The sequence below is a fragment of the Pelobates fuscus genome, chromosome 6, assembly GCF_036172605.1.
Source record: "Pelobates fuscus isolate aPelFus1 chromosome 6, aPelFus1.pri, whole genome shotgun sequence".
Taxonomy (NCBI): Eukaryota; Metazoa; Chordata; class Amphibia; order Anura; family Pelobatidae; genus Pelobates; species Pelobates fuscus.
In genome coordinates, this window is record NC_086322.1 from 79,352,912 (window position 1) to 79,497,090 (window position 144,179).

At 41.6% G+C, this 144,179-nt stretch overlaps 2 protein-coding genes across 4 annotated transcripts in view; both read left to right on the forward strand.

Moving 5' to 3' along the window:
* The first annotated feature begins 38,476 nt into the window (after nt 1–38,476).
* PGM2 (phosphoglucomutase 2) lies at nt 38,477–87,726 on the forward strand. The gene is made up of 14 exons (XM_063457863.1): nt 38,477–38,615; nt 43,180–43,347; nt 47,406–47,512; nt 54,808–54,892; nt 55,557–55,640; nt 64,576–64,769; nt 68,264–68,453; nt 70,506–70,603; nt 78,121–78,301; nt 78,388–78,481; nt 79,954–80,083; nt 80,632–80,821; nt 82,921–83,054; nt 87,403–87,726. The coding sequence occupies exons 1-14, from the start codon at nt 38,541–38,543 to the stop codon at nt 87,503–87,505; spliced, it is 1,833 nt and encodes a 610-aa protein (XP_063313933.1). The 5' UTR covers nt 38,477–38,540; the 3' UTR covers nt 87,506–87,726.
* A 24,228-nt stretch (nt 87,727–111,954) lies between these two features.
* The window catches only part of TBC1D1 (TBC1 domain family member 1), a 185,730-nt gene continuing 153,505 nt past the window's right edge, over nt 111,955–144,179 (forward strand). For 2 of the 3 annotated variants that reach the window (XM_063457864.1, XM_063457865.1), the window contains exons 1-2: nt 111,955–112,175; nt 115,589–116,098. In XM_063457864.1, coding sequence (XP_063313934.1) covers nt 115,682–116,098 — 417 coding nt within the window. In that variant the 5' untranslated portion in view covers nt 111,955–112,175; nt 115,589–115,681. The remainder of the gene's footprint in view (nt 112,176–115,588; nt 116,099–144,179) is intronic. The other variant, XM_063457866.1, reaches the window with a different exon arrangement.

The window sequence follows — 144,179 nt, forward strand, 5'->3', positions numbered from 1 at the left end:
CAGTCCAATCACTATTTTTGGTTAACACTTATGTACACTAGCACGTTGTGGTTTTAATATCAATTAATAAAATTTATTTGTTTTTCTTTGCTTAGTTTGCTGAGCAATTGACCAGTGGTAGACTCTGTCCTACAGTTTAATATTCTGTATAGTTTACCGTACTCTTTTCAGAACCTGTGCATATTTGAGTAATAACTCATTTCATGTAGGTACACTTTCTGTTCCCTTTTTTTGCCATAGGTAGATCTTCATTTAAAAAAAAAAGACACTCCATATTTTATTGCACTTACAAGATGTAAAATATTTTGAGCATTTTGCCAACACTCCACTGGTTTTGTCTAGCAGTCCGGATTCCAAGTGGGGGTTAAATATATATCAAATACATACTGTATAAAATGAATAGAAATAAGCCCTACGCTTATTTCTGAGTTTTACACCCTTTATAACTGTTCTTGCAGCTCTAGTATCAGTCATATGAGGCTGACTGCACACAGTCCACTGCCCAAGGCTCCTGGTTATTATCTCCCTTCACCAGCCGACCTTAGCTACAAAAATGCACATTATAAGTGCGTTGTATAGGCGCCCCCTACAGGATAGGCACCTTTAGGAAGGTGCCTACTCTGCATTATGGGAAATATGGCCCAGCATGCATGTGTGTATATGTATCGGAAAACCCGAATGCTCATTATCTCATAGGAAAGCACTGGATTCTCTGAGATCATATAGATTCTTACAGACTGTGCAGAGCACACCTATGTTTGTGTACAAATGAGAAACATCAGTCATATTAGCCACAAGCTAGAGGCACTTTTGACATTAACATCCATATGTCAATGCACTCTAACTTTGTTTAACTTTGTAATGGGACGGTAAAACGCAGCACAGTGCAACTCCCAGGCACACAATTCCTTCAGTTGCCATTCTGACATTAACTACAAGTAGTTAATTCTCCTGTTTAATCACACTTAGCAAATATGTGTATAGCCGTAGGAGAATCGCAAGATACATGCTGTACATACCTAGTGCTCACAGCAGCAAAACTAATTTTTTATCTTTTCATTAACTAATCCCACCACATTTTTAGTTTGCTCATTCCTTTATGTATTTTTGCTTCTTGGAAACTTCCAGGTTCAGGTAATTTTTACTTGAAACTTTCACTATGTAATTCTTGATTTAAATAGGGTAATTTACATACATCATGCAATCATAGCTATCTGCATTCCTTCAATGTGTATGTTCAGCTTCTTAGTATGTCCAAGTTTCCTGATGCAGTTGTATACATAAATGACAGATTGCACATCTAACATGCAAATACTTAATTAGTGGCAAATATAATATTCTGTAAAATAATCACATTTGTTCCAACTCATCATAACATTGTGCTGCCTGGGTCGCAGGATGAAATGTTGCCCCCTCCACCCCCGCATCCCACCCATCCAAACCTTGCGTCCATCCAGGAGATGCAGTGTGAGTGTATTGTATTCAGTGTGTATAGTGAATGTAGTGGATGCAATGTGTAGTGGATGCAGTGTAGTGGGTGCAGTGTCTTTATAGTAGATGTTGTGTAGTGAGTGTAGTATATGTGTAGTGAGTGCATGTAGTGTGTGCAGTGCGTGTAGTGGATGCAGTGTCTGTGTGTAATGCGTGTAGTGGACGCAGTGTCTGTGTGTAGTGCATGGATTGTGTGTAGTGGATGCAGTGTATGTGTGTAGTGCATGTAGTGTGTGCAGTGTGTGTAGTGTATGCAGTGGCTGTGTGTAGTGCATGTAGTGGGTGCAGTGTCTGTGTGTAGTGGATGCAGTGTCTGTGTGTAGTGCATGTAGTATGTGTAGTGGGGCTGTGAGGGGTTATCAGTTTTTAAAAAAAATGTAATGTATTTGTAAAATGTATTGTATATAAATTGTATATCCCCATCCCTGCCTCTTGTGGGGCAGTGGTGTATCCTGGTTTTGTGCTGCCCTAGGCACAACAAAACTCAGGCACCCCCTCCACCCCCCTCCCCGCTCCACCTTCTAAATACACATACACACTCACTAACAGACACATACACACTCAGTGTCAGACACACACATTCACTGACAGACACACATACACTAGCTAACAGACATACACACTCACTAACAGACACACATACTAACTAACAGACACACACATAGTAACACACTCACTTACACACACACACTAAGACGCACACAATAACAGACACACCCACACACTAACAGACACCCACACACTCACTGACATCCACACTAACAGACACCCACACTAACAGACATACACACTAACAGATACACACACACAAACACACTCACATTCTTTTAAAAAAATTAAATCCCCCCAGCCCCTACCTTTGGGAATGCTGGGGTGGATTATCACTTTCCCTGGGGTCCAGTGGGGCTGCTGGGCTGCCAGCCGATCACTGCAGTTGGCGAGGGAGCACTGATCCTCCTGTTCAGCTCCCTCACGCACTGCCTGGTGATGCCGGGGCCGGAGTGACATCATATTCCGTCTCTGGCATTACTGCGGTGTGCGCGAGGGAGCTGAACAGGAGGATTAGTGCTCCCTCGCTGCTGCCAGCCTGGGGAGCCATGAGGTGGCCAGCTGGCCAGCTCCTGGGCCTCCCAGGACAAGAGGCTGGCAAGGCATTTTCCAGGGCGATTGGGGGTCAGGCTTTTTTGCCACCCCCCAGAAAGTGCCGCCCAAGGCAAATGCCTTGTTTGCCTCGCGGTAAACACACTCCTGGTGTGGGGGCTGAGTGCTGTATGTGTGAGTAGCAAACTGAGTGCTGTGTGTGAGAGTGTGTGTGATGGAGAAATGTTGTGTGTGGGGAGCACGCTAAGAGCTAGAAGAATTTTCCAGGAGGTGTTTTCCATTTGCCCCCACCTGCTTAATTTGTGGCAAGAGGGTGATGTTATCCCTCGTGATCCAGATGAACTGTGGAGGTCATTCTGTGGTGGTCTCGTGGGGGATCACTGTGGTCTTCAACAATATCAGGTACAGATCACTTTACAAGAGTTCTCATATTCTCTGTTTTTGTTGCAATGTTCTCTCCTATACAATGCTCCCTAGAGGTGTATCAGCTACACCTCGCTGACGAAGCCAAAAGAAGACCGAAACGATCGCCCGGGTTTGCTATATCTATAGTCCAGAGAAAGATTGCCAGAATTTTGTTACTGGACTGCCCTTATGGGTGGGATTAATCTGATCAGTCTTTGTAATTGGTGAGGGTCGTGGTATGTAGGGTGTGTGTCGGTGACATGGAGGGCACTTAAAGGACCACTATAGTGCCAGGAAAACATACTTGTTTTCCTGGCACTATAGTGCCCTGAGGGTACCCCCACCCTCAGGGTCCCCCTCCCTCTGGGCTGAATGCAGAGGAAGGGGTTAAACTTACCTCTTTCTCCAGCGCCGGGCGGGGGACTCTCCTCCTCCTCGGCTGAATGCGCATCATTCAGCCAGTCTCATAGGAAAGCATTCACAATGCTTTCCTATGGACGCTGGCGTCTTCTCACTGTGAAAATCACAGTGAGAAGCGCGGAAGTGCCTCTGGCAGCTGTCAATGAGACAGCCACTAGAGGCTGGATTAACCCTAAAGTAAACATAGCAGTTTCTCTGAAACTGCTATGTTTATAGAAAAAAACGGTTAACCCTAGCTGGACCAGGCACCCAGACCACTTCATTAAGCTGAAGTGGTCTGGTGCCTATAGTGGTCCTTTAAAGGGAGAAAGAAGTGTAGAACATAAGAGGTGAATCGGTGACGTGGGGGACGTGCCCTTTATAAGCCCTTTCTTGCTGGTTCCTTATTCATGTGATTTGTAACACAATGTGAACACTTTTTTTATCTGTAATGGCACGAGTGCTATTTTCTCTGATCTCTTCTCACTTTGCACTCTTATTTCTCTGTGTAGAGCCTTGTATCGACTCGTTTTTAACTTGCCCTAGTTCCCCCTCTCCAGCACTCTCTTCCAGAGTGCTTCATTTATATTTGGCCATGCACTACATTTCCTGAGCGACGATCACGTGATCAGACAGCACCATCTTTGTTTTACCAAATCTGAATTGATTATGTATTGTATTCTTTTCCCAAGCTCGTTTCTACATTTTTATAACTTATTTTGGTTACCCATCATATAAAGCATTCAATGTGCTATGTTATTTTAGAGTGTATTTAACTTAATTGTTTATTGATCGCATGACTATGATGTAATATGACTCTTACATTTAAATGTGTTCCCTATTTAAACTGTGTAAGTCCATGTGTGTGTAACACTTTTGAAAAAGCCGCTGTGAAGGTGTTTATACTGCTTTTATTATTTTATCTACTGTTCTATAAAAGGGGTTAAATAAAGTAGTTTCATTTGAATATATCCCTGGTCTTACCCTGATCCCTTCATTGGAGCCTGGACACATATTCCTTTGGTGGTGAACATACCGCCTAAGTGCTGTGGATTGAGCAAAACCTATTTTTGCTCCTCATTTGTAAGTACCTGTCCAAAATTATGTTGCCACTATATAATCTTACCAGTGAACACAATATTAAGGGGTGAAAATGGAAAGCACTCCAAGGACTTCGTTAAAAAGTAACTTTTATTCGATTCCAAAATAAAAATGGTCAACGTTTCAGCTTGATATTCTCAAGCTTTCCTCAGGACACACTGTACAAAAATATTCTTTACCGGTATGGAGTAGCTTTACCATTATGGCCATTATTTACAAGCATTGTGAGTTTCCCTTGATGATCTGATCGTGGCTAAACTTATGCAGAACATATCATTGATATCTAAGTTTAATTTGGCATCAAAGTATATATATGCCCACTCAGTACTCCTATCAACACTATGTTTGCAGCTATCATCATGTTATAACTTATAGGGTTGTTTTTAAATGGTTTTTATTATTTGTATATGTAGGTAACCATGGCAACGACTCTGGGTCGCGTCATTGAGCGCGACACCACGTGGCTTTGGACTTACGTCATCAGCCCGCAGCAGTCTCGTTCCGGTCACCCTGGGAGTCGGATGCTACACAGGTGGGGGTAAGTAAGCGTTATGTTTTATGCTTTATATACTGGGTTATTGTTTTTGTACAGTGTGTCCTGAGGAAAGCTTGAGAATATCAAGCTGAAACGTTGACCATTTTTATTTTGGAATCGAATAAAAGTTACTTTTTAATGAAGTCCTTGGAGTGCTTTCCATTTTCACCCCTTTTATATATATATATATATATATAGTATCTCACAAAAGTGAGTACACCCCTCACCTTTTTGTAAATATTTTATTATATCTTTTCATGTGTCAGCACTGAAGAAATGACACTCTGCTACAATGTAAAGTAGTAAGTGTACAGCCTGCATAACAGTGTAAATAATGTCTAAACAGTTGGCAACAAAAATGAGTACACCCCTAAGTGGAAATGTCCAAATTCAGCCTAAAGTGTCAATATTTTGTGTGGCCACCATTATTTTCCAGCACTACCTTAACCCTCATGGGCATGGAGTTCACCAGAGCTTTACAGGTTGCCACTGGAGTCCTCTTCCACTCCTCCGATGACATAATGGAGCTGGTGGATGTTAGAGACTTTGCACTCCCCCACCTTCTGTTTGAGGATGCCCCACAGATGCTCAATAGGGTTTAGGTCTGGAGACATGCCTGGACAGTCCATCACCTTTACCTTCATCTTCCTTAGCAAGGCAGTGGTCGTCTTGAAGGTGTGTTTAGGGTCGTTATCATGTTGGAATACTGCCCTGCGGCCCAGTCTCCAAAAGGAGGGGATCATGCTCTGCTTCAGTATGTCACATTATGTCATGCCTTAACTACCGGTATTTCTTTGTCTCTTCCGGGTTGACGGAGCTTAGCCACACCCCCTTCTCTGACGCGGTCTCCCCACGCTACATAATGCGACCGCGCCAGATACAAGACGCTGGATTATTGAACAGCATTACCGCGATATCAAACCGGCTAAAAGATTTCTCCAACCTTTACTTGTGAACCGAACCGTACTGGAAATCTACAACTTCCCTCCCCGGAGGAGAACTTCGGGAAACCTGATCTTTCACCATTGAAAGCTAAGTCAATTGCTATATCCGTAATAGGAGATTACCTGCTCTCAAGCCTGCTAATCCTTCCTGCTACAGCCTGCTCTCAAGTCCGCTAAGCATTCCTGCTATAGCCTGCTCTCAGGCCTGCTTACCTCGAACTCCAAAACGAATCACTCCTGCTACAACTTCATTTCTATTTTGCTCTGTTTCCATGAACTTGCAAACTCCAATGTGCTATACTGCATGTATGCCAGAAGCTGCTTACTCCGTTTAAACAAACCGAGAAGTAATTAAAGATACAGTACCTGTATTATCCGTAATTAAAGATACAGTTCCTGTACTGTCCTCTAGTATCCTAGTCATCAATCTGAGTCCTAAGAGATCTGCAGTTGTGCTCCATTTAACCCCTTCAGGACGGGTGACAGACGAGGTCCGTCATCCAGGGGATACCCTTAACGACAGATGACGGACCTCGTCCGTCACGCGGTAAAATTAACCCCAGATCGCCGCAATCGCGGCGATCGTGGGGTTAATGGAGCTCCGGTCTGCCTCTGCATTAGAGGCAGACCGGGAGCACCGGATCGGGCTGTCCCAGTACATGTGCCCGCTCTGACAGCATGTCAGAGCGGGCACATGTGCTCTGTATACTCACCTCCGCCTCCCTGCACTTCCGGGTTCAGTGTGAAGTGCAGGGAGACGGATCTTCAGTGATCCTGCCCCCTGGTGTGTAAAAAAAAAAAGTTAAATTAAAATCCCACCCCCCTTTACCCATATTAATAAAAAATTAACCCCTTCCCTGCCAATTGATCACTGACTACAGTGATCAATTGGCAGGGATTACATTTTAATATGATCTGATTTTTTTTTTTTAACCCCTGAGGGTTAATTTTTTTTTTTTAACCCTCAGGGGTTAAATTTATTTTATTAATTAATTTAAATATTTTAAAATGATAAATTTAGCTAGCTGGGGAGGGTGGAAGTTAGTGGGGAATTGGGGGAATTGGGGGAATTAGTGTTAGGCAAACTAGGGGTTAACGTTAAAAAAAGTTTTAAAATAAGCTTTAAAAAGTTAAAAAATTAAGTTAAAAAAAGTTTTAATAACGTTTAAGTAAAAAATTTAAAAAAATAAACCCTTTACCCAGTCCAAATAAAAATTAACCCCTTCCCTGCCAGTCTATGACTGCCTACAGTGATCAAAATACAGATCACAGTATTATACTGTGATCTAATTTTTTTTTTAACCCCTGACGATTAACTTTTATTTATTTGTTAACCCTCAGGGGTTAAATTTATTTAATTAACTAATTTAAATATTGTATAATTAAATATTTTGCTAGCTGGGGTGGGTGGGAGTTATGGGAAAATGGGGAATTTACTGTTAGTGCTGCTTACTGCTAGTTAGGGGTTAACGGTAAAAGAAAAAGCTTAGAAAAATGTTAAATCTGTAAAAAAAAGTTTTACGAAAGTTTAGGAAACTTTAAAAAAATTAATAAGCAAAACAAAAGTTTAAAAAATAGTTTTAAAAAGTAAAAAAGTTTTAAAAAGTTAAAAAATTAATTTAATAACGCTCATTACCACTACACCTGGTACAAGCTAGCGGAAAAATGATCCCACGCTAAGGTTCAAAATATGCCTTTTAAAATACCCTGGGATGTCTTCTTTAAGAAATGGTATGGCTTTATGGGGTATTTGGATTATATAGCCTGGTAAAATACTCTAAAATGGGACATGGGCACAGCGTAAAAATTTAACGTTTGAAAAAAAATGGAATGGCTGTGTCCCAAATGTGCCCCTCCGATGTCCACATATACCTGGCAAAGGTACATACGGGGGTATTTTTGTACTCAGCCGACATAGCTGAGCAACATATAAAGTATTATAGAGTGGTGGTACACATAAGGTTTGCAAAATATACTGTGCAAACTCACTTTGTGTGTCAAAAAGGCAGAAAAAACGCTTATTACCACTACACCTGGTACAAGCTAGCGGAAAAATGATCCCACACTAAGGTTCAAAATATGCCTTTTGAAATACCCTGGGATGTCTTCTTTAAGAAATGGTATGGCTTTATGGGGTATTTGGATTATATAGCCTGGTAAAATACTCTAAATTGGGACATGGGCACAGCGTAAAAATTAAAAGTTTGAAAAAAAATGGAATGGCTGTGTCCCAAATGTGCCCCTCCGATGTCCACATATACCTGGCAAAGGTACATACGGGGGTATTTTTGTACTCAGCCGACATAGCTGAGCAACATATGAAGTATTATACAGTCGTAGCACACATAAGGTTTGCAAAATATAATGTGCAAACTCACTTTGTGTGTCAAAAAGGCAGAAAAAACGCTTATGACCACTACACCTGGTACAAGCTAGCGGAAAAATGATCCCACGCTAAGGTTCAAAATATGCCTTTTGAAATACCATGGGGTGTCTACTTTAAGAAATGGTAGGCCTTTGTGGGGTAGTTTGAATTTAAAACCTGCGAAGATGCTTGGAAATTGCACATAAGCCCAGCGTCAAAATTCAAAGTTCTGTAAAAACTGATATGGCTTGGTCTCCAATATGCCACTGTAGCTTCACAAAATAGTGCCAAAGACATTCATTGGGGATGTATTTTTACTCAGAAGACTTAGCTGAGCATAATTTGGAGGTTTTGAACTTAGTGGCACATATGAAATATACAAAATGCCCAGCAAAAATGCAATCCGTATGTCAAAAAATGCACAAAATTATTTTTTACCACATACTTTGGCATATATTGGTGAAAAAATGGGGGCATGCTAAGGCACAATATGCACCTTATGATATACCCTGGAGTGTCTACTTTTACAAATGGTAGGCCTTTGTGGTTTGTTTTTGAACAGTCAAACTGTTATAATACCCCAAATGGAAGCATAGGCTCATTAAATCCGTCTCTCAAAATTCTACTGTGAATACTGAAAAGGACAGGTCTCCTGTATGGCACTGTAGCTTCACGAAATAGTGCCATAGACATACAATGGGGGTGTCCTTTTACTCAGAAGACTTAGCTGAGCATAATTTGGGGGGTTTGAACTTAGTGGCACATATGAAATATACAAAATGCCCAGCAAAAATGCAATCCGTATGTAAAAAATGCACAAAATTATTTTTTACCACATACTTTGGCATGTAATGGTAAAAAAATGGGTGCATGTTAAGGCACAATATGCACCTTATGAGATACCCTGGAGTGTCTACTTTTACAAATGGTAGGCCTTTGTGGGGTTTTTTGAACAGTCAAACTGTTATAATACCCTAAATGGAAGCATAGGCTCATTAAATCCGTCTCTCAAAATTCTACTGTGAATACTGAAAAGGACAGGTCTCCTATATGGCACTGTAGCTTCACAAAATAGTGCCAAAGACATACAATGGGGGTACCGTTGTACTCAGCAGAAGTAACTGAACACATAATAAAACTTTGTACAGGAATAGCACACACCAACTTTACAAAATACACATGAGAAGTTCTTTGTTATACGTTTATGTGTGAAAACCCCCAAAAAACACAATTTTACTTCAATATTTAGCAGAGGTTGGCGGTAAAATGGCTACGTAGAAAGTGTCAAAACAACCTTAGGTAAATAGCCTGTGATGTCTAATTTATATAAATATATACTTTTGTGTGGCAATTTTGTTTTCTTTTATGGCTATTAGGCTTACAAGACAAACATACCAAATTCTAAAATCGCTCCACATTAAAATTTTATTTTACTCCTTGTGCTTTGTGACCTGTAACTACCAAAAAAAACTTAAAATCCCAGACACATTATATATTCTGTAAATCAGAACAAATAAATTAATTTATTTTTAATTACTTTCCTTAACCTGCACTAATTATGCACACATTATGATTGCAAAAACTGTAAAAAAAAACATTTTTAATTTTTTTTGCATTTTTCTGTATTTTTTTATAATAAGTAAGCATTTATATATATATATGTTATATCAAATTAAAGCCCTTTCTGTCCTTTAAAAAACAGTATATAATATGTGTCGGTGCAATAAATGAGAGAGATGCAAATTGCAGTTGAACGCAAACAGCAAGAAAATGCAAAAATTGCTTGTGTCATTAAGCGTAAGTCAAGCTTCTGAAGCCGTGTCCTTAAGGGGTTAAATACATGTAAGCATTACACATTACATGTTGGCATTCATGGTTCACTCAATGAATTGTAACTCCCCAGAGTAGTCAGTTTAGTAGTCAAGATACAAAATAGAACAACCAGATATAAAACACTATTGGGAACTAACAAAATAACCACAACAAGGCAAAGTCCTATGTGTTAACCAGCCTTTTATAGGTTGGCTCTTTAAATTGGAAGCCACGCCCCATAATGTTCGAACCCAGATGTTTTGACAGGCCATGACTTCATCGGCATCATGACATCGGCACGCACGCGACGTTAAGATGTCATTAGCATCATGACGTTGGTGTGCGCTTGCTGCATCATAAAAGAGGGCGGGGCTACAGTGGCCGGCGTTGGAACCGCTGGAGTGGAAACTGGAAGCAGGAACACAGCAAGAAATGTGAGTGAGCATGACACCTGTTCTGAGTGGAACCTGTCCTGTGAAACCGCTGTTTGGTCTTGCCCACCGTGCTGCAGCTCAATTTCAGAGTCTTGGCAATCTTCCTATAGCCTAGTCTATCTTTATGTAGAGCAACAACTATTTTTTTCAGATCCTCAGAGTTCTTTACCATGAGTTGCCATGTTGAACTTCCAGTAACCAGTATGAGAAAGTGTGAGAGCAAAAACACCAAATTTAACACACCTGCTCCCCATTCACACCTGAGACCTTGTAACACTAAAGAGTCACATGACACCCGGGAGGGAAAATAGCTAATTTGGCCCAATTTGGACATTTCCACTTAGGGGTGTACTCACTTTTGTTGCCATCGGTTTAGACATTAATGGCTGTGTGTTGAGTTATTTTGAGGGGACAGCAAATTTACACTGTTATACAGGCTGTAGACTTACTACTTTACATTGTAGCAGAGTGTAATTTCTTTAGTGTTTTCACATGAAAAGATATAATAAAATATTTACAAAAATGTGAGGAGTGTACTCCCTTTTGTGAGATACTATATACTTCAAAACTGCTTACAAACCTGCAAGATTCCTTGGTGGGGTGTATACCACTTTGAGCCACCCTACCTGATTGACGTTCCCACACACTGAGCACTTTATCAAAAGAAGACAACAAGAGGGTTGCATATGCGATGCCTGAATGTAAATAAAGAGATTCACTGTTTAGTGGTTCTGCCTGCAGCTACAGACATAACTCTCTTTCACTTAGAAGATAAGTTTCAATGAGGATCATCTCTTTCTTGTTTATGGGATCTGTTACATAACATTCTGTGCGGAAAAGGTTTAGAGGATAATTAGTTTATTTACCAGCCGCAGTGCAACTCATCCTTTAAGATGAGTGAAAATTATGTATCAAATGATATCAGTCATACTGTGGTTTCCACACAGCACAGTTTATTATTTAGTGAAATGGTCTGTGTATGGCTACTGGCAGAGCCTTGGTCTAAGCATCCAAGTTCCATAGATCTGCTTTGTTTCCAGGAAGAACAACTTCAAAACCTGTGCAAAAGTGATATCATTCAGCCAGAATGACTTACAGCTCCAAACGGATGGCTTACAGGTTTGATGTTTGTTTATTTTTTTGTTTTGTTTTTTAATTACGGCTGCTCGAAGACGCTATAAAGTTGTTATGGTGCTCAGAGTGAGCCAACACCATGCTGATGAGACCCAGAAGTTCAAAGCTGTACATTTAATGGTTGTAGATTTTTGGGCCCATGCTTTGGTTTAAAAAGCTGTGTTTAAAAGCTGTGCTCCGTTTGCAAAATGTGCATGCAGAAATGCTAAATTTGCATATCCAGCAGGACATTCTGTGGGTATTGTAGAAAATTAATTTTCAGATTTGCCTGACTTGTCTGTCTTGTGATGTTTAGATAATGCACAACACTACATTTTCAATTTGCATCAATTAGTGGGGAGTTGTATAATGCTCTCCTGTCACTACACCACATAGCTAAACTCATTGCATAGTTTAGTAGCAGCTTGAGATTTATGCTTTTGAAAACCCAGGGTTTTGGGGGCTTAAATAAAATTTAGATTTGGGACCAAAAATTTAGATGTTTGCACCTTCCTCCTTTGGTTTCTTGACTTCTCCTCTACCATTTTCTACACATGACCAGTAACTTATGCAGTATGTAAGGTTGTTTTAATTGGATTGTGGTTACCTATGATATAATGACTTCTACTTTAAATGATATTACATGGGGCTTGTGTTGTCCTTATTACCTCACATGGGGTTAAAATAAACCTCTGTCAAGAAACCACACATGCAAGCACAAAGGTATCACTCTGGGACATCTATACTGTATAGCATACACACACACAAAGTTTTATACAACGTAACAATCACTGTACAGGAAACTAAATAACATGTAAAGATGTGTTTAACGATCAATATTTTTGTTGTAATGGAAAACAGACAAAGTTATCTTTCTGTATGAAACATATCTGCAAAACGCCTTTATACTTTTAAGATGTGTGAGCAGCAGTGCAATGCAGACATAACGTCATAGGCATTCTGAAAACCTTTTAGCTAAATTAAAACCATGATCAATAAAAACAATGCAATCATGTCATTGATAATCTAGTAATGGATTTTTATAAATCACTATGATGTTGCTGTGGGAGAGAGTGCTAATTAAATATATAGAAAGCTTTTAGGCCAACAGGGAAACTATTTACTAGACAAAATGTCATATCAAAGTTGGGTCAGCCTTCCGAATGGTTTGCACCAGAAAATAAAGATGATTTTCTATGTGTCCCCCTTTAACTTCACAATCTATTTTTGCTGTCAGTTACTGTCTCTCAAGGACTTCCAACTCTGATTTGCTCTTCTGTCTGGAGTTATTTTTTTCATTCACGTCTAGGAATGCTAGATCCAACCTGGACATGTGGTTCTTCATACTTGGATTACTCCAGGCGGCACGATGCTAGTGTTTTTATTTTATGCTAGGCAGCAACTACACGTTCATACCAGCCAAACTAGTAGAGTAATGAGTATTAGTGCTTACAGGAGATAGTGAGATAGACAAAAAGGGGGTTAGAGAGCAGTAGTGTAACCACCAAGGAGGGAAGATGGTGTGGCTGCCCCGTGCACTAAAATAATGACAGAAGCCTCAGGCTGCCAGCAAAAAGGGAGAACGACCTCTTGCAAGCTCAAGGGTCGCCCATGCACTTAGGGCTACCTGATGGCCATCTTTGACTAGGGACCTGGTCAGGCTCTAGGGCCCTTTAACAGTGCGACTGTGCTCCTTCTTTTGAATTTCTTACCCCTTTTTGTGTTTCTTAACCCGTCTGTTCAATGGCTTACTCCTTTTTGTGTATCTTACCACCCCTTTAGTGTATCTTTTTCCTAATTTTTCACCTTTGTGTCTTACACCGTCCTTGTGTGTCTCTTACTTTCCACTTTGTTTGTCTCTTACTTTCCCCAGCCCCTTTGTGTGTCTCTTTCTCCCCTAGCCCCTTTGTGTGTCATTGTCCCCTTCCCCAGCCCCTCTCTGTGTCATTGCCCCTGCCTCAGCTCCTCTCTGTGTCGTTGTCCCCTCCCCCAGCCCCTCTATGTGTCACTGTCCCCTTTCCCAGGCCCTCTGTGTGTCACTGTCCCCTTCTCAGTCCCTCTGTGTCATTATCCACTTTCCCAGCCTCACCATGTGTCTCATTTAAACACCCTCCGCTCCATGTGTCCCATTCCCCAGTCTCTACATGTGTATAATTCCCCTCAGCCCCTCAATAGTCTCATTCCTCCCCCTTGCCCCTCCATGTGTCTCATTTCTCCCCTCAGCGGTTCCATATCTCTCATCCCCCATCATCTACATGTATCATTCCCCACTGCCCCTCCATGTGTTTCATTCCCCTAGCTGCTCCATGTGTTTCATCCCCTCCAGACCCTCAATGTGTCTAATTTCTCCCCAGCGCCTCTACGTGTCTCATCCCCCTTGCCCATACATGTGTCTCATTCCACCCACAGCTCTTCCATGTGTCTTATTCCCCCCAGCCCCTCCATGTGCATCATCCCACCCAGCCCTCCCATGTCTCTCATTCCTCCCCAGTCCATCCATGTGTCTCATTTCCCCTCAGCACTTCCATGTATCTCATTCCCCCCAGCCCCTCCATGTGTCTCATTTCCCCCTGCCTCTACATGTGTTTCATTCCTCCCCCCAGTTCCTCCATGTGTCTCATTCCCCCCAGCTCCTACATATCTCATTCCTTCCCCATTCCCTCCATGTGTCTCATTTCCCCAGCCCCTCCATGTGTCTCTTTTCTCCTCAGCCCTTCCATGTGTCTCATTTCTCCTCAGCCCCTCCATGTGTCTCATTCCCACCAGCCCCTCCACGTGTCTTATTGCCCCCCCATGTGTCTTATTCCTCCCCTCAGCTCCTACATGTGTCTCATTCACCCCAGCCCCATCATGTGTTTCAATTCCCCCTAGCACCTCCATTTGTCTCATTTCCCCCCAGCACCTCCGTGTCTCATCCTCCCCAGCACCTACATGTATCTTTTTAACCCCAGCCTCTCCATGTATCTCATTCCCCCCAGACCCTCCATGTGACTCATTCCTCCCCCAGAAGCTCTATGTGTCTCATTTCCCTCCAGCCCCTCCATGTGTCTCATTTCCCCACAGCCCCTCCATGTGTCTCATTCCAGACCCAGCCATAAGCCACTGGACCCCAGGGAAGCCACCTGCCCACCCCTTCCCCGCCCGCACCAAAAAGGTATGGAAGCAGGGGGTGGCCAAAAATCTGTAAATTGTTATCTTTGAGTGTATGTGTTTTGTGTGTGTGTATATATGATATTTCTGTGTGTATCTGTATGTGTTATCTGTGTGTGTATGTTATCTGTGAGTGTAAATGTGTGTATGTGTTATCTGTGTGTATGTGTCATTTAGATATATGTGGCATCTGTGAGCGTATGTGTCAGTGTATGTCTGTGTGTGTATGAGTAAGTGTGTATCTGTGTGTGTTAGTGTGTGTGTGTGTATGAGTGTATGTGTCAGTGTGTCTATCTGTGTGTGTTTCAGTGTGTATATGCAGGACAGTGTATGTGCATACATCCTAGCACATACGCAAATACGCCAACTCTAAATACAAACACCTTCAAACACATTTTTTTTTCTGCCCCAGGCAGCCGTAACTCTGGTTATGTCACTGTCAGGGAGATTAACATAGGCACACATGCATTTTTATAGGAAGCAGGGAGAAACAGAGACAAATGGCTGTTATGGAGATATAGAGAGATACACATTAAGATAATGAAATCAAATTACAAGAACTGGGAAATTGAGGAATATAGAACAAGAGGCTAGGTTTATTTAACTAGGATTATTCACATGGTTGTCAGCTGAAATGTTTTATTTAAGGGACATAGTAAATAGAGAAAAATGTCTCTGTTTGGATATTTTCCAGTAAAAGCAGGTTTTTGAGTTTTTTTTTTTATTTTTATAAACACATTTTTGGGATCATGTCACAGTTACTAATGTAGGTGAATAAAAAAAGGCTTGAATAATAACTTTTTAAGCAATTACCATCTACTTTCAAACTTACCTTTAACGATATAACATGTAACGTGAGTCTTCAATATAATGACCTATGGCCACCATCTAGTGGTGAAATTGGGTACAGCAACTGCTCTATTTCACACTTTCACATAAGCCCACAGGAAACCTTAAAAGGACACTATTTATTTATTTATTACTGGTATTTATAAAGCGCCAACAGATTCCACAGTGCTGTACAATTAGTGGAGAACATACAATATATAAACAGAGAAATACAAGAGGTAGAGAGAGCCGTGCCCTTAAGCTTATAACTAGCTTTTGAAGCTCTTTTATACAAAGCAAAAAAATGGGGCGCAAGAGTATACTGAGGACGGACAGCAGCTGAATCAGCCTGCTCTTCGGTGGGTCCCCGCTCAGATCTCAAGTTGATTTTAGCTCATCTTTTGCCATTACAGAGAGAACATCTCTGAAACTTAGCAGACTGGTCTCACCCGTATAGGCAGTCCAGATCCGAAATGCCAGCAAGTTCCCTCTGCACAAGAGACACAGCAACACCAGACAATCGTTTCAGCCTTGTTAGGCATCATCAGTGAGGCAGAGCTGATATCTCTCTAGGCACTGTGAGCAAGGGGTTTACGTCTGGATTACCCTTTAAACTTATGGAGAGCAAAAAAATGGGGAGCAAGAGTATACTAAAGAATGGGCAGCAACTGAAATAGCCTGCCCTTCAGTGGGTCCCCGCTCAGATCTAAAGCTGGTTTTAGATCATCTTGTGCCATTACAGAGAGAACATCTCTGAAACATATCATACTGGTCCCACCCATATGGGCAGTCCAGATCCGAAATCCTAGCAAGTTCTCTCTGCACAAGTGACACAGCAACACCAGACAATCATTTCAGCCTTGTTAGGCATCATCAGTGAGGCATAGCTGATATCCCTCTAGGCACCGTGAGCAAGGGGTCCACATCTGGATTACACTTTTTCGATCTTCATCCCATCAGCTTTAGGTTCTGATGATCTAGATCAGGGGCAGGCAACCTTTTAGTAGTACTGTGTCAAAGCAAGATCTTGAAGTCCCTTGGTGTGCTGGTCCTATTTTTTAAAATTGAGATGTGTATTACTGTATTCTGCTTGTGTTATTATTACCTCATTGGAATGGCAGACTTAGTTCAGTGTAATAGTTGCTTTGCATTTGTTTCGCGTTCCACTTTTTGGAGGTTTGGTTGTTGTCTAATCTGTAGACAGTTCTCTATCTTGCGGCAGGAGATTGTATTTTTGAAGTCTGAGATTTGTAAATTATCTGGTAAACAAACTCAGTCTGGAACTGCTGCAAGGCCACTGCCGCAGAGACATACTAGGAATGGCAGATGGATTACTGTAGGATCTGGTAGACTTAGAGTTGTGGATAAAAGGCATATTGCACAGTCTGTTGCTCTACATAATTCATTTTCTGCACTTTCAGAGTGTAATGGTGTCATGGAGACAGGCACTGAGGGTAGTGGTGTTGTGGAGAGAGGCACTGAGGCTAGTGGTGTTGTGCAGAGAGGCACTGAGGCTAGTGGTGTTGTGCAGAGAGGCACTGAGGCTAGTGGTGTTGTTGAGAGAGGCACTGAGGCTAGTGGTGTTGTTGAGAGAGGCATTGAGGCTAGTGGTGTTGTGGAGAGAGGCATTGAGGCTAGAGGTGTTGTGGAGAGAGACACTGAGGCTGGTGGTGTTGTGGAGAGAGGCACTGAAGCTAGTGGTGTTGTTAAGAGAGGCATTGAGGCTAGTGGTGTTGTGGAGAGAGGCATTGAGGCTAGTGGTGTTGTGGAGAGAGGCATTGAGGCTAGTGGTGTTGTGCAGAGAGGCTTGAAGACTATGGTGAGGCCTAATAGAAAGCAGTTGTTGTTGGGATATTCCATCATAAGAGGTGTGGAGATGGACAATGGTGGTCTTGTGAGGTGTCTTCCCGGAGCTAGTGCTCACAGAGACAGGAGACGTATCTGTAATATTGACAAACAAAAGGAAACTAAGCTGTCCAGTGACCAAAATTGTGCTTAAAAATTAACTTTTATTAGATTCAAAATTTTAAAAAGCTGGAAAAATACCTAGCTCAGGACAAATCGTATATTAGGCACTACATAGACCCAATCAGAGAAAGAAGGGAAAACAGAGAGGGTATAGAAAGGGAGAAATAAATATAAAATAAAACAAAAATCTTGTAAGTATTGTCTCTGATATACTAATGAATGGGAACAGAAAAGGTAATGTCTAATGTCCCTATGTGCTACAATGTTCTATGCTGTTAAATAGAAGATGAAACAAAGTCTCCGTTTTTAGAGACATTAATCATTTAAACAGAGTATCTGATTAGCCAGAGGAAAAGCGAGAAATTGACTGTTCTAAATTCCCAGTATCTTAGTGTCAGACTGAGACAATAAAAATGCCCAAGTGGAAGCTAAGTCTGACTGTAACCTATGCAAAGGTAGCCCCGAATGTCTAAACAGTGACTTGGGGTTGCAGCAAAATTGGTTACACAGACCTAGACTAATAACCTGGAAAAGTAAATAAATGAAATATATAGTAGCCCAGGATAGTACAAATACTCAGGTGTAGATAGTAATAAATTAACCCTATCAGAGAGGATTACTAATCTGTCCTGGACTAGCTAATAACGTGTAGCTGTAATATATAAACGATCAAGCTGGGTTAGAGAGAGGAGATTGGCCGTTATTCCCTAACCGTGGCTATAATACCCGCCAGAGCCTGATGTAAGTATGATTACAAGTTGCTTAACTTAAAAACCGAAGATATTCGTCACTTTGATACAGAGCTCTCTAACCTAAAATATCTCACTGATAGGGAGAGCTAATCTAGCGTAAGATTGCCGGAATACAGAAACACTAGACTAACTAAGACTGAAAGAAATAATATCGAATATCTAAGAGCTAGTTTAATGCTGAATAGAATGATTAACTAAAAATAATCCAAAGCTCTTGTAAAATAAAGCTACACTAAGGAGCCCCGACGCGCGTTTCGCCTGTAAGCGGCTCTTCAAGGGGTAAAACAATGCCCTTGCATGCTCAGTTTAAATAGGGTGCCAAAGAACCTGATTGGTTGGTAGGAGGAGCTAGATAATATGAAACTTAACTCCTTCAGTGTCGTTCAGACCCAGTGCAGTGAAGAGTTAAATCATTTGAAACAGTAATTTCTGACACATATTCTGCAGGAATTGCTATAGTCATGAAAGAATTAAGTGTAATTGATAAAGAATTAATGATGTTCATAGAAGTCAAAGATGGTTTTAGATTTGATAATATTTTGAAAAAATAATAATAATAATTTAAATATTATTCACAAATTGATCAGTGCATATTACATAAGTAACTGAAGTGGGGATCTAGGTGATACTGTGACCCACATTGATCCACGGAGTACTTACCATACAATAAGTATACTGTATGGAATGTCTTTTTATACACAGGTTGTATGTATAGCACTAATCGAAAACCGAGTAGATACATCAAATAAGACGATAGTTCATAAGGTTTCCTGACTAAATAAGATCTTGTCATAATGTGTAGATACCCAGAATAGGGTTCTATTCATGCAACTCCCGAACAAGGGAGGAGATATTCATAGAATAGGAGACTACTGCAGATATGATGAGATTTAATTTTATATGATAAAATTTATCAAGGTGTGTGTATGTTATGCATAGTCCAGAGATAAACGGGGTTTTGCAGGGACTCATGCACGATTCTGGAAACAATCTCAGAAGATTAATAGGCACATACACCGGAACTGAAATGTCTAGAAAAAAATTAGAGGGTCAAACTACATGTTCTATGCAGGAAAATAAAAAATAAAAAATAAAAAACCCAGTGTGATGGGGAGAAAGATCACAAAAGGTGAAAATATCTAAAATAGAGTAATTAATGAAATAAAATAAAATAAAATAGTGCTGTCGAAAGACATAATGACATTATTTATGAATGAAGGGAATTTAATTGTATTCTTCATTTAGACCACTAGGTGTCAGTGTCTTAAATTTGTAGATCCACTGCGACTCTTTTTGTAATTGCAGTCTATTTAGATTGCCTTTTCTTGGGTTTGGAAGAAGTTTTTCGATTGCCTGAAATTTCAGGCAGTCCACTTGTCCACTGTGAAAATTCTGAATATGTCTAGCAATCGGAGTAGGAGTGATGGTGTTTTTGATGGAGCCAATGTGTTGTAGAATTCTGCATCTAAATTGCTGAAAAGTCTTGCCGATATATTGTAACCCACAGTTGCATGTTATAAGGTAAATAATATGAGTAGTACTACAATTAATGAGGGCGTTAGTGTAGACCAGGGGTAGGCAACCTTTTAGCAGCACTGTGCCGATATAGGATTGTGATGTCCTGTAGCGTGCCGGTCCTATTTTTTTTTTTTTAATTCAAGGTGTGTATGCTGCCGTATTCTGCTTGTGTTACTTTTACTGTAATTGCTTTGTATTGTTGTATTTGTGCGTATATGCAGGGCCTTCTTTAATAGTGACTGGACCCTGGGCAAAGCATTTGCTTAGGGCCCCCTGGACCCTGTCCCTCCTTCCCAGGCATGCAATCACGTCCTCCACCTCAACGCAGTGGCGGACCTAAAGTAGAGAGGTGCAAGAATTTTTGGGGGTCTCCCTGTTGCACGGGTGATTAAAAGGTAGATCCCCATCTGTCGTGCAACTCCAGAAATGCATTGATAGCTGGGGCTCTACCATTTACCCATGTTTGCAGGTCTGTATTTAGCACTAAACAGTTTTTGTTTGTTTGAATGTAAACAGGTTTTTGTATGGAATTTGTTTGTACGTGGTGTTGGCGTGATTGCAAGCATGTATTTGTGTAGTGTTGGTTTTTGAATGCAGGGGTGTATTTACATATAATTTTGGTGTGTAACACAGACATGTGTTTGTACGTAGTGTTGAGATTTGAATGCAGAGGTGTATTTGTGTGTAGTGTTAGTGTGTGAATGATGAGATGTATGCACATATACACACACAGAGATATATACACACTAAAATGCGCACACACACACACAGATACACACACAGACATACTGACACACACACAGACATGCTGACATACAAACATACAGACACACACAGATATACTGACACACACACAGACATACTGACACACACAAAGACATACTGACACACAGACACACACAAAGACATACTGGCACACAGACACACAGACATGCTGACACACAAAGACATACTGACACACATACTGACACACACAGATATGACACACATACATACAGACACACTAACACACACACACTGACAGACATATTGACACAGACATACACTTTAAAACCCACCCTCCAGTTTCCTACCTTTCCTGCTGGTGGTTGAAGGTGTTGGGAGTTGGGGTCTAGCGCTCTCTGCCAGCCCCCCTCCAATCTGCCTACTCTTCTTAACACATACATGTGTTTGTACGTAGTGTTGAGATTTGAATGCAGAGGTGTATTTGTGTTTAGTGTTAGTGTGTGAATGCTGAGATGTATGCACATATACACACACAGAGATATATACACACTTAAATGCGTGCACACACACAGATACACACACAGACATACTGACACACACACAGACATGCTGACATACAAACATACTGACACACACAGATATACTGACACAGACATACTGGCATACACACAGACATACTGACACACACAAAGACATACTGACACACAGACACACACAAAGACATACTGACACATGCTGACACACAGACATGCTGACACACAAAGACATACTGACACACATACTGACACACACAGATATGACACACATACATACAGACACACTAACACACACACACACACACACACATATTGACACAGACATACACTTTAAAACCCACCCTCCAGTTTCCTACCTTTCCTGCTGGTGGTTGAAGGTGTTGGGAGTTGGGGTCTAGCGCTCTCGGCCAGCCCCCCTCCAATCTGCTTACTCTTCTTTCCCGCGCGCTCCTCTCTTTGTGGGAGGAAGTAATGCGCGGCCGTCACTTCCTCCCAGCCTGCTGCCGAAAAGCAAGGGGCCCGCTCGCGCTGGTAAAGCGCCTCAGCGTGCGGCGGGCCCCTGCTGACAGAAGCCCACCAGGTGGTCCTTTGTGCATGGGCCACCCGGTGGGCCTCCTTAGTGTGCAGATTACCGGCCAGAGGGTTAGAAATAGTTGAGGCCAGCAGGGCTCACGGTGCAGCTGCCCAGTTTGCCCTGCGTTAAAGATGGCCCTGCGTATATGAGCTATTATATTGTTTATGTTCATGAGTAGTTTATGGTATTGTGTATGATACATATGAATGTGGGCTGTGTATGGGGGCCGCTTGTGCAATTGTGTGTGTGTGTGGATGGATATGTCACAGTGTGTGTTTGGTAGTGTGTGGGGGCTTTTTGGGGTATTGCATGTGAGGTTGTGTGCATGTATGTGGATTGTTAGTGGTGTTTCGTTTGTGCGGATTGTGTGTATGTTTGTGTGTGGGCTGTCCATATTATTTGTATGAGGGGAGGGTTATTCTGCATTTCTGTGTATATCTAGCAGTGTGGGTGGCTTCCCTGGGTTCCAGTGGGGGCCAGGCTGGCAAGGTACAGGTCAAGGACAGGAGCTGCAACAGCAGCTGCAGGCTGCTCTACTACAGTGTGGATTCCTATTCACAAGTGCTCTGAGATCACTACCTCTACGTGCTGCAATGCATAAATTGAGGATTGTCCTTCACCACCTTCTCGGATTAGCAGATATCTGAAGTTTTACTGGGACTCCTGATAGGCCAGAGCCTGTTTTTCTCTAGCAGCCTTGAGTGCCGTGCAAAGGCACCTCGAGTGCCGTGCATGGCACTAGTGCCGTAGGTTGCCTACCCCTGGTGTAGACCATGATCTTGGAGCGATTAGATTGGGTTGATTTAGATGGGAAGATGTACTTGCATGCTTTGCAATGTCCGCACCTATATGTCCCTCTGTAATATTGTTAAGCAAGCAAAGCAGGAAGGGGAATTGGATGTACTTGTCCATTTAGGGACAAATGACTTGGCTTGCAATGAGGTTTCAGAGGTTAAGGAAGTTTTTAGTGTTTTTGCCAATGATATACGGCAGGTTGCTTCCACACTGTCATTCTCTGAAGTTCTGCCTGTGCATAACACTCAGAATGACAGGCGGATGCGTATTAGGGACTTTAACTTGTGGCTTGGTGAATGGTGTCGGGAGCAAGGATTTGGCTTTATTGCTCATGGTAGCTCTGTTTGGAATGGAAATAAACTGTACAAAAAAGATGGTTTGCATCTTTCTCAAAAGGGAACAAATGTTCTCAGTGAGCAGTTCAGAGGTTTTGCTAGGATGTATTTAAACTAGGAGTGGGGGGGGCAAAAGGGTTATAAAACATCAATCCAATTGTCCTTCAAAACAAGGACAGAAGGTGCCTGTAGCAAGTGTGTTAAAAAATGATAAGCTTAGAGTCATGTCTACAAATGCTCGCAGTTTAGGGAATAAGATCCATGAACTTGTGGCAATAATGGCAACTGATAGTGTAGATTTAGTCGCTGTTACTGAGACATGGTATAATGAGAAAAATGACTGGGGCATAGCAATACCAGGGTACTCTTTATATAGAAAAGACAGGGAAGGCAAGAAAGAGGGAGGGGTGGCCCTGTATGTGAAGGATAGCATAAAATTTAGCCTAATAAAGGTTAGTGAGGCGAACATAGAGTCCGTTTGTGTTACGTTAGAATTTGGTAATCACACAGTAACTCGTGTAGGTGTGATTTATAGGCCCCCAGGACAAATTGAAGAGTTAGATAATCTACTAGTTGAAGTAATAGCTAAAATGACAATGAAGGGGGAAGTTATCATCATGGGTGACTTTAATCTTCCTGATGTAAATTGGAAAACAAAAATAGCTACTTGTGCCAAGAGCACACATTTTCTAAACGCCCTACTGGGATTGTCTCTAAAACAAGTAGTTGAGGAGCCAACTCGTAAAGAGGCCATACTAGATTTAGTGTTAACAAATGGAGATTTGGTATCAGATACTACTGTAGGTGAAAGTTTAGGATCTAGTGATCATCAGTCAGTGTGGTTTAATATAAGAACAGTGACTGAGTCACACCACACAAAAACAAAAGTTTTAGACTTTAGAAAAACAGACTTTTCTAAAATTAGAATATGTGTAAAGGAGTCATTATCAGACTGGAGCAATTTAAATGGAGTCCAAGAGAAATGGGATTATTTAAAAGTTGCACTACGGAAGGCAACAGAAAATTGCATTAGGCTTGTCAGTAAAAGCAAAAAATTCAAGAAACCACTGTGGTACTCCGCAGATTTGGCCAAAATAGTAAAAAACAAAAAGTTAGCATTTAGTAATTATAAAAAAAAACAGAGTGAGGAAGACAGAATGACCTATAAGATTAGGCAGAAAGAGGCTAAGCAAGTTATAAGAGCTTCCAAATCACACACAGAAGAGAAAATAGCACAGTCAGTAAAAAAGGGGGACAAAACTTTTTTTAGATACATAAATGAGAAAAGAAAAGTAAAACAAGGATTAGTTAGATTAAAAACAAAAGAAGGAAGGTATGTAGATGAGGATAAAGGTCTAGCTGACTGCCTCAATGAATATTTTTGTTCGGTATTTACAGATGAAAATGAAGGAAAGGGACGGTAGCTAAGAAAAAGGATAAATGAGTCATTTATTACACGTGAGTTTACAGAGGAAGAGGTTCTATTTCAACTGTCAAAAGTAAAGACAAATAAGTCAATGGGACCTGATGGAATACACCCAAAGCTATTAAAAGAGCTTAGTGGTATACTAGCAAAACCATTAACAGATTTATTTAACCAATCATTGTTAACAGGAGTAGTCACAGAAGATTGGCAGTTAGCAAATGTTGTGCCCATTCACAAGAAAGGTAATAGGGAGGAGTCGAGCAACTATAGGCCAGTAAGCCTTACTTCAGTAGTGGGGAAAGTGATGGAAACCATGTTAAAGGATAGGATTGTTGAAAGTCTAAAAACACATGGATTTCAAGATCAGAGACAACGTGAGTTTACTTCAGGGAGATCATGCCAAACTAATCTTATTCATGTTTTTGATTGGGTAAATACAATTATAGATCAGGGTGGTGCAGTAGACATTGCTTACCTAGATTTCAGTAAGGCTTTTGACACTGTTGCACATAGAGGGCTTATCAATAAACTGCAATCTTTGAGTTTGGATTCCAATATTGTTAAATGGGTAAGGCAGTGGCTGAGTGACAGGCAACAGAGGGTTGTAGTCAATGGAGTATATTCGAAGCTTGGGCTTGTCACCAGTGGGGTACCTCAGGGATCTGTACTTGGACCCATTCTCTTTAATAATTTTATTAGTAATATTTCAGAAGGTCTTGATGGTAAGGTGTGTCTTTTTGCAGATGATACTAAGATATGTAAAAGGGTTGATGTACCAGGAGGGATAAGCCAAATGGCAAATGATTTAGGTAAACTAGAAAAATGGTCAGAGTTGTGGCAACTGACATTTAATGTGGATAAGTGCAAGATAATGCATCTTGGACGTAAAAACCCAAGGGCAGAGCCATTGCTGAACTAAGCTATTCCCCAAAGGATATATGGGGCTTTTGAGAGGCTGAAGCTCTTTCAATCCATAGACTTGCAGCATCATCAACCGGATGGGTTGTGCACTTGGCCAGCCTGACCACAGCTGCATCCACTTTTGTTGTTGAGACCAAAAAAGAAACACACTTTTTAAAAACAATTATATGTAAATATATAAATGAGACACTCAGCCTTGAACACTCCTTTTTCTGATATTTTTCAGAAAACAAAGCCTTGATAGTTTCAAGGTGGGGAAAAGCCAGATGTTTCTTGCCTAGGCAAGTGAAATTCTTGCTAGAAGAAGGCTCTTCATGTGGGGTTTTAGTGTCTTGCATGCAGTGTGAATAAGAGTCCACATGAGCTGAACCCTCATATATTCAGATGAATGATATTCCTCATTATGAATCTCATTAGCTTTATCCAAACTAGTGGCTCCAACCCAATTTGCTTAAGGAGCTCTAGATCTCCTGTGTGTATGTGATTCTTCCTTCAAATCGTCGGCCACCACTTGTTTTATAAAGGATTTACACATGTGTTGTACTACCTCTGAGGATGAAACTTCTCCAAGCAGCCACACGGTGCATGAGCTCCTTCACTACCTACTGCCCAGGAAAACCATTCACCATCTGCAAACTCAGACAGCCAAGGAACTCACTAGGATTTATCCTATCCAGACCCTCTATAGAGCCTTCTCAACCCATGGTATCTGTATTCCATGGGGTATGCGTACCAAAGGCAAGGAGTTTGTCAAGAGGTGGTGGACTGACCACCTTAACGTCCCTCAGGAGGCAGCCAGCTGGGGGGAAATGGAGGCAGAGGCAGCGTGAGATGTATTCTTCATGATCTTCCAGCACTGCTCCTTTGCGCGCCCAGTAGTGATTCCAGGAGCTGAGTTATTACTTCACTCCGGCTCCAGCATAACTAAAAAGCACGTGAGAGAGCAGCCACACTGGAGCCCAGGAAAAGGATCCACTCCAGCTCTCCATGTGTCTGTGTGTATGTGTGTGTGTTTGTATGTATGTATGTGTCTGTATCTGTGTGTATATGTGTGTCTGCATGTGTATCTGTTTGTGTGGGGGGCGGGGACGTATGGAGTGGGGGGGAAGATGTATGTGGGGCGGGGGGGGAGGGCAGGGCAATTTTCGCACCGAGGCCCTGTGGTTTCTAGTTACGCCTCTAAAAGGAGGTATGGGGTTTTATACTGAAAGCTCTACAACCTGCAACAGAAATATGTAATAGACATTACAAAATTAACATATTTACACAAATTAATAGAAGCTGGGGCAAAGTAGCATCAATGGTGGCTTTTACGAATGAAACTAATTGTGGTGGCAGACTTTTTCTACTTGAATAGCTTTCTGTTGAAATATATAAATTGTGTGACATACCTTGCAGCAGGGCCGGTCCAAGACATTGTGCTGCCTGGGTCACAGGATAAAATGCTGTGTAGTGGATGCATGTAGTGGATGCAATGCCTGTATGTAGTGTGTGCAGTGTATGTAGTGTCTCTGTGTAGTGCATGTAGTGGATGCAGTGTGTGTATTACATGTAGTGTGTGTAGTGCATGTAGTATGTGTAGTGGATGCAGTGTCTGTGTGTAGTGCATGTAGTGTGTGTAGTGGATGCAGTGTCTGTGTGTAGTGCATGTTGTGTGTGTAGGGGATGCAGTATCTGTGTATATTGCATGTAGTATGTGTTTGTGTAGTGGATGCAGTGTGTGTAGTGGATGCAGTGTCTGTGTATAGTGCATGTAGTATGTGTTTGTGTAGTGGATGCAGTGTCTGTGTGTAGTGGATGCAGTGTCTGTGTGTAGTGCATGTAGTGTGTGTAGTGGGGCTGTGAGGGGTGATTAGTTTTTTAAAAATGTAATGTATTTGTAAAATGTATTGTATATAAATTGTATTTCCCCATCCCTGCCTCTTATCTGTGGCCAGTTTCCATGGTGGTCCAGAGGCACATTTTGCTGTGTCCTGTGGAGAGGGATCCCAGAAGTATGCTCTTTCCCTCCTGCAGCTTCCTGTCTTCTCCTCTCGCGAGCCGATTGCTATGGCAACGCTCTGCGCGGCACAGAGCCAGTAATGCAAACTGCGGCAAAGCTCTCGCGGTTTGCGAAAAGAGCACATGTGAAGCTGTAAGAGGGAAACATAAGACTTCTGGGCCCCCTCCTTACAGGACAAGGTAACAGGGGCCCAGAATTGCATATATATATATATAGCGGCCCTAACTTGCAGCAATCTGCTTAATTTACAAAAGCCTAAGAACATGTGGGCATGTGTGTGTATATGCAAGTGTGTATTTGTGTGTCAGTGTGTGCATCTGTGTGTATGTGTGTGTATGTGCCAGTGTGTATCTGTCTGTATGTGCCAGTGTGTATTTGTGTGTGTGTATATGTGTCAGTGCATGTATCTGTGTGTAAAGTTGTCTTTATATGCCAGTGCGTATATCTGTGTGTTAAGTTGTGTATATATACTGATACCGGAGAAACTGACGGAAGCCAAGCACAGAGAGATGGACACAGGTTTCTTCAGGAAGGAAGAGATTCTTTATTGGATCACCGATCGGGACTCAGAGGGACTAACGTCACCAAAATACAGCAAATTCTGAGCCCCGGACAATAGTGCAGGCTCCTTATATAGGCACATAACTCCTCCCATATTAAGCTCCACCCGCACATTCTCTTAACCAATCAACACAAATAAGAATTAACTTCCTGTTTGACCGCATGGCTTGTCCAGCACAATGGAGGAGGGGGAATACTACATCCTGTATTCTTGCACATGCTCCGTACACTACTGATCGTATCTTGCCTCGTGCAACCAACTGATCGATACGTCAGCATATGCACGTACACATGCCACGTGGTAATCTCGGCCTACTAAATTTATTTTTACCGAGATTCCACCACATTCCCCCCTTTGATGCCTCTTGATATTCCACAATTACTTGAGGCATCACTTAACCTTGGTTTGCATACACCGCAAGTTACCATGAACCAGACCAGACTTATCTTATGATGTGAATCTTTTAACACTCATCTTCCTGCATTGGTTCTCCCTGATCTAGAGCCTTATACTTATAAATCGCCATTATCTGTGCAGCAGCCTTCCTCTCTGCTATATTTCCTATCAGGCTTTGCACAGACCTAACTACTAAGGGTATAAGACACGGCAGGAGTAGACACAACATTAAAATCAGTAGGACTCCACCTACCACTGCCTTAAGCCCTCCAAACCACTCATACCAGCTACCAAACCAACTACTTGGATTATACCCTTTCCATACCTGAGTAGGCACATGCGCTAGTTTAACCATATGGCTAGTAAGCTCAGCTATTGCTTGCCCTTCGTCATCTATTTGAAGACAGCAATTGCTCAGGTTAAACTTCCCACATACACCTCCCTCTACTGCCAAAAGGTAATCCAAGGCTAATCTATTTTGGTAGACTGCTGTCCTCATCCTGGTGTTATGCTTCGCTAGAAGATTGAGCGCTTGTGATGTCTCGTTAGTAATAATCTCAACCACCGCCTGTAATCTTAGGTTGAGCATATAAATAGGGGTTCTGTAACCAAAGGTACCATCCTCAGCCCACGTGGCTGGCCCATAATAATCTATGATACGCTGGGGAGGCCATTCATCATCTTCCCAGGCGCCTATCTCTATGGGTCCCCTTTTCTTCCTATGATTCACATCATACACTTTAACACCTAAAGTCTCACCTGTTTCAATTGGTAACAAGAAGAAGGATGGTTTGAGCATACCCAACACACATGCCCCTTCCCAGTCCTGTGGCAACTCCGAATAGGCTTTCTTACCACAGATCCAGTACAAATTTGCTGGGGCTCTCCAGGTAGATGTGATGGATAAATCAAACCACACATCCTTTAAATTGGCGTATCTAGCAAACGGGTTAGATGGTTCTGAGACATTTGAAGCCGACCACCAAGTTGTATTCTTTGTATCATCATCATAAGCTTTTTGCCCTAGACAAGTTAATTCTCCTACAGAAGTATTATACATTATTCCTTTCCTTGCTATGCAAACATAACCTATGATGGAGGTCTTTAATCTCCACTCAGATTTACCTCTAACACTCATATGATAATCGGCTTGTGTAGATATTAGTTGGTCAACTGCCTCAGAACCGGACATTACCTCCTTTGCTTCCCAAGGCCATTGGTCTCCCATGTTAGTACCTCCACACACATAGCAGTTGGTAACATTAAGACTACCGGCAATACTTTCGGCTAAATCGATGAACAGGTTTTTAGCATTATGGGGGATCTTATTATCTATACTCATCTCTTCATAAAAGGAATGGTATACTTGATGAGTTTGGGAGGATACCGTATCAGTCTCTATCCCTATGAACAATACTGTCCCAGGATCTAAACCCGTCCCGTATATTTGAAACCCAAATAAATTGCCATATTTGTCTAAGAACTTATCGGGGTTATTTATAAGTATATGGATGGGATTACATTCCATAGACTTACAATATGGGCTAGTCGGCAACTTAGTCACTATCATGTCTTTATCTACTGTCTGTCCCCAAGTCGCCCACCCCACACAAGACCAATATGGGCAAAAGTTATAGTCTTTATTTGGGCATCTAGGACTCACATATTTATTTTTACTACTGGGACAAATATATTTATCATTAGACCCATACGTCCTCTCCCATCTAAGATCCCCACATACATTCCACGGCTTTCTACCACTCGATATCGCTTTACACGCATCAAATAGCAGAACACCCGAAGAATGTACGGATTCTAACACCGTCTTATTAATTAGGGTCCCCTGAGGATCTCCATTCCTGAGAGTCAACCAGATTGTACGAGGTTGATACTCTGGACTGAAGCACTTAGGTTCTCCTACTCCTAAATGGCACACACTATAGTCTATATTTAAGTATCTACATCTCGATACATCTCCTTTACACTCGTATTGTGAATGCCAAATTAGGGTTTGGGAAATATGGTTACCTGTTCTCGTAGTCTTAATGCATACCTCACAGCTAGGAGTGTCGGTACCTCTACCTTCCAGAATATAAAAACACATATAAATAAACACTATCAAAAGCACATCTTTCGCCGTCATCCTCAGTCTTCGTCCGTGCGAAGGCGCCTCAGCTTCCAGGATGTGAGGGCTGCAGGGAATGGAGTTCTGCTCGTCTTCACAGGTGTCCCTTCGAGACTTTCCTGGCTTATATACTATGTGTTGGTAAGCGGACAGGCTTTATTATGGCCTTCTCACTCACGCACCAAATCCTTGTAACAATAAAATTTGTAATCCACACGATTCCTCGTTACTCCGACTGAGTAGTGCGTTTTAACCGGATCTTGCAGGGATTCTCTGGATCTGCTGTAACTTGCCAAGAATCGACTGCTGCTGGTTTAACCCTGGAGTGATGTATCCACGGAGTCACTTCGGCTACTTTTATCGCTGTAGGGGTAGACAAAAGAACAACATAAGGACCTCTCCACTTGGGCCCTAACGGTACATTATTCCACTCTTTAATCCACACTTGATCTCCTGGATGATAACTATGAACAGGGGGATAAATATTCACAGGTAATCTATCTTGTACCCATTTCTGTACCTCCTCCATAGTCTTACCCAACTCTACAACCTGCTGCCGGGTAATTCCTTCTCCCAACTGACTCAAATCCCCCCTTAAGTTACCAAGTACGGGAGGTGGTCGCCCATACATGATTTCAAAAGGAGAGAGGCTCATCCTTCTGGTAGGGGTACTGCGGATTCGCAATAGAGCTATGGGTAAGAGAACGTTCCACTTAAGTTGGGTTTCCTGACACATTTTAGCCAACTGGTTCTTAATAGTTCTATTCATTCTCTCTACCTTGCCAGAGCTCTGGGGTCTATATGCAGTATGAAGCCTCCACTTTATACCAAGCATATGAGTCAGTTGTTGTAGGCACTGATGAACAAAAGCTGGACCATTGTCCGATCCTATAGAACAGGGTAGTCCATATCGGGGTATTATTTCTCGTAGCAGGAATCTTACAACTTCTCCTGCTTTCTCTGTACGAGTAGGACATGCTTCTACCCAGCCTGAATAGGTGCACACAATTACCAACAGGTAACGATGTCCACCCGATTTAGGCATCACTGTAAAGTCTATTTGTAGATCGGACATGGGGAGTCCCCCCATAAACTGGACTCCTGGTGGCTTTACTGGTCCTTGTCTTGCATTATTTTTAGCACACGTTACACATCTTCGTACAATGGCCTGAGTCAAGTTGGACAATCTTGGTATGTAGAAATGCTTTCTGAGAGATTCTTCAGTACTGTCTCTCCCAGAATGTGTCCCGTTATGATAATTTTGGACAATTTCTACCGCTAGTGATGCTGGTATGACTATTCTTCCATCTTCTAGCTGATACCACTTGTTCTCCAAATACTTTCCTGGTTCAGTCTTTAACCACTCCTCTTCTTGAGCTGTATAAACTGGAGTCCATTGGGACAGTGGAGTTGGTATAAGAGCAGCTATATGCCCCACATACTCCTGTCTTCCTGATTCAGCAGCACGCTTAGCTGCACTATCTGCCATCCGGTTTCCCTTGGTTACATCACCATCTCCTCTCAGATGCGCTCGACAATGTATGATACCGACTTCTTTCGGTTCCCACACTGCTTCCAATAGTTGTAGGATTTCAGCTGCGTATTTGATTTCTTTGCCTTCTGAATTCAGTAGTCCTCTTTCTTTATACAAAGCTCCGTGGGCATGAGTGGTTAAAAACGCATATTTGGAGTCCGTGTAGATGTTCACTCTTAAACCTTCAGCCAATTGTAACGCTCGTGTTAGTGCTATTAATTCTGCCTTTTGTGCTGATGTTCCTTTCGCCAGTGGCCGAGCTTCTATCACCTTGTCTATTGTTGTTACTGCATATCCTGCATAGCGGATCCCTTCTTTCACATAACTACTGCCGTCGGTATAATATTGAACATAGGGGTTCTGGATGGGAAAATCACGAAGATCTGGTCTACTTGAGAATACTTCATCCATTACTTCCAAACAATCATGTTGACTTTCAGTAGGTTGTGGCAAAAGGGTAGCTGGATTTAAGGTGTTTACAGTCTCTAAATGCACTCTTGGGTTTTCACACAACATTGCTTGATACTTGGTCATACGGCTGTTACTAAACCAATGATTTCCTTTGTAATCCAACAACGTCTGTACTGCATGTGGGACTCGTACATAAAGTTCTTGACCCAGAGTGAGTTTATCGGCTTCAGCTACTAGCAGGGCGGCTGCAGCTACGGCTCTTAGACAAGGTGGAAGTCCGCTGGCCACTGCATCCAATTGCTTAGACATATAGGCAACAGGTCTTTGCCATGATCCCAAGTACTGTGTCAATACTCCCACAGCCATTCTTCTTTGCTCATGTACATATAAGTAGAATGGTCGTGTGTGATCAGGTAGACCTAATGCTGGGGCACTCATCAAAGCCTTCTTCACATCTTCAAATGCCGTTTGTTGTTCTTGAGTCCATAAGAAGGGGTCGTGCTCTGTACCTTTGATAGCTGCGTACAGAGGTTTTGCCAGTATCGCGTAGCTGGGAATCCATATCCTACAGAAGCCTGCTGCCCCCAAGAATTCTCGCACTTGTCTTCTATTCTTGGGTATTGGTATTTGGCAGACAGCCTCTTTTCTCTCTGGCCCCATAATTCTTTGACCTTCAGAGATATGGAATCCCAGATATTTGACAGTTGGCAAACACAACTGAGCCTTCTTTCTAGACACCTTGTATCCCGCCTTCCAGAGAATGTGTAGTAGATCGTGCGTTGCTTGCTGACAGATTTCTTTTGTAACTGCTGCTATCAACAAGTCATCTACATATTGTAACAATACACACTCTCCTGGGATGGACTCGAAATCCAGTAGATCTTGACTTAGGGCTGAACCAAATAGGGTAGGTGAATTTTTAAACCCTTGGGGCAGTCTTGTCCAAGTCATCTGGCGTTTTGAGCCCGTTACAGCATTCTCCCATTGGAAAGCGAAAATACATTGACTTTCTGCGGCAATTCGGAGGCAAAAGAAGGCATCTTTGAGATCTAAGACTGTAAAGTAGGTAGCCCCGCCCGGAATTAAAGCAAGCAGGTTATATGGATTGGGTACAACTGGATGTATACTAACAACCGCATCATTGACTGCTCTCAAGTCCTGCACAGGTCGATACTCATCTGTACCGGGCTTTTGAACAGGCAGCAATGGGGTGTTCCAGGGGGAAGTACAGAATTTTAGGATACCATACCGTATGAACTTATCCAGATAGGATTGGATGTTCTTCTTAGCCTTCTGCGGGATGTGGTATTGTGTTAGGCTCACTGGATAAACCCCAAGTTTTAGTTCAATTTTTATAGGTGGAATATTGCGGGCCAGTCCTGGTGGGTTGTTCTCTGCCCAAACTCCTGGTATGTTAAATAATGTCTCATCACTCCTAGGGTTTTGGCTAGTCAACACTGTATAAAGTCGCCACTCTTCTTCCTTTGGTACGGATAATGTCATGATACCTGAAGGTCCATTAAACTTTAAGGATGTTGTTCCATTTGGTAGGAACGTAATCTGCGCTTGTAATTTTGATAGCATATCACGTCCCAGCAATTGGACTGGACATTCAGGCATATAAAGGAATTGATGTTTTACTACGTGGCCTCCCAATGTACAGAGTCGACTTTTAAGAACCGGTTTTTCAGCACTTCTTCCAGTTGCTCCTATCACAGTAATAGTCCTTCCAGATGGAGGAGCAACTAGATTAGTCACCACTGAATGTTCAGCACCAGTGTCGATCATGAACGCACTCCTTTTTCCCCCTATTGATACATCGACCATAGGCTCCGCTCGACCAAGGGGGATGGAGCCCGGTCGGTATCAATAGTCCTCCATGACCGTGTCAGCCAATCCTACAAAGTCCCTACCTTCTCTATCGCGGGACCTTTGCGCTGCTGGAATATACCTGTCTTCCCTAACACTTCCTCTGTTCCCATTACTCCCTCTATTACCATTACTCCCTCCGGGGCCTCCTCTACCTCTCGCTCTGCCTCTAAAGTTTCCATAACCTATCCTAGGTCTGTCTTTCTCACACTGTTCTCTTCGAGGACACTCATTTCTCCAATGCCCTTCTTCCCTACAGTATGCGCACTGATTTCTACTTAGAGGTTCCTCATTCCATCTACTATCGCCTCTATCTGGGCCCCGTCTATCTACGCCTGCGATCGCTACCGCTAGCATGTCTGCCTTTCTACGCATCTTGCGCTCTTCCTCTTTCTTACTTTCTGTTTCCCTATTCATATAAACCTTATTCGCTACCTCCATTAGTTGGGTGATTGACATACCTGCAAACCCTTCTAACTTTTGTAGCTTGCGCTTAATATCTCCGTAAGCTTGGCTGACAAAGGCGGAGTTCACCATTCGGGAATTGTCTGCGTCTTCCGGATTAAAGGGGGTATACAAGCGGTATGCCTCCAATAATCGGTCATAAAAGACACTGGGCGCTTCATCGCTTTTCTGAATCACCTCAACTGTCTTCGACATGTTAATAGCTTTCTTTCCTCCGGCTTTCATGCCAGCAATTATAGCGTCTCTATAGGCTCTGAGTTGGACCATATCAGCACCATTTACGTTCCAATCGGGATCGGTGTTGGGATAATGTGTTGCGGCCCATGCTGCTGGATTAGCTTGGTTCAAAGCACGGGCTCTATCCTCTAGTGCTTTAATGGCTGCTTGGTTAATTCTTGTCCTTTCCTCATTGTTAAACAAAGTCATTAATAACTGCTGGCAATCAGCCCATGTCGGATTATGTGTCTGTACTATTGAGGTGAACAGATCAGTCATAGCTTGTGGTTTCTCAGTATACGAGGAATTGTGGGTCTTCCAGTTTAAAAGATCGGTTGTCGTGAATGGGACATATACAAAGACTGGGTCAGCATGTGCCATTTGGCCTGCGGCATCGATATAGGCTGACCCAGGATTCAGACGAAGAGGCATCTGATAGTGTCTTAATTGTTGGGCACCGGTCAACTGTCGGGTCTGTATGGGGCTACGTGGAGGGGCGTCAGTCATAGGTTCCAGTCGGGGAGAAATAGGGTATGGGGATATGGGAGCTTGGTTTTGGGAAAAGGTTGTAAATAAAACACTTCGAGCCGAGCTAGATGAAGCTTGACCGGAAGTCTGAAGTGGCGCCAAATCAGGATATTCGTTTTTAATGGGGGTTGGTTCTGATTCCGGAAGGGGAGATTTAGTACGAGGGGGGGTAGATCCTGTACTGGAGGAGGAAGCGGAAGTGGATGAGGGTAATGAGGGGAGGGTTGCAGGACTTCCTGCGTTTGCGTCACTTCCTCTTAACGGAAAGTAAGGGGGCGGCAAAGGGATCTCGGACTCAGGGGGCATGTCCAAAATGGGCCTAACACCAGTCCTAGTGGACGAACAAGTCCTAGCTACCATGAGGCGACATTGCTCCTCGTGGCATGTCCGGAGCCATTTTGGCGAGTCATTTACGGCCTGTCTCCAACAATCAACATAAGGAAACTGGCCGTAAAGTTCAGGCCTACCTGATACAGCCACGTGTAAGCGCTGTACCAGAGTTGGATCCAAACTGCCACGTGGCGGCCATGCCGCAACCAAAGTAGGCCACTCCCTAGTACACAAAGTGACCAAACGTACAGGAGACATTTTAACCCCAAAATCACAAGTTTTGAATCCCTTTTTAAAATTCTTCACCATACAACCTAAGGGATCCGGAATCGTTGACTGCGACGCACCCATACTTAACAATGGAACGTCGTCGACAACGAATACTATACACGCGTACTATTCAACAGTCACACCCGTTTCCTCTGGCAACAGCACCACGTGGTACGGTTACCAAGTGAAACGTACACAATAACACAATGAACACTCATGGAATTCCCGTACACACACAGCTGTTACACCAGTCACTATATAATCAATATTATGCCCTTTGGCGTAACTATACAGTCACCCACGCTATAATTCTCTATATACGAATTACCCGTCTATAACACACCCCAGTAACATCGTCTTTTACAAATAGCGGTTACAGTACGGTTAGCATAGGTCAAAGCACAAGTTAAGGTCACAATACAATTATTAGTGGTTATGGTGTTAAACATGCAATGGACGACAATGATTAGTACTTATATACAGTGTCAGTAAATATACAGGGTTATGGTACCGTGCACTATAATACAGCAACACACTATTAACACTCTCGCTAGACGGCTGAGCTCGCGCTATCTAACAAGATATACACTTTACTAAACAATCGTTAACACATTTACAATTCCCAACTAAACTATTGGCCAGTACCTTGAATGGACTACCTAAAAACAATCTACATACGTTTTGGTTAGCCACACTGCCCAATCACCACATATATAGCGAGCTAGAGGACCGAATTTACACAGACGCCTCTTAGTCGCACTATCAAAAGTCTAGTGGGTTCCAAATTTACACGCCTTCCCACTTAGCCCAGATAGGATGAGAGCTAGCGAACCGAATTTACACAGACGCCGCTTAGTCTCCCGGTCCCTCCGACCTAGCGAACAAAATATACACCCTAGAACGCTAGTCTAGACAAGACACCGGTGTCCGGCTAGGGCTATTTACACCAGAGCCCCGCCTGACTAACAAAATCAAACGGTCTGACTAAAGAGCGTTCGATCGAGCGGTGCGCCTTCGCTCCTTCCCTCCGACAGAGGGGGCAGATACACAGATTCAAACCCCTTTGGGCCTACCGCACAATCGGTATACCCCTAGTGGGTCCTGCCGTCTAAAACAGCAGTTGTCTTACCTCCTCGTTCCTGAACCTGAGTTCACACTCATCGATGGGGACACCCCAGCACTTCTCACGTAGAGGCCGATGATCTCCTGGACAACAGACCAGTGGCGCCGAGACGAAGGGAGGTCCACGCAGAAGTTCAGGGGTGCAGCCGTAGAGAACGTGGGCAAAGATAGACTGTCTCACGCCTCTGCCTCTCAGCTACCGTTGAACGATGAGCTTCCCGGCCAATGCACCAAATGATACCGGAGAAACTGACGGAAGCCAAGCACAGAGAGATGGACACAGGTTTCTTCAGGAAGGAAGAGATTCTTTATTGGATCACCGATCGGGACTCAGAGGGACTAACGTCACCAAAATACAGCAAATTCTGAGCCCCGGACAATAGTGCAGGCTCCTTATATAGGCACATAACTCCTCCCATATTAAGCTCCACCCGCACATTCTCTTAACCAATCAACACAAATAAGAATTAACTTCCTGTTTGACCGCATGGCTTGTCCAGCACAATGAAGGAGGGGGAATACTACATCCTGTATTCTTGCACATGCTCCGTACACTACTGATCGTATCTTGCCTCGTGCAACCAACTGATCGATACGTCAGCATATGCACGTACACATGCCACGTGGTAATCTCGGCCTACTAAATTTATTTTTACCGAGATTCCACCACAATACCAGTGTGTGTCTGTGTGTCAGTGTGTATCTGTGTATCAAGGCGCGTGCATGTGTCTGTGTAAATATTCGTAATATGTTGTGTGTGTGTGTGACTGTGTGTGGGGGGGCTGCGTGTGGAGGAGACATGTGTGTGACAGACGGTTGCAGCCACCTCCTTGAAATGGATTTCTGCGTGTTGGGATATCTGATGTACATACATTTGTGTGTTTGAATGGAAAGATGTTTTTGTATGGAGTATGTTTGTGTAAATGTAGGGGTATGTTTGTATGTAGTGTTGACGTTTGAATGCAGGGATGTTTTTGCATGTAGTGTTAGTGTTTGACTGCTGGCATGTATAACATACAATAATTGCAAAATAGAAAGAAAAAAATGAGATAAAAAATCAGGGGGTAAAAAAAAATCTTAAAAAATCAGCCCTTATTTATTTACTTTGATTTTTGCTACACCTTACTTTTTTAGGTGTACTTTTTAGCTCAGCCACACTATTAGAATTATATAATTGGATAGATGGTTTATCTTTTTTTTTACATATTATTTTAACAAAAATAAATAATTAAAAAATAAATGAAGTTATGGATAAATGATTTGTGTCCAAGGTAAAGTTTCAGACATGTTGTGATTGTACTGAGAGAGCACGTGCCCAGGGCTATCACTGCTTCCTATTCAGCACCTCTTCCAAGTCTCAAGCATCAGAACTAGGTGCAAGCCGCTGGTCACGTGGTGCGGCGACGTCGTCACGCGGACGCGGAAGTTCCAGCCTGGAAGTGAGAACTGGCAGCTCGGTCAGTGTTAGAGGGGACAGCAAGATGGCGACACAGACACACACCTCCTTGGATGCTAAACTGGAGCTGGCCGTCAGCGACTGGCTGAAATGGGACAAGGTGAGACATATTACAGTATACCGCCTCACGGGGGGCTTCCTTTATCCCACACAGGGGGCTGTACACAAGATTTGATTAAAAGTGCTAATTGCTGCCTTCTCTCCCCTTGCCATTTACAATGAATGAATGTTAACAAATAGTAATGTTCACTGTCAGCTCAGCTGTCAGTGTTACTGTCTGGGCAGCAGGAGCTCAACTCTCAGGCATGTTTGAGCTGAAAATGTTTTAGCCACTTTTAGGGTAGATGGCACATTTTCAATACTCTGACAATAAGACATAAAGCAGATAGTCTATTCTGCATTTTTGTTACCATTTTTTTTCTTTCTATAGATGGTAATGTTCATTTCTGTTTTTTTATAGTGTTAATTTTATGACCTGTAGAAAGATGGATTTAAATAAGAATATATATTAAAATATTGAAAAGATTACTTGTAGAAAGATGGGTTTGAATAAGACATTTTAAAGTAAATACCTTTACATATATACATTTTGCTTATGCTGTACACTGTGTGCAATTAACATGTAAATCTGCTAAACCAGATATGCTGTGTTTACTTTCAATATTATATTGTGTTTTAGGGATGCAAGCATAATAATGGAAAAGATAAATGCATAACTTCTCTGACAGTCTTAAAATGTCAGCAAAGGATGCGTGTTAAAAATGTATCCTGTATTAATATAGACTTCCATTAGGATTGAAAACAAAATTTTGTGTAGTTATTCTGATAGAAGCAGTGGGAGAATGTGTTTATTTAAATTTTCAGATGAGAGCTGCTTCACATAATATGTATAAATAATTTAATAACTTAACTGTTGCAGCATTAAATCCAGTGCCACAACCTACTCGCAATATTCTAATCTTAACATGAAAGTTCTATTTCTTTAGTTCATTCAGTTGGATAGGTGTTTGTTTGTTTTTTGCCATAACAGAAAAAGCATTTGTCTGTATGGTACTTGTCTTTTTGTTTAAAGTATTATGCTGATAGATGTACTTAGTTTCCCATTTTGTTTTAACCTGCCTGAGTGCTCCGTTCCGTTTTGTGTAATTCAAGCAAATTTGATTTGCATCCACATGACTCCAAAAGTAAAATGCAAGTACTGTAGTACAATTCTTTAGTGCCAGTGGATTCCGGTCATGTGAAATCTTTTTGTCAAAATATGCCCAACATTTGCGTTATAATATATGTTAGCAATTATATTTTTATGGAACTGTATGACAAATTCAGGGAGTATATTGCATTACACAGTGTCCCAGAGCTTTGCACATCGATGTGTCACTGAAGTAGTTGAATGCAAACCCAAGTCTTTCCCAATGGCCTGAAATATGTCTGTTGCATAACCCGGTTAATATGTTCACTACATGACTAGCTGCTAGAGATGATGTCTCAATATATGCACATCACATATGAGTCCCATTAAAGACGAACTACGTGAAAATTGAATGTAAAGGATAAAAAGCTATAGATTGCATGAAAAGTTAATGTTTTGCAGCAAACATCACTTGGCAATGCATTTATGCTTTTTAAATGGTAGGATGATAGGGCTGCAGGGTCAAATATGCTATCCTTTTATGATTCAATAGAATAGCATATTTGACCCTGCAGCCCTATCGTCCTACCATTTAAAAAGCATAAATGCATTGCCAAGTGATGTTTGCTGCAAAACATTAACTTTTCATGCAATCTATAGCTTTTTATCCTTTACATTCAAACTTCACATAGTTCGTTTTTAATAGGACTCATATGTGATGTGCATATGTTCATAAATAATCTCTAGCAATAGGAGGCTGCCTTATATTCGCAAAATAAAGAAATGTAAAATAAGTTGTGTTTATTGTTGAAAATAATGTGTAATACTATCAGTGTTATGTCAAAAAGATTTGAGAATTGCTAGACCCTCCGCTCTCTCTGCACATCAATGCATTGCTGTATCCTATGAGTGCATGGAAGATCCCATTTGGATATATACATATTTATTGTTGTAACGGATCACCTGGCACCCCGACTTGGTACCTCTGTTAATGGATGCTCCTAGCGCTTCCTGAGGACTCCAAGCACTCTGGCAGACACCACAATCACCGAATCCGAGAAACCTTTAAATTCTCCCAAGCGTATGACTGCTGTAGACCATTGAATAGGAACCATACGAATAGGCTTGTACTCCTAGCAGTCAACTGGAACAGCATACATTAAATCCTTCTCCCAATAATGAGACGACACATCACTTTGAGGGTAAAACAGGAACTCTGGACTGGCTCATCCAGCCCGGCTTTTATTACAATAATACACATACAGTCCACACCCAGGGGGAGGCATAAAATATCCAATCACATACATGGTTCAGCCCACACATCCCCTCCCCTCAGATAAAATTAAACCCAATTATCCGGTACACCTTTTCAGCCAAGTTCTGGATGTACCCCAAAACCCGGGGGTACACCTTTAAATCCAGCATCGCTGGATAGCCCTTATTCAGGGGGACAACATATTCAAAATTCAAGTCATTCGGATGAACGGTTCGTGAGATATGGGGTTCCAAAGATTTGACCGACCGCATGGGTAAAGTATCCGAAAACAGTTCCATGCATTTTGGCCCTGCGGTCGGTCACAAACAAGGGAATGAAAACAGACGAATTGCCTGTGTTATAGAGCCTGGAGAGGGTTTGAATGAATTCCCTTGTTTGTGGGGTTCTTTCTACCGAACGGCGGGTCATTCGGTAGTTTCTATACGAATTTCTGGAAGTATGGAGGTCTCAGCGGTGTTTGCCTAGTCAAGTGTCCGATTTTTAGTTCCAGACACTCGACGGCAAAACACCGCTGTTCGGTAGTTTAAGATGGCCGCCGCCACGTGTTTGTTTCCCGAATGGCGGCCACCCAGAGGACAAAGAATACATTACACTGATTGCCAATTACCCGTTTGCAACATTGTTGCAAACTGTAATTGGAGGCACACTTATTCCTGGGTGGTCTGGTTGTTCGGTAGTTTCACTCAATATAATGAATGGAGTGATTCTACCGAACAATCAGGTGAATGCTGCATACATATCCCAGGTTAAACTCAACACATAAATACATATGTAATATTAAAGGCAGTATACTGGAATATGCTCCACAGTCTTAAAGGGACAGTAGTCCCAAAAGTCCCAATATGTCCATCGCTGATTTTAAAGGGCCAGTAGTAGCAATATAAAGTACAATATGCCCCAAATAACCCAGGGGCCATAGTCAGCAGGTAGGAGGCTAGCAAACAGGCTTCTCCAGGGCCCAGTGGCGAGGTTGGTTTCGCCACAATTGTGTTACTGGATGTTTTACATTGTGCGCTCACACCTTTTGGTTTTAATTATTATCAGAGTTATTCACGTAAGTGAGAATTCAAAGTGAATTTAAAATGTAAGTAGCCAAACTGGAAGCCTAACTGAGTTAGATAATTTTACCAGTTTTGACCTTAAAACTGATGTCACTGTCAGGAGTCTTTGCATATTATGTTTATGCAAATTGTTTTGCTTTTTTTTTTTTCTCCCCAATTTCAGGCACATATATAACATTTTACTTGTTTTTTGTTGTTGTTTTTTTCACAAGAAGATTGTCTTTGCAAATGTGTATTCCTGTAGTGTTAAAAATACTATTTAGGTGGCTGGCCCTCTCTTACCCCCTTAAAAACTTTCCTTTATTCCAACACTCCGCTGGTGCTGTCTCTACCCCTGATTCGCCTCTTCGGCTGAGGTCATCATAATTTACAATTTAAGTTAAGGAGGCTTGGTGAGGAAAATTCGGCATCTCCATGCAGCACTGACCCAGGAAATACCTCTAGTGGCCGCCTGAGTGACAGCCACAGGAATTGTCCCTAGGCTGTTTTGTAAACACTGCCTTTTCTATAAAAAGGCAGCGTTTACATTAAAATGCCTGCAGGGGCTGGCTATAGACACCAGAATAGCTACATTAAGTTGTAGTTGTTCTGGTGACTATAGTGTCCCTTTAAAGTAAATGTATCACATTCTTGCATAATATTTTCTTTGCATTTCTGCAATATGTTGAAGACTAGTTCTAAATCAAATGGTCAAATACGTTATTTGTATATTATTTCTAAAGTAATTTTATTGTATTCAAATGTTAATTATTTATAAATTACTTGCTATAAGGGCATTTTGTTTTTATTTCCTGTCACTCAAGTAGCCTTCTCAAATATTACCTGTATGTAATGAAAATCATACTTGTGTGTTCTTTGGTGGAATGCACAACAAATTAATTCTACGGTGTCTTGCACACACCACCTTGCAGTGTGTGATCGCATACTGCAGGTTTTGACAACACAATTATCATCTACACCAGTCCACAGTCTCTACGATACCATGGAAACTTAATATAATAATAATAATAATTTAATAATAATGACAACTAAAAAAAAATATGTATTGGGGTATGACAGTGTATACATCTGTACGTGAAGCCATCTTGATATGAAGCGCTTCTTAAGTTGAGCCAACTAGAACTTTTTCTGCACCGTATATTTAAATAATTGGTTTACTGTCTCTTCTGACTATATACTGACTTTCTTTCCAACACAGAATCCCAAAACATCCGACTTAGTCAAACAGTTGGTGGCCGATGGAAAAATAGAAGAGCTGCAGTCATGTTTCAGTTCACGAATGGAGTTTGGGACTGCCGGACTTCGTGCAGCAATGGGCCCAGGGGTTTCACAGATGAATGATTTGACCATTATTCAGACCACTCAGGTATTCTTTTAAAAAATCTATATAATGTAGAATTGCTGGATCAGAGCATTCAATACTCTGTAAGACAGGGCTCTATAATAAACCTTCTAAATGCAAATCAGGTTCTTAGTGAGAGGGGTGGGATTGACATTGTTTTTTTTGTTTTTTTAATTTTTTTTTTACTGCTAACCAAATGTGACTAAGGTGTAAAGGGAAGTCCCTAGCAAAGTCTCCAAGATCACAGACCCTACTGGCATTATGCATCTTTGCTTCATGGACTTGTATTTCAGATAGTAGTAATCGGCACAGCACCTCTGCATGTCTAGAGTCAAATAAATTATTGTATTGGTGCTACTAAGTGATGCTGGTTGGATGCAAAAGTAAAACATTTAACAATGTATAGTAGGAGAACATACCCAGACCAGGAATGTATTCATGTGTGGAGTGATGATTCTTGGAATGGCAGAATGGAGGTGATAAGTTGTTATGTTTTATTTTAGCCTATTTTGGGACACAGTGAAGTTATAGTTGGCTCTGCATAGAGCTGCAAAAAAAGACTTACAGGCTTATTCACTAAAGTGAGAATTCAAAGAGCATTTTAAATTTAAAGGGTCAAACAATTTTAGCTTAATGAAACAGTTTTGGTGTATAGATTATGTCCCTGCAGTTTCACATCTCAATTCTCTGGCATTTAGGAGTTAAATAACTTTTGTTTCTGTTTGTGCAGCCCTAGTCACACCTCCCATGGATGTGACTCCCACAGCCTGCATGGTAAAAAATTGTTTAATTTTCAAATAGATGTTACATTCTACAAATGTTTGTTATCTCCTGCTCTGTAAATTTAACTTTATTCACTTACAGGAGGCTCCTGCAGGGTCTAGCAAGCTATTAACAGAGCAGGAGATAGGAAATTCTAAATTAAACAGAATTTGCCAAAAAGAAAGTGTAACATTAAATTACTCTTTGCATGAAGTGTTTAGGAAAGTTGTGTAAGTCACATGCAGGGAGGAGGGCTTAGAGCTGCATAAACAAAGTGATTTAACTCCGAAATGGCAGAGAATTGAACAATGAGACTACAGGGGCATGATCTATACACTAAAACCGCTTCATTAAGATAAAGTTGTTTTGATGACTATAGTGTCTCTTTAAGGTCAAAATCAGTTCAGTTACTGTGGCCATACATTTGAAATTAACTTTGAATTCTCACTTTAGTAAATATACTCCTGTATACATATTGCCATTATTTTAATATATGTACTCTTGGATGTGATATGGACCACTCAGACTAAAACCAGCCGTTTTTCAACCATAGGTGAAGAAATCTTTTCCTATTGTCCGCCTTGTGCTTGAAATTAATATATAGGAAACTTTTTGGGGGGCGGGGCCTGACCGCGGAGCAGAGTGGAAGCACACTACAGCAGCTCCCGCTAAAAACTGCAAATTTCTCCAATTTATATAGCCGTAACGGCGCACAAACGGGTCGGAAAGGCCACCCAGTGAGCAGTGACATTGGGGTGCACTAATCGAGCGACAGATCAAACCCCAATCATCCGACACAATGGTGAGGCCTACAAACATGGCAGGTGCAGGAGGGACGGCCGCTCTCCTGACACCACGACCAGCCAAGATCCAGGACTTGGGCCCTCGTCTCCCCCCCTCTGGACTGGTGGGGGTCATCCCGGTCCACCCCCACAAGCTCCCCCTGCGAAGGGGTGTACAAACGATAGGGACACAGGGTTCCAAACCTACTGGCATGCAAGCCCCCAAGATGGCGGATGCCGTCTCAACAGCATACCCACAAAGTATATGGCTGGACACTGAACACAGGCTAAATGCTATCTTCGCCTCCTTTTGGAAACAGCTGAGGGCTCGCATGCGGCTTCAGGGACACGCACCACCAACTACCGAGAGGCCACACAACTCACCGCGAGGTGCACAGCGTATTGCACCCGCGAGCACCCAGCTCCGGCGAAGGGCCCTCACCGACATGGCCGGGAGGAGACCCCCGACACGCAAAACGCAGAGGGACAGGTGCGGCCCGACCAAACAAGCAACACAACGAGGCGCACAACCCAGAGTGACGTCCACACCGGGTAGGCGACCATGGAGCTACCCCGACCCGAGACGGGTGAACTCAGCTCGGACCACAATGTGGAGGTCCTCATACTCATCCAACCATTATACATACACGCGACTCCAGGGCTCCACACTCCCTTACATCTCGGAGACTGCGCAAGCTGACCAGCACAATACAAGCCTGGGAGATGACCATACAAGGAGTAGCCTGAAGCACGGGCAAAGCGGGACTCAAAACCTGTGGGTTACCTTCGATGCCCCCCCTGCTCACGGAAATAAACACCCGACTGTTTCAATACAGAGGACTGCATGTTCAAAACGAGATATATCTTTATGTTTACGTTCCCCTGTTATTTTAGTTTATCATAAGCAGGTTTATTAAGAGTGACTCAATGTATCCAGCAAAACCTAACTACTCACATGTACTATATCTGTCTCCCTCCATTACTATGCATGGGCCATAGGGCTCATATTATTCAGCACTCCGTTTCAACCTGTCCTTGGGGACACTGCAGACGCGTGTTGCCTTCCCTCCACGCAGAGCTATCGGCTGAAAACGGGTCTATTGGCACGCTGACACCTCCAACAGTGAGCAGCAACACCTGCAAAGAACATCTCCAGGACTATCTGTGACACCCTCCCGGAATTTAACCACATCTAGCCTGTTCTCACCTTGGGCTGCCAAAACGGACTGACTGCCTTTATAGCCTGCAGCCTGGTTTAGTATTACCCGGTTCTTACCTATGTATGCTCAGCCTGAGACACACCACTCTACGAATGAGCACACTCCAAGACATACTCTTCTTGTGATTACTATTAAGTTACTGTTAATCGTTGTTTTACTCTCACCGTGACTTTACCTAACTAACCTAAGCTAGAACCTTAGACGTATGTTTAACTATTAATGCTCATAAGCCATAGATATGTCTATTCTGCATAGCTACGTTTGCGCATATTTTGCTAGTTACCTATATCTTGCAATCACATGTTAACTACTTACATAGTGTATCAGCAGGTTACTTCGCACTGAATAGCTTTCTAAAAAGTTTATAGACCCGCAGCACTCAGATGATTCCAACGTATTAACTATTGGCTAGGTGAATAGCATGATTGTATATACACTGTATCTGCATTGAATACAGAGCTCCAAGCATAGCTCCAGTATTCTGGTAGTAACTTAACATTGGCGGTGTTTGCTTGCCTTTAAAATGCTTTATATATGTTTTCGTTAATCAACTTAAAAACCAAAAAGTGGCATTACTAAACAAGGAAATGTATCTACCTAATCTAGAGCGAACGATGTATTAACCCCATCCTGTGAACAAACCGTACATTTCCCCTTCTCTCTTCTGTATCCCATCTCATATGCCGCAATAAAATAAAAAATATCATAACACATTAAAAAATAAACCCCACAAATGTTACATCCCCTGGTAGACCTGATCTGGGTGATCAACATATCCAAAAATCACCCAGATCAGTTCAAGAATTTCCTGGAAGTCTTATTTTTGACCGACCGTGCACATGGTCCTGTGTCCAATACAGTTCCAGGGAATCAGGGCTAATGGTCGGTCTCTCTGTCTTGAGTACAAAAGTACATGAACAGAGCCTGTTTAAAGTATTTTAGCCAGGTCTATTGCAGAGGCCGTAGTCACAGAGTAAGAGGCTGGCAAACAGGCCCCTCCAAAAACCAGTGGCGAGGTTACTTTCGCCACATCGACATTTAACCAGAGGATGGCGCCTGGACACTCTGGACAACATAACTGATACCACTAGCTCTAGTGTTTTTATTACTTACCTTAAATCGCAATTCTAATATCCAAATTGTAGAATCATAGTTAAAGGGACACTCAAAGCAAGGTAACCATATGTGGTGTAGTAGTAGTAATGATACAAGGAGACTATGGATGCAGTCTCTCCACATTTTTGACACAAACAAAAGATTAACCAACACCTGAAGCCAACATAGCTGTGACATTTCTTAATTCTCCGTTTCTTCACAGGGATTTTGCAGGTATCTTGAGAAAAATATTGCAGATCTCAAAGAAAGAGGTGTAGTGATTGGTTATGATGCGCGTGCTCATCCTTCAAGTGGCGGAAGCAGTAAGAGGTAACTTGTCTAAAAGCTAAGCATTGTGTTCTGTATTTCTTTTCCAAGATAGTAATCACAGTGCATAAAATGGTTATTGTATAAATTGCATTCTGACAGCATTTGAACCAAAGCTGATTTATTACTTGTAAAAAAACAAATCACTAATGACTGTCTAGAATATACAGGGTAATCTAGTGCAGTGGTATGTTAACTTGACCTTAGGATGGCTAAAATCTGTGGTTCAATGGCAGGCCTGGCCAAAAAATATGAATCATGTTCCTGAATACAGGTGGTGATGTGTCATCAACACCCATGTTACTGCGCTGCCAGGGATGTAGTATTATCAGACACCAACGTAAGCAAGGAACCAGATCACTGTAATGTAGGAATCATTTATTATTCCTGGTAGTGGATAAAGATTCTGCCCCTTCCAAACTAAAATGGAGAACTAAATTGTATCAAATGGGGTTGACCAATTAGGAATTCAGAATCTGCCTTTTTAAAAATAAGATTTTGATAACTCCGATACACTGAAAGGCTCTGTATGTGTGTCTCATGAAAGGATAAACTTAAGGTGCATTCTTTCCCCCCCGGTATTGAATTCTCTATAAAATACCATTGATTAGTTTATAAATACATTTTCATGACTGCATGTAGAGTTGTTCTATTTTTGATTGTTCTAGTTACAAAGGATTCCTCTCCACGTTCTTTTAAAGGAACTGAAAACACTGAGTGCCTGAGGCTGAGACCTTTAAATGTTTTTCTGCACTCTAATGTCTACTTTTGATTTACACTTATACATATATGTGGCCATGGTATTTGTTTAAGAAGAAATGGTTTCCTAAGATAAAAATAAAAAAGGGCAAAAATCAGAATGCAGTGGCCATCTATCTACATTATCGAATTGTCATCATTCATGATATCTTGTACCCCTTGTCCAGGCTGATGTCTGAGTAGGCTAATCTTGGTTGTAAGGCTACTGGCAAAGTTTACATGTATTATTTTACATTTACTGTGGCAAATCTAGCCACTTCTGGACTATATGCAGTATAGGTTGTCCGTAGGCTGACTGTATGATGTGTTCCGTTAAATGTGTATGTATTGTGCTATGGCCGTTCGCACGCTGGCAGCCGTACGCTGCCAGCGTACCAGCATTCGTACGACGAAAACACGGCTATCCTGGCCATTCGCCGTACGAATACGGGCTCCCCAGGTCGACCACACACTCCCAAGTCGTGTGGTACCAAGTAACCGATTGCAACATTGTTGCAATCGGTAATTAAGGGCTCTCCTAGGTGGCCGTCGATCCACTACCGACCATGCGGCGGTCGGCCATCTTGGATCCTTTGTCTCTGCAGCGGTGTTCGGTCGTCGAGAGCCTGGACTTGAAAACGGCTACTCGATGATCCGAGCCCCGCTAGAGTTCCAGAGCGTTCGGGAGTCCCGCGTTCGGTACATTATATGTCCCGTATTTATTCGGTACTTTTAAACCAAAGTTCCTGTTTTACCCTCAACTTGAGTCCTGTGTCTTATTGGGGGAATCTGCTACAAGGGATTGCTATGCTAGGCATATTCCCTTGCTATAATCACTGAGCTCTTGTAAGAGCTTGTTCCTGCTTCGTTCTGAAGGGAGATAGCTGCAGCCTGCGGTGCTTATGGTGTCTGGTGGAGTGCTTGGAGTCCTCTGGAAGCGCTAGGAGCATCTTTCAACGGAGGTACCCAGTCGGGGTGCCAGGCGATCCGTTACATTGGTGGCAAGCGACGGGATCCGAACCTTACAGCCGAAAAAGCAGCGTTCGTGTAAACTGGAACTACCGAACAAGGAAAGCAAGGGCAATTCGTATGGAGATTGACTACACCATACTGAAACGACCGACTTTAAAAGAGCTACTGGAAGCCAGGGGCAAGATAGCCAGCAACAAATCTAAGGCTGTGCTGATCGCGGAACTAATGGAGGGAGACAGAGCCCGCAGCGCTACACCTCCACCAGCCAAGGAAGAGACCCCATTCCAAAAAGAGCTACGAACCAGGTTGGAGTTTCTGCCGCAACCAGTATCGTTGGAAATGCTGACCGTGATGATATCGGATGTACAAGACTATCTACTGGCAACCAACCCACCAGCAACCCCACCTAGGGCAGAGTCTGTTACTGCCTCCACCTATGGACAAATAAAGCCCAAAGTCCCACATCACGCCTTTAAAGCGTTTTGTGAAGAAAAGGACGAAATCGATGGGTACTTACAGGATTTTGAGCGGCTGTGCGATTTGCACGATCTGGAACCCGCAGTATGGGTACCGCTGCTGGCCGGTAAATTATCGGGTAGGGCAGCTGAAGCCTACCGTGCTGTACCTCGAGAGGACAGCAAAGATTACCCTAAAGTAAAGAGGGCGATCTTGGAGAGGTATGCTATCACCCCAGAAGCATACCGGCGCAAGTTCAGGGGCTTGCGCAAACCGGAGAAAGATTCTCACGCAGAGTGGGCACACAAGCTGGATCAAGCATCGCAAGGATGGATACAGGCCAGCAACGCCACTAATATGGAGGAGTTACGACAGCTTATGCTACTGGAGCAGTTTTTTAATGGCTTGTCCCCAGACGCACAAGAATGGGTGAGAGACCGTAAACCCCTCACCCTACCCGAAGCCGCTAGATTGGCGGATCAGCATTTTGATGCCCGGAGGCATCACGGATCACAGAATAAGGCCCTCCCTCGGATTACCGGGCCACCCCATAATTTTACTCCTACCGGCCCCACTGTACCCCTGCACAGGCCAGCACTGAATACTCCACCACCCCCCTCCCGATACAACGGCCGGGCTAACATTCAGTGTCACACCTGCAAGCAGTGGGGACACATCTCTCGGGAGTGCACCCAAAACCGGAGCCGGCAGGCTTGGAATCAGGTGCGACAAAATTTGGCACCAAGGGCTGCTGCACACCATTACCAGGTAGCCCCCGTCACCCAAGAATTGCTGAGCGCTCAAGTTGAGGAGCCGCTAGGGGTGCTCCACGAAGTAATGTCGGTCCGAGCCACCGACAACCGACAACATCATCGGCAGCTAGTAACCCTAGAGGGCAAGGAGGTACAAGGGCTCAGGGATTCGGGAGCCACTTTGACTTTGGTTGCACCACATTTGGTCCCGGGCGCAACCCACACTGGCGGGTCAGTGGCAGTACGGGTGGCCGGGGGAGCAGTATACCGGCTACCGACTGCCAAAGTACACTTGGATTGGGGTGTGGGAGAGGGGACTGTGGAAGTAGGGCTTATGCAAAATTTACCTGCAGATGTTGTGCTGGGGAATGACTTAGGCCAAATGACTTCCGCTTTTATTCCCCAGACCCCCTATCAGGAGGCACACCCCGTAACCACCCGGCAACAGGCTCGCACCACGGCTACACCGATACACTCTGAGGCTCAGGTAAGAGACCATGCTCCCCAACCGACCCCCATGTCCTGGGATACCCCGACTACATTTGCGACCGAAGTCCAGACCGACCCCACCCTCCAAGTATATAGAGACCGGGCACAAACAGACCAAACCGGGCTAGAGGGGGAGCGGTACATCTGGGAGAAGGAGTTGTTATACCGTGTCACGACTAAAGATGTGGGGGGGTCTGTCACCCTGACTAACAAGCAGCTAGTGGTACCGCAAAAGTATAGACCGGAGCTGCTTAGAATTGCTCATGACATTCCCTTGTCAGGACACCTAGGGATGACCCGTACCCGGTACCGCTTAACGCATGCCTTCTTCTGGCCCGGCATCTCGCAGGATGTGCGCCAGTATTGCACCTCTTGCGACGTATGTCAGAGAGTAGGTAAACGAGGGGATCGCCACAAGGCCAAGCTATGTCCCCTACCCATTATCGCAGAGCCCTTCAGCCGCGTAGCGGTAGATATCGTAGGGCCCCTGCCAAAACCCAGTCCCTCTGGCAAAAGGTACATTCTGACTGTAGTGGATTACGCCACCAGGTACCCCGAAGCTGTGGCCCTCACTAATATACATGCCGAGACCGTAGCAGAGGCATTAATGAAAGTGTTTTCCCGGGTAGGGTTCCCCCAAGAGATAATCTCGGACCGAGGTACCCAGTTTACGGCCGAAGTTACTCAACATATGTGGAAGGTATGTGGCATTAAGCCAATAGTTAATTCCGCCTACCACCCCCAGTCCAATGGGTTATGTGAGAGGTTCAACGGGACACTGAAGCAGATGCTTCGGACGTTCGGGGAGACCCACAAAGACTGGGAGAGGTTTCTACCTCACCTACTCTTCGCTTATAGAGAGGTTCCCCAGGAGTCGACCGGATTCTCCCCGTTTGAATTACTATTTGGGAGGAGGGTGCGGGGACCCTTGAACTTAATTAGGGAACATTGGGAGGGAGAGAGTACTACCAACGAGACCCCTATCATATCATACGTCCTGGAATTCAGGGACCGTCTGGAGGCGCTCACTCAGGCTGTACACACCAACCTCCAGGCGGCCCAGCAACGACAGCGACGCTGGTACGATAGAGGAGCCCGAGACCGCAGCTTTCAGGTGGGACAGAAGGTTTTAATTTTAAAACCTGTCCGCACAGACAAGCTGCAGGCCATCTGGCAAGGCCCATACCAGGTAGTGGAGCAGCGATGCGACACTACCTATGTGATCGGCCCCTGCTCAGGGGTAGGGAAGAGACGCATGCTCCACGTGAACCTGCTCAAACCCTACCATGAGAGGATCGAGGATGTGACGGCCATCTGCGCCTCCTCCTTAGAGGATCAGGAGAACCTACCCTTACCTGACCTACTAGAACCCGAGGCACCGATAGAGCCCTCCCAGGGAGTTCAGCTGGGGGAGCGGCTAAGCGCCCATGAGCGTGCCCAGGTACAAGCGCTGATCGAAGCCAAAGGGGCTACCTTCTCCAATTTACCTGGTTACACTCCGCTAGCCACTCACCGAGTAGACACCCTGGGACAGCTACCTATGAGACAGGCTCCATATAGGGTTCCGGAATCCGTCCGTACCCATATGAAAGCCGAGCTAGATGAGATGTTACAGCTAGGGGTTATCGAACCCTCCGATAGCCCCTGGGCATCGCCGGTAGTCCTAGTACCGAAAAAGGATGGCACCACTCGGTTCTGTGTCGACTACCGGAGGCTAAATGACAAAACGGTGTCTGATGCCTACCCGATGCCCCGGATAGACGAGCTGTTAGATAAGATGGCACGGGGCCAGTATCTCACTACCATTGATTTGTGTAAGGGATACTGGCAAATTCCACTAGCCGATGACGCCGTCCCCAAGTCGGCGTTTGTCACTCCGTTTGGCCTGTACCATTTCAAGGTCATGCCCTTCGGAATGAAAAACGCCCCGGCTACCTTTCAGCGGATGGTAGATCGGCTACTGGACGGGTTCCAAGAGTATGCCTGTGCCTATCTAGATGACATAGCCATCTTTAGCCAGACCTGGGAGGACCACCTACACCACATAGGGGCGATCCTAGATCGTATTGGGGAGGCTGGGTTAACGTTAAAGCCTAGCAAGTGCCACATAGGTATGGCTGAGGTGCAGTATCTGGGACACCGAGTAGGGTGTGGGCAGCAGAGACCCGAGCCAGCCAAGATTGAGGCCGTAGCAAAGTGGCCTACCCCCAGGACTAAGACTCAGGTGCTGGCGTTTTTAGGGACGGCCGGCTACTACCGGAAGTTTGTTCCAGACTATAGCACCCTGGCCAAACCCCTGACGGACTTGACTAAAAAGAACCTTCCCCGACAGGTTGTCTGGGCCCCAGAGTGTGAGCAGGCATTCCAGCAACTCAAAACGGCTCTAACTAATGCTCCTGTGTTGACGGCTCCTGATCCAACTAAAAGATTTCTTGTCCACACAGACGCTTCAATGTTTGGATTGGGAGCAGTACTGAGCCAAGTGGGAGCCGATGGCGGAGAACACCCCGTAGCTTACCTAAGCCGCAAGTTACTACCGCGTGAAGTGAGCTACGCTGCCATCGAGAAAGAATGCCTGGCCGTGGTGTGGGCCCTCAAAAAGTTACAGCCATATTTGTACGGACAACCTTTTTCCTTACTCACAGATCACAACCCGTTAGTGTGGCTGAACCGTGTATCTGGGGACAATGCCCGGCTGCTGCGCTGGAGTTTGGCGCTGCAGCCCTTTGACTTTACCATTCACTATCGGCCCGGAAAACAAAACGGTAACGCTGACGGGTTATCCAGACAGACTGAACTCGAGAAGTGATCTGTGAGTACTCTCCCGGACATCCCCAAGCCGATCCGTTGGGATCAGACTGTGTATGCCGGCTTGGTTCTGGGGGAGCATTGTGGCAAATCTAGCCACTTCTGGACTATATGCAGTATAGGTTGTCCGTAGGCTGACTGTATGATGTGTTCCGTTAAATGTGTATGTATTGTGCTATGGCCGTTCGCACGCTGGCAGCCGTACGCTGCCAGCGTACCAGCATTCGTACGACGAAAACACGGCTATCCTGGCCATTCGCCGTACGAATACGGGCTCCCCAGGTCGACCACACACTCCCAAGTCGTGTGGTACCAAGTAACCGATTGCAACATTGTTGCAATCGGTAATTAAGGGCTCTCCTAGGTGGCCATCGATCCACTACCGACCATGCGGCGGTCGGCCATCTTGGATCCTTTGTCTCTGCAGCGGTGTTCGGTCGTCGAGAGCCTGGACTTGAAAACGGCTACTCGATGATCCGAGCCCCGCTAGAGTTCCAGAGCGTTCGGGAGTCCCGCGTTCGGTACATTATATGTCCCGTATTTATTCGGTACTTTTAAACCAAAGTTCCTGTTTTACCCTCAACTTGAGTCCTGTGTCTTATTGGGGGAATCTGCTACAAGGGATTGCTATGCTAGGCATATTCCCTTGCTATAATCACTGAGCTCTTGTAAGAGCTTGTTCCTGCTTCGTTCTGAAGGGAGATAGCTGCAGCCTGCGGTGCTTATGGTGTCTGGTGGAGTGCTTGGAGTCCTCTGGAAGCGCTAGGAGCATCTTTCAACGGAGGTACCCAGTCGGGGTGCCAGGCGATCCGTTACATTTACCTTTAACCCCTTAAGGACACATGACATGTGTGACATGTCATGATTCCCTTTTATTCCAGAAGTTTGGTCCTTAAGGGGTTAAAGTTCTTCTAAAAACTTTTGTGTCTCTTACAAACAAATATCATTACAGTTTTGTTTGCATCCTTTTTGTTCTGCTATCTGGATCTCTGAAAATGAGGTGGCATGTATTGCGTGCTAGCCAATGTCATTCACCAACAAATCTCTATAAACTATAATTTTTTTTTTTTATCATTTCTATAGGTTTGCAAGACTTGCTGCCACAACCTTTATCAGCCAGGGGATCCCAGTGTATCTTTTTTCAAGTATAACACCTACTCCTTTTGTGGTAAGGACTGTTGTCACATGGATATGTTTCCAGAATTTAGTTTTTTTTTTTTTATTTTATGACAAAAGACCTTGGTAGAGTATGAATGCCAAACTTTATGGTTCTCTTTTGGTAAGGTAGGGGAAATGTTTAATGTCCATAATTCCTCTTAAATTTATACATTGCATGCAATGTTGAAACCAACAGAAAAGCCTTAATTATAGTGTTCAATGCATGCTGAAAAACTAGAAGCTCTTACAAAATGCAATGCGTGCATGATAGTAGTTTTATTCTGAGAATGCAAACTGGAAGTCATAAAATACCATAAAGATCTGAGATACTGTTAGAACTTGTGCTTTATGCTTGTATATGGTCCACTGGTTGAATCTTTGGTAGTTTGGGGCTCCGTGCCCAGAACCTTTTGTGTCTTATGGTTGTCCTTTACTATGTTGTGCTGTAAATTCATTACACACCAGGCAATTAATAAAAATTCATTATTGCATGTTCAAGAATGTTGCCGCTGAGTTTAATATCTGGAAAGGAATTTTGGGAAATTTAGTACAACTGGAAGTCCATGGTTGAATAAAACTGTTGCCATCTTCCTTACCAATGATTTTGTATCTTTATGTGCTCATCTTTATAAGGGGTGAAACATTTTCAAATTTTTTTTTTATTGCATTCTCAGCCTTACACCGTGTCTCACCTTAAACTATGTGCTGGAATCATGGTTACTGCATCTCATAACCCAAAGCAAGACAATGGATACAAGGTATTTATAATTGGACTACAAGAAAAATTAAAAGAAATATATGTATACTTTAGGCTGTAAATATGTATGTATTGCATGCTACTTTCCTGCTGTTTTTAAAGGAACATTATAGCCCGAGGGTTCCGGTCCAAAAAATCGGGATGCCGGCTGCCAGGGTCCATGCCGAGCGATTGCGGCCTTGCGGGGAGTACGGGCGGGTGAGGCGGCCGCTCACCCGTCCCGGATCTTCTCACCCAGTGGGACCACACAGAGCTCCGCTTCCCCCCCTTGGGACCGGGCGGGATATCCCGGTCCATACTCCACCGCTTACAGGGCGGGTGGCCCCCAGCGGACGACGCAACAGAGCCACGGAATATACTCAGACGCACGAAATGGCGGGCTCACACACCCGTCACAACCAAGCACAGAGACTAACAACTCAAAGCAGGCAGGAGCCCCAGGGGAGCCTAGAGGCTAAGCTTGAAGCCATCATGGAAGCCTTCTGGGCGAAATTGGCAGCAAAAGCTAAAGGTCCCCAACGAGACCCCCCAGCAACAGCCCAGTGGAGGGCAGCCCAAAATGGCCGCGGATCACATAGCAGCATCACACAGTGCCCAGCACCTGCCATGAGCGGCAAATATAGGCCTGATATATAGGCCTGATGTATAGGCCTGATACATAAGCCTGACTTAAGAGCATGTTTTATACGCCTGTTTTTTCAAGCTTGTTTTGTTTCGTTTTAAATATACAAAAAAGTGCATTGTCTATTCAAGCCACATTACAGTATATGTATGAACGCGTAAAATCTGGCAGACTGCTGTTGTGGCACTTGCCGGCATAAATGTAACTTGTCTCACAAATGCACAATAAAATAAAGAATTTAAATAAAGGAACATTATAGTGTTAGGAATACAAATGTGCCAGGTTTATAAAGGTGAGTTTTACTTTCCTTTTCTCACTCACAGCGCAGGTCACTGGCATTCTGCTCTGCCTCTTTGGCTGAGATCATTGTGACTGATCTTGGCAAGTCCACTGCTTTCCCTTGGGAATACATTGTGAGTCTACTGCGCATGCACAGCAAAAACCCTGCACTGCGCTAATCACATGGTCTTTCTGAGATCATCTGATATGAAATATTGAAGTTTTACTCCACTTTTTTGGCGAAAGCGCCTCTAGTAGCTGTCAGTGTGACAGCCACTAGAGGCAGGTTAACCCTGCAATGTAAACATTACTGTTCTGGCGGAGCGGCATTGTTTTCATCTGCACGGTTAAAATAGGGAGGACATGGCCCCAAGACCACTTCATTGGGATAAAGTGGTATGGGTGCCTATTTTAAGGTTAATAAAACAACTTCCTTTCCTTTCTATTTATCGTTTTTTCTTATTGACTTGTTTTCAGTCTGTAGTAAAGTTGAAACTGCTCTGTTAATACTGTGTGCAGTGCAGATTATCCTTGGGCTACCATGCTAATATTTAGAGTTTAATCTGATAAATAGTAGAGAACCAAAGGTGTCACTTGAATAGAAAGTGACCACAAGGTTACATTTCCAATCAACTCCAATAAGATCCTAAAGGAAAAAATAATAATAAATAACAAAATAACTTTATTAGAAACTCTAAAAAGTACTAGGGCAAATTAAAAGTGAAGCCTGATAGGAGGGGGAATGCTCAATAATAGATGGTCAATAATAAAGCATACCACACTAGTTCCAAACTGGTATGGATTGGCAGTACGAGAACTAACTGAAGAGGTAGCAATCTCCCCCTGTATGTGTTTAAGCCCTCATGGAAGTATATACAGCACTGGTTACGACAGAGCCTAGTGTGATCCAGAAGCAAAAACTAAAACTTAAAAGGAATAGTGAGAGATATGCTAAATGGTGAGAAAAAAGCATGCAGGAAAAAATATATAAAATGAAGGGTATATACACAGAGAGATAAGGAATAGGGATATAACCAATTAAATCCACCTCTCTAGGGTTACCAGAGGTCTGTGGTAAGGGTATCCCTAGTCTCTAAACCTTCAGTCTCATGTAAACACTTTCGTGGATGCTTTAATTCGGTTTAGGGGAGGAAAAAAAAAAAATCTCTTAAATTCTCAAATAGCTGTCTAAATACCAAGTGATATGCTGAGAGATGTGCTAAACAGTGAGAAATAAGCACAGTGAAGGGTATGTATACAAGGAGATAGGTGGTAGGGATATATACAAATTACTCCACCTCTCTATAAATGCTAGAGGTATCTGGTAAAGGTGTCCCTAGTCTCTAGACCCTAAATCTCCTATAAACACCTTCATGGGTGTTCAATAGAGATGTCGCGAATAGTTCCTGGCGAACATAGCTTGTTCGCCACGGCGGGCGAACATATGCGATGTTCGGTCCGCCCCCTATTCGTCATCATTGAGTAAACTTTGACCCTGTACCTCACAGTCAGCAGACACATTCCAGCCAATCAGCAGCAGACCCTCCCACCTCCTGGACAGCATCCATTTTAGATTAATTCGGAAGCTGCATTCTTAGTGAGAGGAGGGACAGTGTAGCTGCTGCTGATTTAATAGGGAAATCGATAGCTCGGCTAGTGTATTCAGTGTCCACTACAGTCCTGAAGGACTCATCTGATCTCTGCTGTAAGGACAGCACCCCAAAAAGCCCTTTATAGGGCTAGAACATCAGTCAGCTTTTTTTTTTTGTGTGTAATCTAATTGCAGTTGCCTGCCTGCCAGCGTGTGTGTCAGGCTCACAGCGTATACTGTGCCCACTTGCCCAGTGCCTTCATCTGGTGTCACAATAGCTTGCATTTAAAAATAAAACAAAAAACTTTTTTGACTGTAATATAATAGCAGTCAGTTTCCTTCACACGTGTGCGTTTCAGGGCCTGCCAGGACACAGTGTCACACCAGTGCAACTCATATCTGGTGTAACAGTAGTGTACATAAAAAAAAAATAGAAATTTGACTGTGAAATAATAGCAGTCAGTTTCCTTCACACGTGTGCGTTTCAGGGCCTGCCAGGGCACAGTGTCACAACAGTGCAACTCATATCTGTTGTAACAGTAGTGTGCATTTAAAAAAAATAAAAAATTTTTTGACTGTAATAGATTGAATAGCAGTTAGTTGTCTGCAAGCGTGTGTGTCAGGCCTACAGCGTCTACTCTGCCAACTTCTGCCAGTGCACAGTGCCACTCATACCTGTTGTCACAGTAGCTTGCACGCATAGTACCACTAATCGAAAAAAAAAATGACCGGCAGAGGCAGGCCACCCCGTTGGGGCCGTCGTGGTCGTGGTGCTGTGATTCCCTTTGGCCCTAGAATAATGCCCAGTGTTCAGAGGCCACGTACCCTGAACTCGAAAAGTTCTGAGGACATAGTTGACTGGCTAACACAGGACACCCAATCTTCTACAGCTTCCGCTCGGAACCTTGATGCACCATCCTCCTCCAGCTTAGCTTCGGGCTCCTCTCAAGATACCACTCACCCGCCTGCCGCCACCACCAACACTAGCACCACAGGCACTTCACTTTATCTGTCAGAGGAGTTATTTACACATCAGTTGGAAGAAATGAGTGATGCGCAACCATTATTGCCAGAGGATGTAGATAACAGGGATATGTCTCAGGCAGGCAGCATTACATACATGGACTTACGGTGTGATGATGATGATGTTGTACCCGCTGCTTCTTCCTTTGCTGAGTTGTCAGATACAAGTGAAACGGTTGATGATGACGATGCGTCCGTGGATGTCACGTGGATGCCTGCTAGAAGAGAAGAAGAACAGGGGGAAAGTTCAGATGGGGAGACAGAGAGGAGGAGGAGACGAGTTGGAAGCAGGGGGAGGTCACTCATTTCTTCCAACTGATGTGGTACAGTCAGACCGCATGCATCGGCACCTGGGGTCAGACAGACAGCACGCCAATCAACGCATGCTGTTGCCACCACCAGAATGCCGTCATTGCAGAGCTCAGCAGTGTGGCATTTATTTTGTGTGTCTGCCTCTGACAACAGCGATGCCATTTGCAACCTGTGCCAAAAGAAACTGAGTCGTGGGAAGTCCAACACCCACCTAGGTACAACTGCTTTGCGTAGGCACATGATCGCACATCACAAACGCCTATGGGATCAACACATGAGTACAAGCAGCACACAAAGTCAAAGCCGCCATCCTCCTCCTGGTCCGGCTTCTTCAGCCACGTCAACCACTGCTGTCCTCCTTGCCCTCTCTCAACCATCCTCCACTCCGTCTCTCGCCTTGAGCAGTTCCTGCTCATCTGCCCACAGTCAGGTGTCTGTCAAGGACATGTTTGAGCGTAAGAAGCCAATGTCACAAAGTCACCCCCTTGCCCGGCATCTGACAGCTGGCTTGTCTGAACTCTTAGCCCGCCAGCTTTTACCATACAAGCTGGTGGAGTCTGAGGCGTTCCAAAAATTTGTAGCTATTGGGACACCGCAGTGGAAGGTACCCAGCCGAAATTTCTTTGCACAAAAGGCAGTCCCCAACCTGTACTCGATTGTGCAAAAGGAAGTAATGGCATGTCTGGCACACAGTGTTGGGGCAAGGGTCCATCTGACCACTGATACCTGGTCGGCAAAGCATGGTCAGGGCAGGTATATCACCTACACTGCGCATTGGGTAAACCTGCTGACGGCTGCCAAGCATGGAATGCGTGGCTCTGCAGAGGAGTTGGTGACACCGCCACGACTTGCAGGCAGGCCTGCTGCCACCTCCTCTACTCCTCCTACTCCATCCTCTTCCATAACCTCCTCGGCTGAGTCCTCTTCTGCTGCTGCGTCTTGCACCACATCAACGGCACCCCCCCCAGCTCCCCAGGTACTATTCCACATCCCGGATACGGCAGTGTCACGCCGTCTTGGTGTTGACTTGCCTGAAAGCAGAGAGTCACACCGGACCAGCACTCCTGTCCGCCCTGAAGGCACAGGTGGATCAGTGGCTGACTCCGCACCAACTGGAGATCGGCAAAGTGGTTTGTGACAACGGAAGAAATTTGTTGGCGGCATTGAATTTGGGCTAGTTGACACATGTGCCGTGCATGGCACATGTGTGTAATCTGATCGTACAATGCTTTGTGCATAAGTACCCAGGCTTACAGGACGTCCTGAAGCAGGCCAGGAAGGTGTGTGGCCATTTCAGGCGTTCCTACACGGCCATGGCGCACTTTTCAGATATCCAGCGGCGAAACAACATGCCAGTGAGGCGCTTGATTTGCGACAGCCCGACACGTTGGAATTCAACACTCCTAATGTTTGACCGCCTGCTCCAACAAGAAAAAGCCATTAACGACCATTTTGTATGACCGGGGTGCTAGGACAGCCTCTGCGGAGCTGAGAATTTTTTTGCCACGTTACTGGACGCTCATGCGCAATGCCTGTAGGCTCATGCGTCCTTTTGAGGAAGTGACAAACCTAGTCAGTCGCACCAAAGGCACCATCAGCGACATCATACCATTTGTTTTCTTCCTGGAGCTATTGGGACACCGCAGTGGAAGGTACCCAGCCAAAATTTCTTTGCACAAAAGGCAATCCCCAACCTGTACTCGATTGTGCAAAAGGAAGTAATGGCATGTCTGGCACACAGTGTTGGGGCAAGGGTCCATCTGACCACTGATACCTGGTCTGCAAAGCATGGTCAGGGCAGGTATATCACCTACACTGCGCATTGGGTAAACCTGCTGACGGCTGCCAAGCATGGAATGCGTGGCTCTGCAGAGGAGTTGGTGACACCGCCACGACTTGCAGGCAGGCCTGCTGCCACCTCCTCTACTCCTCCTACTCCATCCTCTTCCATAACCTCCTCGAATTTTTTTGCCACGTTACTGGACGCTCATGCGTAATGCCTGTATTTTCATGCGTCCTTTTGAGGAGGTGACAAACCTAGTCAGTCGCAACGAAGGCACCATCAGCGACATCATACCATTTGTTTTCTTCCTGGAGCGTGCCCTGCGAAGGGTGCTGGATCAGGCCGAATATGAGCGTGAAGAGGAAGAGTTGTGGTCACCATCACCACCAGAAACAGCCTTATTAGCATCGCTTGCTGGACCTGCGGCAACCCTGGAAGAGGATTGTGAGGAAGAGGAGTCAGAGGAGGAATGGGGCTTTGAGGAGGAGTAGGGGGAATACCAACCACAACAGGCATCCCAGGGTGCTCGTTGTCACCTATCTGGTACCCCTGGTGGTGTACGTGGCTGGGGGGGAAGAACATATCTTCAGTGAGATCACTGAGGACGAGGAACGGGACATGAGTAGCTCGGCATCCCACCGTGCCTGTTGAGGGACCCTTGTATAAAAAGGCTGCAGGAGAACGACCTGTACTGGGTGTTAACGCTACTAGACCCCCGGTATAAGCAGAAAGTGCCTGAAATGTTACTGAATTACCGCAACTCGGAAAGGATGCAGCAGTTCCAAAATAAATTAAAAAGTATGCTTTACACAGCATATAAGGGTGATGTCACAGCACAACGGGAATCTAACAGGGGGAGAGGTGAAAGTAATCCTCCTCCTCCCGTGACCATGCCGGCAAGGACAGGACACTTTACAGACGTGTTGTTGATGGAGGACATGCAGAGCTTTTTAAGTCCTACGCATCGCCACAGCCCTTCGGGATCCACCCTCAGAGAACGACTCGACCGACAGGTAGCAGACTACCTCGCCTTAACTGCAGATATCGACACTCTGAGGAACGATGAACCCCTTGACTACTGGGTGTGCAGGCTTGACCTGTGGCCTGAGCTATCCCAATTTGCGATAGAACTTCTGGCCTGCCCCGCTTCAAGTGTCCTGTCAGAAAGGACCCTTCACTTTATATATTTTTTCCTGTGCTTATTTCTCACTGTTTATCATAGCTCTCACTATTCCTTTGTGTTTTGGCTTTTGCCTCTGGATGATTCCAGTGTTGTATAGATTTCCATGAGGGCTTATAAACACAAAGGTGGAGATTGCTACTTTTTCTGTTAGGTCTCATATCGTTACATTTGTATCCTGTGGAGTTAATGTGGAATGCTTGATTACCAATCATTAGCTATTGAGCATATTACTTGGTATTTAGACAGCTATTTGAGAATTTAAGAGATTTTTTTTTTTTTTCCTCCCCTAAACCGAATTAAAGCATCCACGAAAGTGTTTACATGAGACTGAAGGTCTAGAGACTAGGGATACCCTTACCACAGACCTCTGGTAACCCTAGAGAGGTGGATTTAATTGGTTATATCCCTATTCCTTATCTCTCTGTGTATATACCCTTCGTTTTATATATTTGTTCCTGTGTGCTTTTTTCTCACCATTTAGCATATCTCTCACTATTAGTCACCATCTTCTTCCTGGGGACCTACTTTGCTCATGCTGCTTCATCTGCCCAGAACTGCATCAATGTTGTAGTGCAAGAGTTCAACATTGAGGTCTACTGACAACCCTAGATCGCGTCTCCTGATGAGTAAGACAGTGCACTATTTCCTGCTGAAATTTGACAGTGGTGGTCCCCTGTTTGTCAACTTTTATCAACCTCCGGCTTGTCCATAATACAAAGCAGTCCCTACTTTGTCTTATAGTATCTTTGGATTGCACCGAAATTTTAATTACATTCCAACACCATCCGTATGAGTATTTCATTAAAGGGAACCTATATCCCCAAAATAACAATCTATAGGTTGCCTTTTATTGATGTGATCACTGTTTGGTCCTGACACTCCTCCGCTGCGGCCTCTACTTCCATCTCCCTTAATATTAGCATCCCTGCTCATAGAGAAGCATTTGGGGACTAGAACATATGCACAGCAAAAGCCATGTTTACTTGATTTATGGAGGCTTGGGTGCCTCCTAGTGGCTTTCACGAAGACCGGCACTAATCCTTTTTTAATAAATGTCAAATTCTACATTAAAAGGTTAAAACTACAGGACCACTGCACCAGATCTTCATTGAGGTGAAGTGTTCTGGGTAAGGTAAATGATCCTTTAAGATTTATCTTCATGAAACTTTGAGAGGTGACAGACGATTTAAGCAGGACTGGGGCACTGCACTTAGGATTTGTGGTGGCTGCAGAGATACAATTCTTAACATGATTTAATGTAAGAGAATAAGCAAAGTCTACAGTATTCTGCTTTTTGTGATTTTCTTTTTTTAGATAAGCGGATTTTGCTTTCTCATGTTGCGTATTGCCATCTGCTGGCTAGTTTACAGCATGAACGGTAATGATGTTTCAAATGACAGCCTTGGTCCCCTTGAATTTCAAAAACAAGGTATAAGGTGGCACTTAGGAGTCATTGGTGCTAGTATCAGAGAGTAAGCCCCCACATTCTTAATATAGAAAAGACAACAAAAGAAATAAAGATACCCCTGGAATTTCATTTGGTGGGAATGGCAAACCTTTGTCCATTGATAAACCCTAATCTAGTGTCAGTGACTGTTGCATCTAAAATAATAAATTATTAAAAATATATATAAAAAATAATTAGCAATGAAAGGGTGGTGAGTAATGTTTCAGCTGCTTACCTAATTATTATACATTTTTCTAAAATATTGTGAAAATATATATGTATATCATTTTTTGCTTTCTATTTTTAAGTTTTTATATATAAATGCTTGCATTGGTGTCATTTTAAACAAAGCTATTTTCCTGGCACTTTAGTTTTAATAGGTTTCGCCTCCCCTCCCATGGGGATGAAGGGTTAAATACCCTTCAGCCACTTACCACGGCCTCCAATGGCCACGCACGCATGGACCTCCCCATAGGAAAGCATTATTCAATGCTTTCGTATGGGGAAAATATGTAGTAAATGTTTAAATGTATTGAACAAGCAAATTCAGTAGTAAATCTATAGATTGCATGGAAGCTTTTTGTTCAGTGCTGTGTGCTATGCACACATTTATGAATTCCCTCATGTCGAGCATACACTCTGCATTCTAGAAGGAAAGTGATGTACCTCCTAATCCCTTATTTTGTACTTGTGTAGGTTTATTGGGAGAATGGAGCTCAGATCATACCTCCTCATGACAAAGGCATTGCAAAGTTTATTGAGGAGAACCTGGCGCCATGGCCCAAAGCCTGGGATAATAATGTAATTGATGGCAATTCCCTTCTCCACGACCCCTTTGAGTCTATTAATAAGGATTATTTTGAGGAAATCCAGAAGTATTGTTTCCACAGGTAAGCACATCTTGCCTTCAGGGTGTTCAAGCTGTGAAACCAGACACACAGAGGCTCCTTTGTCCACAAATAAACATATTCCATTTTAAAAGTATTAAAGTGAACCTGCATTGCATTGTTTTTATTATATTTACAGGCCAGGAGCTCTTTACAGTACGGTATCTTCAAAAGCATGATAGTTGTCTGTTCTTGAGGAGTTAAAGGGAAACTATAGTGTCAGGAAAACAGACTCGTTTTCCTTGCACTCTAGCTCCCCCCTCTGTCAATGCCCCCTCTGTCAATGCTTTCCTATAGGGTTTTGAGTGACGCTGGGTATCAACATGCATAGCGTGAGGACGTCCAGCGTAGTTTGGCGACCAAAAGTCGCCAAACAGCCCAGAAGTCCCTCTAGTGGTAGACAGCCACTAGGGGAGGAGTTAACCCTAGCAGGTAATTATTGCAGTTTATCAAAAACTGCAATAATAATCTGCACAGGGTTAAGGGACCTGGGTCAATGCACCCATACCACTTCAATGAGCTGAAGTGGTCTGATGCCTGGTCTGGGTGCCTATAGTATCCCTTTAAAGAATACCCCATTTCTACCACTTAATGCCTTCACAAAATCACCTTTTTCATATAATGGATTTACTTATTTCATTTATCCATTAACCCCTTAAGGACACATCTTCAAAAGCTTGTCTTACCCTTAAGGACACAAACTATTTTTGCATTTTGTGCTGTTTCTGTGCAATTTGCATCTCTGTCATTTATTGCACCAACACATATTATATACTGTTTTTAGAGGGCAAAAGGGGCTTTAAGTTGATGTCACATGTACATAGATACATTCTCATTAATTATATATAAAAAAAAAAGCCAAAAAATTTGGGAAACTATTTTTTTCACAGTTTTGACAATAACGTTTGTATAATATGTCCAGCTTACGAAAAGTAATTAAAAATAAATTCATTTATGTGTCTTGATTTATAGAGTACATAATGTGTATCGGATTTCAGCTTATTTTGAAAGTTACAGGTCCCAAAATACAAGGACTAAAATAAAATTTAAATGTGAAACAATTTTAGAAGTTGTTTGTCTTGTACGTTTAGTAGTCATCACAGAAATTTATTTATATAAAGTAGATATCAGAGGGCTATGTACCTAAGTTTATTTTGACACTTTTTACGTAGCCTTTTCATCGCCAATCTCTGATAAATATTGGAGTAAAATTATGTTTTTTCTCTATTTTGGCATATACACATATAACAAGGTTTTTGTAATTTGTATTTCGTAAAGCTGGTGTGTGCTATTCCTGCACAGATACACATATTGTGTTCAGCTACATCTGCGGAGTATAACGATACCCCCATTGTATGCCTTTGGCACTATATTGTGAAGCTATAATGACATATGAGAGACAAGGCTAATGCAGTTTCTATAGCTAGAATTTTCGTAGATGGATTTGACGGGCCTATGTCTTATTTTGGGGTAGTATAGCAGTTTGACTGTTCAAATAACCCCACAAAGTTATTCCATTTGGTAAAGCAGACACCCCAGGTATCTTATATGGCGTATATTGTGCCTTAAAGGAGCACTATAGGGTCAGGAACAAAAACATGTATTCCTGCCCCTTTAGGGTTAAAACCACCATCTAGCCACCTGGTGCCCTCATGCCTCCCTAAATATAGAAAAATCTTACTTGTATTCAAGTCTGCAGCTGCTTAATTTGTCCTTGTTTCCTTTAGACCTGCCCACTGCCTGCTGATCACAGCAGAAGTGGTAGCCTGATCCGTTCACAATGCTTCCCCTTAGGATTGGCTGAGACTGACAAAGAGGCAGATCAGGGGCAGAGCCAGCATAATTCAAACACAGCCCTGGCCAATCAGAATCTCCTCAAATTATGCTCGGTTACATCTTCTGAGTAAAACAATATGCCCAATGTTTGACCTAGACACTATTTTGTGAAGTTACAGTGCTGTAAAAGAGACGTGACAAGTTCAGGTTTTTAAGTGTGCATTTCAATGGAGGGTTTTGATGTGTCCGTGTCCCACTTTGGAGCACTTTAGCAGGCTACATATTCAAACTACACCATAAAGGCATAACATTTCTTAAAGAAGACATCCCAAGGCATATTTTGAAGCTTAGTGGGGCTCATATTTTCACTAGCGTGTACGCACAGTATATTTTGCAAATCCTATGTGTGCCATGGCTGTATAATATTTCATATGTTGCTCAGATATGTCGTCTGAGTACAACAATACCCCTGTATGTACCTTTGCCAGGTATATGTGGATGTTAAAGGTGCACATTTGAGACGCAGCCATTCAGTTTTTTTCTAACTTTAAAGTTTTACGCTGTGTCCATGTTCCATTTTTGAGTAGTTTAGCTGGTTGGTTATTCAAACTACCCCACACACGACCATTTTTTTAAAGAATACACCCTGGGGTATTTTAAAAGGCATATTTTGAACCTGAGCGTGGGATCATTTTTCCGACAGGTTTGTTCCAGGTGTAGTGGTAATGAGCATTTTTTAATGTATTTTTTTTTTTACTTTTTAAAACTTGTTTTTAAACTTTTTTTTTAACCTTTATTAAAAAAATTTATATTTTTTTTTAAACTTACTTAAAACGTTTTTAAACTCTACACTTTTTTTTTTTACCGGTAACCCCTAACTAGCAGTAAGCAGCACTAAGAGTAATTTCCCCAATTTCCCATAACTCCCACCCACCCCAGCTAGCTGAATATAGAATTTTAAAATATTTTAATTAATAAAATAAATTTAACCCCTGGGGGGGGGGGGGGGGGAAGTTAACCCTCTTGGGATAAAAAAATCAGATCACAGTAAAATGTAGTCCCTGACAATTGATCACTGTAGTCAGTGATCAATTGGCAGGGAAGGGGTTAATTTTGTTAAAGCAGGGGGACGGGATTTAACTTAATATTTTTTTTTTTAAATCTTTACCCAGGGTGAAGAGGATCATCGCTTATCCGTCTCCCTGCACTTCACACAGAACGCGGAAGCGCAGGGAGGCAGATCAGGAGTCCCTGTAGAACATGTGCTCGCTCTGACAGGCTGTCAGAGTGATCACAGCTGCAGGCATCACTTGAAACGTGATCGCATGCTTCCGGTCTGCCTCGGATACCAAGGCAGACCGGTGGAGCGTTAACCCTGCGATCGCGGCGATCTGGGGTTAACTTTAGTAAATGACGGAAATTTTCCGCCATGCATTCTTAATGGTAGGACAAGCATGATGGAAAATTTCCGTCTAGCGTCACAAAGGGGTTAATGCTATGAAATGGTTGCCTTTCTTTTTGTTTTTCTTTTGTCTGTTTACAAACTCTTTTGTGTTTTTTTTACACTGTTTGCTTGCTTGTTTATGGTTTAATTGCTTGTAGACTGAAATATTATTATAGCAGCCACCTGTTAAAAGTTGTTACTAAAGCAAGATAACTGCTCCTATGATATTTATTATAGAACTGTCAACAAACCTACTCTTGAAATGACTCTATTTTAGATCCATTAACAAGGATTCCAAATTAAAATTTGTACACACCTCTGTACATGGAGTTGGCCATGTGTTTGTACAATCAGCCTTCAAAGCTTTCAGCTTCAGCACTCCTCTCGCTGTCCCAGAACAGAAAGACCCAGATCCTGAATTTCCTACTGTGAAGTATCCCAATCCTGAAGAGGGTAAAGGTGTTTTGGTAGGTATTTTCTTAAGTGATTCTATGTATGCTTATGTGAGAGTCTTTACTATCTATTTTTCTTTCTTTTTTTTTTATATAAACACTTTCTGTACCAGTTCTCTAAAGGCATTCAGGTGTCTTAAAATGCATGAATACGGTATGAAATGTAATTGAGTAATGCTTTCATATGGGCTGTTTGAATGCGCGTGTGGCTCTTGCCGCACGTGCGCATTCGGATCTGATGTCGGCAGGGGGTGGAGAGTTGGAGAGAGAAAGGTAAGTGGCTGAAGGGGTTTTAACCCATTCAACCCAGCGGGAGGGGGGGCCCTGAGGGGCGGGGGGGGGGGAATATGTACACAAGGGAAATAAAGATAAGCTGAAAAGTCACTCCACAGGATTCATGCAAACTACTGGAGCAAGTCTCTATTTATTTTTTTAAGAGACTTGTCATGGCTATGGAACCAGCTTTGTTTAGGTATACATATTGAATCAGAATCTATCCAACAAATATATACATTGTGATAAAAAAAAGTGTACAATACACCCCCAAGTGGTCACATTTATGTAAATATAAATACTTAGCACAATAAGATGAATACAAGTGGAGTAGAACGATCTAAATATATTTTATATGTTCCAATAAATACTTATGTCTACTAATTTTTTTGACAACTGATCTCTTCATACACCTACATTGGAGCCTCCTCTATAGAGAATATGGCTCTGTACTTTGTGAGGTTTATTCTACCTGATCTTATATATGTCTTAATTATTCAGTGAGCACTATGTGTTTTTCTGTTTTATGTTTTTTAGATTGTTCTACTCCACTTGTATTCATCTTATTGTGCTAAGTATTTATATATACATATATCTGACCACTGTGTATTGTACACTTTATTTTTTTTTTTTTTTATAAATCTCATCTTCATATTATATATATATATATATATATATATATATATATATATATATATATATGGGGACACACCTTTCATACGCCTCTGCACTTTTACTTCGTGATAAGAAGCGCCAACACACTTTATTTTACCATTTTTTAAATATATACATTGAAAGACATACTTATGTAAAGACACAGTCAGCATATTAGAAAACCAAATAATCATTTGGTTATTAATAATAATTGGCAGGTACCACACAAATAATTTGTGGACGTCCAACTTTGTCAGATTTATGTTTATGCCATAGAGCTAAAAACCAACATGCTCAAAAAACAAGAAGTTAGTCTTCGGTTTAAATGTTAATTCAGTGAACACAGCATATAGATCAAATTGTATTCATTTAACAATACCATGTCATTTTTGTGTTGGCCGCACAGTAAAAAAGAGATGCAAGCATCATGTAAGTCTGAGTACCTTCATCAAGTACACTTAGGAATGAGAGGCCTACTGACAGTATACAAGATAAGAGGGCCTGTGGGGGACCACTTACCACAAACTCTTTTCCCCATGCTGAAAAAAATGCAAAAGAAGAAAGGCTGTTTGATTGATTTAGGACCATGTGCAAATGCTGTGTTTAAAGGCATAATGATAATGCATTAGTTTTGTTTGCAAATATTTGTTTGCTAGCTGCTCAGTTGAGTGACAGAGCTTTCTTTTGTGCTACTCTATCGATGTAGTGTTCTCTTAAATTCTTTGTTTCCCAGACCTGTGGCTCTAAGACTAAGTTTTCTAAATGGTCCTCAAATGGAGTCACTGCTGTAGCCTGGTTGCAACCACAGTCTCTTTAGAAAGTTACAATTAAGATTCTGAAAACCATTTTGTCAATGTTTAAGTATTACATGGTGATGGTTGCAGATGACCTGACACATCTTCTAATATTGTATTGGTGCTAGAATGGAGGGCTTGCATCCCAGACTCCATTTGCAAAAAAAAAAATACGGATAATATATGAATGACGAACTAGAATTTATTTAAAGACAGTTTTGCTAACTTGATAATCAACGGCATTATACGTTTTCAATTTCAGACATTGTAGCTTGCACATTATAGAAATGCTACAAGTTACATAATTAAAGGAAAAAGCAATAATCCATGTGTTTCTAAATTGCAGAAATTATCTTTTTCATTGGCTGATAAAGAAGGGTCCAAGGTCATACTTGCCAATGATCCAGATGCTGATCGGCTAGCAGTTGCTGAAAAACAGGAGAGGTGAGAAAAGATGCCTGCTCGTGTACTCCATACGCCAGTTTATTTTGTGTGTCCAGCTGTTCTAGATGTGAGCAATCTTCATTTTACAAACCAATCTACATCAGGGTGAAGCTAATAAAATTGTATTTATCTACTGTGAACTCTTTGTAAGCAGACTTCACTGAGAAGTTTTCAAAAATTTGGGTGGGTACATTTGGCATTGTCCTTTCTTACTTGGAAATAACCGTGCTTGTCTGGAATGGAAAAATAGCAGACTTTCTTAGATACTTCGATGTATAACCAGCTATTCCAGGCTTGATACAGACTTAGTTTGTTTTACATTTATATCTTCCAGATGCTTTCCCATGTGCCGTCCTAACAACCATTAAAGAAATGCCAATTGTATGCAAAGTTTCTTATCAGAATTCAGTTTGATTATGTTGTCAGACTTGAACCTGCATACAAGTGTCTGCTTCTGGGACAATATAACACTCACACTGGCATCTTTCAAACTAGTATATGAGCTCTGTAAATCTTTACCTTGTTGTTTTTTTATTTTCATTTGTATCTATAACTATACAAAGAAACCAAGCTAAAAGATGGCGCAGTAATTTCTAAGTGACTAAAAGATATTAAAACAAATAATAGCAGCACCTTATAAGTGTAAAAGCTCAAAAAACACTAGAATACAAATAGTTAAAACATAAAGTGCGCTGTGTCTTTAAATAGCTATGCCTTCACAAAATTGTGCAAAATACAACACTCACAAAAGTGCTTAAGTGCAAAATGTGCAAAACAATCAATGTTGTGACTTGTATGTAGATTCTTATTGTACAACAAATTGTGATAAAAACGTGTTAATTTTGTGAAATAATGTAGATTTACAAACCCAAATTGGTAGAAGTAAATGATGCTCTACATATAAAAAGGAGACAAAACATATAATAGTATAATACTGTAAAAACACATGAGAATATTTAAAAATGTGGTATAACACTCACAAACACAGAGCAGGTAAAGAGACTGCTCAGGCTGTAATTGCTTGTACACTGTAACCAGTGTCTCCAGGGAGTAGACCTCTGGATTCCAATAGGTTAAAAATGATGGGGCGGCCGTCTCAGTAAAAAATAAATTTTATTGCATAAAAATAATCTGCAGCCTTCAATATACAGCTCCTCTAGACTGGATTATACTCGCTTTGACTCCACTCCGAACGGGCAAACGAACATCCAGATACCGGTTCTCTGGATGTTGTAAGTAGTGTCCCTCGGTCTTTCAAGCGTCCAGTCCTCCTTGCGTGCTAGCGTGATGACGCGTTTCGCCGTAAAGGCTTCCTCAGATCCCCGTGATCTGAGGAAGCCTTTACGGCGAAACGCGTCATCACGCTAGCACGCAGCACGCAAGGAGGACTGGACGCTTGAAAGACCGAGGGACACTACTTACAACATCCAGAGAACCGGTATATGGATGTTCGTTTGCCCGTTCGGAGTGGAGTCAAAGCGAGTATAATCCAGTCTAGAGGAGCTGTATATTGAAGGCTGCAGATTATTTTTATGCAATAAAATTTATTTTTTACTGAGACGGCCGCCCCATCATTTTTAACCTATTGGAGTCCAGAGGTCTACTCCCTGGAGACACTGGTTACAGTGTACAAGCGATTACAGCCTGAGCAGTCTCTTTACCTGCTCTGTGTTTGTGAGTGTTATACCACATTTTTAAATATTCTCATGTGTTTTTACAGTATTATACTATTATATGTTTTGTCTCCTTTTTATATGTAGAGCATCATTTACTTCTACCAATTTGGGTTTGTAAATCTACATTATTTCACAAAATTAACACTTTTTTATCACAATTTGTTGTACAATAAGAATCTACATACAAGTCACAACATTTATTGTTTTGCACTTAAGCACTTTTGTGAGTGTTGTATTTTGCACAATTTTGTGAAGGCATAGCTATTTAAAGACACAGCGCACTTTATGTTTTAACTATTTGTATCTATAACTAATTGTATGAATCCAAAGGCCACTAATTAGTTGTTGTTGTTTTTTTATCCATATCTCTTCAAGAAATAGAAAGTTCCAACACAATTAAACACATTGCAAATAGGGAATTATTTTTTTTTTTTTAGCAAATTGCCAAGAGTGGAGTTTCAAGTACCTTTCACCACATCTCAATGATCATATATGTAGGTTACCTAGGAATCTTCTATAGCCCCCAGTTTGTACTATCTGCTATGTGCGACAGTACACCGGTGAAAGGTGTTGTTGGGTACCAAGGGACCAGTTATGGAGTTAAAACATTGGAAAACGCTTTAACCTTTGAAGATGAGATGGCACCCAGACACTCTTGCCTCCCATAACAATTTAATTGACTGATGCTATTATTGACTGAGGAATGTTCCTTTAACAAGGCATGTTTGCTCACTGGATGTTTCTTGTTTTTCACACCATTCTTTGTAAATGTGAAAATCCTAGGTGATCAGTATATTGCCCATTGTTATACAGGGCATATACAGGATTATTTATTAATGTTAAAATTAAAAAGTACTTCTCACATTTGGGCGAAAGTAGCCAAACTGAAAGCATAGCTGACCTACACAATGTTTTCAGTTCAGCTATTTTGACCTTTGAAATTCCCACATTAGTGGATTATTCTGATATAAAGGCAATCGATACACGCTTACTCCTATGAAGGCATGCCTTCCAACATTCCCAATTTCAGCAGGACAGTCCTGATTTCAGGATTCTGTTCCTACTTTTTTCTCTAGTCTTCCACAATTGGGGATACCAGGGAACTGTCCCCAAAAAGTGCATCTGGAGCACATCATTAGATGGGCTTTCTCTTTGCTCAGGACACTAGGACCCTTCAGAGAGCAAGATTAGCAGGCAGCGTGGTGTGCATTCACGCCAGACAGACCTGCCAATTCTTCTGGTGGTACCAATGACCTTGTCTGCATTACATGCCCACCTCATTTGCCCCACCCACTGGCATCCTGCTTCATGGGACCCCAAAGTTGAGGGTTTATGCGGCGGTGCATTTAAAACAGATTCTCCACAGCCATCTAGCTTAAAATCCAGAAAAAGAAATGTCCAGCATACATCAGTAGATGAAATGCACTCCATATTTATTGAATGCAGTTTGCTGCAGGAACTCGAGTAAATTTGGAACCTATTTCATATGCTGATATGTGCTGGACACTTCTTTTTCTGGATTTTAGACCATTCTGATATTTGGTTGGAACAATATCTAAACCTTTTGACCACGTCCTGCAGGCTTTTATGCAAGTATACCAAAAAATGTCCACTGAACATATGTGCTTATACACACACTGTATTACAAATAATGTATAGCACTATATTCTACGATACATATAATGCTCTCTCTGTAGATAGATCTTTCCAGCGTAGATTTATCTCGGTATTACGTACCTAGTGAATCATTCAGAGCAGATTTGCGTGGACAGAATGATTTTGCATGGAATTTTGCCTGCAGAGCCTGCGTTGTGTACGTAGCTATCCAACTTCTGTGTTTGTTTCTTTGGCATGATTCCTGGCACAATATCTCCGTGCCAGATTGCAAGGGTCAGAAAAGTCAGCAGCTTTCTTCTGCAATTTGATCTCACTCTGTTACACATGTCCTCACATATCAATCCTCCTCGAACATGTTGAATGAATAAATAAAAATAAGAAGGACCTTGAAAATAAATAAATCCAGTTGATTTAAAATGGGATTTATGAATAATATGTATTTGTATATTCTCGATGGAAAGGAGGTAGCAGCATGTCTGTATCTTGCTAACAGGGAGTGTTTAAAAATGTGGTCTATTAAAACTGCTCAGTTAGCATAGTTTAAAATGCCAAACACCATCTGTAATGTTATGCAAAATAAGTGAAAAGTATACCCTTTGCCTCTAGAAAAATACACAAATAAAACGTCAATAAAATTACTCATGTAATAAATGCAACAGACTAAATAATAAAGTCCAATAATAGTCTGTGCAAGTCCCTTTGTTCCCGATGTTTTCTGGTGTTACTCCATGATCAAATAAATATAAAAATGCAAAGAAAAAAAGGGTAAATTAGTGATACACTATTTCACTACAAAAAGGGAATCCTTTGTACAAATAAAGATATTAATAAATTGACTTTATTTGAATCTTAGCTGGAAGCTAAGTATCAATGTAAAAAAACTTCACATAAATTAAAATTGGAATTAAAACAAACTCCAGATATCTTTAAATGAATAATAGTAAGGCTTCGTTACGGTATGCCTACTAGTTAGTACAGAAAGTGCTGGGTGCAGACCTTATGCTGTTCTCGGCGTCCCGAAATCAGCAGTTCAGATGTTAGTTTGCTGGTAACAGTGAAGGTGAATGCTCCCCAGGCGCTGGCTTTCTGTGATGTGAGTTGTGTCCCTCCAAACGCGTTTCTCCGTTCCAACGGCTTTATCAATGGATGCGGACTTTTCAGGTAATTGCCGCTTTTATAGCGGACTCTGATTTTCATTTAACACTTAATCATAAACGGTGTTTCAAACTTCTGGAATTCCATAACAGTCATTAATAATACAATGTGAATAGTCTAACACATATTTTCAAATTCTTATTTGCGATCATGCTCACAATGTTACATTTTTGTTACTATGTGTCGCCATGGTTACTCCCGCTGGATACAAATTCAAACGTAACTGTCTTTCTTTCAACTATCAATATATAGACATAATTCACAGGGCATTTCTACAATATACAGTCATGTATCGGTACACTTTTTATTGTTAGTGCTTTCTAACCAAGGGAGTAATACCAGTGCACTAGAAATTAAATGTATAAAAATAAATGTATTTAAAAATAAATGTATTAAAAATGGTATTCACAATCCGATGTTTTGCAGTGAATACTATACAAGTAGGTATAACTCTCTTCCAATTGCTGGTATTAATTCACAACAATATAGTTCCACAAAATACAAAAATGCTCAACAATAAAATAATAATCATAAAAATAATGCTAATATGAGAAAGAGAAGTAGTTTACTAGATACAATTACGAATCTGTATTCTCTGATTTAAAGGTGTATACATATTGGAAAGTTGTGTTTTGTCACTGGAATGCGGGATGGGGTTATAAAGTGAGATCACCTATCACATAGGGAATCTAACAGCTTATAAGACTAAAGATCATGGAAAATAGATAGAGCTATGCCATAATTAATGCAAAAGGATAAATTGCATGAGGGGAGATAAGTATGATGTTGTACCTCTTAATTATATATTATTATTGTACTCCTATGAGGCACTATCATTATTATTATGATTCGAGATAAATACTATTATGGATCAGTAAGTGACCGAATTACTATTCTTTAGGAAGTGATAGGTTATTATCTATGATAGTGCCTCATAGGAGTACAATAATAATATATAATTAAGAGGTACAATACTTATCTCCCCTCATGCAATTTATCCTTTTGCATTAATTATGGCATAGCTCTATCTATTTTCCATGATCTTTAGTCTTATAAGCTGTTAGATTCCCTATGTGATAGGTGATCTCACTTTATAACCCCATCCCGCATTCCAGTGACAAAACACAACTTTCCAATATGTATACACCTTTAAATCAGAGAATACAGATTCGTAATTGTATCTAGTAAACTACTTCTCTTTCTCATATTAGCATTATTTTTATGATTATTATTTTATTGTTGAGCATTTTTGTATTTTGTGGAACTATATTGTTGTGAATTAATACCAGCAATTGGAAGAGAGTTATACCTACTTGTATAGTATTCACTGCAAAACATCGGATTGTGAATACCATTTTTAATACATTTATTTTAAAATACATTTATTTTTATACATTTAATTTCTAGTGCACTGGTATTACTCCCTTGGTTAGAAAGCACTAACAATAAAAAGTGTACCGATACATGACTGTATATTGTAGAAATGCCCTGTGAATTATGTCTATATATTGATAGTTGAAAGAAAGACAGTTACGTTTGAATTTGTATCCAGCGGGAGTAACCATGGCGACACATAGTAACAAAAATGTAACATTGTGAGCATGATCGCAAATAAGAATTTGAAAATATGTGTTAGACTATTCACATTGTATTATTAATGACTGTTATGGAATTCCAGAAGTTTGAAACACCGTTTATGATTAAGTGTTAAATGAAAATCAGAGTCCGCTATAAAAGCGGCAATTACCTGAAAAGTCCGCATCCATTGATAAAGCCGTTGGAACGGAGAAACGCGTTTGGAGGGACACAACTCACATCACAGAAAGCCAGCGCCTGGGGAGCATTCACCTTCACTGTTACCAGCAAACTAACATCTGAACTGCTGATTTCGGGACGCCGAGAACAGCATAAGGTCTGCACCCAGCACTTTCTGTACTAACTAGTAGGCATACCGTAACGAAGCCTTACTATTATTCATTTAAAGATATCTGGAGTTTGTTTTAATTCCAATTTTAATTTATGTGAAGTTTTTTTTACATTGATACTTAGCTTCCAGCTAAGATTCAAATAAAGTCAATTTATTAATATCTTTATTTGTACAAAGGATTCCCTTTTTGTAGTGAAATAGTGTATCACTAATTTACCCTTTTTTTTCTTTGCATTTTTATATTTATTTGATCATGGAGTAACACCAGAAAACATCGGGAACAAAGGGACTTGCACAGACTATTATTGGACTTTATTATTTAGTCTGTTGCATTTATTACATGAGTAATTTTATTGACGTTTTATTTGTGTATTTTTCTAGAGGCAAAGGGTATACTTTTCACTTATTTTGCATATCATTTACTCAATAGGTTGTCAGGTTTCCTATTATATATACCCTCCTCCTTAGGAAATTAAGTAGCGCTCCACTTTTTGCACACTATTACCATCTGTAATGTAATGGAACTGTATTTTTGGGTTCTTGCCTCCTCCAGTGTCTTGTTTTAGGGGGCATTATACATTCATAGATATTGTGGGGTCTAATATCACACTCGGACAGACAGTGCCTGGTTTGAGAGTGATGGGAGCAGCTTTGCACAATATCTCTGCTGTGAGCAGGAGTTCGGGAGCTTTAGTATACACCTCTACTTTAGGGACATCAATATACACCAAAGGGCGCACCTGACATTTTTAATGCTTTGTAAAATGATTCTTTCAAAATTCTCTGATGATCGAACCATACCTGTTTTACATTGCCTTACAATACATTTACTAGCACTATGTGTGTTTACCATTTTTATTACCTAGCTGAAACCTTTTACAGACTGCACTTGGTGTCTGTTTTACACCAGAAGTTTCCCTGTTTGACAGGAAGTCATGCCCATTCTTTAATCTGAAGTGTTTTTTCATTACATTTCACAGTATAAATACAGATATACTCTACAATAATAGACTAATCAATTGTGATTTGATCATTTACTAAACATGATTTGATTGTTGAGCCCTATTAATGCGCATTGTTCTTAAGCTGGTTTTATAGTGCAGTAGGTAACATTGATGTTTCTGCGTCTTTGCTTCTTCTAGTGGCGAGTGGAAGGTGTTCTCTGGCAATGAACTTGGGGCCCTTTTAGGCTGGTGGCTTTTCACCTGCTGGAAGGAGAAGAATCCAGAACCCGAGGCAGTTAAAAGCATGTACATGCTTGCTAGCACAGTATCCTCAAAAATCCTCCGGGCTATTGCAGTGAAGGAAGGTTTCCACTTTGAGGTACAGCACGACTACTCCATTTATGGCACGTACCAAATGTACACCAGCTGTTTCAATTGACCAGAATGCCCTCTGTTATTTCATAGGAAACATTGACGGGATTTAAATGGATGGGGAACAGAGCTTACCAACTGATTGAACAAGGGAAATCTGTCCAATTTGCTTTCGAAGAAGCAATAGGTAAACCTGCTTCCTGCAACAATGCCATGATACAATGCTTGTACACTCCCTATGCTGTGCCCATTAATACTGCGGATGGCAATTCCTACTTCTCTTTAAGTATTTGTGTGTGTGTGTGTGTGTGTGTGTGTGTGTCCACTGTTCACGTAATGTGTATTTTTCAGAAATGTTAGTTTTTTTGTTTTTGTTTTTTACGGCAGCACCATTTTTAAGAAATGCAAGTTCTGCGTGTGCCTCCAGAATCTGACCAGATTATTTTTTTTTTTGGATGAGTACCCCTTCCCTCCACTCACAGGTGTCTCCCTCCCACCACCCGACTGGCAATACAAGGTTTTTTTGTTTTTTTGTTTTTTTTTAACCAGTTACTTGATGCCAGCGCCAATGTTGTCCCTTGGCGCAGGATTGTGCTCCACTGACATTACAGCGATCCAGAAACCAGTGCTGGATCGCAGCATAGAGTTAACCCCTTAAGGACACAACTTCTGAAATAAAAGGGAATCATAACTGAATATTTCCGTCATGTGTCCTTAACCCCTTAAGGACACATGACATGTGTGACATGTCATGATTCCCTTTTATTTCAGAAGTTTGGTCCTTAAGGGGTTAAAGGACCACTATAGGCACCCAGACCACTTCAGCTTAATGAAGTGGTCTGGGTGCCAGGTCCATCTAGGATTAACCCTGCCTGCTGTAAACAGAAACTGCTATGTTTACATATGGGTTAATCCAGCCTCTAGTGGCTGTCTCATTGACAGCCGCTAGAGGCGCTTCTCACTGTGATTTTCACAGTGAGAAGACGCCAGCGTCCATAGGAAAGCATTGAGCATGCTTTCCTATGGACTGACTGACTGCGCGCGCAGCTCTTGCCGCGCATGCACATTCAGCCGATGACGACCGAGGAGGAGGAGAGTCCCCCGGCGCTGGAGAAAGGTGAGGTGGGGGCACCCTCAGGGCACTATAGTGCCAGGAAAACGAGTTTGTTTTCATGGCACTATAGTGGTCCTTTAAGGGGTTAAACTCTATGAAACTGCAGAAAGCAGTTTTAACCCTAGAAGACAGTCTTAACCTTGCATTGTAAACAATGCAGTTTCTCTGAAACTGCAATGTTTACATCGCTGGGTAAAGAGGGCAGGGGCACTGCACCGAGACCACTTCAATGAGATGAAATGCTCAGGTGCCTATAGTGTCCCTTTAATGTGTATTTTGCATATATTGCTGGTTCTCTTATTAGCGTCAGATTGCATATGCAAGCTTCAATAAAAGAACCATCATTGGTTACAGGTTGGCTAGTTTGGTTACTATCATCAAAAATTGTGCTTATGTCTTTTTTTTTTTTTTACCTTTCTTATTTTGATTATATATATCTGAAAGAACAGTTTAACAAATCCTATACATATAACTTCTTGGGCTTTTTACAAATTATTATTTTTATTTCTTTCTTTTGGTTAACATTTCCCTCTCTTTGTGTACAGGTTATATGTGCTGCCCTTTTGTCTTGGACAAAGATGGAGTAAGTGCCGCTGTGATAGCCGCAGAAATGACCAGCTATTTGGCAACAAAAAATGTCACTCTGTCACAGCAGCTGACCGCTATTTTTAATAAGTAAGTCTGCTTAAACCGTAAATTGCTTGGTATGTTGAAATTGCATTCCGAACCATTGGCCTATTTGTCAGATTTTGCCAACTGTGAATCTATTAACACTGCACCATAAAATGGAAAATCATTGTAATGTGCTGCATGGCTAGTCCAATAAATACAGTTAGAGAGCAGTGCGTTATAACCTTTTTCTAATATAAACATTAGATCGCCTAAAATGTTTAACTTATAGTTGTACCCATCCTTGAATAAAAATGCATTTTAAAAATGTTATTGTGCTGAATATAAAGATATGTAAACTTTCAAAAAAGAAAAAAATATTCATATCTTATCTCAAAATTGTGAACCCATCAAGCCATGGCATAGTTCTATCGGTTCTATAAATCCCAGAGTTTGCAGTGAGAAGTAACTTGTCAAGTAGCAAAGGACATGGCATTTTGAGCAATTTTATATCACATATTGTAGTAATTTAGGTTTTCTACTGACATTTTGTGTGTAATCCAATCAATTTATTAATTGCATTGACACTTTTTGTTTGAATATTCTGGAATTAGATACGGGTATCACATTAGCAAGAATTCTTATTTCATATGTTATGATCAAGAAACAATAAGAAATCTATTTGAAAACCTGCGAAATTATGACGGACACAACTCGTATCCAAAGAAGTGCGGTACGTTTGAGGTTACAGGAGTGCGTGACCTGACAACAGGCTATGACGACAACCAACCTAACAATACAGCTGTAAGTAGCATCACTAATACAGTTCAATTTCAGAACTTTGTTCTGCTGTTCATGTCCGCTTCAGGTTTGTGTGGAAATGTGTTTTGGACTGGTTTCTTCTACTATTCTTAATTTCTGCATTACATAGCAAGTCTCACCACATAAAATACATCTGTTGCTTTTCCTCAGGGTTATAATAGTTAAAGGGACACTATAGTCACCCAGACCATTTCAGCTCAATGAAGTGGTCTGGGTGCTAGGTCCCTCAGGTTTTAACCCTTCACATGTAAACATAACCGTTTCAGACAAACTGCTATGTTTGCATTTGGGGTTAATCCAGCCTCTAGTGGCTATCTTCTGGACAGCCACTAGAGGCGCATCTTCAAAGCTGGAGGCGAATTTCGCCTCCATCGCGCAGAGCGTCCATAGGAAAGCATTGAGAAATGCTTTCCTATGGACACTTTGAATGCGCGAGCGGCACCTGCCGCGCATGTGCATTCAGCTCCAGTGACGTCGGACGGGGGGGGAGAGGTTACTAGCACTGAGAGAGCCCGGCGCTGGATTAAGGTAAGTGGCTGAAGGGGTTTTAACCCCTTTAGCGCCACAGGAGGGGGACCCTGTGGGTGGGGGCACCCTCAGGGCACTATAGTGTCAGGAAAACCGCTTTGTTTTCCTGGCACTTTAGTGATCCTTTAATACGCAGGGCATCAAAGGGGAACTTATATTGCTGCTTTGGAGTGCAGAAGGAGTATGTAAATTTTTTTGCATCACTGTTAGAAATTACTGAATTTGAGTTAAACTTCTCTTGAATCACCAACTTCTATTGATATGTGTGAAAGGCAAATTGAACTTGATGAACTATAGTCTTTTTTTTTTTCCCAATCTATGTTGCTATAACTATATGAAGTTGTTTTTTTTTGTTTTTTTTTAGATTTTCAAAGTGAGATGTAATACACAGCACAGCAATATTTGCATTATTTAACTAATATTTCATATGTTTTCAAACATTCTAAAGCAATTTTCTATAGAAGAAATGACCACACAGAGCATTTGAGCTTTCTGTGTGTAAGGGTAAAAATAAATTCACAATTTAGAGTTGCACTTTGTTGATTTTTACAGCAGATGAAATTCAGTGAGCTTACCGCGTTTTTTTACATTTCCTATCTAAAACATCATAATTCTGAATATTTTTCCGGAGTTTTTCTGTACCCTGCCTACATTCGTCTCCATCATCTATGCAATATTGGCTATTCCATGCAGCCATAACATCTCTACAAATGTCACTGTGCTGCATTGCTATGTGTTTCACACTTTGTGCATTGTTAAGCGGGTAGTGTGCCATTTTAGTAATACTTATTGTGTTTTGTAGGATATTTTTCTTTGTGCGCATAGTCTCCAGAACCGTGTCAACAGTTTTACTTTACCTAAATCTCCATTAATAAACTCAGATTGTTTTGTTTGTAAATAGAGAGCCTATACAAGTTACATTGGAGTTGTATGGAATAAACATTGTATGTGATCTTGTATGTCCAAGGGATAGCATTGCTTTTGCTTATTATATCTCAGCTGACAAGATGGGAAAAGCCCATAACTGCGTCTTAATGGCAGGGAGCTAAATGCACCATGACTACTGTAAGCATCCTTGGTTGTGATGGAGGTTGGAGTTTCCCTTTAACAAAAAAGTAGAGCTTATTCTTTCTCTATTTAATATTTTGCTCTTTAGATATTGTTGGTTTTCACACTAGAAGCTTCAAAATATTAGAACTTCGGACTCCTGTTTCTAACAAAAACATTTTTCAGAAGTCATTTGAATTCTGTCCTACAAGTGAATACTGATTGTTCTTTGACCAACCATTTATCGCCTCTGTGGTGTATACTTCCCGTGTTCCAGTCTGCAGACTCTGTTAATGCGATCATTTTTATTAGTATTTTTTCTAAAGGAAACATTCAAGATTCTCTGAGAAGATTTCACATCTCTTTTTAGCCAATATTTTTGTAAATAATGTCTAATTTTCATATAGCATGTACTTACTAGTTATCTGCTAATTCCCAGGTTCCATGCCTGGTGACTGTGGCTGCCATTTGTAATGGATGGTTTATTTTGTTTGTCTTCCATGCAGATTCTGCCAACCAGTAAGAGCAGCCAAATGATCACCTTTACCTTTGCTAACGGAGGAGTAGCCACCATGAGAACCAGTGGAACAGAACCAAAAATTAAATATTATACAGAACTCTGTGCGGCCCCGGGAAATAGGTAAGAAAAGTGCATTTGATCTGCTATTTAATGACTTTAATATGCACATTGAAAACAAAATCATATTGTGCTTTGTTGTTTTAAAGCATCGAAGGCTAATCTAATAACTCCAAGTGTTTTTTATCTAAACTCCCCGTGAGTCTCAAACTAAACGTGGCTCCCCTGATGTTTGCCAAGTACATTTCCTGGGTTGCTCAGTAAGCCCAAAGTCTGGGGGACCTAAATGTGTACATTTAGATGGCAAACATTTGCAGTGCCATGGTGTGCCAGAGCTATGGTTAAAGATTTTCAAGATTTCACATACTCTAAATTATCTCTTGACACATTTTGTTTAACTTTTCATGCCATTAAACAGAGATAACAAAGCATATGTCTAATTTTACACATTGTATACAAGTTCTATAGCCAAGGAACCATTTCTAGAAAAACAAACAAAAACCATAAATACTTTCACATACTCTGTATCCCCGTAGATGGTTTTATCCACTCCAGACAGGTTTAATGTGTTACCCACAACATTGCACCTGCTTATAGCCATGCCAAAAGGCAACCAAATGATGCGAGTTTCATATGGACATACTATTTTCTGGACAGCATGCTTGTCCTTCAAAGGGATCTAGTTCCTTCACTCAATTGTGGATTTACTTTCCACTGTAATTAAGAGCACACATGCCCCATATGAATGTATAATTAGTGTCTGTGAACCAGGATATAACCCGTGTTGGGATTTAAAAAACACATATAAATGCCTGCCTCTTTGCAGTCAAACCACAGTGAAACCTGATGTTTGTACTGTATAGATATAGGGGGCATTTACTATTACAGAGTTCTTAGCATAATGAAAGGCTTTCATTGTGTTCCCAACATAACTACTGATCTGCCTCATCATAGGTGCAAACTGCATTGGGTGTACAGTAATGCCTCATCCAGGCCAGTAAGCTGTTAGGCAGTGGAGAGATCATAAAACAGCATGAAACTGTAAAGATAAACACTCAATTTACACAGTTCTTACTGTAATAGGGCTTTATCTTTTTACAGAAAACTGTCACAATTACTCATTTCTAATTCATATATTTGTTTTACAAAGAAATAACATTGTATTTTTAAACACACTGGAATCTCAATATATAATTAGGGGAACACAAGATAAATAAAACCATCGCAGAGTGATTGTGGACTGCATAAAGCATGTTCGCATTCACTTCTTCCTTGCCAAATCAGAAAGTAGGAAACATTCATTTAAAGTGAGCTTGTTAAATAACTTTAACACTGTATCTTTGTTGCAAGTCCTTTGCTGGGAGCCAGTTATATCTTATATTTGTTTGCTTTGTCCTCAAAGTGGCTCTGTCACCCTCTGGGGTGCTCCCATATTTTGTAAAAACCCCAGATGGTGATTTAACTGCTTCAAGTGAGGAGGCCGTGCATGAAAAAGTGAATTTTAATTACCTGCACCTGTATCTCGTGGCCGTCATAATCTTCTTCTGTAGGGTGCGTCTGTTGAAACACCAGGAGGCCTCATCAGTGCTATACTCTTACGCATGCATGCATGTGGCATCCTTCATAGACATGGGGGGAGCCACTTTGAGTAAAGTCTTTTTGTTTACAGGTTTCCCAATAGGCTTTCCCAATGTTAAAGGGAAACTCCAGTGCCAGGAAAACGATCTGTTTTCCTGGCACTGGAGGGTCCCTCTCCCTCCCACCCACCAATCCCCGGTTACTGAAGGGGTGAAAACCCCTTCAGTTACTTACCAGAGGCAGCGACATGTCCCACGTCGCTGCTTCCTCTTCCCCCGCCGCTCCTCCTTCTGCTTACGTCGGCCGGTGGGCGAGACTGATCCCGCCCGCCGGCCGAGGAGACCTAATGTGCATGCGCGGCAATGATGCGCATTAGCGCACCCCATAGGAAAGCATTGAAAATTAATTTCATTGCTTCCCTATGGGGAATAGAGCGACGCTGGAGGTCCTCACACAGCGTGAGGACGTCCAGCGACGCTCTAGCACAGAAAACCTGTGCTAAAGAGCAGGAAGTTCCCTCTAGTGGCTGTCTAATACAGCCACTAGGGGAGGACTTAAAGGACCACTCTAGGCACCCAGACCACTTCAGCTTAATGAGGTGGTCTGGGTGCCAGGTCCTTCTAGGGTTAACCCATTTTTTCATAAACATAGCAGTTTCAGAGAAACTGCTATGTTTATGAATGGGTTAAGCCTTCCCCCTATGTCCTCTAGTGGCTGTCTCACTGACAGCCGCTAGAGGCGCTTGCGTGATTCTCACTGTGAAAATCACAGTGAGAGCACGCAAGCGTCCATAGGAAAGCATTATGAATGCTTTCCTATGTGACCGGCTGAATGCGCGCGCAGCTCTTGCCGCGCGTGCGCATTCAGCCGACGGGGAGGAGAAGAGGAGGATCGGAGGAGTCAGTAGTTATGTTGTTCCCAACATAACTACTGATCTGCCTCATCATAGGTGCAAACTGCATTGGGTGTACAGTAATGCCTCATCCAGGCCAGTAAGCTGTTAGGCAGTGGAGAGATCATAAAACAGCATGAAACTGTAAAGATAAACACTCAATTTACACAGTTCTTACTGTAATAGGGCTTTATCTTTTTACAGAAAACTGTCACAATTACTCATTTCTAATTCATATATTTGTTTTACAAAGAAATAACATTGTATTTTTAAACACACTGGAATCTCAATATATAATTAGGGGAACACAAGATAAATAAAACCATCGCAGAGTGATTGTGGACTGCATAAAGCATGTTCGCATTCACTTCTTCCTTGCCAAATCAGAAAGTAGGAAACATTCATTTAAAGTGAGCTTGTTAAATAACTTTAACACTGTATCTTTGTTGCAAGTCCTTTGCTGGGAGCCAGTTATATCTTATATTTGTTTGCTTTGTCCTCAAAGTGGCTCTGTCACCCTCTGGGGTGCTCCCATATTTTGTAAAAACCCCAGATGGTGATTTAACTGCTTCAAGTGAGGAGGCCGTGCATGAAAAAGTGAATTTTAATTACCTGCACCTGTATCTCGTGGCCGTCATAATCTTCTTCTGTAGGGTGCGTCTGTTGAAACACCAGGAGGCCTCATCAGTGCTATACTCTTACGCATGCATGCATGTGGCATCCTTCATAGACATGGGGGGAGCCACTTTGAGTAAAGTCTTTTTGTTTACAGGTTTCCCAATAGGCTTTCCCAATGTTAAAGGGAAACTCCAGTGCCAGGAAAACGATCTGTTTTCCTGGCACTGGAGGGTCCCTCTCCCTCCCACCCACCAATCCCCGGTTACTGAAGGGGTGAAAACCCCTTCAGTTACTTACCAGAGGCAGCGACATGTCCCACGTCGCTGCTTCCTCTTCCCCCGCCGCTCCTCCTTCTGCTTACGTCGGCCGGTGGGCGAGACTGATCCCGCCCGCCGGCCGAGGAGACCTAATGTGCATGCGCGGCAATGATGCGCATTAGCGCACCCCATAGGAAAGCATTGAAAATTAATTTCATTGCTTCCCTATGGGGAATAGAGCGACGCTGGAGGTCCTCACACAGCGTGAGGACGTCCAGCGACGCTCTAGCACAGAAAACCTGTGCTAAAGAGCAGGAAGTTCCCTCTAGTGGCTGTCTAATACAGCCACTAGGGGAGGACTTAAAGGACCACTCTAGGCACCCAGACCACTTCAGCTTAATGAGGTGGTCTGGGTGCCAGGTCCTTCTAGGGTTAACCCATTTTTTCATAAACATAGCAGTTTCAGAGAAACTGCTATGTTTATGAATGGGTTAAGCCTTCCCCCTATGTCCTCTAGTGGCTGTCTCACTGACAGCCGCTAGAGGCGCTTGCGTGATTCTCACTGTGAAAATCACAGTGAGAGCACGCAAGCGTCCATAGGAAAGCATTATGAATGCTTTCCTATGTGACCGGCTGAATGCGCGCGCAGCTCTTGCCGCGCGTGCGCATTCAGCCGACGGGGAGGAGAAGAGGAGGATCGGAGGAGGAGAGCAGGAGGAGATCTCTCCGCCCAGCGCTGGAAAAAGGTAAGATTTAACCCCTTTCCCCTTTCCAGAGCCGGGCGGGAGGGGGTCCCTGAGGGTGGGGGCACCCTCAGGGCACTCTAGTGCCAGGAAAACGAGTATGCTTTCCTGGCACTAGAGTGGTCCTTTAACCCTGCAAGGTAATTATTGCAGTTTAAAAAAAACTGCAATAATTACACTTGCAGGGTTAAGGGTAGTGGGAGTTGGCACCCAGACCACTCCAATGAGCAGAAGTGGTCTGGGTGCCTGGAGTGTCCCTTTAACAACATATGCTGTACATCTCTGTGACTTTTCCTAAATAACATCCATTACTTTCTTTCTAGTGACTTGGATCAGCTGAAGAAGGAATTGGATGACCTTGTTGCTGCCATTGAAGAATATTTCTTCCAGCCAGAAAAAAATAAACTACAACGAAAAACTGAGTGAAGATTTTACAACACACGTTACACATGGTTTAAATTAAATTCTGGAACATTGCAGTTTGTATTCATTAATCTGTGGATCCTGGTAAATTGGGCTGTGTTGCTACATTTAGGAATAAATAGTTGATTCTGAGAATTTTTGCAACATTTTTAATCTTATTTTTTATTTTTTAACCACTGTTTAGTGAATACACCCCACGATGTTATGTTCTGTTATGTTAAAATTCCATTATTAAAGTTTTCATGTAATATTTAGACAGTATGGGGCATATTCATTAAATAGTTAGTAGTGCCCCAAGTAATGCCAAAATAGCCTAGGCAAACAAACTTTCCAAATTATGCCAACGAGGCTGTTGTAATATAGGTTTTGCAAGTTAGTTTACTGCAGAAACTTGCTGTTAAATTAATAGATCTATAATAAACCAAAGAATTAGATAAACCTCATCATGACAGACTCACTCCAAGACTGTCATGACATCATAGTACTAGATTATACTATAGACATCATAGTATTTGCCTAACCCTTGGTCTTAAAAGGGAGGTAGAAAGAAAAACGTTGTCCTCGTCTATTTAATGTCCGTTTACACTTTTGTAAACTGTAAAAGATAGAAAAACATATATATTTTAAGAAGTAGGGAAATTGATTAAAGGGACACTATAGTCACCTGAACAACTGCAGCTTATGGAATTTGTTCTGGTGAGTAGAATCATTACCTTCAGGCTTTTTGCTGTAAACACTGTCTTTTCAGAGAAAATGCTGTGTTTACATTACAGCCTAGGGATAACTTCACTGGCCACTCCTTAGATGGCTGTTAGAGATCCTTCCTGGGTCATGGCTGCCTAAAATGCATCCACACAATCAGTGTCTCCTTCCTCTGCATGCAGACACTGAACTTTCCTCATAGCGATTCATTGATTCAATTCATCTCTATGAGGAGATGCTGATTGGCCAGGGCTGTGTTTCAATCATGCTGGCTCTGCCCCTGATCTGCCTCTTTGTCAGTCTCAGCCAATCCTATGGGGAGCACTGTGATTGGATCAGGCCACCACTTCTGATGATGTCAGCAGACTGCTTGTTTTCTGAGTCAAACAGTATGCAGATCTACAGCTTCAGGCTTGAATACAGTAAGATTTTGCTATGTTTACAGAGGTATGAAGGACCCAGGGGGGCTAGATGGTGGTTTTAACACTATAGGGTCAGGAATACATGTTTATGTTCCTGATCCTTTAATGTGTTAGACTGGAATGCAGCCTATTACATAACACCTTAGAAAAAATATTGCAAATTGGTTCTTGTATCAAAGAGAGAGAGTGGAATGATTACTAGTGGTTTTCTTAAAGTTGTATTTTATTCTAATTTTTTTTTTTTCAGCCTAAAGATTAAAAACACATATTTGTTTACTGCACTCACGCAGACTCATCTCATTTTCCAGATATGGGCTGTTTTATTCCCAGTAACATCTCACACATTCTCATCACTCCTAAAAGTGAATCAAAATGGGCATTTATTCACCAGAACAGACTGGCAACTTTCTTTATCAAGACTTTGTAAATGAAGGGAACACTCCACGTACCATAACTACTTGCTTCTTTTTATTGCCACATTGCTTTAAATGTCCAAGCCTCCAGCCTGCCTGCTTCTGCAATGCCAAAAGGGTTAAGGGTGCCGCTACATCCTGCCAGATTTGAAAATAGTTTGACAAAAATTGCAGGGTCTGCACCCATACAGTCATCCCATCTTAACCCCTTCAATAAGCTGTAGTGGCTATGGTCTTTGGAGTGACCCTTTACATGTTTCAAGTGCTTCCTTTAACCCCTTAAGGACACATGACATGTCATGATTACCTTTTATTCCAGAAGTTTGGTCCTTAAGGGGTTAAACAGTGCCTCGTAAACCTATTGCATTCCTCTAATGTTTTACTAAAGAGGTCTCAGAATATAAACATGTGTATTCAGTGTAGTTTCTCAGGATGTTTATCTGTTTGTTTCATACAGGTAATTGTAAGATACTTGAGCTGTTCTATAGAATTTGAGATAACATTGTATTCCTTACAAGTTTGTGTGTTCAATAGTAATTAGTGGCATTTTCCATGCTTTCCCTTTATAGGAAGACTAAGCAGCTGCAACATTACATGTGGTGTTGGTCTATATATAGCCAATAATGACTTTGCCAATTTGTATCGGTTTAATCCTCTTCCAGGTTTAGCAAAGTCAGTGATGAGCAAAAGGTACCCTGCTATTTCTATCAACGACAGACTTAGGATGATGGGGTGTGCATACCCGTAACAATTGGGGGAAACAGAATTGTTAGGTTTCTCTTTAGTTTAACAACTATGGAGAACAAATGTTATGTTTGCTATGAAATAAAATGTCAATATTGTGTAACGTGTCTGATTTTCATGCACAGATGGAAAAAGTGAAAACATCTAGCGCAATGTAAGAGTTCTATTGTACATTTTAAGTATATGAACAAGAGAAGAGGTGCACAAAATGTAAATTAGAAACTGAGTGTTGCAATGGCAGCTGCTAAGGTGGCAGATTGTTTGTGCCATTTAGCCTGTCATTGTGAAGAACACTGAAAGAATTTCAAGTAAATAATGTAGTAAACTACAGGGGAAAAGGCTTAAAAAAAATTTAAACTGTATTTTTTCCAAATTGAAATACTACAATGAATACTAGTGTCTGTTAAACAGAATGGTTTTGCCACAAAGAGAGCAAAGCCAACAATTATATTGACACATATGAGATTCTTGCACAACTACATAGTTAATCAAAAGTTAGCTAATGGTGGCACTTAATTTTTATTTTTTTGCTAATTCTAAAGATTTTTTTCAAAATGTATTTACATTGAATGTCTGGTTCTAAGTGTCGTGTTCTTGCCCAAGGCACTGTGGAAGGAATGCTTTAGGCATTCCTTCCACAGTGCCTTGTACGGCATTTTTCCACCCTAGTACGGCATTTTTTCTATATGTCCCAAATGCACATGAGCACCTGCAGAGCATCATGGAAAGGTGTTACCCTTAAAACTGAAGTAGAGCATATAAAAGTATGTTTGTTTTTTATTATTTTGACATTTTTTATTTGTAAGTTTTGTCAGAAGGTGTACAGATGGTCTGGGTGAGATGAAAACATTTTACGATTCAATTAGCATTCAATTGCGGCATCACCAGCATGGACAATATACTTAAACTTGATTGCAGCTTACAGGCAAATGCAAAATAGAGTATCAGTGCCTCGCCCGGGACCGCGTCGGCACCCCGGAACACCAGTGCATCGAAGCCTGGGACACCAACACCTCCCCGCAGCGAGAGCACATCAAGTATTATAAAAACATTTTCCAAACGTCCAAGCGGCAGTCATAACAAATGGAATATAGTTGACCATTTCTCACAGGATAGGTAGCATTGAAAAGATTAAAACAGGGTCCTTGAAACTTTCACACCCCAAAGAAGCCAGGTACCAAGACAAGGGATGGGTTGACTGGCCACTAAAGCGCAGCATGGACATTTCAGTCACCATCGCGCTTCTCTCCCACGGACTGATTTGCACCAATCCACGCCTGGACTAACTAGGCTACACGGCCCACTTACTAGACCTTTTTGCAACCCTTAAATACCCAGTGGCCATGGCGCTCTACCCAATCTGAACAGAGGAGCATACTGTTGTATTCATTATAATTTTTCTTTATTGTCTGCCTGATAATAGTGGAACTCCAGAAATTCCAATACTGGACTCCAAAGGGACTCTCATTGCTTTAACATTCTTGAAGTCACTGTCCCTGGCTATCGGGACACTACCTGTCGGGTATAGGCTGAACTGACTCCGCAACATGTCAGCCACATGGACTAGGGCTATATATGCTCTCCAACTCCTTCGCACCAGTGATATTCTCCCATATGTTTGTTTTCTTTCCTTATGTTTTTCTTTGAGATCCATATTGTTTACATTACTATTCAGGCACCACCGACCAGCTTTAGGCCTACTTAGACATGGTGGCCCAGATAGGAAAAGTTAACTCATTCCCTGTTTTTATCGACTACGCCTGACTTGATATGCTTAGGTACTGTTTTACCAAGTTTTACTAAGGCTTTAACACTGCTTAGTTAATATCGATGTAATAACGCTAACACACTGCAGCTAGTTTAATCTATATTCATGTTTATCTAAGCGATATAACTTACGAGTCACCCCCAAAACCTTAAAATTGTGCATGCTCCTACAAATGTAAACACTTAAAACTATGTTGTACAAACTGCAGTGAAGCTACTTATAACTCCAAACTGTGCTTGTTATTTAATGCTCCTATTGCTAGATCTGACAACACACTCTGTGAATGATATTGGAGCTCCACAAACTTAAACGTTCTAATAATATAAAATTGTGCAGATCCTCTATATGCCATGTATGATGTTATAATGCTCGTGACTGCTATTGTGGCAACACGACCAGCTTGTAAAACCTTGCACACAAAAATAAAAAAAAATAAAAGATTAAAACAACAAAATGCAGTCTCCACCCCCAGTCTCCTCCCCTCCTAGCCTTATAAAGGGCAACTACTCCTTGAGTTCCCAGTATTTGCCTGTCCGCGAGAGAGACCGGTCAGGTAGCAGAGCTCTGCCTTCCCTTGGCAGAATTGGTGAAAGCTATTCACCTTTTTTTTTTTTTTTTTTGGATAGACGTGGTGGGGGGGCTGCGGCTCCTGGAGGGCTCCATTTTGCTTTTTGAAGGTTTGCTTGGCCAGTGCTTCAATTAAAGGACATGAACTGTCCATGCTAAGTAAGTTTCAAGAGAATCAGTATGGGTAGGTTGGTGTAGAAGCAAGTGGAAGATGAGGGAGAAGAGGGAAAAGGGGGGGGCTTTTATTCAAGTTTGCCTGAGTAATTGGTAGAAATTGGGTCCCAGGTCTATGCGAGGTCAGAGCCACGGTTACTAGTAATGAGCAAATGGTGAAAGTCTGTAGGGTGTATCCTAAATCAGGGCCCCTCTTTACATACAACGCAGGGAACTATGTCAGAGCAAATTTGTCAGAGAAGCCCTGAGGTCCCCAGTCAGGCTTTGTATACCATGTATCTTTTAGAGCCTGACGACCCATTGCTAGAAGTTAGGTGCACCCGTCTGCTTCCAGTATGTCGGAATCAGGGACTTTGTGGCTGTGAGCAGGTGCATGGTCAGATTTTTTTGAATGTTGCCATGGTATTGCCAGTGTGGTGTTAGGAGCAAGAGGAAGGTTGGATCCTGTAATCTACCAGAATTTAGTGTTCACCATAGCCCAAGAAGGTGTGATCACTGGATGTTTCTTATGCTATAGTGCCCAAGTGATTATTTAGTTGACTGGATGCCTGCTGCCAGGGTTTAAAAGGTGAAACATTACAATTTCAAGGTTGAACTTTTGAAAATGTTGACACATTGGATATCGAAGTGTAACATTGGTCACCAAACTTCATATTTAAAAAAATAAATAAATTAAAGACCCTGAGATATTTACTGTTTTCACACTGTTAAAAGGACTCAACTGGCCAAATAAAATAAAAATACAATATAGTGTAGTATGCTATTGAAATTGGTGCGGTAAGTAGAGAGATGCATGTACTGTTTTTTGGAACTTCTGATCAGCTCCAAATATTAGAGCCTGGACAGTATGATCCCCGTCTTAAAGGGATACTATAGTGCCAGGAATACAGAGCTGTATTCCTGGCACTATCACTTCCCCCTCCCCCAATCGGTGTTCCGCCCCGTAAGAAAAATCTGACACTGGATGTCCTCATACAGAGCGTGAGGATGTCCAGCATCAGTTACTGGACCAAAGGTCTGTTACGATGCAGGAAGCGCCTCCAGTACCTGTTAGCGAGTTTCCTGGCACTATAGGGTTAATAGGTTACACCTTCCCCCCCCAGCACCTCCCCTCCCGCGGGGCTGAAGGGTTAAATACTCTTCAGCCACTTACCGTGGCTTCCAATGGGCGCGCGCATGGACCTCCCCATAGGAAAGCATTATTCAATGCTTTCCTATGGGGAAAATCTGACTCTGGAGGTAGACCGCTGCTGGAAGCAGACTTAGAGATGCAATGTTTTCCATTGCAGTACTAAGTGCAAAAGGGACACTGCACCCAGACCACTTCAATGAGCTGAAGTGGTCTGGGTGCCTATAGTGTCCCTTTAATGATATATTTTCTCTGATCTTGGTCCGATGAGATATTGATGCAGTATACAGTGTATCTGGATGTTGTCCCAATAGGAACGCCAATGAGGGCAATATATAAAAAAGATAAAATATAGTGCTCTCTGATAACAGTAATAAAATAGATACTCACGAAAGGAGAGCAAAGTAGGTTTTTGTTCAGTCTTTATTATTGTTTGGTTTGTTCCCCACCAAAGAATTCGAAGTGGGAGTCGTTTTAATAAAATCTTTTAAGAACAGGCAGGTCCAAGTTAGGTATGAAGTATACTACTTTTATTAGATGTAAATTTATACAAAAAATAACGAGAGACGCCTTTCGCCAAACCATAGTCTTAAAGTTTTTGATATATCTTTGCTGTGAATTTTGTGAACCGGTTTTATTTGTGTTCTGTTACATCTCTTTGAGCACATAAATGTTCCTTAATTTTCCCCTTTGTTTTTGGTAAAATTACAGGGCCGAATTTGGTATCTCTCCATTTTAGATTTGGCCCTTTGTAATATTAGATTTTGGCCCTTTTATAATTTTAATATTAGGCCTATGATTAGTCAGCTGAGTATCTGTGTTTAACCAGAGATTTCAGCATGCATTTTTGTGATGCAACGGCTGAGTTTTTTGTGACTGTTCTGGCACATCATTTACCGTGAAAGTGTTAATTTATATAAAGCCTATTAGGCACCATTCTTTTAATTGTAAACATGTCACAAGGATTGATTATTTGTTTGAACATCACAAGCCAATTTACAGCTCCACAGCCTACATATAATTTGTTATATCTAAACTTAGAAGTGTGGGAGTTAATGTAGACAAGTCTCTGCACGATCAGGGAAATTCTAGCAGCAAAACCATGCAACTGAGTGTTTTGCATTCATTAAATTACTCATCAATGTGTGTTTGTTGCTTTTAATGAAAGCTTCTCATTTAGATCGTACTCTGTGATGCTGTTTAAAAATTATCTCTGAGGTGATGCAACACATGTCTGGTATTTGTTACATTTAAAAATAAATTATTTAGAATATTTACATATACATATTGATTGCAGACTTAAAATGGAACTCTAAGCACCGTGTTAGTTTGACCGGTCTGTGCAAGGTTTCTGTTAAAAATATGTCAGTCTCGAGTTTTTGTTTTTTTTGGACAAGTGTAACTTCAATTCCGGTCAATCAGCCAGCCCTAAAAGAGAGTTCTATGGTGGCTATATTCCAGTGGTTTCCAAACCAGTTCTCAACTACCAGTCAAGGATTTAAAGATTACCCAGTTGTGTCTAGGGCAGCAGTTCCCAAACTGTGATTGTAGTACCGTGGAAACATTACTACTGGTCTGGTGCCGCGGTCCTTTAAGACCGGGACCCTGTAATGTCGGCCGGCTGTGCCTGTACACTGTATGCCTATGTCCAGGCATGGTAAGATGATATTGTTTATATCTATTAAATCCACAAAATCGGGCAGTGTATTGGGCACAAGTGTGAGAGAGGAGAAGAGCCATGCCATATTTGACAGAAGGCTGCACTAAAAAAAAAAAACTTTTAGTTAACACCGCCTGGCTGCTAGCCAGACCGCTGGCAAGTTTTCTTCCTTACGCTACTCACTCAAAGTGGAAGTAAAAGTGTTTTTTTTTTTTTTTTTTTTTAATATAGCGATGTATTGGTTTTAATGCCAGTCCAACTGAAAAACATACCTTTAAGAATTTTTATTACATTTTTTAAAGTAATTATTTTATTTTTGCCAGAGTTGCGGAGTCATCAAAACAAAACATTACCTTGTTCAGTAACATGAAAATATACAGTTTTACATGTAGTAGTATTGGGGTACAATCGATCCATGGTAAACTTTATTTTAATTAGAAACATAGAATGTGACGGCAGATAAGAACCATTCGGCCCATCTAGTCTGCCCAATTTTCTAAATACTTTTGTTAGTCCCTGGCCTTATCGTATAGTTAGGATAGCCTTATGCCTATCCCACGCATGCTTAAACTCCTTTACTGTGTTAACCTCTACCACTTCAGCTGGAAGGCTATTCCATGCATCCACTACCCTCTCAGTAAAGTAATACTTCCGGATATTATTTTTAAACCTTTGCCCCTCTAGTTTAAGACTATGTCCTCTTGTGGTAGTTTTTCTTCTTTTAAATATGGTCTCCTCCTTTACTGTGTTGATTCCCTTTATGTATTTAAATGTTTCTATCATATCCCCCCTGTCTCGTCTTTCCTCCAAGCTATACATGTTAAGATCCTTTAACCTTTCCTGGTAAGTTTTATCCTGCAATCCATGAACCAGTTTAGTAGCCCTTCTCTGAACTCTCTCTAAGGTATCAATATCCTTCTGAAGATACGGTCTCCAGTACTGCGTACAATACTCCAAGTGAGGTCTCACCAGTGTTCTGTACAATGGCATGAGCACTTCCCTCTTTCTTCTGCTAATACCTCTCCCTATACAACCAAGCATTCTGCTAGCATTTCCTGCTGCTTTATTACATTGTCTGCCTACCTTTAAGTCATCAGAAATAATCACCCCTAAATCCCTTTCCTAGGATGTTGAGGTGAGGACTCTATCAAATATTCTGTACTCTGCCCTTGGGTTTTTACGTCCAAGATGCATTATCTTGCACTTATCCACATTAAATGTCAGTTGCCACAACTCTGACCATTTTTCTAGTTTACCTAAATCATTAGCCATTTGGCTTATCCCTCCTGGAACATCAACCCTGTTACATATCTTAGTATCATCAGTAAAAAGACATACCTTACCATCAAGACCTTCTGCAATATCACTAATAAAAATATTAAAGAGAATGGGTCCAAGTACAGATCCCTGAGGTACTGCGCTGGTGACAAGCCCAAGCTTCGAATATACTCCATTGACTACAAACCTCTGTTGCCTGTCACTCAGCCACTGCCTTACCCATTCAACAATTTGGAATCCAAACTTAAAGATTGCAGTTTATTGATAAGCTTTTTATGTGCAACAGGTTCAAAAGCCTTACTGAAATCTAGGTAAGCAATGTCTACTGCACCACCCTGATCTATAATTTTTGTCACCCAATCAAAAAAAATCAATAAGATTAGTTTGCCATGATCTCCCTGAGGTAAACCCATGTTGTCTCTGATCTTGAAATCCATGTGTTTTTAGATGTTCAACAATCCTATCCTTTAACATGGTTTCCATCACTTTCCCCACTACTGAAGTAAGGCTTACTGGCCTATAGTTGCCCGACTCCTCCCTATTACCTTTCTTGTGAATGGGCACAACATTCGCCAACTTCCAATCTTCTGGGACTACTCCTGTTATCAATGATTGGTTAAATAAATCTGTTAATGGTTTTGCTAGTACACCACTAAGCTCTTTTAATAGCTTTGGGTGTATTCCGTCAGGTCCCATTGACTTATTTGTCTTTACTTTTGACAGTTGAAATAGAACCTCTTCCTCTGTAAACTCACTTGTAATAAATAACTAATTTATCCTTTTTCTTAACTGAGGTCCTCTTCTTCATTTTCATCTGTAAATACCGAACAAAAATATGCATTGAGGCAGTCAGCTAGACCTTTATCCTCTTCTACATATCTTCCTTCTTTTGTTTTTAATCTAACTAATCCTTGTTTTACTTTTCTTTTCTCATTTATGTATCTAAAAATGAGTATATTATGAACAAAAGTCTTTGGCACCGGACATTAATATTGGCTTCTGTTCGTGCGAATATATGCAGTTTTACATTGGAACGGTTGTAGATAACAGTAACTTTTAGTGCTGTCCGGTTAGCCACTGGAAGGCAATAATGTGCAGGAGAATATGCAACCGTGCTAGTTTTATCGACTGGTATATCCCCATGTCATGTTTAAGGTAGATCCGCCCCATGAGGGTTTTTACTCTTCTTTCTTCGGAAGCGTAATCCCATACAAATGTATTATTATAGTAGTAATGGTGTAGTAAGGGTCCAATTTTAGATGGGAGGAATAACATAGAAGATCAGGAGAGGAAGAATAAAGAAACTTGTAGAGAAGAATCAGATAAAGTGAGAGTGGGAGAAAATTCCGGGTTGTCTTCGGCAGGGTGCACCAGGGCGTCCGACCGAGGCAACTTTAGGAGGGACGTGCCTCCACGCGCGGCCAGGCACATCCGCACTGGAGTACCGGAACAGGAAAAAAAAAAACAGCCGGAGCGGAGAGGCGGCAGCAGACGGCAGGCCTCAGACTCCATCACTCTCCCTCTTACACAGTTCTTGGATAGGTCTCCCACAATTCCCAAACCCGTTCAAACTTTTTGATCTCCCCTCTTACGTGCACTGTTAATCTTTAAGTTTATTGGTCACTAAGGTCAAGTCTGAGCTAAGGCCCTGAGCGCCGCCAAGGCGATTTTGCGGAGTAGGATAGTCTCTGCTCCCGTCCAACCTTCATTGGGCTTAGATAGTAAAAAAAAAACACAGAGATTAGGGTTAATTTGTTTTTGCAGAATCTGAGAGACTAGTGTCCCCACCTCCTTCCAGAAAGTGGTCACTAATGGGCAACTCCACCACATGTGGGGGTATGTTCCCCTGCCTCCACACAGTCTCCAACACTGATCAGTTGGGGTTTTATGCATGTGGTACAGCTTAACCGGTGTTGTGTACCATCTGAGCATAGGTTTGAAGACTTGTTCCTGCATCGTTACATATATGGACACTTTACTTTTGGCTTCCCATATGTCCTGCCAGTCTACACCCTCTAAGACCTCTCCCACTTCCGCTTCCCATGTATCAGTATAGTTTAATTCACCCCAGTCTGTGGTAGTGAAGCAGAGGTGAGAATATATGGTGCTAATCATCCCTTTCTAGTATGCATGTCTCAGCATCACACATTCGTTCATAAAAGGTAGGTCGTGTACGCACTGCCTTTTTAATATGGGGGTAGGCTTACAAAGTCTTGCATCTGGAGGTACCTAAAGAAGTCTGTGGTTGTTAGAGTGGATCTATATTTGAGTTCATTAAATGGGAACACTTTGTGTCTAGTATAGATTTGGTGAATGTGTTGTAATCCTGCATATTCAAGGCACTTGTATTCTCATGCCCTCATGCCCGGAGTGAAAGCTCTATTGCGAAGTAATGGCATCATTGGGACATCCACTCATGTTTTCGAGCAGAGTTGTCCCAGACCAGGATGGAGTTGGTGATAGATGGGCAATTGGAGCAGAGAAGTACTCTGTCTTCCTAGGGAGCCAGATGTAGAATTGTGGGAGGTCTGCCCCCATCATCATTAACTCTAAGTCTACCCATCATCTCTGATCTGGGAGTGTGTGCCACGGGGCTGTGTTAGTTGGGCTGCTAGGTAGTAATAGTGTAGGTGTGGAAGACCTAACCCTCCTGCCGTCCTGGGTCTGTACAGAATAATACGTACCACACTATGTCTCTTGTTTTGCCATACAAATCTGTCTCTCTCTCTCTCTTTGCAGAGGAGCCAGATCCCTTTTCGAGATTGGTATGGTCAATGCCTGAAAAAGGAATAGTATGCGAGGAAGGACATTAATTTTTACTGAGTGAATTCTGCCTATCCAGGATATTGGTTTATCAGTCCATCGCTCCATGTTGCCCGTGAGAGCCCTCAAGAGAGGGGTGTAATTGGCTTGATATTGCTTCTCTGGATCAGCAGTGTGGTTAATTTCTAAGTATTTGATGTGATTGTGTGCCATTCGTATTTTGTAGGTGTCATCAATATGTGCCGCATCGGCCCAAGGGGAGAGCACCAGATTTCTCCATATTCACTTTGTAAACTGATATTTCTCCGTAAGTGGTCAGAAGTGGGACCAAGGCCTACATCGATTCTCTAGTATAGTTACTCCATGAACGGAGGGGTGATTGCAGATTGTTTGAAGTAGAGGCTCCAGGGACATCATGAACAAAAGTGGCAAGAGAGGGCATCCCTGCATTGTACCATTGCTTAGCATGAATGTCTTGCTGTGCGCCCCATTTATTTTAATTTGTGCTGTAACGTCCGTGTACATTGCTCACACTGTGGTAATGAAAGTGTCTGGGAAATCCAAGTGTTTTAGGAGTTTTACCATATAAGGTCATTTTACTCTGTCAAATGCCTTTTCAGCATCAAAGGAAAGTACTAATGCTGGGGTTTCTGTGGTCGTTAAAGGACCACTATAGGCACCCAGACCACTTCAGTTTAATGAAGTGGTCTGGGTGCCAGGTCCAGCTAGGGTTAACCCATTTTTTTTATAAACATAGCAGTTTCAGAGAAACTGCTATGTTTATAAATGGATTACTCCAGCCCTCAAATCCTCTAGTGGCTGTCTCACTGACAGCCGCTAGAGACGCTTGCGTGATTCTCACTGTGAAAATCACAGTAAGAGCACGCAATGCTTTCCTATGAGACCGGCTGAATGCGCGCGCAGCTCTTGCTGCGGGTGCGCATTCAGCCGAATGGGAGGAGAGGAGGAGGATCGGAGGAGGAGAGCTCCCCGCCCGGCGCTGGAGAAAGGTAAGTTTTAACCCCTTGCCTCTCCCCAGAGCCCGGCGGGAGAGGGGCCCTGAGGGTGGGGGCACCCTCAGGGCACTATAGTGCTAGGAAAAAGAGTATGTTTTCCTGGCACTATAGTGGTCCTTTAACTTCCATATCAGATCAATGTTCCTTCTAGTGTTCTCGAACTACTGTCTCCCAGGGAGAAAACCCACCTGGTCTGCTTGAATCTGGTGTGTTAGGTATGGGTTCAGTCTGCACGACAGGATTTTTGCATTGTGATATTTTTTAATGAGATTGGTCGGTGCGATTCCGGTAGTGTGTTATCCCTGTCTGTTTTGGGTAGTAAAATTATGTTTGCTAGGGCAATTTCGTTATTGGGAGTTCCTCCCTGCAATTAATCATTGGAGAGGGAAGTTAGTTGTGGGGATAGTTCCTTTTTGAAGGTTTTGTAGTATCCACCTTCAAATCCATCCCGCCCCGCCGGGGCCTTACCCTCCTTCAGTGACGTTATAGCTGCATCCACCTCCTTAGCTGTAAAAGGGAAACCCAGAATATCCCTAGCTTCTGCGAGCAGTTGAGGGAGTTGTAGTTTGTTTAGGAATGGTCCGTTGAGACCATCGTAATGTAGAAAAAAACATTTCTTTATGCTATAAAAAGATTATTCTCGATTTCCCTCGCTGCCAAGGTCCTATAAATACTTCTCTCTGTAATGGCACTCGGTGAGCTTAACTTTATTTTAGATATAAGTATGGACTAATCGAAGGCTAAGAAAATGTAATTCTTGTCTGTTCTATGGGGTCTTTTTTGCACTCTGTTTTGGCCCCTATTCATAGAACTGAAAGGGGTAATGCCTTAAACTAATAAATCAGCATTGAATATATTAAATAGTTTGGTTTCTGATAATTTTAGATTGTAACCTTTGTGCTGCAAGGATCTCTTACATCTATAACTATTGCATTTAGCATACCTCATCAACATGTAGTACAAGCTGTGCACTGCATGCATTGTAAACATACCGATCTATATGTATATTAAATACATAGTAAATAATATAATGTGATGTCATTCTAAAGTACACAAAGTTCAGTCAGACTGTTTTTGGGCACAACTGATCTATTTTTACAGCACAGTGTCCTCTTACAGTGTTCATTTAAAACAGCACTAGGGTCTCATAATAGGGGTTTTCTTTTGGTAGGTTTTGTAAACAATATTTTATTATATTCAAAAACAAAATGAGCAAGTGAGAGAACAGTGTGAACTCACATGGCTGTACCCCTACTACCTCCTATAGTGTTTTAAACAGGGAGACAAACAGACCATGAATAGGAGGCCAAATGCACTGCAGCTGTGTTGGCGCCCAGAGTGTTCCTATAAGTAGATTATTAAACGAACACTATAGGGTCAGGAACACAAACCTGTATTCCTGACCCTATAGTGCAAAACCCACCATTTAGGTGGCTTGACCCCTTAACCCCTTAAGGACACATGCCATGTGTGACATGTCATGATTCCCTTTTATTCCAGAAGTTTGGTCCTTAAGGGGTTAAAAGAAATTAAAACTCATCACCCCCCAAGAGGGCATTAATACTGACCACAGCCAGTGGCGTACACATGACCTATGGGGCCCCGGTGCGAAAATTGATCCGTTGCCCCCCCCCCCCCCCGCACGCTTACTCTGCGCAGGCCGGGGCCGCAACAAATGGCGGCGGGCACCTGGTCGCAGGGGTTGCAGGGTTGCGACCCCTGCGACCGCGGTATGTACACCAGTGCATGCAGATGCACCCAGACTTAACCCCTTAAGGACCGCTCATAACGGTCTTGGGCAACTTACCTGATCGCCGTCGGTCCCACGGCGGCGATCAGCTCTCCTCCCGGTCAAGGGGGGTTGCCTGTCTGCCCCGGCAGTCCCCCCTCGGCAGATCAGGACCCCACGGCCATGTGATCACTCGATCACATGACCGCAATAGGTGTCTGTGTATCTGCCTGCAGGGGGACTGTCTGTGCCTCCCTGCAAGAGAAAAATCTAAAATAAAGTAAAAAAAAAAAAATATGTATATATATATATGATATATATACATGTATTATATCTATATATACCTATATATAATATATGTATATATATCATATATATAATGTCATACTAAGTGTATTTTTATATTTATATATACGTATATTAATATAAAATACACTTAGATTTAAATTACACACGAATATATATAATATATATAATAACTATATATATGGTATATATATATTATTAAAATATACAAATAATATGTTACTAAAAATAAATAACAAAAAATAAAAATAATTTTTAATAATTAAAAAAAATTATATATATATATGCAATTTTATTCTAACAGTATTTTGATATTTATATATATTTATATCAAAATACACTTAGAATGTAATGATATATATATCTATGTATAAATAAATAAAAATAATACAAAATATACAAATGTCCACATACATAATTACATAAATAATTTCATAAATATACACGTAGACGTCAAATATATAAATATGTATATATATTAAAATTTTACGTGCATATTTATGTAATATTTTTATCTAATTAAGTAATTTTAATTATTGCAATTCGAGGGACCTGCCTGCCAACCCAGGCCGAAAGTCCAGATAATTTAATTTGCTAGCACTGTGTTTAACCCTGTAACTTTCTATGACACCCTAAATCCTGTACATGGGGGTACTGTTTTACTCGGGAGACTTCGCTGAACACAAATATTAGTGTTTCAAAACAGTAAAACATATCACAGCGATGATATTGTCAGTGAAAGTGAAGTTTTTTGAATTTTTCACACACAAACAGCTCTTTCACTGAGGATATTATTGCTGTGATATATTTTACTGTTCTGATACACTAATATTTGTGTTCAGCGAAGTCTCCTGAGTATAACAGTACCCCACATGTAGATGTTTTATAGTGTTTGTGAAAGTTACAGGGTCAAATATAAGGCTTGATTTTACTTTTTTTTTTTTTATTGAAATTTGTCAGATTGGTTAGGTTGCCTTTGAGAGCGTATGGTAGCCAAGGAATGAGAATTAGCCCCATGATGGCGTACCATTTGCAAAAGAAGACAACCCAAGGTATTGCAAATGGGGTACGTTCAGCCTTTTTTAGTAGCCACCTAGTCACAAACACTGGCCAAAGTTAGCGTTTTTTGCATTTTTAAAGGAACACTATAGTCACCTAAATTACTTTAGCTAAATAAAGCAGTTTTAGTGTATAGATTATTCCCTTGCAATTTCACTGCTCAATTCACTGTCATTTAGGAGCTAAATCACTTTGTTTCTGTTTATGCAGCCCTAGCCACACCTCCCCGGCTATGATTGACAGAGCCTGCATGAAAAAAAAAACTGGTTTCACTTTCAAACAGATGTAATTTACCTTAAATAATTGTATCTCAATCTCTAAATTGAATTTTAATCACATACAGGAAGCTCTTGCAGGGTCTAGCAAGCTATTAACATAGCAGGGGATAAGAAAATCTTAATTAAACAGAACTTGCAATAAAGAAAGCCTAAATAGGGCTCTCTTTACAGGAAGTGTTTATGGAAGGCTGTGCAAGTCACATGCAGGGAGGTGTGACTAGGGTGCACAAACAAAGTGATTTAACTCCTAAATGGCAGAGGATTGAGCTGTGAGGCTGCAGGGGCATGTTCTATACACCAAAACTGCTTCATTAAGCTAAAGTTGTTCAGGTGACTATAGTGTCCCTTTAACACACAAACAAATATAAATGCTAACTTTGGCCAGTGTTTGTGACTAGGTGGCTACTAAAAAAGACTGGACATACCCCATTTTGAATACCCTGGGTTGTCTACTTTAAAAAAATATGTACATGTTAGGTGTGTTTCGGGCATTTATGACAGATAACAGTGTTACAATGTCACTATTGATACATTAAAAATATATATATATATATATATATATATATATATATATTGAAACAGCAATTTCCTACTTGTATTTATAGGCCTATAACTTGCAAAAAAAAAAGCAATAAAGCATGTAAACACTGGGTGTTTTTAAACTCGGGACAAAATTTTGAATCTATTTAGCAGTTTTTTTCATTAGCTTTTGTAGATAAGTAAAAGATTTTTCAAGTAAAAGTCCAAAAACATGTTTTTGTTTGTTTTTTTTCACCATATTTTTTTTTTTTTTAATACAATATGACATAATACAAATAATGGTATGTAAAGAAAGCCCTTCTCGTCGTGAAAAAAACAATATATAACTTATATGGGAACCGTAAATGAGAGAGCGGAAAATTACAGCTAAACACAAACACCACAAAAGTGTTAAAACTGCTCTGGTCCTTAACGTACAAACATCGCAAAAACAGGCCAGTCCTTAAAGGGTTAAAGAACCACTACAGACACCCAGATCACATCAGCTCAATGAAGTGGTCTGGGTGTCAGGTCCCTCTAGTTTTAACCCTGCAGCTAAAAGCATAGCAGTTTCAGAGAAACTGCTATGTTTCACTGAGGGTTAATCCAGCCTCTAGCAGCTGTCTCACTGACAGCCGCTAGAGGAGCTTCCGCGATTCTGAGACACTGAATGTCCATAGAAAAGCATTGAGTAATGCTTTCCTATGGGCGGTTTGAATGCGTGCACGGCTCTTGCCGTGCATGCGCATTCGGAGCTGAGCGGCGGAGGGATCCCCAGCGCCAAGGAAGTCCGGCGCTGGAGAAAGGTAAGTGCTGAAGATACACACTCTCACGAACAGATGCATACACACTAGCTAACAGACACACACATTTACTGACAGAGACATGCTCAGCGACAGACATACATACACTCTCACTGACAAACACACACACTCACTAACAGACATCAAACACACTCACTAACACAGACACACAGTAACACACTCACTGACACTCACTAGCAGACACACTCAGACACTCACACTAACACACACACTAACACTCACAGTAACACTAACACACACAGTAACACACTCAGTAACACTAACACACACACACTAACACTCACAGTAACACTAACACACACACTAACACACACAGTAACACTAACACACACACTAACACTCACAGTAACAGTAACACACACAGTAACACTAACACTCACAGTAACAGTAACACACACTAACACACACAGTAACACACAGTAACACTAACACACAGTAACACACACTAACACTCACAGTAACAGTAACACACACAGTAACACTAACACACAGTAACACTAACACACACACACTAACACTCACAGTAACACTAACACACACACTCACAGTAACACTAACACACACTAACACTCAGAGTAACACTAACATACACACACTAACACTCAGAGTAACACTAACACACACACACTAACACTTTTTTTTTTAAATTTAATCCCCCCAGCCTCCTTACCTTTTGGAGTGCTGAGGGGATTCCCTGGGGTCCAGTGGTGCTGCTGGGCTCCTGGGGGGCCGGTCACCCGGCGGGCAGTCAGGCTGGCCGGTGCGCGAGGGAGCACTCTACCCTGAGTGCTTCCTCTTCAGCTCCCTCGCGCGCCGCGTATTGATACTGGCACCGGAAGATGACGTCATCTTCCGGCTCCGGTATCAGTATGCGAAGCTCGAGGGAGCTGAAGAGGAAGCACTCAGGGGAGAGTGCTCCCTCGCGCACCGGCCAGCCTGACTGCCCGCCGGGTGTAAGCAGGGCCAGCCTCGGGGGGCCCGGAGGTGGCCGGCTCCTGGGCCCCCCAGAAGAAGAGGCTGGCCCAGAGCATACATACCGGGTCGCAGGGGCGGCTGGGCCCCCAAGTGGGCCGGGCCCGGTCGCAGCCGCGACCCCTGCGACCCTGGTATGTACGCCACTGACCATAGCACAAACCCCTCTCTGGCAGGTCCAAGGGGGAAATAACTTGTCCATATCAGCCCAGGATGGACTAGCACGGAGACAGAGGGCAGTGTGGGATGTTTACATTATTCAGGCGCACCATCACCCAGTACAATTTCACACGTGAAATTACATTAAATAATACATATTAACATACTACCTTAGATTGTTAAATCATTTATTATGGACCTGCGCGTCCGGACGAGCTGATAATGTTGGTCCTACGCGACCTATAAATAATTTGCTTATTCGGACCTGCGTGTCCACATATGTTACATCTTATGCTTACCTTTGAGATAAATAAAAATCTTATTCGAAAAAAAAAACAAAAACAAAAAAAAACCTTATTTTCAGTGCGCAGGTCTGCCGGCGCTAGCTCCGCCCCCTTGGTGACATCATCAGAATTGCCGATTTTTACCCAGTCCAATGATTGAGGAAAGCATTGGATTGTCTGAAATCGGCATGGGGGCATTGATTCAGTGCATCTCCATGAGGAAAATTCAGCGTCCCCATGCAGAGAGTGGGGACGCTGAAAGGCAGTGCTGCCTACTGTGCAGCACTGAGCCAGGAAGCACCTCCAGTGGCCATCTGAGGAGTGGCCACCTGGAGTCGTCCCTAGGGCCAATGTTTCTCTGAATAGGCAGTATTTGCATAAAAATGCCTGAAGGCAAGGATTATACTCAGCAGAACAACTACATTAAGCTGTAGTTGTTCTGGTGACTATAGTGTTCCTTTAAGAATATGAAAGCTTTGCAATTTCTAGTTAGGTTTCTAATCCTGTCACAGAGCAAAACAAAATCCTAACTTCAAGCTGTGGTCTGTTTAGCCACAGTGTGACTGTTGTTGGTGCGAAGAGTGGCTTTAACCAATGCCTATAGTGTGCGATGATGGTGATTTTTTCAAAGGGGTCAGTAACAAGATGGCTTTGGAGCAGGCCTACACTTTGTCACTTCAGATTTCCCTATCTCTAGAAGCTGGTCAAAGGGTGGATAGACAATTGCCAATGTTGCCATTAGGTCATCAAACGTTTATCCTGTTTATCTGTTAACCTAACTATGAAGTGTCCCTGGCTAGAGACAAACTTGTACCTCCCAAGTGTTCCTTTTTTTAGGAGGGACAGTCCATATTTTGGACCCAAATCGCTGTGTACCCCTTTTCTAGTGAGAGTGTATGGAAGAGTTTAAACTACAATAAGTGATTTAGAAATCACTCTGTGTAAATAATATACATTGTTCTTTTCCGTAGTTGCATAAATAATTAGTAAGTCACCTAAAATGTCTCAAAACAGTCCTAGCCAAACCCCTAAAATTAAAGTGTCCCTCTGTCTGTTTGAAATGTTGGGACATATGCAACCTTATGGGAAGCTTTGCACCTGCATTGCTTTTCCAGATTATTAGGCGGGCCATGCTGATCTGTAGGTTTTTTGAGCCAGCTGTGCGGAAGCATCTGATGGTGAAGAGCACTCAGTTAGGCCAACGTAGCCCCACCTGTTTAGAGGGGGAAAGTTGGGCAATTAGTCCAGAAGTAGGTCTAGTTTCTAGAGTTATCTAGTCCCAATCTTGTTGCAAAAATTTCCAGGGTATTCCCCGGTATAAAACCAATACTCACATGGTTGACTTATAACCTTTACTATTGACTCAGAGGGTTCCAAAACTTGCAACTGTTCTTTGTGGAGCTCAAACCTCAATTACAAGACTCATCATTACTATCATGAAGACCCTGGGCCTCTCTACATTTCTAACATGCAGACTTACCTGTTATGCAAAAGCATCAAAGTGCATAACAGGTAAGTCTTATAACATTTACACAAAGATGTGTATTTATTTCAGTGTGCTGTATTCTATAAATGCATTTAACAGGTCATTCCGACACAGGAAAGATCATTTGTATTATGTGTGTGATCACTTGTGAACGCCATGTTTCTGTGGGCCGTCTCCTTTTTAATTAAAAGCTATAATTATGAGGTGTTATCGTAGGAGGGACACAAACAGTGCTTCATATTTCCAAGGGAAAGGCCATGCAGGGCACAAGCTGAGCAGCTGCTATTTACTTGTGACAAGCAAGCTTTTGCTTTACGAGGAGAGAACATTCCAGAACAGCGAATCTCACTACGTTAACACAAAAAAAAAGTTTATTCACAAAAAACAACAAACTGTAGAAAACAGAATTCCAAAATTTAGAAACAAATAGCTGATTTGGAGTAAAAAAAAACAAAAAAAAAACACAAAAAACTTATAAATAGTCAAAACGTATAAATATATACATAATATGCTGGCTGGTGCTCTTACATCCCTTTTGGAAATACATACAGAATGTTCTCACTACATTTACCGATGTAGCTGTACAGTTTTCACCCGATACATACCGGTTACACATTATCTCCACTGCCGACCTCTTAATACGGTAAGACTATGCTCCCATACCTCATTAATGCAGAGACAAAGTGTGGTTCCCACGATCTGAGATCGGATTAGTAGATTTCAAGACATACGCTCAATTGTAGAGCAAATTACATCAGCTATAGATAACAATCGAAAATATACTTTCACTTGGTTCCATTGGATAGTCCTCTAGGTCTGCTGGCTCCGATTCGCCCAGCCATTCATCTGATTCTGATCAACCGTGCTCATTCAATCTGGTTTAAAACCAGATTCAGCATGGCTTTGTGGAGACGCACGCGCCTGTCTGCCTACTAGCCTAACCAACTTAAATGCCATCTTACCTGTGCTATATCCTCTCGTTTTCTTTTTCTCACCTTCTTCCTTTTGCTACTCCATTCTTGGGCTTGCACTTGATATTTACTAGAAACTCTTGTTCTGTCTTATACCAATTAAGTTCTATCTTTACTAGTGTTATTGATGTTACCTTTTTTTATGTGATTGTCATTCACTGTTTTTATATTGTCCTGTATCGGGTACTTTTAAAAAAACAAAAAAACATTGAATTAAAAAAAAATTCTAAGCTCCCCAGCTGAGAACCTAAATAGGTTTCCCTGTGGCTAACCAATACATTCAGAGGGATGTGTAGATGTGCCTATTTGTTCAGCTCATCCCCAAACCAGAAAAGCCATGCTATTTTATCAGTAATAAGGCCACTTTGTGGCCACTTACAACTTTTTCAAGGAGAACGCTTTCCTTTCACCTTAATGGAAGATCTGAAGGCAATGCGGCAATAAACGTGTACCCCGGTATGTACTTTTAGATGTTTAGTTTACTAAATATATTGGCTCACGACTTACGTGAAAATGAGAGAAATATCAATGTATCCTTCCTCATAAAATGTTTTATAAATAAATCAATATTTTTTGTTTGTTTGAGTATTCCCTTTTCACATTTTTGTTATTGCTACTTAATTTTTTAATTCCCTTTTCTATTGTTTAATGATTTACTTTCCATTTCAAGATTAATGGGGTTTGTTAGGAATGCTCATTTAAGATACAATTTTTGACTGTTGTTAATTGCACCTTTTTAAAATGCTTTATGGTGAAAGTACATTGAAAGGGATGAAATATTTGTGCTGTAGCTCCTGCAGGGACCAGGAATTGGCTTGGATATCCTTAATTGTGTCTCGCAGATGTTTTAGAGTTGTATTACCCAGAATGCATTAATTGTAGCAAGCCCTGATTTAGAATACTGTAAAGTCAACCAGACAAACAGGATGCAATTAGAAATGGCAACATGCGTGAAAGCCTTTCCTATGCCTGGTGACCATTCAGCCGTAGTTTGCCGTTTCAGGTGCCGGACTCAATTAAAGGATCTAACCACTGTTTCGTGATGGTGCAGATTCCTATGTCTAGAAACCTTAAGTGAGTATAGAATGTATTTTTATTTTCTCAAATTTACGTTACCGCAACAAGTCATCTTCAAAGAGACCCCTGAAACAAACTGTGTGAGCTGAGGAACAATGAATTATTTTTACAAATCAAGTCATTTACTTGCAACTGAACTGAGAGATATGTACCTTATGTGAGCATTTTATATAATGACATGTTCTGCAACAGTAGAAGGAATACCTTGAATTGCTGTTGGCAACTTCGTAAATAATGAATGATATATATATATATGTAAAAATAATATACACACATACAGTCATGGGGAAAAGAAAGCACACAATTCTATATTCTATGGTTTTACATATCAAGACATCTGTTCCTTAGCAGTTAAAATTACCACAGTATTTCAGTCGGGTTGAGGTCTGGACTTTGACTGGACCATTGCAATCCCATAATGCTTTATTTTTTTTCATCCATTCTGTTGCAGATTTGCTGGTGTGTTTGGGATCATTGTCATGTTGCATGACCCAAATTTCAGCCAAGCTTGAGCTGTTGGACAGATGCCCTCACATCTGACTCTAGCATACTTTGGTATACAGAGGAGGTCATGGTCGACTCAAGGACTGCAAGGTTCCCTGGTCATGTGGCTGCAAAACAAAAACATCACCCCTCCACCACCGCGCTTGACAGTTGATAGAAGGGGTTTTTGCTGATATGCTATGTTTGGTTTTCATCAAATGTGGCACTGTGCATTATGGCCAAACATCTGTACTTTGGTCGTGTCTTTCCAAATTACATCATTCCAGAAGTCTTGTGGTTTGTTTTGATGCAACTTTGCCAACTTAAGCCGAGCTGCCATGCTCTTTTTAGAGAGAAGAAATTTTCACTGGCAACCCTTCCAAACAAACCATACTTGTTCAGTCTTTTTGTAATTGTACTGTCATGAACCTTAACATTTAACATTCTAACTGAGGCCTGTAGAGTCTGAGATTTTACACTTGTTTTATTTTATTTTTTTGCAATTTCTCTAAACATTGCTGGTGAGTGACAAGGTGCACTCCCCAACAATAAACGGTCATAGGAGGCAGAAGGAAAAATGGCTCTTCAGGACTGTAATCAGTAGCAAAGGGTCTTCACTGGTGCAGTATCACTGGAACAATCCAGAATAAGGTCAGGTAATTGATGGGATGAAGCACCTGAATCAGTGTAGGCAGAAGGAATGGACAAATGTCAGGAAACCAGAAACGGCGGCGCACAAAATTTGGCTTCCAAATTCCACTGGCTGATTCCACATAAATTTAGTGAATAACCCTGACAGGCCCAATTCTAATTTGCGCAGTTATTTACTGTTAGTTTTTCATACCTAGGAGACAGTTATTAGCCTCCTTCTATTATTAGAAAAAACATTCTTGGCACATTCTTTTCTGAATTCTTGTTATTATTCAAAATGAATTTCAAATTTTAATCAAAACTGAAAATAGACCTGGCTTTTCACAACTTGGCCATTTTAACCAAAAAATTCAATTAACTTTGAATCCCTAACAAATCACAGTGAATGGTTCTACGTGGTAAGATCTTTCACTTTCTATCTTTTATTGCCTAAAGCAGAAGTGGCAATGTATTATTATTATTTAAATCAGGCAGGAATGGACTACATTATGCTACCCCTACCCTAAGATTACTTGAAACATTAAAAAAAAAAAAATCCCTTTTTAACCACCATACTTAACTAATATTAGTAGCTGGGATATTAATTGCAGTTTGGAAGGATCTTTAAGATATTTATTAATATCAAAATGTATAACAATCCTGTACACATAAAGTGACAGTGACAGCAGGATAATGTAACAAGGCAAATGTAAAAACAATGAGACCTTCTGCAGATCAAACACAATTTTCTACAAGTGACCAGCTGTTTTTACCACCTTTATACCCCTAGTGTCAGATCATGTCACATATTGAATATCACTTAAAGAAACCCTCTCTTTCAGTCTGAGTAAGAGGATAAGATCTAACTCTTTCTTTTTACACACATGCAATCTTACCTTCACAGACACATTCCTCATCTCATGCATCCTCTGTTAAAGCACACAGCTGTATTCATTCAGTACATACCTTGTCATTCTGTCCATTTCACCACCCAGCCCTGCTCGTGCTGTTCCCCTATGTGTAGCTCTGTTTCAGTTCCTGAGTCCCTCCCCAGTTCCCTCAAACCCCAGCCCCTCTGAGCGGTGCATTGCTTGTTGCTGTGCAGTGTTAGTGTGGCAGAGAGAGACAGGAGACAGGGACCTGCTCTGTTTTTAAAGGGTCACCTCGGGGATTTTAACAGTGACTAGATGTCTTGGCCTAATAATCTTCATTGCACTCTATGGGCCCTCCTGCCCTCTTTTGAGACAACTCTCCTCCCAGGTAGGTACCCCTTGATTGAATGCTCTGTATGCTGCCTCTAATACTGAGCCCAGGTTCATTCATTGCTGATACAATGTCACTGGGTGATTCATTCAATCCAATATCTAACTGCAGAATTTTAACCCTTCAGTGAGCAATGCTAGATTGTAACCCCAACCCACTGAGTGCTAGATGTATAATGAAATAGATACTCTGCTCTGTGCACACATGGTTTCAAAATAATTTATTGGTGCAATAAAACAATGCTATGGGGATTTGTATGTAAGACTTTAATTTATTTTTTTTGCTCTGTGATAAAGGCAATAATTATTGGTGACTATTAATCCTATATTATTCATTTTTGGTAGGATGTCGTTGCTGTTATTATAGTGGGTTTTACACTTTCTATCTGTGGAATACTTTAGGAAGCAATATTTCACACTCTTTGAATAAAAAAACAAAACCAAAAACTATAATATAATGTCACTTAATATTGTAGTAATTTACATTAATATAGTCCACACGGACATAGACATGGATACCACTGCACACATTTTGACTAATTACTCAGAGAATCACTTTGACAAACCACTATACAGGGAGCCACAACTAAGCACTAAATAGAAAACAAACAACTATTATACTTACTGTCTCATTAGCACTGCTGTCACTAGGGGGCTGCAGGCTGTTGACACCATCAGGGAAGGGTGACAAAAACAGGGCTGGTGCTACATTAAAGAGTTACTCCAACCATCATGGCCACTTCTGCTCTTAGGAGTCTGTACAGCGAGATATGCAGTTTTGTGCCGCGTGAAATAAAATGATCAATATATATATATATCTCTTGATAAGAAGTGATATGCATTAAATATATACAAATGCTGCTACACACCTAAGTGCTTTAACTCCAGAAAAAAAAAAACTTCAGCACATTAAGATGAAAATAAAGACTATGTTATGCGTGGAGTGAAGTGGAGTGCAAATAACAGGTTAAGTGAACTTCTAGACACAGCATAAAATGTGGATAACCAAAATAATATTTAATGAATGGTGGAATTGCTCATGGAGAGAAATATCCTCATAAAAAGAGCAGATAACAAATAACTGTGCAATATGTATATATCAATTGATGCAATATACCATACTAGTACAGTATAGATTAAACAGCTTTCAGCATGCAATAAGTATTAAAAAATGTATTACATGAATAAAAACACACACAATGAATGTGCAGCTGCTTACAGAATCGCAGTAGGTGAGTATATGCGGGCCGAACGCCCCGCTACTCACAAAAGCTTGTTGGTATAAAGACTGGAGATGAGTTGAGTCCGTAAATGCTCGGTGGTAGTAACCTCACGTCCCCTCTCACACTGCACTGATTTTGTTGGTAGCTCTCCAGACACTGTCCAATTGAATTGCGCAGAATGAAGGTGCTCCCCACCATTTGACGTCAATACATCGTACATCTACGCGTTTCGCCTTACGGCTTCGTCAGGACGTCCATGAATGTTGTCCGGCTTCGTCAGAGAACTGGAACTCGATAATCTCTTTTTATTTTAGCCTATATTTCAAATGGCTATTTACCGTTCCATGCACAGTTGTATTTGTTCCACATTCATTGCCACGCTTCCTTTTATTCCATGTCACTTGGAGAGTACACAACATTTAACAAATAATACACACCCTGCATCTATAATGGACACATGTGACTTAAAGACGTCTGGTAAATCACAGGAGGTGTCAAAGATACACAGACAGTTCCAAAACTCCCAACAGCAAACCCAGTGACATATAATCCCAGTCTAACATGTAGCAACTCTGGGGAAAATGGAGGCCAACAGTTACTAAAACAGCTTCCAGGGAGAAGGGCAGAGTTTACATGGCCCCAGAGATGGTGACTACCATCAGTTACTCCATTCAGTGATTTGAAGTGGTCATGGTGTTTGAAGTCTGTCAGAACACTGCAAATACAGAGTTATATCACTTTGCTGCCGGAGGTGTAACTCCAACTCACTACCTTATCTAAGTTAATTAGTTTAATATTTTATTTCCTTTAATTATTAAAAATTGGTATGCACTCCTCCAAATGTTCTCACAGAGGATAAGTAGAATATCTTACTCATTCTCTTAGGTCTTACTGTGCCCAAAGCCATTCCTGCCAGGTCAGATGCTTTCAGTGCAACAAAATGCAGCAGTGTTCTTTCAGATTTGTCCTATGTCATCACGATTGGTGGCAGATATAGGATCTTTATCCTACAGAATACAAATCACTACTGGGATACACCTACACATAAAGCAATATAATTGGTTGTGCTCAGACTAGTATGATTTTTGAAAAATCAGAGGTCTGGGTGATGGGTAAACCAGTATGGGGGCAGAGAATAATGGGAAGAGGTTGGAAGGTCAATACGATGTAATGAAACAAAGTGGTGAGGTCAGAATATTGTTACTGAGATGGACTGAGGCAGAGTAGGCCAAGTAAGGTCAGAGAGGGAGTGGAACTATAAAGGCTTATTGTTTCTAGGAATTTGCAAATAGTTATCAATAAAGTGGCTTACTGATTATAAAAAGGGTTTTCATTCAGTAGTGGAAGACTAAAACAGAAGAGGAGTACAGCTAGGAGGGCAATAAATCGGTATCTCTCATGAAAAGTATGTTAAAGCTTGCATATGCACCATGGTCAAAATTGAACTTGGGTACTCAGGACTATTTATTAGATCCTAAAAGATGGGTAGCTTTATAGTGGGAGATGAATGAAGGAACACAGTCTTAGACTGATCAGGGATTCTAAACTTACTTTCCAGTAACTATTTGTTATAAGCATTCGTAACATGATATAGTCTAGGTGTGCGAGCATGGAAGTGTGAGGACTTCCATTTCTGGTTTAATAACCTTGACGAAAGAAAAATCTAGCATAAGTCCAGAGTTAAAAGCATGTCTCAAGAATCAACTTCAAAGCACTGTTTCTACTGTCTGCAGCTGATCTAAGGTCAGAAATGTCGCTGAGTAACTAGTTACGCAAGCTTATTATTGTTTATTAAACATCTTCTTAACTTGTATGTAACAGCACGGTGATGGCAAAAGGAGAGTTTGCTAAGTATTACTTTATTAGATCTTTGGATAAAGTAATAGGATTCTAATTTATTCAGATTGTATTCTTAGATAGTGATCATCATTGTAAAAATATATCCCCAGGATAATAGTTAGAGAATATGGAGATTATGGGGGAGATTTATGCAAATGTTGCAAGTTGAAAAATAGCGCAACTGGAAAAAGAAGTTTCAAGAATGTAGTGATTGCCGTGGAAACCAAAAAAAATGAGTAATCATTTTAATAATTTTTTTTCAGTCAGATGATGAAACAATATTTTCTGTAAAACAGTATATTATTTGAACTTACATGTACCTTTAATATAATTTTATTTTTATTTTCAGATATATTTATATAAAAACCCGTTACCAACATCTTTGCCCTTTAGGAAATTATAACAACTACGCTACGAAGTCGATATTTTTGTGATCAAGAGAATGTCTCATATATCGTTTAATGCTCCAAAACACTCAGCACAAACAGATGTTGTTGGGTTCAACCTTCAACTTGTTGGTTGTTTAACTCTAAACTCTTTGACTACGATGCCGATGTTGCCATGGGTGGTAGCAGAGATAAAGAGAAGAAGTTTAAAGAACTCTAAAAACGTGCAAAACTATCGTCAGATTCGCCTATATGTGTCGTCATCAAACATCTGTTGTGAGCCAGACCTCGGAAACAGTCAACAGTGGGATCCACTCATCTGTTCCAGTATCTTTGAGTACAAGCCACAATTTGTCCAAAAACTGATTCACAATAGCCAAGATCCGTGTTATTTTGCTTTTCTGCTAAAAGAAGAAATTGCTGCAAACCAACAGAGTATATGTTATGTTTTCCATTCCGATGATCAGTCCAAAGTAAGTTTTATTGCTTGTCATTCGAAAAAGGCACATTAAAAAAAAAATAATAATAATGTTACTGTAACAATAATGTGTTCGTTAATTTTTCTAAAGCAAAGTGAAGGTATTCCCAACAGTAGTCCAATAATGCCAGGGATATGTTATCATGCTATTTATAGTCCAATGAAAGTTAGGAGGGTCGGTATCTTCATATAATGCACTCAGCCACAAAGCAGCAGAAAGCCAATATTCTATTGGCCTTAAAATACCAAATGGATCACTACAATTTGTATACGTAACTCTGTAGCGCTCTAGTATTTACAGGAATACAGGAATGGAGGTGTAATCAGTCTACTGGGGAAAGAAAATTAAGGAAAATGTTCCCTCAATATAAAACAAGGAATCCCTAAACAGGATCCCCCCAAAAATCTACCAAAGATATAACCATTCCCTGTAAATGGAAACGAACAGAGAAATTTGAGCCGATCACTATATTTAGGGGTACACTGTAAACGGGGGATGATCCCAAGACAAAGACTAAACGAAGTGGAAACAAAAAAGTGTAACCCGCAGGGAAACAAGTTATAATATGTCAAACATAGTACCATTATATCAATCTGCTCACAGTGGATTAAAATCGACCCAGACTAAAATATGGCTAAAATAAAATAAATATATTTTATTAAATGTACTATAGATTAAAAATGAAAAAAGGAGGGGGGAGGAGCCTGAGTCCCAAGATGGCTAGACGTATTTGCTGCTAGCTCCTGCTAACTTGAGCCATAAAGTGCTTTCTACACCCTAATCAAAGCTGGGAGCGACTTGGAACAACACCTGTATATACCCCTTTACAAAGAGGATGCTATTGGCCCAGAGAACAGCTTCACTAAGCAACCTCGAGACACGCAGCCTACTAGTTTGGGGAGGCGGACGATCCTTCCGACTGGGCTTGTGTGGCTCCAAGCGACCTTAACGCAGCCCCGTACACCCCCCTGCCCGGACCGGTGGGGGATATCCCAGTCCCCACTGGGGAAGCATAATCTAAGTGTTGCAAGCTCCCTACCTGCCAACTCTGAGTGACAATTGTCCAACCCATGCTGTGGTGTATCACCAAATTAATATATATATTACACAAGGTTCGTCTACATCGGGTAAATGTCTCAACAGAGCAAGGAGGGCCTGGGGCCCAGAAGCTGGCAGGAGAATTTCGACTCCCACTTTTAAGAAATTTGCCATGGGTTCTGGCACCGGATAAATAAAAGTTCTCAATTACTTGCCCTTGCTGTGGAGAAGACCGACACTGTCCTAGTGGTTCGCCCCTCTTCTGAGCTGGGAGCCTGCCTGGAGTTACCTCCACACCACCATCCACACACCCGCAGGGAAGTCCAGAAACCGGAGAACCCTTGAGTTTACCACCCTGCCGCTGGGAACGGAAGGGTCCATGGACATACGGCAAGGGTTCCTACTAAGGCCTTGGGCCAAGGTGGCTTGCAACTGGGGCAACATCTCGGTGGACCTGCGAGAGTAGTACCCTACATGGACTTACCTGGTCGCACGTATGTCTTGCACCCTGTAGGAATCAGGTCAGAGCCGGGCAAAGGGCCCACCGTCGAAGTCAAGCCTCTGAAGAAGTGGGCGGGTGTCATTTTGACTGCAATTTGTGTTGTGCAGCCTGTTATCGCTTAACTTTAATTTTACCTAGAGCAGAGGTATAGAGCTAGCATAGGTATTAGTGGTATAATTCTCCTTAATTTGTCTTAGCATGTTATCAAGCAATTTTCTAATCACCATGTCTGGCACTGTCATTGTCTAGCCTGATATTTAAATGTGTATTCTTGTAGGATTATGTGAATTTCTTGTTACCCAGCGACTGTGCTAGTATTGGTTCATCATGTTGAACTTCCCTTACTTTTAATTACTCTCATGCATATCTTTAGGGCGTTCGTAGTCCATAAGCTTAATTTTGGACCTTTAGTGTTAACATGTATCTAGCTTGATCCTTTATGTTTTCCTCGGTCACTCTACATGCATAAACAGTATGCTTAGATTAAGGAACCAGCAGGGAATGTCTTTCTAGATATGCCAGTTTAACGTGATGTTACCACCATATTATAAAATAGTGCCTGTTTATTCTTGCCTACAATGTTACAATTTTGTGTACTCAATTGCCAGTCATTCACTGTTGTGGCATGACGTGCATGTATGTTAATGTGTGCACTGCAAAAAGAAAGAATATTTATTTATTTTAAATGAAAAAAATAAAAATAAAATAAAAAGAGGGGAGAATATCAACACACTCCACACTTCAAGTGCTCATGTAAGTAGGGCTCTGGTGAGCCAGGTTGGGCAAAACGCGCGCGTCAAGGGCCTGCGCCACATCTTTTCAGATCGAGGATATCTTAGGACGCAGTGCTGATGGCTCTACCACGTTATTTTAATTCACTAATTTAATAGAAGTTATCGCGTTCTCAGAGGGTCTATTCTGTGGTTAGCGGAGACTGGGAAGTAGAGTTAGGTGCCCTCGAAGGCACATGGCACTATCACCCTAACTCTCTGAGATCTGCAACTTCTAAAAGAAAAATTAGCCCACTCTATAATTGTCTGTACTAGCTATATCTAGCAAATATTTAACCTTTTGAGCATTTATCATTATTTTATTTTTTTTTAAATTCTTTATTTTTGTCGTGCAGGTGATTACAAAGCATAAACGTACGCCACAACAGCGTGCATGAATGGTTAAACATAGGATCAGCAGTGGCATGAGAGGTCTGCACATTTTTGTTTTAAAATGAAAATAACAGGCTGTTTAACAATATTAAGTAAGATTACAAATGTTAGGCTAGACAAGCTTGTGTTCGTAGCGCATTATCAGCAAAAAAATAAAAGATTAAAGTAAACAATAATAGAGAAACTGAGCTTAATAAACGTGTCCTGCTGGTGAAATATAAAATAGAGTACATTGCGCTGGTTATTTAGGCAGGCTAGTGCAGGTGGTTCAGTTAAACTAGACATATGCTAAACATACTGCGTGGAACTAAATAACATGCATGGTCGAGTAATGCTAAAGAAGATTTGTCGTTGACAGTTCAGTAGGAACACATATTGCGAGGTGGGTGTCCTGGCTGTGAGTCGCTGCCAGTGGCGATAGTGCTCCTCTAAGTCAGTCCCTTCATCCTATGCCCACCTGGCATACCGACCTGTCCAGCATGAGGGTATCGAGCAGGGACTCTGCACGGTCAGGGAAGGTGTTAAGGTCCTTCAGCGTAGTCAGCGGTATCAGCCGCCAGGGGTGGTTCTTGTACCTGCGGGCACTATTCTGCCGTGGCTTTTCCGGTCCTGTTTGTGGTGAGGAGTTGTACTTTGTCGGATGTGTACCCAGTGTCCTAGTGTCTCTGCCCTTCAGGTCTGTTCGGTTGATGGATGGTGTCGGCAGGGGTTTTGTCTGGCGGGGGCGCCATATAGTTTGCGGTCTGTTGGGGTCCCTCTTTGTAATGGGCGGTCTGCAGGATCTTCTCACCCGGTTCAGTGGCGCCTGTGCCCGGCTTTTATGTGGCGGGTTCATGTTGGATGCACCTTGTCTGATCTTTATCCTTCGGATCTGCATTTCTTTGAACCGCGTTCGCGGTGCTTGTGCTGAATGCGGGTGGCCCGCCAGTGTATTAAGGGGGGCGCATCGGCTTCGTGTCGCTGAGGCAGGTACCTTTACGGATCGTGGGTTCCCAGCCTCGACGCGGTCCCAGAAGCGCTGGCAGATCGCGTCGAACTTGGCCCTGAATGCCGCCGCCCAGTCCTCATCCCCTCGCTGTTGCAGAGGGACCGCTCTGTCGGCGGCCATCTTGGCCAGGCCAGGCCTCGTGGTGCTGTCATGGCGGCGTGGCCCGGGTCTGTGTCCCAGAGGTATGTGTCCTATGCTGGAGGACCGGGATGACCCCCGCCGGTCCAGGGGGGGGGGACAGGGGTCCGCCCGCAGCGAAGCCCCCAGTCTTGGCGGTGGGAGAGCGGCCGTCTCTCCTGCTCCCGCCTGCTGACTAGGCCTCTGATGGTCGTCGGGCAGAAAACTCCCGTTTCGCTGCTTGGAGGGTAGCATTCTGTTCCTCTCGGCATTCCCCATTGTTTGCTGGCTCTATCGGCCCGCTTAAGTCACGCTTGCTTCTGGGAAAGCTGGATAAACAGCGGAGTCCTGCAGGAGCTCACAAGGATGTCGACCGCTCGGCTCTGCGGTCAGGCCCCGCCCCCTTTATCATTATTTTGCATTGAGACGTGTAAGCAGAAACATATGGAAACTGGTGTGTGTGCATAGTTACACAGAATAATCCTAAACAGGCTTACAATGAGGAGAGCATAATTATTATATATATATATATTTTTTTTTTATTCACATTGTTTGCCACTTAGCTCAGAGGATAGAAATTTGATTTGAGAATACATCCGTGCATTCCTCCAAGTGGCTAACATAGGTATTTATTACAAATATCAAATGCCTGCATAAGATACACTATAAGCACTACTTACACGAGCACTTGAAGCATGGAGTGTGTTTATTTTCTCCCCTCTTTTTTCTTTTTTAATTCATAGTACATTTAATAAAATTTATTTTATTTTAGCCATATTTCAGTCTGGGTCGATTTAATCCACTGTGTCAGCACGATATACTGGTACTAGGTCTGACATATTTTGACTAGTTTCCCTGAGGGTTACACTTGTTTTGTTTCCACTTCATTCCCTGTAAATGGTTGTAAGAAACAAAGGAGCTGCTTACAAGAAAATGTAGGCAAGGACCAATAGTAGCTATATTTCTGGAAGTGTCCCTTTAAAAATAGCAGAACGTATTATTTCAAATAAACATTACCAATGTGGCACAAGACGCCAGTCACTGATGATGTCTGTAGCATTGACATATTTATGTTTGACTGATATTCTGTATCTGTGAAACCCTACTGTTATAAACATATGGTTAGTATTGGTGGGTGCGAATTTGGGTTTATTATCAAAGCCCAGATTGCAGAGAATTTGTGCTAGTTTGTCTATTTTTGGCATGCAAACTACCAAAATAGCTGAGATCCATATATTTCTCCAATATGGCTATAGTGTCTAAATCGTGCAATTCTGGAGTCAATCCTTAACCACACCAGAGTTTTAGGAGTCAAACCAGTTTGTGCACGCGCACTGTTCAATATTGGGCATTGAAATGAAACAAACAGTTAGTGTTCATTTGACAGAGATTACCAATCTAAAAATCCTGTGTAATCCTGGTTTGTGTTGGAATGCAGCTGTTTTTAGTGATCTTCACATGGTAACTTACATCATCACCTAGAAAACAGCCTGCTCTGTTTGGAAAATGCAAATGTGCCTTTATTCACTTTCAGAGTTTTCAACTGTGCAACTGTATGAAAAAACAGCAATCGTCATCTGTCTTCCTGCCACAGATCGGAAACCACATGCTTAATCATGTCAGTAACTAAAGAGCCTGCAATGCTTGTGGCTATGATTTGTACCCTAATTATTTGGGAACTGCATTTCCCATGATGGTAAACATAGCAATTTGTAGAGTATAACATCCTTAAAGAACACTCCAAGTGCCATACCACTACAGCCCACTCTAGGGGTTATGGTTCCAGAAATGCCCTCACCCTCCCAGAGTAAGCAGTGAAACTGTTTGACAACTTACATAGATCCCACTGGGTGTCTGCTGCCGCCTGTTCAGTAGGTTTTGGTTGGCACCAAAGAGCTAAGCCCAGCCGAACATCCAATGAGTGTAGCCCTGCAATGCTGGACTTTGCTCTGTGGCAGGAGCATTCAGCAACACGGCATGTGGGTTAGATGCCTGGCAGGACCCAGGTGAATTGTAAAAATTCTTAAACTGTTTGATTGTTTACTCTGGGAGGTAGCTAGTGCTCTCCAGGCACTATAACCACTACAACAGACTTTAATGGTTATGGTCATTGGAGTGTTCCTTTAAGATGACATCTCTTCGTCATATGATATATTCAGTAGAGCTTCTTTAGACATAAGTGTATTTTTGTAGTACACTACTGTAACAGTTTTTTAAATATATATATATATATATATATATATATATATATATATATATATATATACACATTTATGGAGATAAGAACCTCCCTAACACGATCTAATACACTTCAGTTTCTGTTCATTGAGGTTCGGATGATTGCAAACCAAGATGTACCTGTACTTCTGATGTACTACAACAGGACAAGTCTTAGAATTCTTTGAAATGCAAATCATTTTGAATAGACATATATGGTCAGAAAATGTTAGTAACTGATATTAAAGGGACATTACAGGTATCAGAACAACATGCAGCATGGACGTTCAGCGTCTCCACTCTCTGCATGGAGGCGCTGAACCACCCCATAGAGATGCATTGATTCAATGAGGAGATGCTGGTTGGTGCAGAGCAGCAATTTGCCGCATATGCACAATAGTCTCTCAATGCTTTTCTATGCGAAAGCATTGGATTGGCTGAGATCATCAAGTTTAAGTCAGCGACAAAACCGTGCGGCGCTTGAAAAAGGTGCTTAAATCACCTTTTTAAGCTGAGTTAAGTGAGGGCAGGTGGGCTAAACAGCTATTTAGACTTATAGTGTCATAAATACTGGGGGATGCTATGCTTTTTTTATACTGTACTTTTCAAAATAACCCTACGTTTCTATGAAAATTTAAGTTTTTGTTTTTTTTGCGGCGCACATAAACGTAAACCTTGTTTATTTGGCCCGTGCTAGCCTTTGAGTTTGACACGCTTGCCCTAGAACAGCACATTCACATAGAACAACATTTGGAAAATATATTTTTTAAAAGGACAATCAATTCGGAGAACGCCTGGCTGTCATGGAGGAGGTGACTGGTGTCTAGAATAAGTTAGCAAACAGTTTGACATATTACTTGGAGGAAGGGGGCATAAGCACCATAACCACTATAGTAAATATGGTGCTTTGAAGTTCATTTACGTTTAAATATTACCTCTACCATGTATTATAACCCCGTAAACCAAATCCTAAATAAATACTTTTCAATAACTTCCTGTAGTTGGTGTAAACACATTCTGACAATAAAAAAAATAGAAACATCCCATAATAGGAATCTGGTTAGCCACTCTATGCGGTTTGTTATTTTGTGATTATTGAATCCGTTCTCAGAAATGGGTGCTGCTGAAACATTACTGAAGAAAAGTCCTATTGTGAAGACAGTTCTGTCATTCTTCTACGAGTGTTCCAGTAAATAAATAGAACACTTTCATCTCCTCTGAGTCACTATGTGAAAGAAATATTACTGTAGGTCTTCAGACAGACAAAAAAAAAAAAAAAAGGTGTAAGACATCACCCAGACTATTTTCCCAATTATTTTACTTGTGAGGCAATAATAAGCCAACAGTCTGGATGCTTGGGAATTATTTTTAGCTGGAACGCACACAGAATCTGGCCAAAGGTCACCATCCTGCAGTGTCTGCTGGTAAGAAAGAAACAAGTAAAAATAAATTGGAGGGTACAGCTGTCCAACCAGACCGCAACTAAGAATGAGCTGCTGAGAACATTTCTAGTGACCCAAATCACTCGCATTATTACCATCAGTTATTATTATTGCGATCAATGTTATCATTATTATTACTGTAAATTAATGTTATTATTGCGATCAATGTTATCATTATTATTATTAGAAGCTTGTGATAATTCAGTGTCACTATAAGGGACAATGGCCATTTAGTGGTCTAAGAGAAGTAAGTGAATGATTCAGACGCTGCTATAGCCCTTGATATCTCCAGAAATCATATATGGGGGGGGGGGGGGGGACACAGGCTGTCGTAGCAAAACAAATTTGGGGCATGAATAACTGTAAATAATAGAGACCTACTAAAATAGTGACGGACGCACATACTACATTTACACAACCTAACTACATACAAACACAGAGATTATTGTTCTGGAGCACACCCATACTCAAACATGCCATACAGCGCTGTGCTAAATGAACCCAAAGTAAGTTGTCAAATCATTATCCAACAGTTGCCAGAGCACATCAGGCTACGTTGGTTATGGCACATTGAGTGTTCTTTTAAATAATGACTTTGCAAAGTCGCTAAGCACAGTACTTTTAGTGCAGCCCATATTAAACCGTGTGAGCATGCAATACCTGCAGTCCCAATAAGCTGAAGTAAACAAACGTCCCTTTAATACAACAGAGCAGGTGGGCATGTGGTTTTAGGACTTTCTAATAATTGAAGGGTTAAATGGGCTCCATATTAATCAGGATGGATTTCCAATCTCCCCAATACAGGGGATGCCATCATGTGTTCTGTGCTAAATGCTGGAACGATTCCCAGTGACCACCTGCCCATTAATATTGGTTATCGTCATTTAATGTCAAAAGGGAAATGTATTTAGTATTCATTACAAACACTGCCACAGACGCACTATCCTACTTCCAGATACGTTTAAACACTTTTACAGACACTCTCACATAGGTTTTCACAGACACACACAGATGAAAATACACAAGTGACGCCCGGGCGCCCCACTGGCTTCCTTCATCTTCCAGCACTGGGGGCGCACACCTTGCAGTTCACGAAAGTGACGCTTCCGCACTGCCCTGCAGGTGACCCTGGTATGGTGAGGGATTTCTGTTTTGTCAGATCTGCAAAGTTGTTGTTTTTTCCTACAAATTTACTTTATTAGTAGTGCAGTAATACAGTTGATTGTTGATTTACTTAAAGGAGCAGTCTAGTGGCCATAAATAATACATGCTGAAGTAGTGGCTATAGTGTCATTAGGTCTTAGGTCCAAACTTGTGTTACTCAAATAGTTTTTGAGCAATTTGACCAAATCAAGGCACCATCATTTCAACCTCTTGTCCGACTATTGCAAATGTTTAAATTCCACTTCTCATCCATGTTTTTTTTTTTTTTTATTCTTTATTTTTGATGCAAGTTGCATATTACATACACAAGTTCTTTGCCACAACGCCATAAACAGGTATTGGCATAGTACTTTACACCATGACATTTTTCAAGCGTGGCAGTCATTTATTTTTCACATTTTAAATAGGGTGGTCTGTTCGGTTATGTTGAGTTGGCCATCACATGTAACAAATACCCTTTGCTATGTGTGGTGTAGCAGCCCTGCTTGTTGGTGGTGTCTGTTAGGCTTTGGGCTCTTGGCCTTGTGAGGATGTGGCTGTGGTGTGGGTGCAGGCCTTTGAATGTGAGTTGGGCTTGCGACTCGGAGGGCTAGGTGAGTCGTGGTAAAGCCTAATTTAGAGTCCCATCGAAATGTCTGCCGGTTAGCTACTGTGCTATGAGTGTTTGAAGAAGCTAAACCACTACCAAAACATCTCCTAGCAAAGGAGCTATAACTCCTGGGGGTGCCCAGATTTACTTCTAGGGTAGTTGATTATCCAGGTGGCTATGAAGTAGGATGTGTGGTAAGGGTGAGTGTGATGTGAGGCTTGGGGGTTATACCTAAGGTATCCAGTTAGCTGTGGTTCTAGGACCAGACGCTAAACCCCTCACACCCTAGCAGTCTCTACCCAGTTACCCCGGGGAACTGGGAGGGATGGGGGCGGGGAGAGGTGGTGTTGTCGAATCCCATAGTGAGCACCTTGTGTGCCAGGTAAGTGTCTCAGCGACACAGAGCAGGTGAGGTATTATTACCTCCCCTCATGGGTATTTAGGTACAATATATCAGCTGGTAATGAAAAGTGTAATAAACTAACAGAACATATGACATGCTTCGAAGTTGTATGGGGACTTCCCCTTTAGTGCAGCTAATAGTCCCATCATGTCGGATACAGTTTGGCATCTAAGCATAATGTCGCGTGGTGCAGTAGCTGGAGCTTGTGGGGACTTGGCGATTCTGTACACCCCATCAAAGGTGAAATATTTAGCTTGTCTCACTGGTAGGAGGGATGCCACTAATCTTCTTATGAAGTGCGGCAGTTCTTCCAGGGGTATGGATTCTAGGACCCCCTTATCTTAATATTCTTCCTCCAACTCCTGTCGTCCAGTATGTTCACCTGTCTACTGGTTTCAGTCTGTGTCGCTTGTAATTGTTTCTTCTAACACCTTTAGGCCTTGTTTTAGGTCAAGCATGTCTTTTTCGGTGGCCTGGGTGTGTGCTGGAACAACCCATTTTCCTGAGGTTGTATTGGAGACCCTCGGTTTGTCAGCGTTGGGCTCTGGGGTAGGACCCTGCCATCGGATTGCAAGGCAAGGGTGATCGCTCCCGCGAGGGTGAAGTCTCTTGTAAGGCCGTTGGTGCTGGTGTCGGGGATTGCAGCATCTGGCCGATGTCACACTGCATCCTTGCGGTGCTCGCAGGCGTTTTGGGGGATTTTCTTCCTAAGTCTCCGGCTGTCTGGCTGTTGAACAGCAGTTCTGTCAGGCCTGAATCGTTGGTAAGCCTCCGGAGGTTACAAGAGGCTGGCCGCCCACGCGGTAGGCTTTAAGGCCTCGGCTGCGGATTTTCTTGCCTGGATCGAGACAAAAAGGCATTGACAACTTCAGGATGGTGTTCTGCAGTTAGATCTGCACTTCTGTTAGCCGTTTGTGGTAAGATGCAGCCAGCATTTAGTAGATTGGGATTTTGACACTTGGAGCTGTGAGATATGGCGACTGCTTTGGTGCGCTGCTAGGCTCTGCCCCTGCTCATCCATGTTTTAACACCATTCACTAGCCGAGCTTGTAAGCTTCAAAGAACCGTGAAATAGCTAAATGGTGCCATACCACTGCATCAGCACAATGATTAAAATGCCTAGACCGATCATTTTAAAGACTATTTCATATGTTACAATAGGGAACATTGTATACAGGAAACAAAGCTGTCATGGTAACGTTCCTCTTGATATTATTAATTTGGTAATGCTTACATGGTTGATCTGCTTGTGGTCAATGTACTTGAATAGTAAACCATGTATTATTATTGAATAGATCAGCCAGCATTATCTAGCTTACACAAATATAATACCTGATTTTCAACATAAGAATTTTACCGCTAAATAGAAGTTGCGACAGGCAAAATAATAATATGAAACTTTTTTTCTACATTATTATTTGACCTGGCAACTGGAATTGGTTGTCTCGTCCCCTCCCTCCTCCCACAGGGGAATTGCAAGCTTGAAGGGCAGCATTTAAAAACTGCCAGCTTGCTGCCCGCCCGCATTCCTCCAAGCCCACCCACCCACATTGCACAAAAACTGGTCTGCCCGCTGCCATTCCTCAGAGCCGGCCTCCAGCCTGTCCCTTTACGCAGAGCCGGCTACCCGCCCTTTTCCCTGGCGCCGGAAGTAATTACAGTTCCCTTGACTTCCTCCTGGCACACAGAGATCTGCATGAGGCGTACGAGACAGGAGGATGTGGAGTCTGGATCAGCGGCAGCTGCTCCCATAAGCCGCAGCCAGCCCCCACTAACCTATTGTAATTTTCTCCTGCCCTGTCTCACTGGATCCCAGGGAAGCCACCCCCCTGAGCACAAACGGTAGTTCTCTGAAAAGGCAGAATTTACTTTTAAAAAGCCTGCAGGGACAATCTATAGACACCAGACCATTGCATTAAGCTGTAGTAGTTCTGGTGAGTATAGTGGCCCTTTAAGAATTGTATTTTTGTCGTTGGGGGGGAAAAAAAAAAAAACTAACTTTTTAGCTGGCTCCTAGATTGAAAGCAAAATTGTCAAGCCCTACCTTAAGGACTACATGAAAGTCTATGCCATCATGCAGTACAGGACATTAATGCCAATTAACAACAAGCTGGGTTAAATCCCTGCTGGTATCAAGATGCCCCAGGTATCATTGGGTACCTGATGTGTCTCTACGTTATCTGGGGACACAGTTAGTGGCCTTAGATTGATAGAGGAGCTATGTATAGCTCTCAAAGGGAACCCTTTAAAAACTATTTAAATGCTATTGCTGAACGATCGCGCAGAATTGCAGTAACTAGGAATCTATCTCCAGCTTAAAACAAAGAGCCCCAGGTATCTTTTAATACTCCTCTGTCATCTGGGGGCAAAGTTTCCCCCAGACAGTTAAACTATGTGTAATGCTCACAGTGAGCACTGCACGTGGCCATTTAACTCACTTCGGCTGAGTGGTTGCGCACAGCCGCATTAATTCTGAGTTCTTAAAGGAAAAAACAAAAAGGATATATTTTCATATGACTGACCTTCTTTTTCTTTCTTTCCCGCATGTACATGTGTAATGTTGTGAGTGCTTGAATTAAAGTGAATAGAAGAAGTGCAGGAGGCTGAATGATCAAGTAGATCACATTGAGAAATCAACTCTCCCCGAAGGCCATGGTAGTTTCCTGCTAACTTGTAGTCTGTTTCCTCCTGAAAACAGATGGTAATGGGGAACCATCACTTCTAGGGTTGTTGCACAACATGATAGCCAACCTAAACATTTGTTATATAAATTATTGAAACATATGGTCTCAATACATAAATCAGTATTATAAATCAAGATTATATATCTCTACATTACGGGAAAGGTGTGCGGTGTTGTGCACTGCCCTCCTGCCAGCGACTCATGCGGCCGCGGTAGATACGGCACTGTTCTCAGTCATCAGCAATAGTCATTGCATTTACTACCAGCAGCAAGGAATGGGGTGATGCCTCATGATACATCATTTCTATTTATCTAGTCAACCTATAGGAGGTTTGCCCTATTTGGCTCTCATGATAAATGGTCTCATATGTGACTTGCTCGTCAGTGAGTGTTGATTCAATAGTGGAGTGCATACACAGCATTAAAAAGAAACACTCAGCACCATAACCACTACCATTTGCTGTAGTGGTCATGGTGCCTGGAGTGCCCTGGCTCCCCCTCATTGTAAGTCACAAAGCAGATTAAATTTATATGCTAAAATACTGCTTGAAACTCAAAATTGATGGAGAAGTGAAGGAAAACATTACATTTATCTTTTGTACGCAAATCATTTGTAATTTTTTTTATACAAGATAAACTCACATAGCAGAGCACGCACACAAATGAATACATGTCTAATTTGTCTTGATCTTGCACAAAGATCAGGCTAATTATCCAGGCTAATGTAACAAATTACATTATAAAATCCTTTAGTAATTAGAATTTCTCCCAAATCACATTTTCTGTCCCTAGATACGGGAAATCACCCTATATACCATCTGTTAAAGAGGTTCTATACCTAGTGCTAGATAACAAGCATTGTGAAATATCTCTTGGCCAGTCATCCTCTATAGTGGAGCAATTGAAAGTTTATTAGAACATATGGGAAGATAATATCAAACAAACATATTCTGTGTAGTTTAGACCTACAACAGACTTCTATTATACAGGTTAATAATTATGTATTTGATGAAAACTTTTACACCTTTAACAATATAATGCAGACATACAATAGTTTATTCTTCAAAATAGTTGTATTGGTTTGATTAAAAATATATGGATGTTGAGTTCCCCCCCCCCCCCCCCTTTCTAATTTTATTGAAAATGTTTGTATAAAAAGATTTAGAATTTCCCTTTTCAATAAATATTTGACTAGTAAAAAAACTAAAAAACTAAAAAAATTACTGAATAGTTGTTTGGCTAGAGGCCCGGATATGCACAACGAGGTGTGACAGTGCCGCTTAGTGGTAACATCACGTAAGTAATTCACATAAATTAGTTTATTTTCTACTCATTGTGTACATTATGTTATATAAATGATGGTGAAAACTCATAAGCTCACCTGTTTTAAAACTAAAATGACTTGTTTGCCAACTTTAGAGGGGAACTGTCACTTCCTAGGTTATTTCATATTATATTTAAAAATCAAAAAATTAAAGTGTATTTGTGAGAACATTATAGTGTCCTTCTGTCCAGCCGTCCGCTACGTGGCATAGAAATGGTTAAATAACCGCTGAAAACAGTTACATTATTCCATCTCCTCTGAAGTCAGCGCATTGTAAAACCTAATGTGCGTGCTTTGAATCAGTTTCCCAGTGGGGGTTTTGCAAGGCTCTGCAACGCGTGAGGATGCACAGCGCCGTGTTCATGGAGTTAGACTCTGATAAAAGCCAGAGAATGCCTCTAGTGGCTGATTGATAGTGGCTGTTTGATAGACAGCCACTAGAGGCAGCCTTAACCTTTTAATGCAAACATTGCAGTTTCTATGAAACTGCAGTGTTTTTCATTGCAGGCTTAAGGGAACAGGGACACTGAACCCAGACCACTGAGATAAGATGAAGTGGTATGGCACCTATAGTGTGCCTTTAAATGTAGAGATAAACAGCTCTTTGTCCTGCAGCTGGCTGCCTCCATATTAGCTTCCTGACAATCATTGTCATAAATTCTGTTTGCACCTTGCACTAAGCACATAGAAAATATACAAGAGAGAAGAGCAGAAAATTAACAATGTTTCTATTTCTTCTCATTTGTAATATTTACCCTGACTGTGCCTTGTCTGGACTGGATTATGATACAATTTGCTATATCTTTATATACATTTTTTAAATGTTATATATGTTGCAAATTCCATAGAAGTGTCCCTCTAAACTGATGTTGAGAGGTTAGTCTCAGCACCATGACAACTGCAGTGATTTGAAGAGGTCATGGTGCTTGCAGTCTGTAATGTGCAGCATTTCACTATGAAACGCTGTACAGAGTTTAACCTCTTTGCTGACAGATGTGTAACTCAGCCACCGGCAACATTATTTGAGCATCAATGGCTGGCCTGGAAGTTCTGGGCTGGCTAATGTCAATTCTGTGCATAGTTGATGTTTGTCGTTAGCACTCATAGCATGCTGGCGCTAGACAGCCAATGGTAACATGCCTTCTCTGTGCCTGCCAAGTCAGCTCGCCCTGCCTGATAAACTTCTCCCTTCAGCGAGAGAGGGTCACGTCAGCAGAGCAGAATCAGGCTTCCTGGAGAACTGTCTTCTCGCTGGAACGAAGTTACATTACATTTTATTGTTTTCTCAATGGACGAGGGGACCAGGTCAGTAAGGTTTATTCTCAACAAAGCCACTACAGCAGGATGCAGCGTCACTGGACCACTAGGGTGCATCAGAACTCTGGGTTATCGTGCAGCAAGCTGTAGTGGCTATGATGCTTTGAGGAACTCTCTAACATTATATTTTATATTTATTCATTCCCTGTATGTGCACAGCTTAGCTGGTTACTCACTAACCCACAAGAGACTTCCAATGAGGATGAGTAGAACTGCAGATCTGCAGAAGTCATTAAGGAACCGCTTCAGCTTTAAGAAGATCCTTATTTTTTTTTTCAAAACCAAAATAGTTTGACAAAATTCACTACATTACCTAGAAACTCTTTGTGACACAACCACTACAATAAACCACATTGAATGGTGCTTAGAGTGTTCATTTGGTTTGCATCAAAGTTGTCCAAATACCTTAAATGTTGTTTTTAGGTTTCAGTGAGATCATACAAAAATAGATACCTGTTCTAGGAAGTGAAGGGTTAAATGTGGTTTAAGTCACAGTTTTCCATGTTAAGAACAAACTTTTGGTTGCTTACCATTTAAATTGGGTTTATGTGTACAAACCTTTCCTGTAAGGCAGGCTGGCAAGTTCTGGAGTACAGGAAGTGTCACTCACTCACATTTGTGTTGGTAACATTTGCTTTGGCAGTTTGATGCTGTGGGCACTGTGGCAAATGTGTCTGAAAGGAATTTGACTTCATGTGTTTTCTTGTTCTTTCAGTTGAAATCACACTTGTTACTTGCAGATATAGTTAATAATGGAAAAAACCCATTTGATACTCTTAAAGCACGGTCGTCACTTGCCTCAAAGTGACGTTACCTTGTTCTCTCACCCCTGTAAAAACACTATTTAACTGTTTACTGGGGTGAATAATTCAGCAGAGGCAAGAACAAAAAATAAATAAACTTACTTCCATCGGACTTTGGTGTCATAGGTGTGTACGATGCCTCGGATATACAGCCATCTACAGAGAAAGGTGTACAGACAATTGTATGCTTGAGCATTCGTTCAGCATTATCATGTATGTCCATGCTTCATTCATACAGTACTGCAGTGGTTAATTTCATTGTTACATCCACTTGGTGGACACGTGTCTCTTTTCAGCCTATGTAACGTCTTACATGGATTGCCCTGCAGGGTACGATAATTAAGATATAAATAAAGAAATAGTGAGACTTTTACTTTCATCTTTAACCTGTGTGACATGTCATGATTCCCTTTTATTCCAGAAGTTTGGTCCTTAAGGGGTTAAAGGCATCTAACCCAATTTACTTTGCAGAAAAAGACGTGCAGAATATTACATAGTGTGTGTGTGTGTATATATATATATATATATATATATATATATATATATATCTTTAAAACTTTACCCAAAACTAGGTGCCCTGTACATAAACAAATCCTGCCTAAGCCCTATAGTAAGGAAACAGTGCAACAAATGCTAATGCCGGTCATTGATTATGGGGATGTAGTGTATGTACCTGCTCCGCAAACCCATACATTTAATACGTTATATAATTTGTTCTGCCGCTTTGTACTAGAATGTAATTACTTTACCCACCACTGTGACATGTTAAAAGAGCTAAACTGTCTGTCGCTGGAATCCCAACGCACTCTTCATCTTTGCAGCCTTGTGCATAAGAGCATTTCTGGGAAACAACCACCCTACCTGAATAGAATGCTCTCCCTGGCTGTTCCCACCTCCTATAACCTATAACCTTTGATCCAGTACTAGCACGATATTTAACATACTGCAATACAAAAATAAAGTGGCTCGATCCTCCTTTTCCATGTAATAACCTCAGGGACACAGTCAAATCTTATTTCAATCTAAAATCTTTTAAGAGATTTATGGCAATATACTTCATCACAGAATGCACCTGTCACGGTTGAATATATGCATTACCTGTTATCTATTAAATTATAATGTGTCAAAGATGAGAGCACTCAATGGATTTCCAAGTCAAAATAGTGTATTCAAAATGTTGCAAACATATTGGCAACATTTTGAATACACTATTTTGACTTGGAAATCCATTGAGTGATCTCATCTTTGCCACATTCTATATCAGTGATGGCGAACTGGTGGCACTCTGGGCCCTCTCTGTGGGCACGCGGCCATAGCTTGCTGGGGGAGGGGGCCGCTGGCTGTCTGCAGTAATGCAGAGTAGGCACCTGCCTCCCCGAAACGGAAGGCACCTACTCTGCTTCCATGTCCGGAGGAAGGGGGAGGGATCGAGGAAGCAGCTCTCCTGTCCTCCCGCAAACAAACAAACAATCTGTGTGGAGGGTTGCCGCACGTTACCATGGCAACAATCCACACAGCTTCGCGCGGGAGGACAGGAGAGCTGCTTCACAGCCACCACCGGACCACCAAGGATGGCTGTGTGTCCCCCTCCTTTACCAACGGTAATTTGTTTATTCTCTGCTTCTAGTTTCTACCGATTAGCCTGTTTAAATAGGCATTTAAGCACCATAACCACTTCAAATATGGTTCAACACCATAAGCTAAGAGTGCCCCGGGGCACTCCAGCCCCTATAACATCTAAACTGAGATAAGGTGAGGTTAGTGGCCCTTTAAATCCCTGAACCAGATTAAGAGAAACTCAGCACATAAATATTGCAAGCCATCTCTTGTTGCATCCCAGTTTAGTTTTCGAAATCCGAGAGGGTACGTTTCCCTGAATTCTTTTTCCTGACCCTTTTAGAGAACACAATGGTTTCAGGTTTATGTATAAAGAAAGGTGTGATCTAAAAGTCTTTATTTGTAGGAAATTATAATCTATTGTTTTGAAATATTCGGTTTGCTTTGATCATTGTTCTGTAACTCCAAAACCTCTGTTTGCTGACACATACCTATGTTTGCCAGTAACGCTCTGTTAACCAAATGTTTCAGTGTGTCTTTTAATCAAGGTTTTTTTTTTTTGTTTTTTTTTATTAATAACAGTGTGATCTGATTACTTGCTATCCAATAATGTGGTGTATGATTGCATGAGGGATGGAAATTAAAGGGACACTCCACTGACAAATACAAAAATAAATCAATCATATTGTTAAAGTAACTATTTAGTAGAGATACCCCCAACGAGAGCATGCACTGAAATTATGCATTTTTTTCATTTGGGATATATCTAAAAATGGCTTCCAAATGTTACAGTTATCTTATACTTTGGGAGCCATACCCTTCTTCCACAGCCCAGACACTTGTTGGCTGTCTAATCATAATGTAGCTCAATGAGAAGTCTTTGCAAGGCAGGTGCTATGAGCAAAATGCATGCCTCAAGTTTGGCTCTACTGAGCTAACCAAACCAAGAAGTAACAGGACCTGTTGTCTGATTGACAGCCATGTGTGTGTTACAAGGTTAATTTAAACAAAGTACCAACTTGTATTAAAATATTTGACCTTGATGTTGATATCTAAAGTGGACATAAAATATTTGTGTTGAATTGGAACTCGCTGCATTCAGCAATGCACAGACTTACTTCAATAACTTACCGTAGTTCAATTTAAATATCATAAAACCAACAATGCTGGGTGCTTAGAGCGTAACTTCACTAAATGTAGAGGTAAGAAAGATTAGGGAAAATTGTTTCATACTTACCGTAATTTTCTTTTCCTGATCATTATTCATGGCAGCATTTACTCATGGGGTTAGCTCCTCCCCTTACAGCAGTAAGGACAGGAAACAGAACTCTGAAACTGGTATAAATAGATCCTCCCCCTTCCCATCAGGCAGTCTTTGTAACTAGCTTCACAACTCTTATAGTATATGGGTGGGAACGTAATGCTGCCATGAATAATGATCAGGAAAAGAAAATTACGGTAAGTATGAAACAATTAGCCTTATTCCTGATCAATCATGGCAGCATTTATTCATGGGGAATACCCAAGCAGTATATATATCGAGGGAGGGACAGAGTTCAAAAACAGCTAATAGCTATAAAAACCATTATTGAGCTGCATAAACCATAGAAGACTTTAACAAAGCCAAACAAGCAATCAATAGGATATTGTCATAAAATCTGCTCAGACAAGTTAATTTGCCCTATAGGATGCAAGGTCGGCAACCTCCTGGCATTCAAATGTCCGAAATATCCTGAATAAATATAGAGCCAAATAGGCATTAAGGCCCTGATAGCCTAGTCTAGAGAAGGAACAAGGCTAGAGAACCTCTATGAAACCCAGACACGGTCTAGAAATTATAGATCTATGTCAACAAGAAATGATAATGTCCTTCTCTGATATAAATTTAAAACCAAATGGATGGCATCATCAAATCAGAACCTTGACAAATGCTTAACTTCCAGAAATCATGCTGGAACAATCAGACACTGTTGGATGAGAACAGTCACACCATGCTATTTAACGGGGGAGAATTACATTGATAATCCCACCGCTTTCTTGATGTATTTATTAAAGACAATTCACGTTGCGTCCTCTTGCCTAGTGAACTACTTACCTGTAGATACAGGAAACATCAATATCTGCCTGTCAGAAAGAGGCAGAGCCTAGTAGAGAAATAAGAGCCGGTTATAAGAAACGCTGCAACAATGAATATAAATTGCAAAATCAGACTCACAACAATACTACACACCGTGGACGAATTGATACAGTAATGATCAGTTACAGGAGAGGTATAAACCAATAAAATTACTAGGCAAATGCAAAAAGAATCATATACAGATTAGTTGAGGAAAAAATAAATATCGGTATGAACCGTAGAAATTGTGGCAACTACTAAATTATAAGTAGGCAATGTAGGCCAACCACGTCAGTACCTACATTCAAAGATAAACATATTGTAAATAGTAGAGATTATGCCAAACAGCATAATCAAATTTATTAGAGACTGTTGTGCAACCTGAGTAGGAGATATGCAATAGGCACATGATACATTGTGGCGACAGACATAATAAGCAGGATAGTAGAAGATATTCAGTTATCCTTATGAGAACAAACAACCACACACTTACTCTTACCTTATCTTCAGATAGTGATAGTGAAGTACTTATAGCAGAGCCTATGGTGATAATAAGCAGTTGGTTTTATCTGCAAGATATCAACACCAAACCAAGCATATAATCCACAAGTATTAAATCAATGCAATGTTAGGAGTGGCCATAATTTATCCAGATCTAGGTACAGAGACCATGTAAAAATCCTTATATTATGCAGGATGAATCAACCACTTAAAGTCACACATTGGTTGCAAATTCCAGATATAAGGACACCTAGAAGAATCCCCATGGATATCAGAAGAGAGGTCCATAATGGAACTACCTGTTCAGGGATTTCCTCTATTGTTCTGGTAGCAGGTTAATTTTTACCTGAAATAGTAAACCTGGTAGAATGGTCTAGGGAACTGGAAAGACCTCCCAGTGTCAATTAAAATACTTGCAATACACAGCATCAAAGTTACCTGGAGCATATGAGCCTAAAAGAATACCTTTTATTGCAGAAAGGAAATCATAATGTACCCCTTCACAAATGGGGAATCCTTGAGAAAATTCTGAACATTAACTCCTTAAGAACCTAAAGCATGCCACCCCTGACATACTTAAGGGATTGCCAGGTCCCCAAGGAATAAAAGAGAATACTGAATAAAATGTATAAACCAGTAGAAGCTTGCAGAAAAATAAAATGATAAAGTTATGACCAGGTGAAAGAAAAAGCCAATATTAACAGCTTTTAAATCAGTTAAATTAGATTTTAGAAAGAAAAGAAATATACCAGAGAAAACAGTCAGGTAATGGTTTCAGAGTTACCTACTTATGAGATCAATTAATAGCCCAATTTGTGCTCCTGCAACCAGTATGATCTACTAAGCTGTGCATCAGTAATCAGCATATATGCCACCAAACTTAACAAAAAAACATTCCTATATTGATCAGAGAGGAGGAGATGATACCTGGGAATAGAAACACTTTTGTAGAATGGTCTCATGTATACATAGGTGTGCACACAAAAAAAAAACAAACACATTAATAATGTTAACCCCTTCAGGATGGAGTCAATAGTGCACGTTCTGATCAAAACAATACGTAAACAAAAACTGGAATTTGCGCTACATGTCTGTTCACCCGTAGTTCCCCTCTTTCATATTATATGCACCCACACTTATTATATATCATTTTGTTCAGGAGAAACAGGGCTTTCATTTATCATTAACTATTCATATATGGAACATACTTCATTATGAATAAAATGTAAAAAAAAAATTGAGAAAATAAGATTTTTTTAAAATTTGTATTTCCGTCTGACATTTTAGCTGTGAATGTCATAATACTGTTAGGTTTTACTGCACAAGAATGCACATATTTGTAATCAGCAATGTCTCACGAGTACAACAGTATCCCCCATTAACAGGTTTTATGGTGTTTTGGAAAGTTACAGGGTCAAATATAGAACGTTACATTTTCAAATAGAAATTTGCCAGATTGGTAATGTTACCTTTGAGACGGTGTGGTAGCCCAGCAATGAGAATTACCCCCATAATGGCATACCATTTGAAAAAGTAGACAACCAAAGGTATTGAAAGTGGGGTATGTTTAGTCTTTTTTAGTAGCCACTTAGTCACAAACACTGGCCAAAGTTAGCGTTCATATTTGTTTTTGTGTTAAAAAAGCAAAAAATGAATATTTGGCCAGTGTTTGTGACTAAGTGGCTACTAAGAAAGACTGGACATACCCCACTTGCAATACCTTGGGTTGTCTACTTTTGCAAATGGTATGCCATCATGGGGGTAATTCTCATTCCTGGGCTACCATACGCTCTCAAAGGCAACATAACCAATCTGGCAAATTTCAATGTCAAAAAAAATGAAATGCAAGCCTTATATGTGACTCTCTAACTTTCCAAAACACCATGAAACCTGTACATGGGGGCTACTGTTATTCTCGGGAGACTTCACTAAACACAAATATTAGTGTTTTAAAACAGTAAAACATATTACAACAATAATATAGTCCATAAAAGTGCCGTTCGTTTGTAAAAAATGCAAAAAACGTCACTTTTACTTAAAATATCATCGTTGTAATACAATTTACCAATTTGAAACACTAATATTTGAGTTCAGCGAAGTCTCCCGAGTAAAACAGTACCCCCCATGTACAGGTTTTATGTTGTCTTGGAGAATTACAGGGTCAAATATAGTGCTTGCAAATTAAATTCTCAGTACTTTCTCCCTGTGTTGTCAGGTATGTCAATCAAATTTTAATTAATCAAATCACCTAATTATGTTATAAGATTACTTAAATATACACGTAGAATTTTAATATATATGCATTTATAGGTATTTAAATTCTACGTGTATACTAATGTAATCTTTTATGTAATTATATGTATTTATCTATATACTGTATATATATTTGCGGTTATTTGCATTTTATAGATAGATAGATATATATAGAATGTCATTCTAAGTGTATTTTGTTACCTATATATATATATATATATATATATATATATATATATATATATATATATATATATTAATAACAAAATACAGTTAGAATGAAATTACATATGTATATATAATTTATATTAAATTTTGTTTCAATATTTTATTTATTAATTTTATTTATTTATTATTGTAATTATATGTATTTATATATATATATATAATATATGTATATTATATATATGTAACGTCATTCTAAGTGTATTTTAATACTAATATATATATATACTTATATTAGTATTAAAATACACTTTGTATGACGTTAAATATATATATAATATACATATATATAATATATATATATAAAAATGGATTTTTTTTTTTTTTTTAACCTGTCTAATATTTTTTTTTTTTTTACACCTCCTACCAGCAGGGGGACTGTAATATTTTAGACAGTCCCCCTGCTGGCAGATCCACAGCCAGCTATAGGGGGCCAGATTTGCCGTGGGAGGGCTGCCTGGGTTGTGAGGCAGTCCTCCCGAAGCAGAGCGCCGGGAAGGTGAGTATACCGGGCGCTCCAGGGGCTTCAGCCGTTACGGCGTGCTATGCCGTCACAACGGCTTTAAAGCCCACTTAATCTGTGACGGCATAGAACGTCGTAACGGCGTTAAGGGGTTAAACATTACCATGCTCGATTTTGGAAATCAGATCTCCTTCTCTCCTAGGAGAGGCACTCAGACAGGTTCAGTAACACCTGCAATCCATCTGAAGTGGTAAACTGTGTTAATTGCTTATCCTGAAACACCTGTGGGAGAGGGAATCTAATACAAAGCCAAAAGCAATAGGTTTCCTTATCTACTTCATTTAAAAACTGAAATAGAAAATCAAATTGAGGCTGTGTTTTAACAGAACTTCATGCACATAATATACCACTCACATATACTGAGGTGGTGACGAACAACCACCCATAGAACTTGTATTAGATTGGATTCATATAGAGGATGTGTCTTATATCATTCACCTATATTGTGTTTCCACTAATACATCAAGCATATGGTGAATAGATACACTGAAGCAATGTCTCCAACTTACACATAAAGCATGTAGAGTACATGTACTGAGGCTGTGTATTCACAGCAACACAGAGCATATAAAGAACACAAACTGAGGCAGTCTTCAGATCAACCAATACATACACAATATAGTGGATACATATACTGAGGCTGTGTCCTCATAGAATTCATACATAGAGCATATAGTGCATACATATACTGAGGCAGCGACCTCATTGCAACTCATATATAGAGCCTATAGTGGATACCTATACTGAGGTGACGTCCTCATAACTCATACATAGAGCATATAGTGGATACTTATACTGAGGCAGTGTTCACACAGTAACTCTTACATAGAGCATATAGCGGATACATATACTGAGGCCGTGTCCCCATAGTAACTCATACATAGAGCATATACTGGACACACACTGAGACGGAGTCTTCAGACCAATTCATACATAGAGCATATAGTGGATATATATACTGAGGCCGTGTCCCCATAGTAACTCATACATAGAGCATATAGCGGATACATATACTGAGGCCGTGTCCCCATAGTAACTCATACATAGAGCATATACTGGACACACACTGAGACGGATTCTTCAGACCAATTCATACATAGAGCATATAGTGGATATATATACTGAGGCCGTGTCCTCATAGTAACTCATACATAGAGCATATACTGGACACACACTGAGGCAGAGTCTTCAGACCAATTCATACAGAGAGCATATATTGGAAACATACTGATGCTGTAACAGAAACCAGTTCGTGTACAGATACTGAGACCCAGTGGTCTCCTGTGCAGTATATTCTTCCACTGTCTGCAAAAGCCTGTTTATTTGCGATAATGCACAGATAACCACAATCAATGCCACATGCCTTGATAGAAACAAGTGTGTGTATGGACTTAGAGTTAGATTTTAAAACCGGTCATATACATGTGTGTACTTCAATCAGTTATCCAGGAAAGTTCTCTTACCTTGGATATTTCTCTGTCTTCAGGACTGTGGAATTCCAGCAGACTTTATACAGCCAGGATATCCATTATCAGCACTCTTTTTTCATAATGCCTCATTGCATTATCAGCACTCTTTTGCACAATGCCTCCTTGCATTATCAGCACTCTTTTGCACCAAGCATCCTTTCATGTATAAACTTACCTAAATGCTCACCACACAAACCTCCTAAATGTGACCTATTTGTTAGAAGGAAGCCTAATGTAAGCAGCTGGGAGGGACTGAAAGAACAGAGACCCAGGTGCCTATGCTAGTTTTAATCTAACTTACTAATGCACTTACCTGAACAGCTGCAGGCCTGTGTTTCAGTGGCAAAATGGGGATTTGAACAACTGACAGCCTAAACTGTTTAAACTATAGGCTTCCATCTGTACCCCATACGCCATTCATCATCACCAGTGGAAGAAGGTTTAACCAAACCCCAGACAAGGTGGAATACATAGAATAGGTATACCCAGGTAGTCACCTTATGGAAGTGCTGTATATTGGGTCTTCAGGGATAAAGGCTTAGACTCGGCTGGGCCTCATGTATGCAGTGGACTACGGTCATCACTTCAGAGAGAGAGATAGGTCAGACCCCTGGTTGCTGAAGTAGGTACCCAGGCTGGCAACCTTTACAGATGTGCTCAGTGGCGTACACATGACCCATGGGGCCCCGGTGCGAAAATTGATCCGTGGGCCCCCCACTCTGCGCGGGCCGGGGCAGCAACACATGGCGGCGGGCACCTGGTCGCAGGGGTTGCGACCGCGGTATGTACGCCACTGCATGCAGATGCACACACACTTAAAGGACCACTACAGACACCCAGATCACATCAGCTCAATGAAGTGGTCTGGGTGTCAGGTCCCTCTAGTTTTAACCCTGCAGCTGAAAGCATAGCAGTTTCAGAGAAACTGTTATGTTTCACTGAGGGTTAATCCAGCCTCTAGTGGCTGTCTCACTGACAGCCGCTAGAGGCGCTTGCGCCATTTTAAGACACTGAACGTCCATAGGAAAGCATTGAGTAATGCTTTCCTACGGGCGGTTTGAATGCGTGCGCGGCTCTTGCCGTGCATGCGCATTCGGAGCTGAGAGGCGGAGGGATCCCCAGCGCCATGGGAGTCCGGCGCTGGAGAAAGGTAAGTGCTGAAGACACACACACACACACACACACACTCTCACGAACAAATGCATACACACTAGCTAACAGACACACACATTTACTGACAAAGACACACTCAGCGGCAGACATACATACACACTCACTTACAAAACATACACTCTCACTGACAAACACACACTCACTAACAGACATCAAACAGACTCACTAACACACACACACACACAAACACACTCAGTAACAGACACACAGTAACACAAACACCAACACTCACACTAACACACACACACACACACACTAACACTAACACACACACACACTAACACTCACACTAACACTAACACTAACACACTCACACACACACACACACACTTTTTTTTTTTTTTATTTAATCCCCCCAGCCTCCTTACCTTTTGGAGTGCTGAGGGGATTCCCTGGGGTCCAGTGGTGCTGCTGGGCTCCTGGGGGGGGCGGTCACCCGGCGGGCTGGCTGGTCCTGCGGGCGCGCGAGGGAGCACTCTCCCCTTAGTGCTTCCTCTTCAGCTCCCTCGCGCGCCGCGTACTGATACCGGCGCCGGAAGATGACATCATCTTCCGGCTCCGGTATCAGTGCGGTGCGCGAGGGAGCTGAAGAGGAAGCACGCAGGGGAGAGTGCTCCCTCGCGCACCAGCCGGCCGCCGGGTGTAAGCAGGGCCAGCCTCGGGGGGCCCGGAGGTGGCCGGCTCCTGGGCCCCCCAGGAGAAGAGGCTGGCCCAGAGCGTACATACCGGGTCGCAGGGGCGGCCGGGCCCCCTGGTGGGCCGGGCCCGGTCGCAGCCGCGACCCCTGCGACCCTGGTATGTACGCCACTGGATGTGCTGTTTGCTGGGTCCTCAGGGATAAGAGGCTGAACCCTAGCCTGGCTTCATGTAGGCAGTATGTCACATTCATCCCCTGAGGGGGTACCCAAGCTGGCCTGTTGCTGGGTCTTCAGGGATAAGAGGCTGAACCCTGGCATGCAGTGGACCATTTTCATCCCCTGAGGGAGAGGTTGGGTCCGACCCCCGGTCACTAAAGGGGGTACCCAGGCTAGCCATTTTTACAATAGTGCATTGCTGGGTCTTCAGGGCTTAGAGGCTGAACCCCGGCAGGGCTTCAAAAATATTGCCTGGTGAGCATAAAAGAAAAAAAATCTAGGCCTGCATAAGCAGACTCCTTCCAAACTGCTGTAAAGGACAGGAAAAAAGACTGCCTGATGGGAAGGAGGAGGATCTATTTATACCAGTTTCAGAGTTCTGTTTCCTGTCCTTTCTGCTGTAAGGGGAGGAGCTAACCCCATGAGTAAATGCTGCCATGATTGATCAGGAAAAAAGAATGTGCAAAAAGATCAACCAATCATAAAATAAAAGTCAGGCTCAGGCTGGTAATTATTAGGAGGGAGACATTTGTAAGTAGTATTGAATACAACTAGGTAAATAAAAACATATTCTTAAAGGAGCAACTATAGTGTTAGGAAAACAAATGTATATTCGTGACACTATAGTTTTAAAACCATCGTTTAGGTGGTTGGACCCTCTTACCTGGGGTTCGAAAGGCGATTTACTCACCTTTTTCCAGCACCACACTGAGCTCCTTTTTAATTTACACATTCAGGTAGATTTGCATATAGCTAATTCTGCAGGCAGGAGAGATATTTTGTGTTAATTATGGTCTTCTCCGCTCCTTTATAAATATTTAATTATGTTATTGTAAGTCCCTGTATGTTGTCTGATATGATTTCATTATTTGTATTTTTGTTGAGTTCTCACCATAAGTTACATGTAAGGAGCATACGGGCTAGTCCTGAGAAAAATGTAAGTTTTGTATGTCGGTTAATTTTGAAACGGTGTGTTCTGTATGGATTTTTAGAGATCCAAGAAACTGAGATGTCGTTTCTGTTGGCTGGCTGCATGATCCCTCTAGTCCGGGGCAAAAGAGACTTAGGCCTGAGAGCCGCAAGTGTCTTTATAAAAACAGGAGCTATCACATTGCAGGCAGAGATGCATACCTGCCTGGAAGAATGACTGCAGAGGGGACAATACCTGCCTGGAAGGAAAGCTGGAAAAGCTCCAGAGAGACTGGAGTTGAAACACTCAAAGGTCCCAGTAAGCGGCTAGGAAGCAGACTGGGTAAAAGAACTTGGTCACAGTACAGGAGCTCCGTTACAAGAACCATGCAAGTTTACTTTGAACATGTTTTTCCTGCCTAGAAGTCAACATGAAGTTAAAATATGTGGAAAAAAATAGGGAAAAGTTAAGAAGAAAAAAAAATAGTTTTTCTTGGCTCGGCAAATCTTTCGTTATGACCTTTGGACATGGTCAATTTTAAGACTCATCAGTGTGGAAGCAGGTAAGGTATTAACAGCTTTCTCACACATAGCATGGTCTGCCTTTTTAGGTAACAGCAATTTCAAGGGTTGTTATAAACCAGATATCTTGGAACTACGGCTACATATGCCGTGCTACGCAAAGGAAAGGATACAATAGAATATTTTCTTAAGATTCTTACTTAAAGAAACAATATAATCAGAA

Coding starts and splice junctions, on each gene's coding strand:
- PGM2 (XM_063457863.1), top strand. CDS start 38,541: ATGGCGACACAGACACACACCTCCTTGGATGCTAAACTGGAGCTGGCC. Junction 47,513..54,807: donor AGTGGCGGAAGCAGTAAGAG/GTAACTTGTCTA, acceptor TCATTTCTATAG/GTTTGCAAGACTTGCTGCCA. Junction 78,482..79,953: donor TGCTTTCGAAGAAGCAATAG/GTAAACCTGCTT, acceptor CTTTGTGTACAG/GTTATATGTGCTGCCCTTTT.